Source organism: Archocentrus centrarchus, chromosome 21 (genome assembly GCF_007364275.1).
Source record: "Archocentrus centrarchus isolate MPI-CPG fArcCen1 chromosome 21, fArcCen1, whole genome shotgun sequence".
Lineage (NCBI taxonomy): Eukaryota > Metazoa > Chordata > Actinopteri > Cichliformes > Cichlidae > Archocentrus > Archocentrus centrarchus.
Genome location: NC_044366.1, coordinates 35344690 through 35455387, shown reverse-complemented (window position 1 = coordinate 35455387; position 110698 = coordinate 35344690). Strand labels below are relative to the sequence as shown.

At 40.8% G+C, this 110698-nt stretch overlaps 1 protein-coding gene across 1 annotated transcript; it reads left to right on the top strand.

Annotated features, from left to right (window-relative positions):
• Window positions 1-4696: 4696 nt before the first annotated feature.
• On the top strand, window positions 4697-108791 carry raph1a (Ras association (RalGDS/AF-6) and pleckstrin homology domains 1a). Its single transcript, XM_030757623.1, has 20 exons — window positions 4697-4893; window positions 39043-39106; window positions 61784-61918; window positions 62052-62160; window positions 64535-64674; window positions 64761-65003; window positions 65582-65737; window positions 66857-67033; window positions 76686-76760; window positions 86591-86668; window positions 88802-88876; window positions 89294-89378; window positions 94017-94138; window positions 95808-95873; window positions 96022-96165; window positions 96273-96383; window positions 96543-96641; window positions 98867-98987; window positions 99333-99463; window positions 102349-108791. The coding sequence occupies exons 3-20, from the start codon at window positions 61784-61786 to the stop codon at window positions 104707-104709; spliced, it is 4428 nt and encodes a 1475-aa protein (XP_030613483.1). The 5' UTR covers window positions 4697-4893; window positions 39043-39106; the 3' UTR covers window positions 104710-108791.
• The last annotated feature ends 1907 nt before the right edge of the window (window positions 108792-110698 follow it).

Genomic DNA, 110698 nt, shown 5'->3' with positions numbered 1-110698 from the left:
GAATATGCAGCTAAACATGTCATTCCTGGTCCGATTGGGGAGGGGCCCAGAGAAAACTACAGAGTCTAACATTGTTTTTGCAAAGTTACACACCGATTCAATATTAATTTTAGTGACCTCCGATTGACGTAACTGGGTATCATTACTGCCGACGCGAATTATTATTTTACCAAATTTACGTGTAGCCTTTGCCAGCAGTTTCAAATGTCCTTGAATGTCACTTGCTCTGGCCCCTGGAAGACATTTGACTATGGTCGCTGGTGTCACTAGCTTCACATTGTGAAGTGCCATCCCATGCTTAATCCATAGGGTTTAATATGATGCCGACCTACCCTTTGGAGATAACAGCTTTCCTAACCTTAACCCTTTCCACAAGGTTTACGAGTGTTTATGGGATTTTTTGACCATTCTTACAGAAGCACATTTGTGAGGTCAGACACTGATTTTGGACAAGAAGGCCTGGCTCACAGTCTTTGCTCTAATTTATCCCAAAGATGTTCTTCCACACCAAACTCGCTCATCCATGACTTAATGGACCTGCTTTGTGCGCTGGTGTGTGTTAGGTTCAGACCACCATTAAATAAAAGAAGACACAGAAACCCGTAGTGATCTTTTACCTGCAGGGAGAGTCTCCGTCAGCCACCACGCGTGTGTGTGTCTGAGTGAGAGTCTGACTTCCTTCTTCCTGCCGGCTCTTTTATTTTTAGCATCACGTCAGTGTGTGGGGGTGTGTGTGTGTGTGTTTGTGTCGTCAGGAAACAGGCGTTACCTGCTTCTCTCACTGGAGGGTCTGGTATGTATGAGTATGTTTTGTGCTTACAATCTGATTGTTATCTGCATGTTTATGATGAACACATTGTGATACATAGAAAAACAATTAAACGCTTATCTGTTCTTACAGTGTGCAGTCATGTTAGAACAGGAAGGGGCCATCCCCAAACTGTTCACACAAAGTTGGGAGCATGAAACCATCCAAAATGTCTTGGTATGCTGAAGAGCTGAAGAGTTCCTTTCACTGGAACTAAGGGGCTGAGCCCTACAACTGAAAAACACCCTCACACCATAACTCCCCTCCACCAAACTTTGCACAGTGCAGTCAAACAAGTACCGTTGTCCTGGCAATCACCAAACCCAGACTCAACCATCAGAATGCCAGATGGAGACGTGTGTTTCATCACTCCAGAGAACACGTCTCCACTGCTGAGTCCAGTGGTGGCATCTGATGGTTTGCATTGTGCTTGGTGCTGTAAGGCTTGGATGCAGCTGCTCAGCCATGGAAACCCATTCCATGAAGCTCTCTGTGCATTGTTCTTGAGCTGATTTGAAGGCCACATGAAGTTTGGAGGACTGTAGTGACAGACTCTACAGAAAGTTGGCACTGCTGACCCCACTTTGTGATTTTATGTGGCCTACTACTTCATGGCTGAGTTGCTGTCATTCCTAATCCCTTCCACTTTGTTATAATACCACTAACAGTTGACTGGATTTTTTAATAGTGAGAAAATTTCACAACTGGAGTTGTTGCACAGGTGGCATCCTATGATGGTACCACACTGGAATTTACTGAGCTCCTGAGAGTGACATTCATATTGCGCCAGTTCACAGCAAGAGTCACCTCAAGTTCCTTTTTATTGTAAGGTAAAGACTGCAGGTCTTATCTTCCCATAACAACTTTCATCAGTCAGATCCCCTCTGAGCAAGCACCTGGCAATGGTGGGGAAAAGGAACTCTTCGGGAGCCTGATTGTGTTGCAGGAATAGACCTGCAACACAATCTGGCTCAGGCTCAGCCATCTTCCATAACTAGATGGGAGTGATGGGCAAGAAGAGAGAAAAGAGCACAGACCATGAACTGGACAAAATACAAGCTGTAGGAGAGAGCAGACCAAGGTTAATATGAACACATGGACCTAAAACCGTTGCTCTTGCTTGATCCTCGTAGCTGAGGGCTCTGTCTTCTGTTCTCCAGTGGTTCTGTTTTTACTTGATGATTTTTCCCCCTTTATGTAGGATTTTGTGTAAACCTGATATTTTTAATATGCATTTTCATTCTTATTATTATGAGACAGGTCGAATCTACACACATCCTCACCTGCTGGTGATGTATAGGCATTAACCTTGTTCTATATGTCAAGTCAAGAGCTCACAGCTTTGCACAAGTGGATGAAAATAACAGGTCCCAACAGAAGCGTGGGCTGTTAGTTGGAACGCTTGTGAAGGTACTGACATACGTAATGCAGATTAAAAAATTATACATAAATACAAGTGGGTGGAAAATTTTGATTCCTTTTTCCATTATCATTCTATTGTAAATGGGGGAAGCCAGCAGGGGACGTCCCACTGAGCACACCTCTGGGTTAAAGTTCCACTGCCTGCTTGTCTCTGTATGTCTGATTTGCGGCTTGTCACACTGTGCCAGTAGTGGCTTTGGAAAAATGGTTTTTGTTTGCTACACAAATCTCTTTGCACCTAACAACTGCAGGGTTGAGGTTTTAAATTTGAGTGCAAGTCTGCGGCTTTGGGCTGCAGCTTGTATCACCTCCTCTTCCTTCCTCTCTGTTGCTGCCCCAAGTGTTCTGCTGTAGGAAACCCTACATCATGTCTCTGATTGCAATCTATTAACAATCCCATTAAAAACTCTTTAATTAGTGTAACACTAACAGGTGAATTAATGGGATTTAACAATAATGGTTTTCCTGTGAATGCAATGTTTTATTCTGAAAATGTAGACTGAAAAATGAAATATGATTGTGTTGCAGTTACAAACGCTGTTAAAACTGGTTTGGACCCCTCCTGTTAGAAAGCATTTAGGCCTTTCTTTGCTTTACACGAATGTTTTCATTTTGCAGACTGGCGTGTGTGCACAGTCTGACACTAGAGGGTGCTCTTTGGAAAGCAAATTAAATTCCACACTTTTTTATTTGTGGAGAAGCTTAACGTGATTGTTTTTCATTAACTAATGTCGTTCCTGTCATATATGGTTTGAAGAAAAAATAATGATAGTACGTTTTTTTTTTCCTTTTCAACACATTGTCACCCTCTTAAAATAATGGCCTAAAGTCTTTTTTCCTCACGTTTTTCAGAATAGAAAAACCTGTGATGATTTAGCCAAAATTAAATTTTTGTTAAAAATGACTTTAAGAGGATGACGATATGACTGCTGATTGTATGATAATAAAAGTGTGTCAAGACTTAAAGCCTTTTTGAAATAATAATAATAATTGTGTGGCCATGTGTTAATATAATCTATTTTTTAATATTAAAAAAAAACTTTTAATAATCAGATTTGATCCTGCTTGTGTATCGTTTTGGATAATGAACATGATGAAGCTTGTTCGCACGTGCATACTTTCCTCCTTGCACAAATGCATTTATCCATATCTGTACACTAGAGATCATACTTGGATGTAAAAAGGAATATTTTGGACCAGGTGCCTATTTTGTATGTGTGGAGTGTACATATAGGCCCATTATATACGCCACACAAATGATATATGAATAGAAAAGAATAGTAGAGAAGAGAGTAGAATAGAAAAAAAGGCACCGGGAACGCGCAGGATAAGGATAGGCGCTCCCACAAGTTTTTTTTTTTTTTTTTTTTTTTTTTTTTTTTTTTGGGGGGGGGGGGGGGGGGGGGGGGGGATCCGGTGTATCGTTAAAGATGCGTCAAGTCAGACTACAGAATACCGGAAGTTCGGCAGTTCCGGCTTCACAAGAAACGCTTAATCTCCATTTCTATGATAATAGGACCTTGCACTGTAGACAATATGTTGAATTGTCAAGTCTAAAATCTGAGGGACTTACAATAAAGAATTAAAAAGAAAAAAACATTAAAATTTGTGAAAAAGCTTAGAGCTTAGAACTTAGAAATTCAACCAAAATGGCAGATTGAACATTTCAAAAGGAGTGCTGGATAAGCTGACTGAATGTGGGGAAAAAGCCTGACATCAAATGCATCTGCAATTTCGATTTTTTTAATTAGTAGAATTAATATTATTAATAAGTCTCTCTCTCTCTCTCTCTCTCTCTCTCTCTCTCTCTTCTCACACACACACACACACACACACACACACACACACACACACACACACACACACACACAGTGAAATCAGTTCTTTGAATGCACCTCGACAGTTAATTTCTTATGGCAATAAAAATCATTGTAGCTGCCTGTGCGAGCTTGTTGAGTGGGTTATTTTGCTAAGATGAGAGACGAAACCACTTGTGTAAAGAGCTCTGATTTTACTTCAGAGTTTACTTTAATCATTAACGTGTCTAGAGAGTCCACAAAAATAGCACAATTATTGTGGGGAAAATTTTCAATAACAATATAAATAATAATTATACTCTTGGTAAAACTCATCTTTATTTGTGTGTGATGACTTTTTTTCTGGCAAATGTGTTCCATTCAAAATACAAAAAGAGATGTAGGCTGTTACCACAGCTGCATAAAAGGATAGCAATAACGTATTATAAACACAATATTGTTTTTTTGTTTTTTCCTGACGGGGGAGGCATGGTGGAACAGTGGTTAGCACTGCTGTCTCAGTCTGGGTTCGCATCCACCTTCACCAGTTTTCTCCTGATGCGAAAAACGGAAGCGAATGGATGCATGAAAACATTAAGCGCTGTGGTGGTTTTATTGTGAAAGTCATTCCCGGAAGTGATCCGAGTGCCAGCCTCCAGTGTCAGGGGTGTTGGGATTCAGTGTAGCAGCAAGGGAAATCTGGAATATCTGGGAAAAGGGTAGTCGGTGAAAACCGGTACTAGACCGGCAAGAATCCCAGCGAAGTGTCGACGGTCACACCGCAGATCCTCACGGCGGAATCCTCTGCTCCGTCTCCCTGCTGCCGGCTGCGGTTTTTCCTCCCAAAAGCTTCCCTGGATCCGCACAGTAAGTAGCCCGATCCCCTCCTCATCTAAACGCATCTTCACCACCTCTTCCACCGCGTTCACCCTGCTCTCGCCTTTCTCGCTCTGTTTTTCTTATTTATTAATCTTTCTGTTTTATGTCTGGACTAAAGTCACCTGACTGTAAAAACACCGGATCTTTTTTATTATGTGGCAAATTCAGAACGAACCCCCTTCGTTAACATCGCTGTAATAAAAGGTAATTAATCCCGCTAGAAGCTGCATGTGTACGCAAAGAAAGGAGGAGGATGTGAGGGGGGTGACAGAAAAAAAGCGGCTTCCATTCACTTGAAGAGGTTAAATGCATTGAGTTGCGACTGCATGTGGATACACAGGACTCACTGCTCGTTGTGCATGTGTCTTTGCTCGGTGCTGTGTCAGACGCCGCAGGGGCCTGCAGGGCACACACTCCCGGCCTGGATGCGCAGGCCGGTGAGCGACCGGCTGACATCGCCTTTCCAGTCGGAATATCGGTGTAGCTCGGAGGCCAGGCGTGCCGGGCTGACACAAGCAAGGCGTGGCCTTCATATAGCATTACACAGATATGGGCGTGTTCCCCCGCAGCTGCCACACAACTCACTGCTGTCCGGTTAAATCAGAACCACATATTGCACAGATATGATTTCATCATCATTTTAAAATTTCATTGTGTTTTGTGTAACAAGCAGACTGAATAGGGTTCGGCTTATTTAAAAGTCATTTAAGATGCAGCATTATTAGACATGCAAGCCTGCTATCGGGCTGTCTGTCCTTCTGTCTTCCTACCACAGACTGCCACTGTCTACCTGTAGGTGAACCTGTCTTTCTGTCGTGTCCTCCTGTCTGGCGCTCTAGAATTACGGACCCCAGCAGGGTTAGAAGAGAAATGCTGGCCCGCCATTCTGAACTTAAGAGGTTATGCAATAAGAGTTATGTGTTGATGTGAGGCTCAGGTGTTTAAATTTAAGTCTTATGTTTAAAACTGTGGTTAGGGTATAGACTGTATATACAAAATGGCCATAGCCACATTGACGTCACCCATTTGGTTTGGACTCCACATTTTGAAGCCTCAACATTAGTGATTGTGGTGCCATGTTGTTTTTTCCCCCTTGTTTGTGGTTTTTTTTGGAGCCTGTAGAGATCAATTTTGGACAAGTGGGTGGAGTGCAACTTATCAGCTAATGCTAGCAAGCTTGGTTAGCAAGTGGCATCCATCCAGTGCTAAGCAAGGGATTCATTTTTTTTTAAAAATGATTTTTTTTCAGCAAAAATGCAGCAAAAACGTCTTGGGCAGCCAATACACAGAGCAAGTCATATTATTTTTCAAACAAACACAAACAAAAACACACCATAAATATGAGAATATGAGGTTCAGATCAGTGACTCTAGTTAGAGGTGTGGTTTACCAGGCACTGATTGGATACAGCTCCCAACTGGCCATAATAATGCAGAATTTACACTAAATTACACTATTATTTATGATACTACAATATGTGTGCATTCATATAATTTTTCAGTATCATGGTTATTGTCAATGCACAGTTATTGCAGTTCAGTGAAATGATCTTAGTCAGGGTCTCCTTTTTATAATTAAGAAGAAAAATATCCCAGGTTGCATTAGCACTAGTGCTGGGTAGTAAAACTAAAACTTTGTATCACATGGTATTATTGTTTTAATTGTATTTCCATGTAAGTGGGTCTTTATGGGGGTTTGCAGTGGCTCATTCTTCTATCAGGAATTCATAGATTAAAAAAACACGTAGATATCATCATTAAAAAAGAAATAGCTGTACAGCTGAATTCAGAAATAATCTTAGACTGTGTTAACAAAACTAAAACATTTGGCACAGGGCTATGGAGTCAATACTTTGGTTATTTGGGGTATATTTAGGTATTGTCTTCAATATTTAGGTTATTTTGGAGCATTTCTGCTGTCTTTTCTTCATCCTTCAACTGTGCTTACTCTTTGAGGTGTGAATTAAACATTGCTCAAGCTCGTAGAGTCCCTTTATTTTCTCAGTCAGACCCTGTTTGTGATGTCCACTTCAAAAAGTACTAAGTTGGCAACTGTGAAAATCTTCAGCCCAAGGCTTCCAATGCTTGGTCAAGTCTATGGGTGGAACCAGAATATGGAGAACAAGCTTCTAACATTGTTAATGTTGTCAAAGCTTTTTCTAAACTTGGTGCCTCAGCCTAACCAAATAGTCAACGAAAACAAGACTTTTATTTTGGCCACAGCAGCTTTATTGGCGGGATAGAGAGACAGGAAATGGGGGAAAGATACAGGGAAAGACACGCGGGCAAATCAGCAACAAGCCAGCACTCGAGCTTGTGCCGCCCGCACCGCAAGGCAGTTGCCTGCTCCACCCCTGAGCCACCCGGGCGCCCGATGAAAACAAGACTTAAAAGTTAAACAATATGAAACTATATGGAGAAACTTGCAGCTCTACATGGGAAATGTGCTGTGTGAAAATTGTGGAGGGACCTTTGCTACAGCAGATGCTGCTCTTGCAGCAGTATTGGGAATATTTCAGGAACATTCAGACATGTTCACTTGCCTGCTGTGCTTGCCTTTGAGATTCTTAGACGGGCTTCTTGCTGTTGTTGCAAATGGTCTGAGATGTTGTTTGCATGCTGGTTTTTGCTTGTCAGATGCAAAATCTCCATATACAATTTGTGCTGTTTTGTTTTTTCCCACCTCAACTCTGAGTGGACCTGTTGTTGCAGCTGCACACGTTGTTATCTTCCAGTCTCTCCACAAAACTACAATATCTAAACTACGTTCGCTCATTATGAAAAGAAGTGGCATCACATTGTCATTGCACGGATTTCATACCAAAGTATGAGTTCTTAGGATGTAGGAGCAGTATGCTACAGTCAGTCTCATCACCCTGATGTTTCTGATGGTATGCAGTGCAAAACGACATGAGCAAGGGACATTGAAGTGATTTTGTGAGATTGATGCTGGGATCACCAGAATTCCAAACTGTTCTTAAATTGAAGACTTGGTATGAGACATAGGAGGTAACACATGAAGCATTCAAGAATGTTTTCATAAGACTAACATTGCTGCCCATTAGCACTGGGGCAGCATTATGGTTACCACTGCTACCTCACACCAAGAAGGTCCTAGGTTCAATTCCACCTTGGCCTGGGTCTTTCTGTGTGCAGTTTGCATGTTCTCCCTGTGTCTGCGTGGATTTTCTGCAGGTACTCTGGTTTCCTCCCAAAGACATGCAATTGTTGGGGTTAGGTTAATTAGTGATTCTAAATTGCTCGTTGGTGTGAGTGTAGATGGTTGTCTGTGTCGGCGCTGGGTTAAGTTGCTGAACAGGATAAACAGAAGAGGATGGATGAAAACTAACATTTTTATCTTATTCTCATTCAAATGGCCGAGGCCTCCTTTAAACCAAATGAGCTTAATACCACTCGTAAATGGTGCTGCTGCAGTCAGTAAGCAGGCTCATCAGAGATCAAGTATAATCATTATGGAAGTTTTGAGAAGTCCCACTTCTATAACGTGGTTGTGCGCAGCAAAGTGGGGCAGAATTCTGTCTCCTGGTAGTGCTGAGTGTTAACTGGAGTATAAAAATCCCTGATGCCCTAATTTAACTAAAGGCTTCCCTGGCTATGTGTGACCAGTCTGTGAACTACAGGGTCCTGGTTTCCTGATCTGCTATCCCCACACTTCCCAGTCCTCTAGCACATTTTTAAACAGTGTGATATAATTTTTGATGGTTTTCACAAGTGGCTTGTCTTCTCATTGATGCAGTATGAGCCGCTGCTCATCTCCAGCAAGGTGTGGATTAAATGTGTTTTAGATTTTTAATATTGTGATCATCATTTTGGAAAACCATTGCAGTTAGACTCTCCTAATTACTAAGCACATACCAGGTAAATCAGAGGATATTGTTGAGTAATTATCATTGATAATAAGTGTACTTTTCTTTGAAAACCAGGACATGAATTGGCTTCATAGTGGTTCATTGTGTTGGTGGAAAAAGCCAGAGATGCTCATCTTGTTGTCACTATGGATCGAGCAGTTAATGAAGCAGTTGTGAGTCTGTGTGTGTGTGTGGTACAAGTATAACTTGTGGAGCAAAAATGTGTTTTATATGTTCTTTTGGGAATAATTTACTAGGCATTTTGATCAGCTCACACTGATTATTATAATATATTGTGCAAAAGTCTTGAGCCACTGTTCATTTCTTTATAGTTTGTTTCCAGGCAGACTTTCCTGCCATTGTTTTTAAAGTGGTCTTGAGCAATAATTCCTCTGGCTTCTTAGGATGTTGGCTGCCTTTTTACTCATTTTCAGTCCAGGCACCTTACTGAAGAGGTGAATCAGTGTTGTGTTTGCACATAATAGATGACGTAGCAAAGAACCAATTTTAAATTCTTCATTCTTCATCAGTTCAGGCTGTGTTGAAGAACAAAGCTGGTCATACCAAATATGACTGTCAGGCTCACTAGGAATAATTTGGTTTTTGCCTCCATTTATGGTTGCATTTATGGTGTTTCATTTTTCTAACAACATATAAGGAAATGTGAGGTGGCTCAAGACTTTACTACCGTAGTGTACCTGCTTGATATCTATAAGAATTGCCCAACAATATACTGTTATGCACATAATAACCATGTAAATCTATATGGTACATAAACTAATTTAACACGTTTAAAGTAAATATATGGATTTTGATGACTGGCTGACCATTTCTCAGTGAACTTTTGTCTAAAATGAATTATCTCAAAGCTGCTTATTACCAATTATGTTTTGATTAATTTTCTGTTACCATTCCACACCTTATACAGATTCTGTCCACTGTATAATGTGCTTTTACAGTATGCTGTTTTTTTTCTGGTAGAGGTTAAAAGAAATCTGTGTACTGTTTTGCACAAACAGGAAATGGCACTAAAGTTAATCGAACCGTGGCTTTGGAATGTCAGGGACAATTACAGTATGTTTGCACAAAGATGAAGTTAGCTTAGTTTATGAGATTTACAGTGTACAAACTTTCCAAAAGCACATATTCATATGGACACTGACGCTGTGCTCACATATCAAAACCTGATAACTGGAGATTTGTAGCATGCAGTTAGGAGACATTCAGTGAACATTTTGTGTTTGTTTCTGTTACCTTTAGGCCTTTCTTCTAGCACCATCACATAAAGAAAATATCTGCTTTTAGATCCAGGTTGGTGTTAAACACTCATGGTCCCCTGAGGATGAGTTCACTTAATTTTCTTTTAGCGCTGCCTTCAATATGTTGTGTTAATTTTTACCTCCACTGTGTGTTCTAGTTTTGTTCCAGCTGGGCATGCATTTGATTCAGAGAGCTATTTTGATGAGTCTTTCATCAGTCTTTCAGTGACTTCACGAGGCTTTGCTTTATTGCTGAACAGCACTTAAATCTCCATTATGGGAATCAACCCATCTGCATTTCTAGGCACCACAGAGGTCTACAATCATTAAGAGATAATTTTTGGCCTTGCATGCTTCCTCTGGTTGTGTGTAAGCATCAGTGCACCAGTAACATCTGTATCAGCTGCTCTGCTCTGCTGCAGTTTGTCAGTATATTGCCACTGATGGCTATGAGAGGTCAAACTAGGTCAACATCTGATGTTGTTTTTTTCCCTCCATTTATGTCTGTCCCCCTCTTGCCAAGTATATGGAAAAGTCATCCCTCCTTCTCTCAGGAAATTCCTTCTTGTCCCAGGGGTCAGACAGACAGAGAGGGTGTGAAGGAGCTGCACAGCACATCAGCAATTGAGGGACACTCCAGGTCTTCAGTTTCTTATTCAGTACATTTTCATTTTTGTGTAATAGTGAAGCTGTTTTATTATGTAAGAACAGATGTGAATACAAGTAACTGCTCTTCCTGGTTGGGTTTTTAGACATTAGAGATGTAACCTTTGACCGAGGCTTGATTTAGACATGTGCGCTGAAGCTTTGTAGAGCCTACGATACATAAGTCCCGCATTGTTGCCAGCATTCATGCTTGTGCAAGGTGCAGTATGGGATAATCACCTTGTCGTTGGCTGGCACCACATATAAAACATTATATGTGGTGCCAGCTTAGAGAAACTAAGAAAATGCAAGGACTTTTTCCCCTCTTGGTTGTGGTGTTTTTTGTCAGGTTCAAACATATTTGTCCCTCAAGTTTTTCCACTTCTTTGTACATTTCCATTGCCTTTACAAACAGTTGTGAAAAAATGGGTGGTTATAATAAGCTCGCTGAATTCAAGTGTGGTACTGTAATAGGACGGCATGGTTACAACAAGTCAGTTTGTGAAAGGTCCTAGATATTCTCCAGTCAACTATAAGTGGTATTATTGCAAAGTGGAACAATATAGCAACCACAGCAACTCATAAAGTGGAGAACAGGTGAAGTTACAAAGCAGGGTTGCCAAGTCCTGAAGCTCGTAGTCTGCAGAATTCCAAACCTTCTCTGGCATTAACATCAGCTCAAAAACTGCACGCAAGGAGCTTCATGGCTTATACATGTAATGTATAGGTAACCCATCAGTTTTGTCCATATAGTGTAAATTTTTGGGTCACAGTTTTGTATCATTTCTTTTTTGGTATCCTTTTTTTTTTGCTTTAAAGAGGTTGAATGACAAAAAACTGGGAAGAATGTTATTCCATGCCTGACATGATCACTTTAGCTCTGTGGTGTCCCATTTTATTTATTTTTTGTCCTCTTGTTGCCAAGACTTCATAAAACGAGTCACATATTTTAATGCCACAGGCTTAGAAACCTCATAGACTTTACCAGCAGCACGTGGATGTTACGGTGCAGGAGGGTGGAACCATGATTCAGTATTTCCTCTGTTTGTATTGCTATTTCTGTCTTTGTTTCAGAATAATCAGACATTGAACCCCTGCAAAGATATGATTTTAATTTAAAAGCACCTCTAAAATTCCCTTTTTCACATGTGTCAGTTACTTGAATTTGGACTGAAAATGCTCTTGTGTGCATAAAGCATCTCGTAAATGGGCCAGCAGTGTGTTGTAGAGTGGCGTATACACCAATTGTGTGTAGTGGAGTAGAATGAAGTGTGCTTTGCTGTGTCAGCGCAAAGCCTGCAGATGCTGGCAGTGGAAGAGCAGTGGGACTCCAGGCAGAAACTGGAGATGCTGCATGCAGAGTTCTCAACTTCATAAACGAAAAGTCCTCCTCAACTCCTCTGTTTGTCAACAGCTAGGCTAAAAGTAGAGATCACTACACTGATGATATCTGTCTCGAATGTTATACCTACACCCGTTCATGATTATACATTTTTGATGTTCGCTGATATTGTCTCCAACACACACAATAGGGGTTTCCACCGGACCTGCCTGGACCAAGCAGACCCCTGCCAGGCTTAAGCACCAGGGCTTTTTCCTCATTAAATTTGGGACTTGGTTTTTAAGTATTCAAGACATGAATTTATGAAGTCAGTTTACTGCTCTCTGAACTAATGAAACTCCAATAGTGCGTTTGTGCGCATGCACGCTGATAGCAGTAAATGGTTTTTGCTGTTTGTTGTTGAAACAGGCAGCTGGCAGTTGAATGCAATGACTCAGCCTGTGCGTGTGTCTCTGTGTGATTTATCTCCCTCCCACATAGAGACACACACATAGTATTAATGGAGTATCCAGATGAGTAACAGTACTCTGGTTTCCTGTGCCTCCCCTTAGTTAACTTCCTTGTAAACTGAACACAAAAGCCGAATGGACAAACAAGACAACAGTAAAATGATCTGAAGGTTTCTTTAATGTATTTTTCTTTTAATTTAGGAAATCTCACTAATTTTATTGGATATTACACAAGGAAAACACCTACACGTTACTCAAGGTTTGGAGGTCAGGGATGCCAGTTAGAAGGCTGCTGTTGGTTTGAGATACATTCCTTTCATAGTCCCGGTGACCTGGCTAAATAACATGGACTTCTGGGAAAACTAGAAATGGGCTTTCAATTGTTGGCTTATGCAGACTTATGTGAGCTGCTTTGAGCTCACAGCTCAAAGCAGAATTAAAAGGTTCAAACATGCAACTAGTACTATATTCAGTTCCTTATTTGAGAACTAGAAACTTGTTTGTAAAACTCTATTTTAATCCAAACTTTTCCCATATACAGTGGATTAAACATCAGATACAGAAAGCTAATGATTGATATTGATACTTGCTTGTTTCTGTTCGGACGCATTTCTGCTGGAACGATTGTACAACTAAGAAACACTTAACCAAATACTGCTGGGGGTGTATGTATTTAATTTTTGTATACTTTTGACCCTGTCTGAATTAAAGAAATTCCAAAATAAATTCAAACTTGTGCACACAGTTCTTGTTTTTTTTAAGTCATTAAATATGTATGCTGTAAAATCATTCCATCCTGGAAAAAGGAGGAAAGAAAGAAATCATTAAAAGCCCCAAATTACCATGACAGTCAACCCCATGATGAGTGTATGTACACTTCTGACCACAACAGTATAAAATTTATTGACTTTGTCTCCCTTATGTTTATAATAAAAGCAAAATATTAGAAGATGAAACTGAAAAAAATGTGATTTTTAAAACAAATGTGTACTCATTTTGAACTTGATAGACTGAAGCAGAGATGAAAACTCTCCCATGGTCTGAACAGTCAAGACTTTTGGTGCGTGGGTGCATCAGTGACCCCTCATGAATAACTTGCACACCTGTGAGGGCACCATTATTTCTGAAAGAAATATCCAGGTTCTTAGAGCAGAAAAATAAACTTTATCTCTTCTCCACGTGACGTCTTTCTCACAGAACACTTTGCTTATTTTTGCTTGTGTTGCAACAGCATCGTTCCAGAGCGAAAGCAGTCTGCATTCAGACTGAGCAAATACTGAAAACATTTGGTGCATTTCAAAACAAAAAAATACAAGGTTCCCAACTTTTGAGCAGCTGTAAGCCTGTCTCTAATAACTGCAGCAGTTAATCTTCTCAGTTCCCAAAAATCTTCAGTGGTAAAAGAAAAGGTGAGACAACAAAGTGATAAATACGCCTCTGTCCCAACTGTGCTTTATCGACTGTGTTGCTGGCATCAGTAGCAGATGCTGAAAAATGTAAGCAAATATGAGCGACGTGCCTCAAGAATAAAAATGACCCTTTTTTTGGACCATTGCCCATTAAATAATAGAGTTTAAATGATTTCTACATCAAATCCTTGCGTCTGACAGCTGAATCATTATTCACTGAAAACCTGTAGCTTCTAAATATAGCACATGGCTTTATGCTTTCCCATAATGCTAGGCGTGTGGACAGTGAACTGTTAGTATAGAATTGGTTGTAGCCTCCCTTCATCCCCACCCTAAGCTGACATTCAAATAAAGTTTTCAGCAGCAGCAGCACTGTCTGTCTCACTTTAATTCCACACAGATGTAGAGACAGATGTAGGCTGCTGTTGCTGTATTACTGCACAGCCCTCATTCTTGGAAAATTTAATCTGATTTCTTCTTCTTTCCTTTTTTTTTTTTTTTTTTTTTGCATTCTTTTATATTTTTTCCCCCCTCTGTGTTTATCCTCTGAGCTGCATCGCTCTAGCCAAGCCACTCTCTCTCTTTCTGTCTCTGTTTTGTCTTTGCACTTCTATGTCCCTCAACCCTTGCGGAGATCCAGGGGCTGGCTGTGCAGCTGGGAATCAGGACTATCGTTTTGATTGCGTTGAATGGAGCCTGACATTGTTTCCTTGTTTTTAAAGCTTGCCTGGGGAACAGTGCAAGAAGCATTCAAATCCTTTATGTAAGACTGAAATTCAAGAAAATGTTAATGGCCATCAGAGGAATTTGTTTCTGACCTTCTCTCACATAAAAACATACACATAGAGTTAAGATATAGGAAAATTACTGTGTTCTAAATTTACTTCAGTAAAAGAAAAGGTATTTTTAACCAAATGCAAGTCATGCTGGCAGATTTGCATGTCATTGTATTCATTATTATCATACATGGACAACTGGTAGTATCTCCACATTTGCCCTTTTTTTTATGAAGAGCTGCTCTTCTCCCAGGTATTTCTAATCAGAAAAAAACGATTACAATTTCACGTTCATCTTCCGTTCAAAGTTCTGAAGTCTAAGCTTGCTCCTTTTCTTTACTCGGCAACAGCCAAGAAGAGTGACAGAGAGACTGTGGTCAAAAAGATCTGTCTGGAGGAAGTAAAGCTCACAAGGTTTAGACTGGCTTTGTCTCTGTGCCAGGGTCAAGACCACCTGATCTACTTTTGGTGGTGTATGACAACTTTAGTGCCCATGGGCACCAAGGAGGTCTACGGAGGAATGTAAGAATGCTGCTGGGACCTCGTCAACCTCTTCACCCCCGACTACACCACTGAACATCCAGCATTGGAGGCAGGCATGCTGACACCAGCGGTTGCCCTTACAAAACCAGCTTTATGGTCAGAAAACTCCACCTTATCATTGCTTAGTTGCTAATGGACCACCTGTGGCCATTTGTATCTTTTATTTTAATTCATTTTAAATGAATTAAATTTCATTTAATTAACAACATTAACAGCAATCTCCTTTAAAAACGTTTTCAAGTTCAGTGATGGCAGCTGTGTAGAAACATACTGAAAAATCACATTAATAATCAAGATCACAGTACTGACCATTTTGTGCCTTGAATTGATCCCCTTGGGTCATTTAAAGTTTCAATTTAAGTTTCTAAGGCCTGTGAAAAAGGGCATTTGGTGCAATACTGAGCCTATATTTAATGCATTGACAATTGGACAATTTGGACACCTTACCTTATTAGAAATCTGAGTGTAGCTTTGTTCTTCTGTGCCGACTGCAACCAGCTATCAGAGAAAGTGGCTTATACGTTTACATAAACAAAGGTTGGTGTACAAATTGGAATGTGGTGAACAGCCACTGCTCAGAGGCAATTGAACACCTGACTGACAAATGTCGGCCACATGATCTGCTTCACGAGTTTGTGGCGGTGTTTTTAATGGCTGTTTACATACCGCTGGGTGCTAAGACTAACGAGGCACTGAAGGAGCTACACAACACACAACATTAGCTTGCTTCAGAACAACCACCCAGAGGCATTTTATGTGGTAGCGGGGGACTTTAACCACGTAAACCTGACAGACATTCTGCCAAAGTTTCACCAGCATGTCACCATACCAACACAGGGAAATAACACACTAGACCATGTTTACACCAACAAACACATTGGCCTCACTGACCACATCTCCATCATGCTGGTCCTGGCCTATCACCCCCTGCTGAGAAGCTCCAGACCAACACAGAAGCCTATCACTGTGTGGCCCAGTGATGCTGCCTCTGTCCTGCAGGACTGTTTCCAGTGTACAGACTGGCAGGTCTTCAGGGAGGCTGCTGTCTGTGAGGGAAAGGCGGATCTGGAGGACTATACATCTGCTGTCCTCAGATACATAAGCAAGTGTGTTGGGGATGTTACCACCACCAGGACTGTGACGTGCTGTCCAAACCAGAAACCCTGGCTGGATGCAGAGGTTCACTCTCTGCTGAAAGCAAGGAATGTTGCCTTCAGGTTTGGGGACTCACACACTCAGGAGGGCCAGAAGTGAGCTGACTGTTAGCATAAAGAGGGCCAAAGCCACATATGCTCAGAAGATCCAGGGTCTCTTCTCCCATGATCTACGGAGCATGTGGAAGGGCATCAAATGCGTCACAGACTATAACTCCAGAGATGCACAATGCCCTAGGGACCCCTCTCTGCCTGACACTCTAAACAAGTTCTTTGCCTGCTTTGAGGGCCCCAACACCCACCTACTTAAAGACTGCCACCATCATCCCGGTCCCCAAGAGCTCCACAGTGACAGGCCTGAATGACTATCGGCCAGTAGCTCTCACCCCGATGGTCATGAAGTACTTTGAGAGACTGGTCATGACCCACATCAAGGACACCGTCGATGTCACTGTGGACCCACACCAATATGCATACCAGAAGAACCGGTCCACGGAGGATGCCATCTCCTCTGTGGTTCACATTACCCTCACCCACCTGGAGTGTAGCCCCTTAACTGGCCAGGGCCGTTTGTAGTCCCTTTTATATGGCAGGCTAGACCCTCCCATTTTTATTGACATGTCATTCGGCCAATCATGTAACTGGCTGCACCAAATCACCTGACAAAGCTACGTGACGCCCTCTGAGTATTATTGGCTCTGGGAAACCCATTTCTTAACATGATTGGCCGAATGAGGTGTCAATCAAAATGGGCGGGTCTAGCCTGCCATATAAATGCACTTCATTCGGCCGGCGGACCAGACGCGGCCGGTTAATAGGCAATGAAGTGGGTTGTTCAGAGCCAATAATAACCAGAGGGTGTTATGTAGTTGTTTCAGGTGATTTTTTTGCTGCCAGTTAAGGGGTTAACTACTCCTGTGTCCGTATGCTCTTTGTGGACTGAACTTCTCCCTTTGCAACCAGGCCCTGGACTTCCTGACGAACAGGCCGCAATCTATGAGGATCCACAATGACTCCTCCTCCCCCATCATCCTCAGCACTGGCTCCCCCCAGAGCTGTGTGCTGAGCCCTCTTCTGTTCACCTGCTCACATATGACTGCTCAGCAAAACGCCCAGGCTGTCATGTTGTGAAGTTTGCAGATGACACAGCAGTGGTTGGATGCATCGCTAACAACGATGAGTCTGGCTACAGGCAGGAGGTGGAACACCTGGAGGATTGGTGCAGAGAGAACAATCTCTGCATCAATGTGGCAAAAACAAAGGAATGATGATCATGGACTTCAGAAGGGTCAGACACCACCTCCTCCCCATGAACACTGGAGGATCTGCAGTGGAAGTAACCTCACCTGGGGCAACAACACTTCCAGTCTGGTCAGGAAGGCACACCAGCACCTCTACTTCCTCAAGAGGCTGAGGCACGCTGGACTTGGAAGCTCAGTCCTCTCCTTATTCTACAGATGTGTGGTAGAGAGCGTCCTGGGCTCCTGCATCACTGTGCAACACAGAATCTGCTCTGCAGAGAAGAAAACTCTGCAGAGGGTGGTGAAGGGTGCTCAGAGGACTGCTGGAGTCAGCTTCTCCACCACCACCACTGACATTTACACCTCCACATGCAGGAAAAGGGCCACCTGCATCCTGAAGGAGCCCACACATCCAGCACACACACTCTTTGCTCCACTCCCCTTCGGCAGGAGACTTAGGAGCATCAAGAGCTGGACCACCAGACTGAGGAACAGCTTCTTCCCTGAAGCTGTAAGACTGTTGAACTCTGATGGGGCTGTGGAGCTGCACTGCTTTTGCACACTTTTGCAGCTGTCATTGCACAAGTCATTACTGTGGCATCACAGGTCTCTACTGCGCCATTACTCCACAACCTAAACTGTTCCATATTTATTTTTATTTACCTTGGAAGGTACACACAGGTGTATATATTTGTGTGTGTATGTGTGTGTATGTGTGTGTGTGTGTGTGTGTGTGTGTGTGTGTGTGTAGATATAAAGGTATGCATACATGCATATGTGTATATATGTATATATTTCCTTATATTTACCTATATTTATATTTATTCTTCTTTAACTCACTTGGACCTGTCATAATTATTGCATGTGAAACACTGGGACCTGAAGACAGAATTTTGTTCCACTGCATTCAAATGTGATGTGAATGACAAATAAAGAAATCTTTAATAAAGTGAAGGCGACCCAGCCCACACCTCAGTCAGGTCTGACTTTGCTATTTATAGATGCAACAGAGAAATGTTTTCACCACACTTCATCCATGGTGCAGGTAGCTTGTTGTACTGACTTGAGGGGGCATTCAGGTGATTTTGAAATGGACTTCCTCCAAGTTTCTCCTGCAGTCCAGAGATATGCGTGTCAGGTGGATTAGTTTAAACTCTCCAAACTGGGAATGAGGAAACTTAGATTTACTGAGATAAGCGGCAAAATTTCAAGTTAGTAAATGTGTGAAAATGACCCGTGTCTGTAACGTGTTCTGCAGCGTCTTGGATCGTAGGTTCTAACTTGTGAACGATGCAGTGAGTGACGGTCAGATAAAGATCTGTTTGTCTCTCTATCAGCCCATCAAAGCTACCACCTCACCACCAAGCAGTGTTATCTCTGGTGTCAGGAATGGCAAGTGCTGAAAATGAAAGTTTCTTTTATTTTTATTGTCCTTTGCACTCTTTCTTCTCTCTTAAAAGATCCCCTTTAATTACATTTTAAACCCACACAGTCCTTTGGTGCAAAATTGCTTTTAAAATTTTATCTCTAACTGTGTAGGTTAATTCAATTCAGTTTTATTTATATAGCACCAAATCACAACAAACAGTCGCCTCAAGGCGCTTCGTATTGTGGGCAGGGTTATTATAGTTAACGAAAACGAACGAAATAACGAAAACTGAAATTGAAAAAACATTGTCGTTAACTGAAATAAATAAAAACTATAATTAAAAGGAAAAAACGCTAACTAATTAAAACTGAATTGTGAGTTTACAAAACTAACTAAAACTAACTGAAATTATCGATAAACTGACTTTCATTTACTTTTTTTTTTTTTTTTTTAAACCTTGTGGATTGATATGAAATCATTTTTTCCGCTCTCTGAGTTTGAGCTGGGAGCGCCACAGGACAACTGTGTGAGTGCGCATGTGCGTGCGCTCACACGCTGGTCCGCAAAGTAATGGCTGCGGTCTGCCGAGAAAGCGGCAGAGTCCCGTATGGAGGTTCTTTGAGTACAAGAGCACAGATTGAATCGAAAGTCTTGTTGTGGATGATGAAAAATTTGCGAAACACTTCTCAGTCAGGAAAAACCAGCAACATCAAAGTCCACCTGAGAAGCCACAAGGGCTACAGAAACCGCTCTGATCCTACCAGGTAACCTGGCCTGCGCTTCTGGAGAAACGGGACTACTTGTCGGGTCCACGCAGCCCAGAACGTTGTGACTAAACTGTTGCGTCCTTGTGCGTTTCCGGCTACTTTATCAGTGAGAGAATAACAATCAGGAATAATAATCAAAGCATCAATATAAGGACTCACAACTGTCAGCAAATTCCTGGAGGGAGACTGCTGAAACTATCAGGATGGACGTGAAGGAATGAAGAAAGACCCTGCAAGTTTAGCATCTAACCAAGCTAGCTCCAAAACAGAAGCAGCTTCAGGTGGTGAGAACATCAGGATGCAGCTGGATTTGACCTTTGACTCCTTCAAAGAGTTTGTTTTTGTCAAACAGCACATGTAGGTGTTGTTAATCTGCTGCACTGATGCTGAAGTTTATTGTGGAGTTTATTGTAGAATTTATTGAGTTTGGGAATTCATGTTTTTCTTTGCTTCTCCCTGTTGATGTTCATGTGTGTCCTTAATATTACACAAATTTAGCATGTCTTGTGAACAGCTGGTTGCTGAATATATTTCTTTAAACGGTATCTTTTGTCAAGTTTTCATTACACAATAGTCACTTTTGCGCCTTGAATCTTGCACCTGATTAGGTATGAAAATACTAAAACTAATACTGAAACTAACTAAAACTAAGCATGAAACCAAAAATAAAAACTACTAAAAACAAGGAAAACCACTCTGAAAACTAATTAAAACTAACTGAATTAAAGAAAAAAAAGTAAAAACTAACTAAAGCTAAACTATAATGTAAAATCCAAACTATTATAACCCTGATTGTGGGTAAAGACCCTACAATAATACAGAGAAAACCCAACAGTCAAAACGACCCCCTATGAGCAGCACTTGGTGACAGTGGGAAGGAAAAACTCCCTGCCGCAACTCATCTGCCGCGACCGGTTGGGCAGAGGGGAGAGAAAAAAAAGACATGCTGTCAAAGAGAGCCATAGATTAATAACAATTAATGATTAAATGCAGAGTGGAGTATAAACAAAGTAAATAAGATGAATGAAAAGAAACTGTGCATTATGGGAACCCCCCCAGCAGCCTAGGCCTATAGCAGCATAACTAAGGGAGGGTTCAGGGTCACCTGATCCAGCTCTAACTATAAGCTTGATCAAAAAGGAAAGTTTTAAGCCTAATCTTAAAAATAGAGAGGGTGTCTGTCTCCCGAATCAAAGCTGAGAGCTGGTTCCACAGAAGAGGCGCCTGAAAGCTGAAGGCTCTGCCTCCCATTCTGCTCTTAAGTATCCGAGGAACCACAAGTAAGCCAGCAGTCTGAGAACAAAGTGCTCTATTTGGGTGATATGGGACTATAAGGTCTTTGAGATAAGATGGGGCCTGATTATTCAAGACCTTGTAGGTAAGGAGAAGGATTTTAAATTCTATTCTAGATTTAACAGGGAGCCAATGAAGAGAAGCCAATATGGGAGAAATCTGCTCTCTCTTTCTAGTCCCTGTCAGTACTCTAGCTGCAGCATTTTGGATCAGCTGAAGGCTTTTCAGGGAGCTTTTAGGACAGCCTGATAATAATGAATTACAATAGTCCAGCCTAGATGTAATAAATGCATGAATTACCTTTTCAGCATCACTCTGAGGAAGGATGTTTCTAATTTTAGAAATATTGCGCAAATGCAAAAAAGCGGTCCTACACATTTATTTAATATGTGCATTGAAGGACATATTCCGGTCAAAAATGACTCCAAGATTTCTCACAGTGTTACCGGAGGCCAAAGTAATGCCATCCAAAGTATCTGGTTTGACACCATGTTTCTAAGATTTGTGGGGCTGAGTACAAGAATTTCAGTTGTATCAGAATTTAGAAGCAGGAAATTAGAGGTCATCCAGGCCTTTATGTCTTTAAGACATTCCTGCAGTTTAACTCATTGATGTGTGTCATCTGGCTTCATTGATAGGTAAAGCTGAGTATCATCTGCATAACAATGAAAATTGATGCAATGCTTTCTAATAATACTGCCTAAGGGAAGCATGTATAATGTAAATAAAATTGGTCCTAGCACAGAACCCTGTGGAACTCCATAATTAACCTTAGTGTGTGAAGAAGACTCCCCATTTATATGAACAAACTGGAGTCTGTTAGATAAATATGATTCAAACCACTGCAGTGCAGTACCTTTAATACCTATGGCATGCTCTAATCTCTGTAATAAAATGTTATGGTCAATAGTATCAAAAGCTGCACTGAGGTCCAACAGGACAAGAACAGAGATGAGTCCACTGTCAGAGGCTGTAAGAAGATCATTTGTAACCTTCACTAATGCTGTTTCTGTACTGTGATGAATTCTGAAACCTGACTGAAACTCTTCAAATAAACCGTTCCTCTGCAGATGATCAGTTAGCTGTTTTGCAACTACTCTTTCAAGAATCTTTGAGAGAAAAGGAAGGTTGGAGATTGGCCTATAATTAGCTAAGACAGCTGGGTCAGTGATGACTTTTTAAGTAGAGGTTTAATTACAGCCACCTTGAAGGTCTGTGGTACATAGCCAACTAATAAAGACAGATTGATCATTTTTAAGATAGAATCATCAATAATTGGAAAGACTTCTTTGAACAGTCTAGTAGGAATGGGATGTTGCTGGTTTGGAGGAAGTAACTATTGAAGTTAACTCTGAAAGATCAACTGAAGCGAAAGAGTCTAAACAAATACCAGCAGTGCTGAAAGCAGCCGAACATGAAGATAAATCTTTGAGATGGTTATGAATAATTTTTTCTCTAATGACTAAAATTTTATTTGTAAAGTAATCCATGAAGTCACTACTAGTTAAAGTGAAAGGAATACTCAGCTCTACAGAGCTCTGACTCTTTGTCAGCCTGGCTACAGTGCTGAAAACAAACCTGGGGTTGTTCTTATTTTCTTCAATTAATGATGAATAGTAAGATGTCCTAGCTTTACGGAGGGCTTTTCTATATAGCAACAAACTCTTTTTCCAGGCTAAATGAGCATCTTCTAATTTAGTGAGACGCCATTCCCTCTCCAGCTTTCGGGTTATCTGCTTTAAGCTGTGCGTTTGTGAATTATACCACGGAGTCAGGCACTTCTGATTTGAAGCTTTCCTTTTCAGAGGAGCCACAGTATCCAAAGTCGTACGCAGTGAGGATGTAAAACTATTGACGGGATAATCGACCTCACTGGGAGCAGAGTTTAGGTAGCTGCTCTGCACTGTGTTGGCACTGAAGAGTATAATGAAGAAATTAGATCCTTAAACTTAGTTACAGCACTTTCAGAAAGACTTCTACTGTAGTTGAACTTATTCCCTACTGCTGTGTAATCCATTAAAGTAAATGTAAATGTTACTAAGAAATGATCAGACAGGAGGGGGCTTTCAGGGAATACTGTTAAGTCTTCAGTTTCTATGCCATATGTTAGGACAAGATCCAGAGTATGATTAAAGTGGTGGGTGGGCTCCTTTACATTTTGAGAGAAGCCTATTGAATCTAACAATAGATTAAATGCAGTGTTGAGGCTGTCATTCTCAGCATCTACATGGATGTTAAAATCACCCACTATAATTATTTTATCTGAACTGAGCACTAAATCAGATAAAGAGTCTGAGAAATCAGACAGAAGTGGTTCTTATATAGCACTTTTCTACTTCGAGCACTCAAAGCATTTTATACAAGCATGCTTCATTCACATATTCACACACATTCATACAAGCACTTCCTCCTGAGCCACAGCCACCCCTCATTAGGTCATTTTAACTGGTTAGGTCAAAACTGGTTGAAGCCTGGGCCTCTTTGCACTTATTACTGATATGACTCATATCAGGTGGATATCACTTTGACAACAGAAGCTTGACAGTAGGTAAAACTTAAAATAGATTTCTTTTTACAGAGGCAGATGGTGGTTATTGAGAAACAATGCTTACATTTTAAGTGTCTTATGTGATGCATTTATTATGAACACAAGGAATGATTTTTCTGAGGGTTTTATTTAATTTCTGATTTGAGCATTTGACAGATGTGTTATGGCAGAATAAAAAAAAGCCAAGAAAGAAAAAAAAGTCTTTACTTTTACAGTATTTTACTTGTAATTTATTAATTTTACACTATTGTTATATTGTAAGAAAAGAATCAGATAAAATTTTACCCAAATGACTGCAATAAATTTATACCTTCAAAATAAACAAAAAAATTGCTGTTTTATTAATCAGAAATCGGAAAACATTTGCATTTCTCTTAGAGACGGTAGCACTAACGTTATTAATTTTTAAGGCTTTTTAAGGATGATCAGGAGTTGCTGTTAAGGGGAAATGCAAAATGTTTTTAAAAAAAAGTATTCCTGGTTTGAATGGTTTTGCTCTGTGGAGTGGGTGCCGAGATATGACCAGCTGGATAGTACAGTATGCCCAGTGGATTGCCTGCTGGATCCAGCTGGATAAGCGGTGTCTTGTTTTGGTCAAGCTTTTGAATTATTTGGCCTCCTATACATCACAGCTGGTCCCACTACCATCTTGTAAACCTTTCTTTTCCCTCTTGCTGCTATCTTTCTGTCACAAATTACTGACTGACACTCGCCTCCACCTGCTCCACCTTGCCTGTACTAACTTCTCTGTTTTTTCATTGCTCACACAGAGTGAGAAATATTCAGTGAGGGTGAGACAGAAATGAGTGTTTGGGGCTTGTTGGTTGGTTGCTCAGCTTGCTTCGAAGTAACTGCTGACATAAGAAGCTGTGTGTGTGTGTGTGTGTGTGTGTGTGTGTGTGCGTGCGTGCGTGTGTGTGTGTGTGTGCGTGTGTGTGCGTGCGTGCGTGTGTGTGTCTTTTCACATATGATAGAGTCAGCACAGAAAAGCAGGAGTACTCCAAGCCATAATATTAACATGCACATACACAGGTTCACTGCCTGCATGCTCCTCACTCCATGTAAGCAAAGGAAAAAAGACAGACTTACAGTATCAACACATTCTTCAAGCCAGTGAAGACACACACACACACACACACACACACACACACACACACACACACACACACACACACACACACACACACACACACTCATACATGTAACACATCCAAACCAAACCACAGATACCTTTTAGATCCAAACAGCTCTTCGGTACAGATGGAAAGTATGTGAACCTCCCTGCCGTCGGAGGACTTCTGTCTCTCTGTGAATGGACATGGATTGAAATACTCAGATAGCTGTGACAGAGGTCATAGTTCAGACTTATGCTGCTCATGGCATTACCCAGCTTAAATATCCTAATTATGGCCTTTTGCTGTGTAGTGAATTTTTCAAAATTCACTACATGGAAATCCATGTTAAGAGTTAAATCTGGCTGCCTTTTGACTTTGGAGTTGACAGCTTAAATCCTCCACTTGGTTTGGAAAAATGTGGGGATGGAAAGAATGAATGAGGAGTGTGCTCACCTACTTGAGCAGTTACTGTGTAGGTGTCATTGGGCAGGAAAAGTCTCCCCATAACTTCTCAACTCTTCTAAAAACAGATTCATACCCTCTTTAAGCAAATGTTTATTCTTCTGATGCAAAGTGCCAAAGCACAGAGGGCTGATGGTGATAGTTTCACCAAGCAGTAATTAGCCTTAACCCTCTGAGGTCTAATTCATCATAGGTGGTAACCCTACCCTAACTGCAATTTGGAAAAAAAAAAACTGAAAAAATGTAAATAGTTTTTGATGTGTGTCATCTTAAATTATTTTTTTTGTTCCCCAATTGCCAAGACTTGGGGACACTTAAATGAAAACAAAAAGTGACAGAGGGGCCTTTGGGGTTTTGTTCTGATTAGGATTTTAGTCAGGACTAGACTCAGAGGTTCACCAGTTAGGTTATTATATTATATTATATTATATTATATTATATTATATTATATTATATTATATTATATTATATTATATTATATTATATTATATTATATACACTGCCTGGCCAAAAAAAAAAGTCGCCACCAAAAAAAAGGTCACACTAATATTTCGTTGGACCACCTTTAGCTTTGATTACAGCATGCATTCACTGTGGCATTGTTTCCATAAGCTTCTGTAATGTCACAAGATTTATTTACATCCAGTGTTGCATTAATTTTTCACCAAGATTTTGCAGTGATGATTACAGATTCTGACCACTGCGCAAAGCCTTCTGCAACACATCCCAAAGATTCTCAATGGGGTTGAGGTCTGGACTCTGTGGTGGCCAATCCATGTGTGAAAACTAAAACCAATTTTAGTAGTTTCTGCAATCTCCTTAGATGTTTTCTCTGCTTGATGCCAATGGTTTGACCCTTCTCAAACAGACTGAGATCTTTTCCACGACCACGAGATGTCTTTCGACATGATTGTTTAAGAAATGAGAAGCAACTTATTGCACCAGTTGGGGTTAAATAACTTGTTGCCAGCTGAAAGATAATCACCCATGCAGTAATTATCCAATAGGAGGCTCGTACCCATTTGCTTAGTTAAATCCAGGTGGTGACTTTTTTTTGGCCAGGCAATTATTATATTATTTATAGTTTTGAGACTCATCGTAAGTAGTGGACCCTGGGATCTGCTTTTTCTGCCATTACCACTATAGGGTTAGAGGCAGGAGTATTTCAGTGACTCTTCCCTCTCCGATCCAACAATACTCGTTTGGAGTAGAGAACCAAAGGTAATGCATGGGCCAGTAGAATAGAATAGAATAGAATAAAATAGAATGCCTTTATTGTCATTATACAGGATGTACAATGAAATTGGGGGGCCACTCTTGTTCAGTGCCATGCAATAGAAAGTCAAACTCTCTAAAATAAAAATAAAAATATAATAATCTAATATAATCTAAAAATATACAGAAAATAAAATGTATAAAAATATATACAGAAAATAAAATGTATTAAGAATACAGAAAATAAGAGAATGTATAAAAATATATACATTGTAAAAAATAAAATAAGAGTATACATATAATAATGAAGATCATTAATATTGCACTTGGTGAATGAATATTGCACTGGTGAATGAATACTGGATATTACACAATATAGGAGTGATTGATATTGTTCAGTATGAATAATATAATATTGCACAGAGTTGTGGGTGTTGCACAGTTAGAGTGGGTGAGTGTGAGAGTTCAGGGTGGTGATTGCTGTGGTGAAGAAACTGTTCTTAAGTCTGTTTGTTCTGGCTTTGATGCGCCAGAGGGCAGCAGGTCAAACAGTTCAAAGCCAGGGTGTGAGCTGTCCTTGATGATGTTTTTGGCCCTGCTGATGCAGCGGGAGGTGTAGATGTCCATCAGGGAGGGGAGAGTGCAGCCAACGATTCTTTGTGCTGTCTTGACTACCCTCTGAAGCCTGACCCTGTCTGCCTCAGTGCAGCTGCCGTACCATACTGTGATACAGTATGTCAGCAGGCTCTCGTGATGAGCGGTAGAAGGTCAGCAGCAGGTTTGAGTCCAAGTTGTTCTGGATCTTTACTGTTCTGACTCGGACCTAGATCAGGATCAGAACCTGGGTCCACTGGCCAGGTTGCAATTAGGGTTTAAGGTTGGGGTAGGTTAGGGGCGCAGTTAAGGTCAGAGTTAGGGTCATCACTGATGTCGACGTAGAACTCAATAGGGTTAAAACTTTGTCTTTTCATAGATCTCCTTCCTTCACTGCAGGATTTGGGCAGTAAATGAGTCAAAATTAACTGATAATTATGTCCCTAGTGAAACGAATTAGTATTATTAGGTATAACTATATATCTATACATAATTTTTATCTGTTTTCTATCTCATTTTTTTGTGGGGTTAGTGTATACATGTGCTGAAGGGAAGTGGAGTGATGGTGAACATAGTACATTGGTAGAGTGTTGAGCATGAGGTAGGCATTAATAAGTATATACATACTTCTTCCGTCTCCATTTCAGGCTTGATAATTGAGTTGTTATTTCACATCATGTAGATTTAGTTGGATTTTGTCTGCACATGTGTGTGTGTGTATGCATACGTGTATTACATCTATGTATATCTATATATTGGTTTGTTTTATATGTCCGAAATAAAGTTAATTAATCAACTAAATTGCCCCAAAATTATCTTCAGTTTTACATTCAAAAGATGCTCACCATAATCAAGTATTAATTTTTACAATCAGATGTGCAATTTCATTCTAAGATATTCAATTACATCATTTTGTTTAAAATAATTGCTACCAGCTCTAGTCCGCATCGGTGGACTGGGGTGTAGGGAGCCCCAGGCAGGTGTGGGCTCATCTGGCTCGCGGCCAATGACAGGAAGCCAAAGTCCATGATCCTCGGTGGGGGAGCCGGTTGACCCTGAGTGGTGCAGAGACAAACACACCTGTAGGCGAGCATTAATAATCCTTCCACAGGTTCACCCAGGTAAACCTTCTCAGTTTCACTTCCTGTCTTTAATCATCTTGGCTTGAGCTGCACAAAACTGTGAGCGAGTGTGAACTTTTAAGAAGAAAATCAAGAGTTTCACAGCCAAAATAATTGCTTCTTTGATCCCAATAATTTTATTTTCATAACTTTTGGAAGACAAATTTGTAACTGAAACTGAGATGTGATTAATTGTTCAGCAGCTAATTTGGATCAGCTATTTAGTAAATAGAATTGTGGGTGATCGACTGCTCAGGATTCTGGAACCAGGCAACACACTCATCTGGACTAAATTTATTTCTTTAGGGGAACCCACACTGCAGTGATAACTGCAACTATTAGCCTACTAAATTAGCCTATTATCCATTTCAAGCAACCAAATTAGCTGTTCGAAGGTCTTTTCAAAAAGTAAATGAGAGGAAAACCTCCAGGTGTTCTAGCTTCCTCCCATGGTTCAAAGACATTTATGTTAGATTGGTGACTGTGGGTGTGGGTTAAGTGCAAAGGATAAGCCTGTATGAATAGGCTTGAAAAGTCTAAATTGTTCTCAGAAATGTAACTGTAACTAACCAGGTCTGGATGCTCTTAGATTAGTGACAAAAAAAGGTATGTGTCAGATAAACTCAGACCGCAGAGCAACAGTCTGATGCTGGGTGGTGTGTAGAATGGAGTTGGCTACTGTACCCATATATATATATATATATATATATATATATATATATATATATATATATATATATATATATATATATATATATATATATAAATTTTTTTTTTTTTTTTTTTTTTGTGGGGTGGCTCAAGACTTTTGCATAGTACTGGATCTGTAGAATAGTGAGGTGAAGCTGGGCCTGGGGACTGTCTTTACTGAGGACTTGTTGGAATTGGACCTGGTCTGGTGGTTTTTAGCTGAGTCAGACTCAGTGGCTTATCCCCACCGGTTGCCGTCTGTTAATTATACAATAAGTTCCAGGAATCTGTATAAGTGTGTGTCATTTCTATGCATGTGTATCTGTGTCTGAGCATGTTTTTCAGTTAAGTATTACTCGTCTTTCTCCTTGTTTTGCTCATGTGTGTGTATTTGTGTGTGTGTCTGTGTGTTCTTTGTATGGCTTCAAAGAGAGAAAGTCATCACAAAGAATAGAGAATTCACACAAATTCGCAAATGCACCCATGGAGCACTGGAACACTTGTTGTTGTTGTTGTGGAGTCTTTACTCTGTTCCCATTTCTCCCACCTCTTGAAGAGGTTGTCCTTGGTTCCGAGTTATGTTGTTCCTGGCAGGAATCATATTAGCTGAGGACTGAAGTGGAAAGTTTCTGTTTTATTGTACATTTAGTTTGGGTGTCACTGTGTATGTGTAGAAGGAAAATTCTAGTCTTCAACCACTGCAGTATAATAGGAGCTAAAATTGATCTGTTTTTGCAGACTTTATTCTGGTGGTTTTCAGTGTTAACACAGCTGTGTGTGTTTGAACCAAAGTGTGGATGCTCAGGGTAGCCTCACTGATGGAATAAAAATGCTATGCTATGTTGTACATTAATAGTGTTATGTTTTCTAATATTTTAAAAGAAGGTTTTAAAATACAATGTAAGTGTGTGCATGTGTGGTGGTGGTGGTGGTGGGGCCTATCTTCATACTGTGAAATTACATTTTTTCAAAGAAAATTAGCTCTTTCCTTCTGTTTTCTGTGTTCTAATGCAAGTTAAGAGCTTGCTTGCTGAAGCTTCACATTTATTGCTCGGATGAAGCAGGCATTGATCTTGTTATTTAACTGAGGTGTATTGCCCAGAAAGCAGGAACTACACCACCTGGAACCGAAACAATACAGTGGCTGAACAATGGCTAAGCCTTGTTATCGGCCATTATCCTGATCAAGATCATATTAGCTTCTACATTAGCCACAACAATGTAACTTTGACCCCTCCAACTAGGCGTTCTCTTTCTGTGTATTGTTTTGTTGGATTTGTGTGTCTATCTATCTATCTATCTATCTATCTATCTATCTATCTATCTATCTATCTATCTATCTATCTATCTATCTATCTATCTATCTATCTATCTATCTATCTATCTATCTATCTAGTATGCTAGTTCTCTCTCCTCCCTGCAGGCAGGGGTTTGTTTACTTTATTTAATTTTATTTCTTGTAGACGTTCTGCGTACCTGCATCCATACACTCAATACATTACTAATTAGCCATTCTATATTGTAATAAGTTTAATTTTAAATTTATTTTGGTCACTTCACAAGCCTCTGTATAGTCTTCTTGTTTTATCTGAACCAGAGGTGGAAAATTAATTATCCCAAGGAGCCACATGTGAACTTTGTTGCTTTGTTACATAAAAAAAATGAAGTGAATTTTAGGGAATATTCAGATTTGAGAGAAGTAATGGTTTACATAATAATGGTTTGAATTTAGCCTAGCTTAAACTTGGTAACATACTGCACTGCCCATATTGGGGGTTCTTTCTTGGTTAGCATATAAGCTAGCTAGTGTGGGTTGGTCAAACTTGAGTCTTCAGCTAGCTTGAAATGGTAGTTACAATGTAATAGATGCTAATTGTTAAGACATCTTAATGAGGAGTAGATTACTAGGCCTATTAACTGTCTTTTCACTGATCTTAAATCTCTGCAATTGTGAACAGTCACAGCAATTTGGCATAGCAATAAATCTTTCTGTTAGTGGATCTAGTGGTGCAGAACTATCTTATCCAACAGTGGTTGCAGACTGCAGCACGACCAAAATTACTGCAACCATGTGCAATCAATGTCCCATCCTTTAAATGGTTGCTTCAATATCCCAATCACTGAAGGTCTGTGAAGATCCACAGTCAGTTGCTGTCTTCAAAGCAACTTTAGTGCGTCAAGATAGTAACAAGACAGATTCAGTCTCCTGTCAGTGTGTAGTTAAATGGGGTCAAGTCAGGAATTACATGCAGTCTGTGATATGGTGATTAATTCTGATAAATTGATGAAATTCTCAAATCGGTTGCCCTCTAAATACACAGAAATTCACATTAATTACTTACATGCAATTGCAGCGAGAACTTCAGAGATTTGAAACAGAAATTCATCCAAAATAGTGACGTATTTAACTGCAAAAAGACATAGGTGCTCAGCAGCCTTGCTTTTATATAGGAGTTTAACCAGAATACAACTGGTTGGCAGCCAGATGTGTCGAGTCCCCTATATTGCAAAGAGATGCATCACAAGTGTGTTGTATTCACTGGCATAGACTACTTCATATTGATTGCATTGTGCTGGCAATCTGTCTGCATTTATAAATTAGATAGCTGTTATTTGCAAACCTTTGCCAGTCTGTCTGAGAGTGATTGCAGTCAGTCTGAGTCAGACTGACTGCAATGTATGTTTTGGACATTGGATACAGGCACAGATGCAGTCCACCCATGCAGGTTCACTGACCTCCTTTTTCGCTCTTCTTCTTCTTCTTCTAATTTAACCCAGTAGCTCAGTGACCTTGTATTGAGTGCATGACAAAGTGTTGACTCGGTGTTTGTCAGAGCAGCATAGCAGAGTGCCGTGATTCTTCCTGACAGTTCTGCAGCATGACCGACTCCACTGCAGCAATACTAGACCTGTTTGTGTGTGTGTGTGTGTGTGTGTGTGTGTGTGTGTGTGTGTGTGTGTGTGTGTGTGTGTGTGTGTGTGTGTGTGTGTGTGTGTTTGTGCGCGCTCTTGATCTTGAAGCGCTCTATCTGGGCTTATGTTGGTTATTCTATGTAATTATTAAATAGTTATTCTAAAATATTTTCTCTTCAGCATGGCTCCAGCAGACTTTCACAATAAACAGCCATGTGTCAGATTTTAGAGCCTAGATGCACACTGAGGTGGTATCGCATGCTTTAACTGTGCCACTTGGCTCTGTCCTCTTTTCAGGGGGTTACTACACTGGGTGCCAGTATGCTATTGGTTGGAAAAAATCTGTGACTTGGGACAAACTTCCCTGCCCTCACTCAAACTGTGCTGACCTATATTCTACTAAAGAAATTACCCAGTGAAATATTTCACACTTACTATCATAGAAAACTAAAATAGAGCAGTCTCATTTTTACAAGCTGGAACCAGTGAGTACTCTGGTTGTGGCAATAATCAACAGTGGAGAGATGACACTATAGCACTGAGGAAATATTGTGCATATCCTTGTTGTGTCAACAGCCATGCCATACTGGAGGTAGAGGAAATAATACCCTGACTGACGAATAGGCTTTTTCGTGCAGTGTACTTCCTGAGAACTCAGAAATTTAAAACCATGTCTGTCATACGAGCTCGTATTAATTCTGCTCAGTGACAAACTGTCATATTTTTATCTTCAGTTTAATTTTTGATTTACAATGATTTAAACATATTAACACTGAACTTCCAGTTTAATTCAGATTTTATATGGCCTGCAGTACATAGGCATGAGCTTCATATCTTGAGTCTGAATGTGCAGGCACAAATTTAAATGTCTCTACACGGTACATAAACGCCTATGAGATCTCTTTGCTTGGCGTACAACATATGTGGCCGGTCTGTAGCCACATATGTAAAACATGATTAATTGCAAGTGAGATGTCCTTCCCAGCCACTGTATCCAAATATGGTGGAGGAACGTGGTGGCTTCCAGAAACCGGCACCTATGTATTTTTAATGAATTAAATATAAGTTTATGAGAATGCACCAGTTTGTTGGAAGATGTAATTGCACAGTAATCTTTGTATATTTATGACCACAATAGCCTTTTGTTCTATTAAATGACCTAAAAAAATGTTCACTGTATCTTTAACCCTCAAACCCAGTCTGAATCCTCACACAGTCCCTAAAGTTGTGATGTCTGACAGAAATCACCTCACAATAATATTTTCCATGCAAATTCTGTCCACACAAACGTAGATATGTTTCCACAGCCTTTCCCATTTCTATGATGATCAGTGAATCATCTCAGTAGGAACACCAGGCTACCACAGGACTAGTTAAAACTTGCACTTTTTCCAAATAGCTTTAGAGTTTGTATGTTTTCAGGGAATTTCTAAAGAACAGCATTTGATGAGCTGTGGAAATGAGCTGTGGACCTGCAGGTCTTAGTCATGCTTTTATTTTATTGGAACACTGCATTAGATCTGGAGTCAGAGTGAGCATAGTGGCATTTGTTTATAATGCCATAAGAACTTTAAAAAAGGCAAAGCTGACTTTGGTTCTAGTATACTGCTGCAAGTCACAGTTTGCTTTGTTTGTGAAAAATGTCTACTTTTTATTTTTTTTTTTAATAGTTTTGTCTTATCTACCTCTCTGTCCCTTTGTTATGAATACAATGTCTCAATGCCCTGAGGGAATAACTTTAAATGTTGCAAAACACACTGACTTGGACTAAATGATGAATTGATTATATTTCTGAACACAACGGAATATCAGGGTTTCCATAAATAAAAGTTGTCAGACCTGGTGACTGTTTTTTTTTTTTAATTTTGTGTGTGTGTGTGTGTGTGTGTGTGTGTGTGTGTGTGTGTGTGTGTGTGTGTGTGTGTGTGTGTGTGTGTGTGTGAGAGAGAGGGAGAGAGAGAGAGAGAAAGAGAGAGGTGGGATCTGGTAGAATTTTTTGTTGCACTTTATTAGTGTAACACTATACACCTGCTGTACTGGTAATTGCTAATTGTGTGGTGACACAGGCTTAACAGCAGGGCTATGTACATGCACCTCTGCACACAGAGGTATAGAGGAGGGAGGACAGCGGGGAGTTTGTTTCTTATTTCCAGCATGAAGAGCAAGTAACATTTACTCAGTAGGAGAGGAGCAAATCACATTTAACCTTGTTCAAACATCAAAAAAAGGTCGGCTGTGATTTGATGCTCTCTTGCTTGTATATGTATCTCAATGTGCGCAGCACATGCACAGCCCATCACAATTAGTGATTAGTCACATGATGGTGGATGAACAGCACTAAATACACTGCTCAAAAAAATAAAGGGAACACTTAAACAACACAATATAACTCCAAGTAAATCAAACTTCTGTGAAATCAAACTGTCCACTTAGGAAGCAACACTGATTGACAATCAATTTCACATGCTGTTGTGCAAATGGAATAGACAACAGGTGGAAATTATTGGCAATTAGCAAGACACACTCAATAAAGGAGTGGTTCTGCAGGTGGGGACCACAGACCACTTCTCAGTACCTATGCTTTCTGGCTGATGTTTTGGTCACTTTTGAATGTTGTGGTGCTTTCACACTCGTGGTAGCATGAGACGGACTCTACAACCCACACAAGTGGCTCAGGTAGTGCAGCTCATCCAGGATGGCACATTAATATGAGCTGTGGCAAGAAGGTTTGCCGTGTCTGTCAGCGTAGTGTCCAGAGGCTGGAGGTGCTACCAGGACACAGGCCAGTACACCAGGAGATGTGGAGGAGGCTGTGGGAGGGCAACAACCCAGCAGCAGGGCCGCTACCTCAGCCTTTGTGCAAGGAGGAACAGGAGGAGCACTGCCAGAGCCCTGCAAAATGACCTCCAGCAGGCCACAAATGTGCATGTGTCTGCACAAATGGTTAGAAACCAACTCCATGAGGATGGTATGAGGGCCCGAGGTCCACAGATGGGGTTGTGCTCACAGCCCAACACCATGCAGGACGCTTGGCATTTGCCAGAGAACACCAGGATTGGCAAATTCGCCACTGGCGCCCTGTGCTCTTCACAGATGAAAGCAGGTTCACACTGAGCACATGTGACAGACGTGACAGAGTCTGGAGACGCCATGGAGAGCGATCTGCTGCCTGCAACATCCTTCAGCATGACCAGTTTGGCAGTGGGTCAGTAATGGTGTGGGGTGGCATTTCTCTGGAGGACCGCACGGCCCTCCATGTGCTCGCCAGAGGTAGCATGACTGCCATTAGGTACAGAGGTGAGATCCTCAGACCCCTTGTGAGACCATATGCTGATGCGGTTGGCCCTGGGTTCCTCCTAATGCAGGACAATGCTAGACCTCATGTAGCTGGAGTGTGTCAGCAGTTCCTGCAAGATGAAGGCATTGAAGCTATGGACTGGCCCGCCCGTTCCCCAGACCTCAATCCGATTGAGCACATCTGGGACATTACGTCTTGTTCCATCGACCACAGTCTGTGGTTGCACCACAGACTGTCCAGGAGTTGACGGATGCTTTAGTCCAGGTCTGGGAGGAGATCCCTCAGGAGACCATCCGCCACCTCATCAGGAGCATGCCCAGGCATTGTAGGGAGGTCATACAGGCACGTGGAGGCCACACACAATACTGAGCCTCATTTTGACTTGTTTTAAGGACATTACATCAAAGTTGGATCAGCCTGTAGTGTGTTTTTCCACTTTAATTTTGTGTGTGACTCCAAATCCAGGCCTCCATTGTTTAATAAATTTGATTTCCATTGATGATTTTTGTGTGATTTTGTTGTCAGCACATTCAACTTTGTACAGAACAAAGTATTCAATGAGAATATTTCATTCATTCAAATCTAGGATGTGTTATTTGAGTGTTCCCTTTATTTTTTGAGCAGTGTACATAACCACCACAACAGGCAGGTCTAACACTTCTATGCTAATGTAATAGACAAATCACAACAACAAAGCTAACAAAGCCAAGTCAAATCAGTTTTATTAATATATCCTATTTTCAAAAGTTGCTGTAACCATGAGGTTGTCATCCCAGCTACCACAAATCCTCTTAACAATACCTGTAGCAGTAACTCTTGACTTTCAGATCATTAATAACAGTTTTTTTTTAACTTATATAACTTCTCACTGATGTGTCATTGTCACATGGAAACATGCTGCATTATCCAAATATAGTGGGTGGAAACCTGGCTGGAGCTTTTATGGAAACAAAGTCCAAAGAATTATTTTATTTCAAGCTTTGAAGACTTGAGGATAAAGTAATGCATTTGAACGTAGCCATGTTTCAGTTGTTTCATTTACATGTTCATTGGTTTGCAGATTACTTTCAATCTATTATAAAAACAAAATTCATTACATTAAGCAAACTATTAAGTGTGCAGTCCTCTTAAATACGATTTCCAAGTCTCATTATGACTGAAGTAAGAGAGAGGTAAAGCTATTGTTTCCACTCCGAGAATTTAAAGCCGCTGTCTTGGCAGGCCGTGTTGTTTCATAATGCTCTTTAATGTGGCCTGTTTGGCAATCCAGGAGTCATCGATCTGCCAGGCAGGACAAGCAGAGCTTTAGTGTTATAAAGCTTCAATAAACACAATACAAACATAATAAAAATTCATCAAAATAAGATCCCACAGCTCCATAAGTTTTTGGACAGTAACACACTGTTCACTCTTTTGCCTATTCTGCAGTTGTTGCCTCTGTGTGCCTCTGCAGTGCATTTGAAATGAACAAAAGATATTTAGTGTAGATATTCTGCTTTATATCAATGGGATAAATTATATCCATGAGTCATTTTCTTTTTCATGCCTAAGTGTGGCCTGTTATCTCATCAGAATTTGAGAAAATAAAGGGTCTGGCAAATTTTAAATTTGCATTTGGTAACTGTTTATGGGAATTCTCAATATGAGGTCCAAAGAGATATTGATGAAAGTCAAGGGGATCATCATGAAACTGAAAAATGTGTAATAACAGACCAGTCAGAGAGATGGCAGAAACTTTAGAACAGGTTACACAAGTCTTCTCATTATGGAAGGAGATTCTTTGACCAGTTGACACCAAGATGAACTTGGGAATAATGATTCTATGGAGAACCAGAGGAAGGGCTCATGATCCATACCACTACGTCTGTCAGACATGGTGGAGGCAGTGTTATTCCATGGACATGTAAGTGCTTAGAGTGCATTTTAAGCTAAAAACAGATTGAATGTTCTTTGATAGTTGTCAGATTCCAACCCAACTGAACTTGGTTTTCACATTCCAAAGACAAAGCTGAGAGCAGAAAGACTCACAAACTATTGAAATCAGCTGGAGTAAAGGCTTGGCAGAGCATCGCAAGGAAGGAATCTCAGTCTTTAGTGATGTCCGTGGGTTCTAGACTTCAGTTATTAAACCACTGGCAGTTTTGAAACACTGTTATTGGCTAATTCTTTCTAATAGTTTTCGATTGCAACACAGTGGGATGGGGAACTATTTTAAATGACACATCAGTTTTTAATTCCTGAAAGATATAAATATCAAGTGATGTGGCACAAACGCAACAGTTCAGCTGAGGTTAACCACTTAAAGGAGGGCACATGGAAAAACAAGAGAGCATCCAGAGTGTAAATTTTTCTGTTTTAATTTGTTGCAGTTATTCATTTATTTTGTTTTTATAGCAACTTCTACTTAAACAGTCCCATGTTGGTGTAATATACATCATTCCCAAGTGATTATATAGTTTCACGTTCGAGTGTATAACAATCTCTACAGTATAGTGCTGTATACCTAAAAAAAATAACCAAATAGATACAACTCCTTGTTAACAATCCCACAGTATAATACACTACAGATGGCAAAATTACTGAAGTCTCCATCACTCACGGTTGAATGTCTTTTATGCTGGCAGAGGGGAATAACAGAACAAGGGGGTTATTTGAATGCAGTCATTGTTATATTCAGCATTTTGTGAGATTGACCAAGTGAATCCACTCTGTCAGCACACTTGTTAGATCATCATACACCCCTTCTTCATACAAGCTTGTATTAAAGACAGGTGGCAAATGAAATGAAAAACTACCACAGTGTTGGACATCTTTGTGTGTCCAGAGCAACTTCACAGCATCTTTAGGTATGGAATACCATTCTTTCATCCTTACCAAACAATCTGGTGAGCCCTTGCAGCCCCTGGAAGGGTTCATTGTCATCCTGGAAGGGAGCCTTTGCTTCAGGATTGAAATGTTTCAAGCTAGAATAAAAGTCGTCATTTAGAACAACTTGTTACTGACTTCACTGGCATCACTGGTGTGATGGTTTTCCATTAAAGTTCCAGTAAATGGTATCTCTGAATCTAAAGACACATTAATGATTTTTATGAGCTGGTCCTAAAATAAGACAGCACAGTGCAGTCAGCTGCACAGGTTCCACACGTAAGCTTGTCACTAGACAGATGCTGGGTTGAATACCACTGATGTACCCATGAGCAGTACACTGTATTACTGTTTGTTCCAACAACAGTCTTCTTGTTTCAGATATCAGCTACTGATCACATGAGAACTGCTAACAGTCTTATGCAAGCGAGGATCAGAGTGTTTGTGTAACTTTGTTCAGTGCATGTGAAGTGTTTGTTTTTATGTATTTCTCTGGCCTGGTGAGTTTGTGGAGGGTTAGACAAACACACACACATCCATGTGTCAGGTGAGCAACAATAGCTGCAAATTCCACAACAGGTACATAATTTGACTTTCACACATTATGTCTGTATGTGAATTCCCAAATAAAGTCCTGAAGTGATTGGGTCTGACCGGATGTAGTTTGGACATAATGAGCTGCAGTGATTTAGTGAGCTGAATCACAAAGTGTAGCTGATACAGTAAATACACACACAGGCTCAGAGAATGAAAATGGAGAGTAGAAATTCTATCAGAGCTGCTTTAAGGAGCCCAGTGGGTTAACAGAGAGGCTATAGCAGTGCACTTAAATGTTGTGGCTTGTCAGTTATTTTTAGGTCACACACATCCAGCCTGCTCAGCATGATAGAAACACACACTAGTGCCACCTGCTGACAATATATTTGGTGTGTAGACAGCTGCTGTGAGTGTGTGTGTGTTTTATCCGATGCAGTGGAGCTGGTCTGTCTCTAAGCAAAAAGCTCTTCTCTGTAGGACTACAGAGAGATTGACACTGCTCTTCTGTTTCACCAAACAATCCCTATATATTTAGATATTAGTGGTGAGAAGACCAGTGTGGTTTTTACACAGTGCTTTCAGGAGGGAAGACTGCATCTAAGTCTATTTACATCCAATGGAAATCTGGTCCTGAATAATGCCTTTTCTGTCTGTGTCTCTGCAGGGTGATTGAATCATCCACTCTGTGCAACGCGCCAGCTGGACTGAGCTGTGTTAGCAGACCAAAGGTAATCATCATTAAAGCACTTTTATCACTTTAAATCACAAATGTGTTTATGTGCTGATTGATTATTGATTGTTTCAAAGAGTCACTTTACACATTTGGGTATGGAAAAAAAAAAAGCTGAAAAACATGAGTTGCTGCAATGAGCTACCACTCAACATATGGTAGCTTATTGCAGCAGGTCACCTTCTCTAACATATACAGCTCTGCTGCCACAAGAACAGACAGGAAATCTTTCATACCACATACTGTCACTCTCTATAATACAGTATATCTGTCTGGCAGAGAGAAGTATGGCTCTATAGTGTGGTGGTTTACGCATTTGCCCCAGTTTGACTCTGGCAGGAGATACGAATCCCTTGGGGGTTACGTCAGGAAGGGCATCTGGTGTAAAAAATCTGCCAAATCAAGGATGCGCAGCTACCCACGGTGGCAACCCCTTGTGAATTAGAGAGCAGTTGAAAGCATTGTTGTTGTTATTATTATTGTTATTATTAATATTATTATTTCATCATCATTATCAGCTGCTGTAACAAAAGAATTTCCCAATCCTAATTTTAGGGGTGGGACAGTCTGATTTAATGTAGGCCTGTTAGCATCAGCAAAGGAAGCTATCATATCAGTTGATTTATAAACTGCAGTGCTCTATGTGATGAGGACACAGGATTGCAGTGTTCATGTGTGAGATTATAAGGCAAGGCAAGTTTATTTATATTGCACCTTCCAAACACTACAGTCATTCAAGGTGCTTTACAAGATAAAATCAAAACCAAAAAGAAAAGAAGGCAAAAAGGCAGAAAATAAATACCAATTGTAATAGCGACAGCTACGTGGTTAGTTAAGCAATCGTGAATAAATATGTTTGCTTTTTTAAATAGCTAGGGTTGGAGACGATCTGACCTCAGTGGGTAGTTGGTTCCATCTGTGGGCAGCATAGTGGCTAAATGACTAATCACCCTGTTTAGTTTGAGATCTGTGCCCTACTGTGTGGCCAGATCAGACCTTAGCAACCTACTGGGTTTGTATCCATTAAACATCTCAGATATATATTTATAAACAATCAGTAGTACTTTAAATTCAATTCTGTGTGGAAGCCAGTGCAAAGAACTGAGAATTGGAGTGATGGGCTCTCTCTTCCTGGCTTTTGTTAATATTCTAACAGCAGCATTCTGAATTAACTGTCTGATAGTCTTTTTAGTGAGGCCAGTAAAAAGAGCGTTGCAGTAGTCAACTCTACAACACTACAACTCTACTGTACTGTGCAGGAAACAAATGCATGAATGAGCTTCTCCAGATGTTGCTGGGGAACAAAATCTCTGTTTAGCTATGTTTCTAAGATGCCAAAAGGCTGATTTACTTACAGCCCTAATATGTTCACTGAAACTGAGGGCCTCCGTGATTAGGCCAAGATTTTTCACACAGGTCGAGATCTTCAAAGCCCTACATTCAAAATGTGAACTATGTTACAATTGTGCATCTTTGTGTAGTCTCTGTTTAATTGAAGGACTTTTTTTTGCATCCAGACCTGCACTTTTTCAAGGTACAAACATAATAAGTCAACAGAATCAGAATTGTTTGGTGAGAGCCAGATAAATCTGGGTGTCGCTATTTTGTTTTCCTGAAAGATGTCACAAACAGGAAGCAAATACAAATTAAGCAAGGGTCCCAAGAAGTAACCCTCGTGGGCCTCCATATGGCATTAGGGTTTTCTAAATAATCCCTACCTTCAAGGTGTGATCTAAACGTTCCTCTGAGACCAACCAAAAAGTTCTGAAAGGTTCCCCATTATTACACTGTTTTTAATTGGTAAGTAATTTTATTATAATTAATACATCTGATGATGGCCACATGCTTTTGGCCACATATATTATATTTAAAAAAATACCTGTTAAACTGCTATTGAAAGGTACTGTTATGATACTGCTGTTGGTACCTCCCCCCATCACTGTTTGTACTGCTTGTACTACCAGTTCAGCTTTTGAACATTCCTTTTTCTGTTCTAAGCTCTAATGTTATTTTCATCTGGTCTTTGGTTTCTAGAAAGGTTTTAGCTGACATGTGGTTCAGGACGTAGTAAGTAGCTGTTATTATACCACTGTGTTCTTAGTTGTGGCACACCCAAAGTATTTATTTATTTTTCTATTAACATCCTTTGCACAACTTTTAGGGTTCAGTAAGTAAATCTCAAACCTATTGTTTTTGTTTGTTTGTTTGTTTGTTTGTTTGTTTTTTAAAAAAGGTAAATGGACAGCACCCAGTTGATGTTGGAAAGTTTTGTAATGGTTTCCAAAATTAAACTTTTTTCTGTGGCTCAATGGTCAGCCCTATTTACCAACAAAGGAGCTCACATTCATCATATATCACGCGATTAATAACTTGCAGTCCTCTTACGGGCTTCTTGCGTTCTTGTTCATCCACTTTGAGCTCTGTGGAAAACTAAACTTCTCCGTGGCACGTGGCTCCAGTGTTTAGCCACAGCCAGTTCTGAGTGCTGCTGTTATAAGTGTGAGCTTCTTCCTAGATCTTTGTGCAAGATATCTTGATATTTTACTTAACCGACTACAGGGGTATAGTATAAATAGATGAGAGGTTTGCTTATAATATGATTTGACTTTTGTTAAGTTTCTCTGCCATCTGCAAAAACAGCTAGCATTTACACTGTTGTTTTATGCACGACAACTTGTGCCAATTTCAAGGGAAATTTCTAAGCAATGATTGAAAAATGTAAAAGCTGTTTTAGGATTTTTAATGTAGTTTTGATAAAATACATGCAATTAAATACTTAACAATACTGAATGAGTTTGAAATGAATAAATTAAAAGTTTATTCTAATAATGCCACTGACACAGCAAGGATAAAGATATTATGTCACAAAGGAAACAGCAAAAAAGTCTTTGAAGTGGGCATTAATGTGATATTCACATATGGAACAATTCATTTACATTAACATGTAAATTGTTGCTATACAGGAGCTCAGGGTGGAACAGGTGTCCTGAATGCTAATGTAAAACCCCACTGGCTCATCTCTTTGTAGCTGGCAGCTAGCCAGTTCAATTCAATTCAGTTTTGTTTATATAACACCAAATTACAACTGCAAGGACTTAAAGGTGCTTTATGTTGTAAGGGAGTGATTCTACAGTAATACAGAAAAAACTCCAACAATCAGTGACCCCCTATGAGCAAGCACTTGGCGACAGTAGGACGGAAAAACAGGAAGAAACATCTGGCAGAACCAGGCTCAGGGAGAGGCAGCAATATGCCACGAACAGCTGGGGGTGAGGGGAGGGAGACGGGACAAATGACATGCTGTAGAAGAGAGCAAGAGATTAATAATAACTAATGATTAAATGCAGAGTAGAGTAAAAACAGAGTGAAAAGAGGTGAATGAAGAAGAAACACCCAGTGTATCATGGGAACCCACCGCCTAGGTTTATTGCAGTGTAACTAAGGGAGCATTCAGGGTCACCTGATCCAGCCCTAACTATTGATAATCTGTTTTATTGCTTTTTTATATCTGTTCATTGTAATCTTCTTATTGTTGTTTTTTAGGTTGACAATGTTAAGATCTGTCCAGGGACAACAGATGAAAAATAGCCTTTTGGCTAATTCTGGTGCATTTACTATAATATTAATTAATGTACACTGTCCCTGTCAAATAAACTAATAAAAAAAAAAAAAAGCTTGATCAAAAATCAAAATTTTAAACGCAGTCTTAAAAGTAGACTCGGTATCTGTCTCCCAAATCCAAACTGGGAGTTGGTTCCACAGAAGAGGGGCCTAAAAGCTGAAGGCTCTGCCTCCCATTCTGCTTTTAAATACCTGAGGAAACAGCCCGTGAGCAATGTGCTCTATTGGCTCTATTGGTCTGATAAGGTACTATGAGTACTGTTCCTCACAGTGTTACTGGAATCCTCTGATTTATTGTACAGTCTTTGCCTTACAATATACATAGTCCATAGTATCAAAAGCTGCACTGAGGTCTAACAGGACAAGCACAGAGATGAGTCCACTGTCAGACCGGGCTGGACTGGCAATCGGGCGCACCGGGCATTTGCCCGGTGGGCCGACAGTCCTCAAGGGCCGATGCCGTTGGATTTCTTTTTTTCTTCCCTTTTTTTTTTCTAAGAGACCGGCCCACAATTTAGAGGGGGCGGCCCATTGGCCCATCTTCAATATAGACAGTGGACAGAACCAATCAGGATATAGGATGAAAGCGGCCCCACCCTTTCTCTGTGTGGTGCAGAACACTGAAACTACTCCCGCTAGTAGTTTCAGTGTTGAGCGCGTGTGTTAAAGGAGAGGCAATATGGAGAAACCGAAGCGGCAGAAAGGGGGTGTGGAGAAGTTACGTGCGAAGAAATTAAAGAGTGCCACTGTAGATGCTACAAAATGTGTAAAGATCACAGACATGTTCACTGCTGTAGCCTCCACGTCCTCTGTAACAGCAATGCTGCAGCAACAGCAGGCTGTAGGCAGAGCCGGCCAGAGGCACAGGCAACATATGCGGCTGCATAGGGCCCCCTGACCACCAGGGGCCCCCCAAGCTCGTCCACATTTGTCATGAAACTTTTTTGGTTTGTCTTAAATTTTACAAATGCCAATTTCCTAAAAGAAAGAAGAGACTATTCTAACTGTCCAGATTCGTACACTTGTAACAACACTAATTTAATGAGTAGACTACACTCTAATATTTCTGTCTCAGACTGATGCTAAAAAGCGAATTCATGCATCTGTTACTTCTAGGATGGACTATTGTAATTTATTATTATCAGGCTGTCTTAAAAGCTCCCTGAAAAGCCTTCAGCTGATCCAAAATGCTGCAGCTAGAGTACTGACAGGGACTAGAAAGAGAGAGCAGATTTCTCCCATATTGGCTTCTTTTCATTGGCTCATAATACGTATCACCCCAATAGAGCACTTTGCTCTCAGACTGCTGGCTTACTTGTGGTTCCTAAGAGTAGAATGGGAGGCAGAGCCTTCAGCCTTCAGGCCCCTCTTCTGTGGAACCAGCTCCTAGTTTGGATTCATGAGACAGACACCCTCTCTATTTTTAAGATTAGGATGAATGATGGGTTTTCTCTGTAATTATTGTGGGGTCTTTACCTTACACTATAAAGTGCCTTGAGATGTCTGTGTGTTGTGAGTTGGCACTGTATAAATAAAATGTAATTGAATCGAAAAATTTAATTGAAAAGGCTGAAACTGTAATATATCCTTAAAAAAAAAAATCAACTTTAACCCTGCAGCATTAATAACAATTAAGTTCAGGAGACAATGAAGTGCTATGAAGGGGGCCCCAAATCAAGTATTGCTTAGGTCCCCTTCAAGGCTTGGGCAGACTCTGCTGTAGGTGAAGATAGCAGTAGCATGATGAGCAATGCCGATTGATTAGTATCAATATTTATTTACATTTGCATACTTCCCCAAATCTGGCAGCCATGGCACCTTAATCTGATAAAATAGCAAACAGTCAAGGCCGAGAAGTGTTGGATGAGCAGCAAGTGTCCATTTTAGGCTGCATCATAGCATTTTAGATATTTAGGTTAAAGGTGTGTTGAAAGGCTGCACAGTAGTTTGAATTTGTAGCCTCTGTGCTGGTTAAACATGTTTTTAAAAGCCCTCAAGCAGGTGAAATAACAGATTTTAAAAAACTAAATGATACGTCAAAGCTTTGCAATTTAAGCATTACTAAAGTAAGTTTAAAAAAAAAGTATGAAAGTATTATTAGCAAAAGGTATGCCCACACTGAATAAGAGTAAAACAGTGTCAAATGCTTCTAAGACATAGTTGCGGGCCGGTCTAAGCCAAAAATACCAGGGCCGATTTTTTTGTCCCAGTCCAGCCCTGCTGTCAGAGGCTGCAAGAAGATCATTTGTAACCTTCACTAATGCTGTTTCTGTACCGTGATGAATTCTGAAACCAGACTGAAACTCTTCAAATAAACCGTTCCTCTGCAGATGATCAGTTAGCTGTTTTACAACTACTCTTTCAAGAACCTTTGAGATATTGGAGATTGGCCTATAATCAGGTAAGACAGCTGGGTCAAGTTAATTCCTGCCACCATAAAGGCCTGTGGTATGTAGTCCATTAATAGAGATAGATTGATCATATTTAAGATCAAAGCATTAATTATGGTAGGACTTCTTTGAGCAGTATTAGGAATGGGGTCTAATAGACATGTTGATGGTTTGGAAGAAGTTAGATCAGTCAGAGAGAAAGGCTACGTTCACACTGCAGCCTGAAGTGACCCAAATCCGATTTTTTCGGTCTGAACAACACAGATCGGATTTTTTCAAATGTGACCCAGGCCACTTGGATATGTGGTCCTAAATCAGATACGTATCCGATCTTTTCAAATGCGACCTGAGTGTGTACGGCCAGGTTGCATTCATCCGACCGGCACGTCATTGATACTCGACAAATGTCACTATTCTGCGTCCCGTTACGAGGACGCGGGAAGGAAAACATGTGTGACTTTGGCAAACATTGAGCGCGCTCACTACATGTGACGTTATTGCGTCCTCTACTGCGCATGCGGGACACTTTCAGGTTCCTCTGCTGTTCACACACAGATCACATCCAAGTCACATATATTTGGAAATGTGAACGCCCACGCCAAAAAAATCGGATTTCACAAAAAATCGGAATTGGGTCACTTCAGGCTGCGCTGTGAACATAGCCAAAGAGTCTAAATAAATGCCAGTAGTCCTGAAAGTTGCTGTACATTATGATAGGTCTGTGAGATGTTATAAATAAAAATAAATTTTATTTGTGAATAAATTCATGAAGTTATTATTAGTTAAGGTTAAAAGAATGCTTGGCTCAACAGAGCTCTGATGGACAGTCAGCCACTCTTGGACATTCTAGGCCAAGGATCCTCAACTCCAGGCCTCGAGGGCCAGTGTCCTGCAGGTTTTAGATGTGTTCCTGATCCAACACACCTGAGTCAAATATAGAAGTCATTAGCAGGACTCTGGAGAACTTGACTGCATACTGAGGAGGTAATTCAGCCATTTGATTCAGGTGTGTTGGATCAGGGACACATCTAAAACCTGCAGGACACCGGCCCTCGAGGCCTGGATTTGAGGATCCCTGTTCTAGGCTGTGGATGCGTAGGTAACCCTCAAGTCTAATGTGTTTACATTCCATCATATTTCAGTCAGTGGTATCCATTGCTCCCATTGGTTGGCACTTGAATTTAATACTTCAAAGTTGATTGTCCCACCCATTTTGTGTTGTTAACATTAATCATTGCTGCAAGTTGCTGAAATTCATTGACATTCCAAGGTCTCTGGTTGCTACATTTTGCTAACATTAACTGTATAAAAGATAAGTGGGTCCTCCATGATGTCACCCATTGGGTTTGGACTCATTTTGATAGTTGCCCCTTGGTTACAATTTGCTGTGTCAATGCCCCTTAGCTGTGTACCAGTACAATATGGTGCTAGAAAGTTAACAAGCTAATGAAAACTTCCTTGGCCTGTTTTGTAAAATCTTGTTAAAATTGTAATCAAGCAAATTTGAAACAGGTTAGTACTAATGGGGGTCTTGTCAAATTAGACAATTGGCACCATTAGCACTGAATTTTTTTACAATTCGTGTGTGTGTGTGTGTGTGTGTGTGTGTGTGTGTGTGTGTGTGTGTGTGTGTGTGTGTGTGTGTGTGTGTGTGTGTGTGTGTGTGTGTGGTTCTAAAGGTCTGGCTCATGTCCCTCTGTGTATTATAAGCAGCAGTCTGGGTTTGGCAATCTCAAAATACATGGAATGTGACTGAAGCTAGAGTAGTAGTGAAATTTCACAGGGTATTTTTTTTTAAATATTGATTTCAACAAAGACATGAATCCAAATGCACTAGAAATGAACGTATGTTCCCTTTTTCCAAAACAGTAAAATAACAGGACAGACATGGAGATAAGGACTTTACTATTTCTTACATCCTGCTAATTCTTCTGAAAGATGGAAATGCAGGAATATATATGAAGTACCAGAGTGCCATTATGCTCACATGCATGAGAGCATGTGAGCATAATGACATTTTACATTACATTAGGAAGCTATAACTGATCACATGATCAAATGTTAGACAACAGGTGTAGAAAGTTCTGCCTGTGATCTACTCACACAGCACATTTGCACAAAGACAGCACACAAACAAGCAAATAATCTGCTAATAAAATTCATACATGTAAGCATGTTTTTACGTGTGTGCTGAAGGAGAATTCAGTTCAATTAAATTTAATTTATATAGCCCCTATTCACAACTACAGTCACCTCAATAGTGTGGATGTTATATACTAACATCCACACTGACAGTGTGACCAACCGATTATTACTGGCATCAGTACAAATGAATGAATGAAATTACGGAGTGACAGGACAGACCCAGATTGAAATCTCCTCTGTGAAAACTGATCTTTTGAACAAAAGTGTGGAATGCTCTATTGTGCTTTCAGACAGTTGTAGCTCTAGCAGAGGTTAACAGGCACATTATACTTTAATAATCCACTACACACCAGGATTATTCCTAACCTTTTTGTTCTTGTGCTCCTTATCACCATTATTAATCTGAATGCTGTTAAGCATTCACATTATTATTATTATAATAATAGAGATCCAAATCTTTATTATATTTTCTTCCATGGCCTTTTTTTCAGCCATTAACTACTTAGTTTGTGCTACAGAAACTGTTTTGGTATCAAAATGTTCAGCTTTTTCTGGAGAATCCTGCTGTTATTTTTCTTGTTTGTAACTTTTTTAATGAATTTTTTTGCTCCATTCAAATTAATGGAGAAATCTTCAAATCCTCTTCAAACCCATCATACTTTGAGATGTATTTGCATTTGGATTCATGTCTTTGTTGAAATCAATATTTTTTAAAAAAATACCCTGTGAAATTTCACTACTACTCTAGCTTCAGTCACATTCCATGTATTTTAGATTTCCATACATTGCCAAACCCGCAGTGGTTAGCACTGCTGCCTCACAGATAGAATACCATCTGGAAGGCCTGGGTTCGATTCCACCTTGGCCCAGGCCTCTCCCTCTCTCTGTGTGGAGTTTGCATGTTCTCCCCGTGCTTGCGTGGGTTTCCTCCCACATTCCAAAAACATGCACTTACTGGGGTTAGGTTAATTGGCTATTCTAAATTGCCCATAGGTGTGAATGTGAGTGTGAAAGGTTGTTTGTCTCTCTGTGTTGGCCCTGTGACAGGCTGGCGACCTGTTCAGGGTGTACCCTGCCTCTCGCCCTATGACAGCTGGGATAGGCTCCAGCCCCCCCGCCACCCTGACCAGGATAAGCGGAAGCGAATGGATGGATGGATGGATGGATGGATACATTGCCAAACCCATACCGCTCCTTATAATAAACAGTACTTAAGCATACTTTCAGCTAGAGAAAAAATTCAAATGTTAAACCTTGAATTATTCAGGTATTACTTGGTTGGTTGATATTTTTAATAATTTGCAAACAGTGGCACTTTAAGACAGTTTCTGAAATTTGTATTGGTTTGTACTGGAGGCATTTAGAGTGGTGACATCATCACCCACTGAAGAATTTCAGCTGTTTTACTTTTCGCATTTTTTTTCTCTTTCACCTCTTTTTACTCCCAGAAATGTTGTTCTACCCAAACAATTTATACTTCAAATTGAAGCTATGGTTGCACTCTTTAAGAAAATGTCTTTTCTAAGCTCTGCCATTCGTATAATTTAAACTGGGAGCCTCAGAGTGTAAGGTGTACCCTTCCGATCTCCCATAGACTCCAATGTTGTGGCTTTTCTCCTCTTTTTGTAAAAACCAAAATGGAGGCACTTTTTAAGCTGCCATTTCTCTGTCGATTTTAACTTTTTATGAATTTTTGGGCCCTTTGAAATGAATGGGGAGGTTTCAGATCCTCTTCAAAGCCACCGTACTTTAACAGTTAAATACTTCAGCGTACTTTGAGATAGAGAAAAAAATTCAGCATTAAATGGGCTCCAAGACCTTGAACTATTCAGGTATTACTCAGTGTGCTGATATCCTTTATGGTTTTTAGGTCTTCTTCGTGTTGATGCTATTCAGCTCCCAGTTTTGCTTTTCCCCTATTTACATAAACAGCAGTTTTGAGTAAATCAAGTTCAGTTTAGGTACTTTTTTTTTGTCTGCAATTATTTGCAATGATGTTTTTTCTAGTTATCAGCATTTGAAGAAGAATAAATATATTTTGATATATGAATGAACTCCTCTGTTAGAAACTGGTGGGGACTTTGTGGTTTTGTTGACAAAGCCATTCACAAGAAACAGGTAAAGGTTTTCAAGCCACAATCATTTAGAATACCTCTCAAAAGTAGGATAGTAAAGATATGTGAACAGATTTTGAGCACTTGTGATTGACCATAGTATTTAATTATATAGCATTTAATTTAGTTCAAGTATATTTATATAGTGCCAAATCACAACAACAATCATCTCAAGGTGCTTTATACTGTAAGATAAAGACTAAAGGTCCTTTTACCAAAGGTGGTATTTTATTTATTTATTTATATATATATAGATAGATAGATAGATAGAGAGATAGAGAGAGAGAGAGAGAGAGAGAGAGAGATTGTTGAAATTCCCTCTGTTTACAGTGGAGTGTGCAAAAGTAAAGAGTTCTGGTTTGGAGTGAGTACTGTTTGAGAGGAGAAGGTCAAAAACATTTCTGTGCATGTCTTAATGTGAAGATAGGTATTTGTGCAGTTTGGGATATGCTTTCTTATGAGCTGTGATCAAACAGTGATTTGATAAGATTCACTGTATGAGTGTTAGTAAGGTTGTTGTAGCATCATTGTGTGTCCACTCCTTATCCATGTATTATTATCCCAACTTTCAGCCTGCTTGTGTGCAAGGCAGTTACTTAGAGTAGCAAGTGTGCCACACCATCTCTGCCTCTTAATCCATTCAGTTGTACAATAGAATGGACTTCCTGCTGCCTCCTGTTTGTTTCTTTGGGAGCAAAAATAGAACTCATTTGTTCTGTCCATAAATCTGGAGCACACCACTGTGTATGTATGTGTGCGTGTGCGTGTGCGTGTATATCAGTATCATGTTACACGGCTGCAGCTAAGCTTCCCTAGGGATCTGCTGGGCCTGGCCTTGGGGCTCAAATATGCACTCACAGTGAGGCATCATTTGGACCACATACATATATTAATGTATTTATCTATTTTCCTGTGAAGGGATTTTTGCCAGTGTCTGAGTTGAGTCCTTCTCAGTGCCACAGCCTCTGGGAGTACACCTGCAGATAGAGTGGCCAGTTAGTAATATTTAGAACCACTTAAACAACTGGAAATGGCTGCCTTTGTGACCCAGCACTATGTGTGCAATTTATCAGATATGATATAGCAGTGTAAGTCAGCAGGAAAGTCTACAGCAGCCTGAATAAAATGCACCACAGAGTAGCTGGGCAAAGTAAAAGAAAGGCAGCAGAGCACTCGGTCTCTCTCCACCTCCCACTCTTTCTCTGTATTCATCTCATCTCCCTTCCTTGTATTGAGAAACAAAAGCAGGTGTCAATATGAAGCAGGGAAACTATAAGGAAATGATGCAATGCTTGCTGCAGGTCTCAGGGGAAGTGATATCATTGTTGCTGGGTCAGCAGGCGGCTTCTCGCTCGTCCTCTGCTTCCTCTGCCTCCCACCATTCTTCCTGTGTGATATGAGCTAAACATTTGCTATGCAAAAATTACACTCTTGAAACATTCAAAGTGTACTTACACGAAATCTGCTGATGTAATCTGCTGTTCCCTTTTGCATGTTGCTAAGAGAAGAAAACAAACAAATCACATTATTACTGAGCTTCTTCCAAATTACAGGATGGTGACCTTTTTGGTTTTTCAGTGTCATTTTGAGCCACTGATAACAAAGTTAAAGCTGGTTGAAGAGATAAACTAATTTAGCAAGCCTGGATCTATTTTTTGGGTAAGGGTAAGCCAGCTATAAGGTTCATAGTCTGAAGTTCAGCCTAAGGCTTGTTTTAAAACAGGGGTATTCAAATAAAATTTAAAGAGGTCCAGTCAGACAAAATTTCATGAGGCCAAGGTCCGGAAGTCCAAATATTTAATGTGATATATATATATATATATGTGTGTGTGTGTGTGTGTGTGTGTGTGTGTGTGTGTGTGTGTGTTAGTCTTCAGAGCATTAGTTTTCATGCTTAGTTTTAGTTTAGCTTTCATCAGTTTTAGTTTTTCATACTTTGTGCAAGAGTGACTATTGTGTAATAATAACTCGACAAAAGATACGTTTAAAAATTGCATTCAACAACCAACTGTTCACAAAATAGTAGCATTACGTGTTTAATGTGTGTAATATTAAGGAAACACATGAACATCAACAAGGAGAAACAAAGAAAAACATGAACTCCAAAACTGAATAAACTCTACAACAAACTGCAGCGTCAGTGCAGAACACGTGGTGTAAAACATCAGAACACAGCGAATGTTGGACAAAAACAAACTGAACTCTTTGAAGGAGTCAAAGCTCAAATCCAGCTGCATCTTGATGTTCTCACCACATGAAGCTGCTTCTGTTTTGGAGCTGCTTGGAGAGCTAGCTTTGCAGCCTCTGTACACAATCTACTTAAGTGGCCAACCATTTACGGTTGTGTAGCTGGATTGTGTGTGTTAATTACCTTGCGGTCGCGTGCTGGTGTTTTATATGCGGTGCCGGCTGGGACTTTTTTTGGTCCTCGCTCTTCATGCTCAGTTTTTTGGCTGCAAACATATGTGTTCCTGTTTTTTCCGCTTTCTTCATTTCCTCACATCCATTCCGATAGTTTCAGCAGTCTCCCTCCAGGAATTTCCTGACATTTGTGAGTCCTTATATTGATGCTTTGATTATTATTCCTGATTGTTATTCTCTCACTGATAAATTCAAACACTGCAGCAAAAAGTAGCCAGAAATGCACAAGGACTGAACAGGTTAATCACAACCTTGTGGGCTGTGTGGACCCGACATGTAGTTTGATTTCTCCGGAGGCGCACGTCAGGTTACGCTGTAGGATCAGTGCGGTTTTTTTGGCAGACCGCTGCCATTACTTTGCGGACCGATGCGGTGAGCACGCACACGCACGCACACAGTTGCACGATGGCGCTCCCAGCTTAAACTGTTAGAGCGAAAAAGTATTTTTCATTGTTTTAAAAATCCTAAAAGTTAGTAAATATTTTTACCTACAAAGGCTGCCATTGCATTAATTCACCTGGAACAAAACTGGTTACACTTCCTAGCTATTGTTATTATTTATGACATCTGAATTTAGAAGTAGAAAATTGGAGTGCCTCCAATGGTGTAGCAGTTAACACACTGGCTTTGCAAGTGAAAAGTTGCTGGTTTGATTCCAGCAGGAGACACAGATTCCTTTTGGGGTTGTATTAAGAAGGACATCCAGTGTAAAACATGCAGATCTCCTCACTGTGGTGGGCTCTTGTGGCAAGGGAGCGGCCGAAAGCAGCTTAGAAGCAGGAAATTGGTACCATACAGCCCTTTATATTATTAAGGCATGCCTGTAGTTTAACTAGTTGATTTGTATCATCTGGCTTCATGGATAAATAAAGTTGGTATCATCTGTATAGCAAAAAAATTGTATGTGTGTTTTTCTAATGATATTTCCTGAATGGATGGATGGAAAAATATGAGTGTGTCTGTGGATGGACATGATCAACAATAATACTTAGGTAGGCTGTGGCATTTAAGTGATGTTTGATGGTACTAAAGGGCATAAATGTTGCCAAGGAAATATCCCCACACCATTACACCACTGCCAGCAGCGTGGACTGGATGAATCCATACTTTCATGTTTACACCAAATTCTGATCCTACCATTCAAATGTCCCAGCAAAAATCCAAATTCATCAGACCAGGCAACATTTTTCCTATCTTCTGTTGTCCAGTTTTGGCCTGTGCAAATTTTAACTTGTTTTTCCTGTTGCTAGCTGTAAAGAGCGGCACCCGGTGTGGTCTTCTGCTCCTGTAGCCCATCTGCTTCAAGGTTCAATGTGTAGTGCTTTTAGAGATGCTCCTCTGCATACCTTGGTTGTAGCGAGTGGTTATTAAAGTTACTCCTGCCTTCCTGTCAGTTCAAATTAGTATGGTCTCTGACCTCTGGCATTAATGGCATTAGTGGTTTTCACCCAGAGAGCTGCTGCTCACTGGATATATATTTTTTGGGGGGGCAGACCCTTGTTTAAACCCTAGAGATGGTTGTGTGGCAAAATCCCAGTAGATCAGCAGCTTCTGAAATACTCAGACCAGTCCGTCTGACTCCAACAATGATGCCACATTCAAAGGCACTTAAATCATCTTTCTTCCCCATTCTGATGCTTGGTTTGAACTTCTGCAGGTCTTCACCATGTCTAATGCCCAAATTCTCTGAGCTGCTGCCATGTTGGTTGATTAGATATTTGCATTAACAAGCAGTTGGTCAAGTGTACCTAATATGAGAGAGAGAGAGATTTGTCAATTTGCCAATGCAAAACAGCAAATTATTCCTCACACTCAAGTACTGGCAAAGGAGTGCCTTTAAAACAGTGAATACCTTTATGTACAGTAAGCATCACAGGAAGTCTAACCTGGCTGGCATGAGTCTTGGTCATAGCTGTGCCAAATGTAGAGCTATTAATAAATAAATAATCTCAGTTTTAGTTAATTTAATGACTCCTCTGTGTCAGTGTTAGTTTCAGATGGGGAAAAAAACAAGACATGTAGGGCTGAAAATATTCATACGTTTGAATGTCACAATATTTTGTGACCCGCTATAGAATCTTTACTGAGTTGCGTAAATATTCATTTCCAGGTTTGCCAACTTTTTAAACCGTTCTTTCCAGTAACTCCTTGCAGAGTCATTGATGCTTACGGCCATACCACCCTGAACCCGCCCGATCTTGTCTGATCTCGGAAGCTACGTAGGATCGGGCCTGGTTAGTACTTGTATGGGAGCCTGTAAGCTTTGTTAGGTGGCTGTAGCTCAGGCAGTAGAGCAGATCACCTACTGATTGGAAGGTTGGCGATTCGATTCTTGGCTACCCCAGGCTGCGTGCCAGTGTATCCTTGGGCAAGATGCTTAACCCCAAGTTGCTCTCCGATGCAACTGTTGGAGTGTAAATTTTAGATAATAAAGACTCTTAGCTTAGTTAATCATGGAAGTGCTTGCATGAATGGGTGTGAATGGGTTAAATGTAAAACGTGCTGTATAAGCACTTTGAGTGCTCAGACAGAGTAGAAAAGTGCTATATAAGAACTAGTCCATTTACCATTTGATTCCTGTCTGTCCATCATTAATCAAAATTTGAACAAATATACATGATGTGTCTTTTTCTAATTTAGGTTATAAGAATTTTTTATATATTTTTGAATATTTTTAAAGGCTCTTTTTCCCTGTTATTTTAAAGAGTTCTTGGTGCTCTTGTGTTGGATCAGTTCAATGACCTCAAGGTCTGAAACATGGCTGAGTTGAGGCTAACATGCTGATAGTAATCTCCCAGCATGGAGACTCCTATTGTACATGTCTGCTGTATGAAGGGGAGCACAGCATGCATGAAAGAGCTTCACTACAGGATTAGTGTCAGACTTGGCAGCATTCAGGCCTCTCTGTCTCACACACACATACACACACACACACACACAGGCTTGCTCCTTTAACTGATTTCACAGTGTGAATCCTTGGGCTAATTACGCTCCCTGTGTGTGTCCCGATATAGAGCCGTGGGAACGAGCCACATTGAATGCACTTGAAGGGTCTCTAAAAGCTTTTCTGTTGCTGCTGTGTTTGTGCCAGCAGATCAGTTTTTGTGACAGCACAACTGGTTTGCTGCCACAACTGGAGCTGATGCAGCATGTTGCTCAAGGGCACTAAGCCAGCAGATGTTGGTGAAGTGAAGGAGGAGGAGGAATGGTTTTACCTTTCTTTTAAGTCTTTTTATTTTAACTCCTGCTTTTTTCTACTCTGCTTTTCTTGAAGAGTCCCCTCAATTTCTTTTTTCCCATTTGAACTGTTCTCTGTCTCCTGTCCCTTCCCGTTGCCTTTTTTAACTTGTCTCCTCTCAGTTGATGTCCTCATCTCTCTCTCCTGTTGCCTTTCTAGCTTTCATTTTGTTTTCTCCTCTTGTCTTGTTGCCTTGAATCACTTTTTATTCCCTTTCCACAGATTTCCTCCATGTCTTGTCTATTGACTGTCTAGTCACCACTTCTTCCCTCATTTCCTTTTCTTCCTTCTTACCTCCTTGTCTCATTTCTAGTTATCTCTTTGTGTCCTCTCCTCTGTTCTCCACCTGTCCCCTTTCATCTTGTCTCTCCTCCTCATGTCTCTTTTACTCTTGTCTTCACTTGTCATCTTTTTTCTGTTCTTGTTTTCATTTCCTCTTCTCTCTGTAGTCTTATTTACACTTGTTGGATACGTGGACAGGTAGCCCACAAGTATGATTTTTTTTTTCCCCAAGACCACTCAGAGTTCGTCTGAGGGACTCATGCATTGTTGGTGCATTTATAGTGTAATATGGAGGGCAAGCAGATGCCCACAAGGAGCCTGACATTCGCGCTCAGAGACAATACTCAGAACCAAGTGGACCCTTGTTTACTCAGACATAGAAACTATAGCACTGACCTTACAGTTAATGGGCAGTATACTTTAGCATTACATCAGTCATCTTTCTACTCTTCCAGACACCAGATGATTTAACCCTGATATTTAACTCTGTTTCTGGTATGTGTTGTGCTTGTTTAATTTTCATTTTACCAGTTGGATAATGGAGCATGCGGATGCTTTGGTGCGCTGAATAAAATGGCACAATTTAAACATTGTTTATACAGAAGAATGAACTGACATGCCAACATACATTTGCATCAGCCTAGGTAGGACTGTGACAAAATGAAATACTCCCCAAACTGGCGATTTTAATTGTATAATTTCAACAGTTGTAAATGAATTATACTTCATATACAGAAACAGGAGAAGCCTAGTTAGTATAGTTAGTTTATTATTATTGTCATGTACAGGTAACAATGACACATTACTACAAGCAATGAAATTATTAGGCTCAGGCCCCTCAATATTTCACATATAAACCAAGGCAGTATTACACATGAACTCACACTTAATTAAATAGAATATAAAACTATGTAAATTACATTAAAAGATAAGACTATAATTGACTATAAAGACTATATACAAAAAGATTAAATAAATCTAGAATCAATATTGGATGTGGCAAAATTGGCAAACATAACATGACAGAGATGCTTCACTCTTGTGCTGCGTGGAGTTGTTCAAACCATTTTACATTTGGAACTGGATCACATGGGATTACCTTTCACAGGTAAGACTGAAGAATTGAAAACAGAATTTGCAGACATTGCAGTAATACTATTTAGTCTCGCAGTGCAGCCTCCAAACAATGAAGTCAATCTTACCACAGTAAGGGCTCAGAGAAGAGCCAGAAAGGATGTGGAAGGTCCCCATGGTAATCGGAACACTCGAGGCAGTGACCCACAAGCTCCCAGGTTTCTGGTAGAGGACTTGAGCTTGGAGGACAAATACTGCCCAAACACATACATATATACATATACACACATAAAATAAAATAAGATGCCTTAGCCTACCTTACCATAGAATAAGCAATGAAAATATGGAGCCAAGTCACTGGAAGCACAGCGCTACCTCAAACAGTGTTGTCTGTTCGTTTGTTTGTTTGTTTGTTTGTTTGGTTGGTTGTTTGTTTGTTTGGTTGGTTGGTTGTTCACTGCCTACTAGAATCTTAAAATATGTCATATTTGTCCATTTGTCATATCTTACAGTTGTGCTTTTTGTTTTGTTTTTTTGCACAGCATCAGACATCTTAAGACCAGTGTTACGATTGATGTGATTCTTTGCATTGTTCAACTCATTTCCTGCATTTGAAATGCTAGCATTGTGACAGACCAGTATGTTAATGACATCCACAGCTGTTAAGTGAAGTGTTGGACCACTTCACTTAACAGTGAGATGGACCAGACTGTCCAGCGCAATTGTGTTGCACCATAATATGTACCATATGTCATGTACCCTGTGCAACGGCTGGAGGGCCGGTGTATGTGCTGTGTTCCTGAGTATCAGTGACAGCAAAGATGATCAATAGATGTCATGTAGCTAAGTCACAGCTTGCAGGCTAACCACAGCAATGTGTGCTGTTACTGTGGTAAGTAAATTAGATATGGATAATAAACTTGGTGCTGTTACATGAGTTACTGATAGATAAAATCATTTGACATAATTTCATTAGTTTCTGTCCTGTTGTTTGTGGGCACTCTGTGCTATTAAAGATAGCTCAGGGTTAGATTTCATTCTAAGCAATCCCTCCATGATTTGATGTCCTATTCATACTGACTGGCCTCAGTAGATAAAACTCACTTTCTTCTACCTGATGATGATTAGCTTGTTTGCTCACTAATGGTAAAACTATCTGAAGCAGCACCGATTTCTGTTGTATATCTTCATGAGGAGTTTGTGTTGACCCAGTAATCTGATATTGAGTAGTGGACTCTCTGGAGCTTGAAAAAGGGTGACCTCCTTTTGTTTCTTGAAGACGTTTCACCTCTCATCCAAAAGGCTGAGACTGCTATGACCTGGATGACTGAGAACCTACACAGACACTGGTCGACTCTATTTCTAAGCTAATGTTAACTAGTGTTGTTCAGTCCTGAAGTTTCCAGAAGAGTGAGCATAACATCATATCCTTCGGATTTTCATAAACAGTTCATCCTGAGCCAAGATTGTTAGAGACAACTGAGAGTTAGGGAAGCTCTCATTTACAATCTGTTTATAGACTGGGAGTAAATATGATATAGTGCAGATACTGCTGCTTTGATTCGTATTAAAAGCCAAGCTGTGTATGTATCATGCAGTAGCGCCACCTGTGCATGTAGAAATGGAAAAACATAGCAAGCTCTTTTACACAGTAGAGTTATTTCTGAAGTCCTTTCACTTTGGAATTCTGTAAATACGAGGGAGCTGTTTTCTCTACAGGAAATCAAGTAGCTGCAGTAATACATTCTGTTTTTGTTGTCTCACTCCCTTTGATTAAAATGTAGCAGAGATGTAGGAAAGGATAAGGGGAGAAGGACTGAGCAGAAGGAGGAGAGGGAGGAGAGAAAAACAATGGATGAGGGAGTGAAATTAGGAGGAAAAAGAGTAGTAGGAAGAATGGGAGGGAATGATTGCATGGTTTCAGTGTGACAGACAGGAGGAGTGTGGCTGCAGCAGCAGAGTAATTACTGTTTACTTTGGACGCACACACGCTCTGCACTTATAGCCCATCACTATGAGTTGCTGTCTCAGCTCTGTTTGACAGAGAACAGTTTGACAGAGGGCTGTTTTTAAGACTCTTTCTGGTGGTTTGACAGCACTCTGACACTGGAGAATGGAGGATGTACAGCTGCGCTGTATGGTAAAATCATGCAGTATAATCTTTTTACATGACTGTTAAATGTATCCATGCAATGCTTTCTGCAGACAGTTCTTTATAAGGTCTAAACAGACCTCCTTCATTATGACGACAGCTTCTAAAATGCAAGTAAAGTTGCTGGTTGTTTGCTGTGAACAGGAGTGGCCCTCCAGTCTCATTGTACATTCTGTATAATGACAATAAAGGCATTCTATTCTATTCTATTCTATTCCGTCCATAGGCTGCCTGTAGGAAACTTTATACAACACGTTTGCATTTACCCATTCATACAAGCACTGTTTTCTATTTCAACCGACTGTTCCTGTTTTAAGCCGAGGGTCTAACAACTAATGTGGCGGAAACTTTTAAACATTTCAAGTTTATTGGCTCAATCATGTAAAACATGCAGTGAGATCTTATCAAATGCAAACATTTCCACTAAATGTGACGCACGGTCCTTTGTTGCCTTTTTTTCTTGTCCTACAGTTCCCAGAATGACTCAGAAAGGAGGGACATACACTTGTTGGTAAAATTAGTGCTTTGCAACTCATTTGTATATCATTTGTATTACTGGTCCCTCACAGTAGTGATGCAGGTCTGTGTACTTTTTGTTCAAATCCAAATCCATGTAATATAAAATGAATTATATATTTTTTTCATTTGAAATCAAACATAAATTCACAGAGAATAGGAAATGGCCCCTTCTTTTTATTTTTCTCAAACGATAAGTTGACACTTGCTTTTGTCAGTTTACGGTTTTCAGAGCTGGGATGGATTCAGAGTCAGAAACAATGGGAAGTGAATTTTCCTCTTTTTAAACTGTCCACAAAGAAAATAGGGCTGATTTGTTAGACTGTGTCTAACCTTTGGCTGCATGGAAAACGCAGATTATTGTACAAGAGTGCATCTGTGAGAGTTTTCACAATGCTCCTTTAGTCCCTCAGCAGTCCCCAAACCACACACACACACACACACACACACACACACACACACACACACACACACACACTCGCCCTATCCTCCAATCTAAATGACAGACCTTGGTAACCACAGGGATCTAATTGTAGCACCACTCCTCACATGCGTTTGTGTGTGTGTGTGTGTGTGTGTGTGTGTGTGTGTGTGTGTGTGTGTGTGTGTGTGTGTGTGTGTGTGTGCGTGCGTGCGTGTGCGTGTGTGGTGTTTTTCAGTGTGTTTGTATGTGGGTAACATTCTGCTCTCTAATCTAGTGTGTGTGTGTTTTTTGGATGTATCTTCATAAATGGGGGCAGAGGGGTGACGACTAAGCAGCTATCCAGGAATAGCATTCTGTGCCCTGTGCAAGACTCTGGGGTTGTCTGGGTGGAGAGCTGGAGGAAAGGAAACAGGACGAGGTGAGAAGTGAATACAGAATGCAGGAGGAGCACGAGGAGACAGCTGATTCGACTTATTGATCAAAAAGTGAAGAAGAAATGAAAAGTTCTATCGTGAGCGTGCTTTAGGTCTGCAGTACTGTCACTGAAGCACCGCTCAAGTTTGAGCAGCTCAAAGGTTGTTTTCATTTCCAGCTTCACATTTTGATGAATCCATATTTCTATCAAAAATAATCTTTTACAAAAAGACACTTCACATGTGCTAAGACATTAGAGTCTGGGTCATTGATTTTAGAAAACACAGTGCAGTCATTGTGCCTGAGGCTATTTCTGGGGAAAATGTTGAGGTCGTGGACCAGTATAAATATCTGGGAACGATCCTTGACAACAGGCTGACTTTTGAAGCCCACGTAGACTCACTTTGTAAAAAGGCCCATCAGAGGATGTATTTTTATTGGAAGCTCCGTGGTTTTAATGTGGATTCAACTTTTATGAAAATGTTTTATTCTTGTTTTATTGAGTCAGTTATCACTTTTAATCTCATCTGCTGGTTTGGTTTTTTAAATATTAAGAATAGAAATAAACTGCTAGGAGTTGTAAAGGTGTGCGGAAAAATTGCTGGCACAGCCCTAAGCAACCTCACTGACCTACAAAAGGTGAGGTCAGTGAAAAAGGCAAGACTTATCCTAGCAGATTTAGACCATCCACTGCACCAGGAGTTCAAGTTGCTTCCTTCTGGACCCAGATACCGGGTACCAGGTTGTAGGACAATAGACTGAGACAAATATTGGGTTTCATCGTGCACAGGAGTAAAGTTGTTCTGGTTGTCAGCACATGAAGGTATTCAACAACTGCTGTGTGTGTCTTTGTCTCAGCTTAAGCCAAAGTATATTTATTAGATAAGTCTGCGATTGACGTGTGTGAGAAAGACACATTAATGAAAGCAACACTCCCTCCAGAAGTGTGTTGACTCATCCTCAGTGTGGGTACATAGACACTTAATCTCTCTTAACCTTTGCCCTGAATTTCCCTCTCTGACTTCTTTGATTGTTTCGTTAGAAACTATATTTATGACTATTTTAAGGCTGTGGAACAGACTGCTTACACACTTCCTGTAAGTAGAGTCAAAGGGGTACTTGACGGTGGCAATATTGGAATTTAGGTCTCTAAGGGAGTTATAGTTATGAAAATGTTGTTCTTAACTACATTGTCAAAAATATCAAGACTGACACACAGTGAAGGCTAAAGGTCAAAGGACAGAGCAGTCTAATGGCTTATTTGTTAACGGATGACACCGACCGGTTTGATGTTTGTCTTATTGCCTTAGCAGAAATCGTGCTGCATTTCCTGAGGCTTTTCATGGCAGTCAGTATTTTTCAAATTGTACTTTTTATTTACTGGTTATCTGACAGAACGTGCTGTAGGCAAGGTTATAGAGGGTCACTAGCCAAAATCGTTTAGAGCCATCAGTTTGGGGTTATGAATATTGATGGTGTGCTGGGGCAGGGAGTACTTCTTGTGACAGTAAAGACTTAATAAAGAAAATGTGACTGATTGTCAAACTAAAACTGTCTTCTGAGAAGCCTCTAATTTGCACTTGATTTGCTGGAAAATTGAAAAAGAAAGTAGTGACTTCTCAGAGACAGCACATCGATTTCCATCCTATATGCTTTACTAAATCCACATGGACTTTGTCTCTTTGACAGTCAGATTCCTGCTGCCATTCCTGTTCATTTATTCATTTGAGCTGAATTTGTACTGCAGCTTTCAAACATCAAGCTTCAGATCGGGTTTAAGAAGCTGTGGTGTAGTATAGGCTGTCGAACACCAGATGGAGCTAAGATATCAAAGGTTTTTCTGAAAGGGCAGCAGTGGTTAAGTGTTTTTCTTCTTCTCCTCAGATGGATCAGTTGTCAGATGAGGAGGTGGAGGTCAGGGAGGAAGAGGAGGAGGAAGAGGAGGACAGTGACAAGGAGGACCAGGACCTGGATAAGATGTTTGGTGCCTGGCTGGGAGAGCTGGACAAACTGACACAGGTACACAGAGCATGGACGGTCCATGCTTATCTGCAAGAGCAACTACTACAGAATTTCTGAAAAATTATGAATGAACCATTAGAAATTCTGCTGCATGTAAACACACTCCTTTCTCTGTTGCCTGGCTGTCCAGAGCCTGGATGACGGTCGCCCGGAACACCCCCCGCAGGAGAAGGCTCCCCTCAGACAAGAGACCAACATAGCCAATTTCTCCTACAGATTCTCCATGTATAACATAAATGGTCAGACACATTTATTCATATTAATGTGCACATATTTTCTTTTTCACAGATTTTGTCTCTCTGTTTATGTTGTACTTGAAGTTTTGATGTAGTTTTTAAAAACATAGTCACGAAAAAGGATTATGCAGCCCCATGAGAAAGAAAAGTAAAAGGTGTGAGTCTTTGTTTGGATATTCCGGTTGGAAAAAGAGACCTCTCTCCAAGGAAGCACAGCTGGATAGATTCTGGCAGTGGCTTGCACAGTCAGCCCCGAGTATTTTTAATTCCTGATTTCCAAAAAATTAATTTTTACTATTCCAGCAGTAATTTTCATTCAGGAGCCCCATCCCCAAGGTTAACATCCTTGCTTAGCAAGTGAAAGGTCACTGTTCGATTCTAGCAGGAAACATAAATGGACCTTCTTGCTTTTTATTATTTTCCCAAATGAATTGCTTTCTTGAGGGCCTAAACATGCTCAAAAACACATGAAATTTTGCACACATCAGGTACATATTTTAATGGTTTCAGACATGGCCCTTTCAAAATGGCACCACCTTTAGTTCAGTTTCCACTGCTGTGTTTCACATATATGTATGAAATTTGGTACACATATGTAACATGTCAAGACATACAAAAAAGTCCTCCTAGTCCTGGTCTCCTAGGGCATTCAAACCATCCATCCAGTCTCTTCCTCTTATCCTGTTCAGGGTCGCAGGGGGGCTGGGGCCTATCCCATAGGGCTGCTATAGCTGACATAGGGCGAGAGGCAGGGTACACCCTATATAGGTTGCCAGCCTGTCACAGGACTAACACAGAGAGACAGACAACTATTCACACTCACATTCACAACTATGGACAATTTAGTTTGATCAGTTAACCTAACCTAACTGCATATCTTTGGACTGTGGGATGAACCCAGAGTACCCGGAGAAAACCCACGCAGACACAGAGAGAACATACAGACTCCACACAGAAAGGCCCTGGCCAAGGTGGATTAGAACCATTGGCACTGAGAGGCAACAGTACTAACCACCACGCCGTCATGCTGCCTGCATTCAAACCACTGTGACCAAATCACTCAACATCACCTAGACAAGTGGGCCATCAAAAGTTGTCGGAGGTTTTATAGAATATCAAACAGTGTTGGGCTTTTTTCAATTTCAATCCCCAGAAAATTTCAAAACAGCAGGCCCAGGGATATGTTTCCTCTGTGTATCTGAAATTTTGCAGGCTCATGTAACATCCTGAGACATGTAAAAAAAGTCTCTTGGAGTAATGTCCAAAACCCAACAGGAAGTCAGCCATTTTGAATTGAAAGTGTCATTTTTGCAGCGTTTTTTGCCATTTCCAGGCCTATTTTAACGATCTTGTCCTAGGGCATTCAGCCCAGTGAGACCAAAATTGCTCAACGTCATCTAGGCAAGTGGCCCATCAAAAGATATCCAATGTTTTATAGAATATCAAGAGGTGTTACTGTAGCAGCACTCCAAATTTGGGCCTCTTTTCAGTGAGGAATTAAGCTCCATTTTCAGGCCTTATGTTTTAACTAACTCCTCCTACAGATTTTGTCAGAGCAACATGATATTTGGTGAGTTCAGTCTAAAGAACTTGATGTTAAATTGTGAAGGATTTGGGTTTTCATCAAAAGTTGTACTTGTGGCCGCACGCCGAATTTCAATCATATTCCACAGGACACCAAATTGTCACATCTCAAATATGCATTGTCCAATCTGTCCCGAACTTCACATGCTTCATGGGAGTGTGAGTCTGGACACATCTGTGTACCAGCATAGCATCACACTTATAACATCACCTAGTGGGAACAGGAAATCAGCAGTAGACTGATAATCATCATCCCATGAGCATTAAATTTTCATTGATGGGTGCAGGCACTACATACAGCATCATGACATGTAATTAGTGGGTTCTTGCCAACTCCACCTAGTGGGAACAGGAGGCATCTGGTGGCTGATTGACCCAACATTCAAGTAGCCTACTGAGCTAACACCATTCATGTGACCCCGTGAAGCTCCTGACCGTTGCAACCTCCAAGTGCAGCACGCCTCAACATGTGCCTGGGTGCAAGGGCCCAATCATCGCTCTCATTGCTGCTTTAATTACATTTGTAGTTACCATATAGCGTTTTGCCATTATTTTATATGAGACTGATGCTGTTTGTGCGCTCCTTGGCAGTTTCAAATAGCCTGACAGTGTGTGCTCCATTTCACCTAATTTAATTTAAGTCTCTTCCTTAAACTCTTGAAAGGACTGAAAAGTGACTGCTCCATAAAGATCACTGACTTTTGTAATATTCTTACTCAGCCATGACCGGTTGTTCCAAATGCAGCCTGTCTGTTTCTTCATGTCTCACGTCCTAACTTCTGTCTCTCTGCAGAGGCCTTGAATCAAGGGGAGAACGTGGATCTTGATGCGCTCATGGCCGACCTGTGCTCCATCGAACAGGAGCTCAGCACTGTCAACGCCAAACCAAGCAGCTCTGGTAGCATGGCTCGTCTGGGGATAACTGATACCAAGGTATGCACAATAATTCCTTGTATGATTAATTGTAGATTTACTGATGTTGCTTCAGACACGAATGCTTTCTTTTCTAATCTCTCCAGGTTCGCCAGAAGCCTCCAGCTGGGCGCAGCAGCAGGCAGCAGCCAGCAGGAAGCAGCAGCAGTGCTGCCGGAAGTAGTACTAACAGTGTTAGCGGTGGGGGGGGCAGCAGCGGGGCTAGCAGTAGCAGCAGCAGTACCAGGGCGTCACCTGCCGGCACTATCAGAGCTCCCACTGGGCAGCACGGGAGGCCGGCCCTGGCTTCTAACTTCAGTCTGGATGACATCACAGCTCAGCTGGAGAAGGTGTGTTTGCAAGAACACCCTAGAAACTGCATTTAATTTTAATTTACATTTGTGTATTTGATCAATTAATTACAAAAACAAACTTAACACAGACGGAGCATGTGGCCTTCCAAATAGAAATGATGAAGGATAGTTAGAGGCTGGTTATCAAAAAAGAAAATATTTGCAGTTTAACATTAAGTTTCCTCCCAACTGTGGTCAGTTTTTTCTGTATGTTTCTTCCTGTTAGATAGATGTCAGGGTTGAAATTAGTGCTTTCATGGAGGAAATGAAATCACGCTTATTCCAAACAGCCTATACTGTAAAACACATAAAATGTTCAATCTTGAAGTAATATAGCACTAGTCTTGGATAGGTTTCGTAACAGTGTGAGACTGCACAACCCCAACTATGCTGGTGAAAATTGTAAGGGCTGATTCATCTAGGATCACCTGCATCATCTGTTAGTGATGACATTTTCACAGCACCAATTTTGCATCATCAAAGCCCTCCCTCCTTGCTGTTAAGGCAGATGAAGCTGCTGAAATCCTCTGTGCTCCTGTCCTTTATTTTATTTCTTCTGTTTATGTCTCCTTCAGGCGTCTCTCAGTATGGATGAAGCTGCTCGTCAGACCTCCTCCCACTCTCTTAGCTCAGCCTCCTCCTATACATCATCAGCCACGATGCGAAGGCCCGGATCCTCTCAGAGACAGCATCGACGCACGGGATCAGTTGGCACAGTCAGCGAGCATGAAGTAAGCACAGACCGGCTTCTCATACTACATAATAACTGTCAGCAACAAATCACACACTATTTAAGATACACACAGGGTTCTGTGCTGGAGCACATTTTTTATATGTGTGTATATTTTGTGTTTGTATATATGCACACACACACACATGAAACTAGATGACTTACATCAATGAGTAAAGCTACATGCATGTCTTAAAGACTAAAGGTTGGAATGATCTCTTAATTTTCTACTCCTGAATTGTGTCAAACTGAGGTTATTGTGCTCAGCCATAAAAATCTTAGAAACATGCTGTCTAACCACATACCTCTGGATGATTACCTTGGCTTCTAGCAGCACTGTGACCCTGCTAGGAGTTATTTTTGACCAGGATATGTCCTTCAATGTACAAATGTAAGCAAATATCTAGAACTGCCTTCTTTTTTCTGTGCAGTATTGCTAAAAATAGAAAAAAACATCCAGTTTTGTGCATGATTTATTTTTTTAATGGAACCTAGCTGTAATTAACTAAATATAAGTGGAACACTTGCATTACCAGACTGATGTGGGCAGACAAGCTATAAAAAAGTTCCCAGTGAATAATGAATAGTATTTTTGCTTGAAATGCCCATATGTAGTTAGCTCTAAGCTAGACTGTTGTAATTCCTTATCAGGTTGTTGTAAAAGCTTTGATTCAGTTGATTTGGAACATGTTATTGGTGTTTTTCCAATAATATTTTAGCATCTATCTTACAATGTAAAGCACCTTGAGGCTGACAATATAATAAGTAGCATTGAAATGATTTCAAATAAACTAAAATCTCTGAAACTAAGAACAGTACAAGTACAAAGCCACTGGCTGAATGCACAGTGGTCTAGATACTATTGAGGGTGAGTATTCAAAGACAAGACCATCAGAGCTGTGAGTCAGCAGGGGAAATGATCTCACTGTCACATTGAGATAAGTAGCTAGCAGCTGGCTAGTAGTTAAACAGCAGAATGCTGTCGCTTACCGTATCATCTTAACATTTTAAGCTTATTAATGTATTATCTCTGAATTGGGTTGCCCAGCATTTGTGTCCACCCAGTTTAAAGATGACAGAGCCACTCTCTTTCTTCTTCTGTCTTGTCTTACCACTTTAGGTGCGTTCAGTTGTCCACTCCTCGCGCTCCTCTGTCACCTCAGCATCTGGGATTTCCGTTAACTCAGCTTCTTCCATGGACTCGCTGGACAGCGTTCTCCGCTCCGACTTGGACGGCCAGCAGTCTGCAGTAATGCCCTCAGCTGAAGAAGCCAGTCAAGGGCATCACAACACGGAGGTACAGCAAGAGAATTAATGAGTGATTGCTGTGTGTGGGCTACCCCCTCACAGTGCAGAGGGAATTAATGGGAATGCAGTATGCCTCAGCTCAAATATGTTTAAAACTCTCAAACTCTTTCTGTCATTGGAAGTGCACTGAAGCAACATGTAACTGCCTTCTACTGCTTTAGCTAACCATAATATACCTCACTTTAGCTAATGTGACAGTGAGAAAACCTATTCCCTGATAAAAGTACAGCTATTCAATTCCTGTTCACTGACTGGGATTACAGCAGTCTGCTGTTTCAAGCGGATTTATGAGCCTATTATTTGCATCATACAGCAATTGCATTTGCAAAGCAGACTGGCACACACTAGCATGTAGTTGCAGAATATGTGAATCGAAGAACAAAGGACAAGGCAAATGCGGTGCACAGGAACTCAAAATATTTAATCAGAAGTTCATACAGGCGGCTAAAATTATCTAGAAAATATTTACTAATTTAGTTTACTTAAAAATCACAGTCCAGTTTCAGTTCACCATCAAAGTACAGGTGCTGGTCATGAAATCAGAATATCATGAAAAAGTTGATTTATTTCAGTAATCCCATTCAAAAAGTGAAACTTGTATATTATATTCATTCATTACACACAGACTGATAGATTTCAAATGCTTATTAGGGCCTGAGCCCAACCTGGGCGAAGGCCCTATTGTAATTGCTTTGGATATTTAGGCAAATGAATTCCTTTTTTGAGGGCCTAAACATGCTCAAAAACTGATGAAATTTTGCACACATGGCAGGTCTGGTGAAAATTGAAGTATTTTAATGGTTTCAGACATGGCCCTTTCAAAATGGCTCTATAGCGCTACCTTTAGTTCAATTCTCACTGCTGTGTTTCACGTACATGTATGAAATTTGGTACACATATGTAACATGCCCAGACAAACAAAAAAGATCCCAGGGTCCAATGGCCTACACCCAACAGGAAGTCTGCCATTTTGAATCAAATGGCTGATTTTAGCCATTTCCTGCCCTTATACTCTCTCTAATAACTCAGAGGTTTTGGATGTTATCAACTTCATATTTGTTTTGTCTTATCTACACACCAGGGGGAATCTAAATTTCAAAAATGGTGAGTTTTCACCAGAGGGCATGGCCGTGACACCACAGTGAATTTCGATCATTTGCCAGGAAATTTTGATTGCCTCTCATTCAAACCTGCATTATCCAATCTGGATCAAACTTCCGCAGTAGGATGATCGTCCGCCCCTGAACCCATACATATGATAATATTTACGGTACTGACAGTCACAGTGCCACCTAGTGGGAGCAGGAAATGTCATGTTTTACACTTTGATTTCGACATTTCCCCATGAACACATAAATGTCTGTAACTCAAAGCCACATTGCCCAATCTGCCTCAACCTTTAGTGGTTTGATAAGCATGCTGCCCTGAACGCAATGATATGCATAAAGTCCATAAACGTTAGAGCGCGACCTAGTGGGACCTGGAAATGTCATAAAATAGCATGTTTTTTGAGCAGCCCCGGGGCTACTTTTTATCTACATATCTGAAATTGTGCAGGCTCGAGTAACATCCTAAGACCTACAAAAAAGTCTCTTGGACCCATATCCAAAACTCTACAGGAAGTCGGCCATCTTCAATTGAAGGTGTCAATTTTTGCGGTTTTCACACCTGCTATTTGAATCAACTCCTCCTAGGGCACCAAAATGGCTCCAGATCATCTACACAAGTAGCCTGTCAAAAGTTAATCACGGTTTTGTAGAATCTTGAACTGTGTTGCCGTGGCAACCCTCTGAATGTGGGATTTTAATCATATACTACAGAACACCAAATTGTCATATCTCTAACATACATTGTCCAATCTGTCCCAAACTTCACAGGCTTAATGGGAGAGTAAGGGAGACTGGACACACCCATCTATCAGCCTTTTTCACACTCATAACGCTACCTAGTGGCGACATGAAATCAGCAGTACACTGATAATCATCATCCTATGATCATTACAATTTAAGTGATGGCTGCAGGCATTACATAGAGCATCGTGACACTTTAATTAGTAGGCACTCACCGATGCCACCTAGTGGGAGTGGGAGATGTTCTGCGGCCGAACGATATGAAGTACAGCTAGCCTGCTGAGCTGTCAGCAACCGGGTGAGCCTGCTCTCTCTCGTCCGCAACAGCCTCCGAGCGCAGCACAGATCGAGTGCGCCACGGGTCGACGCGCGCCAGATGCAAGGGCCCGATCATCGCCGCTTGCGGCTTTAATTTCTTTTAATTTTGATGGTTATAACTGACAACTAATGAAAACCCCAAATTCAGTATCCCAGAAAATTAGAATATTGTGAAAAGGTTCAATATTGAAGACACCTGGTGCCACACTCTAATCAGCTAATTAACTCAAAACACCTGCAAAGGCATTTAAATGGTCTCTCAGTCTAAATCTGTAGGTTACACAATCATGGGGTAGACTGCTGACTTGACAGTTGTCCAAAAGACGACCTTTGACACCTTGCGCAAGGAGGGTGAGACACAAAAGGTCATTGCTAAAGAGGCTGGCTGTTCACAGAGCTGTTCAGAAGCGTCTCGCCTGGACTAAAGACAAAAAGGACTGGACTGCTGCTGAGTGCTCCAAAGTTATGTTCTCTGATCAAAGTCAATGTTGCATTTCCTTTGGAAATCAAGGTCCCAGAGTCTGGAGGAAGAGAGGAGAGGCACAGAATCCATATTGCTTGAGGTCCAGTGTAAAGTTTCCACAGTCAGTGATGGTTTGGGGTGCCATGTCATCTGCTGGTGTTGGTCCACTGTGTTTTCTGAGGTCCAAGGTCAACGCAGCCATCTACCAGGAAGTTTTAGTGCACTTCATGCTTCCTGCTGCTGACCAACTTTATGGAGATGCAGATTTCATTTTCCAGCAGGACTTGGCACCTGCACACAGTGCCAAAGCTACCAGTACCTGCTTTAAGGACCATGGTATCCCTGTTCTTAATTGGCCAGCAAACTCGCCTGACCTTTAACCCCATAGAAAATCTATGGGCTATTGTGAAGAGGAAGATGCGATATGCCAGACCCAACAATTCAGAAGCTGCGGGTGGCTGTAGCTCAGGAGGTAGCGCCAGTCACCTACTGGTTCGGCAGTTCAATTCCTGGCTGCTCCAGGCTGCATGCTAAAGCATCCTTGGGCAAGATACTGAACCCCAAGTTGCTCTCCAACGCAAGCATCAGAGTATGAATGTGTGTGAATGTTAGATACTAAGCACTTAGCTTAGTTACTCATGGAAGTGTTTGTATGAATGGGTAAATGAGTGCTCAGTGTAGAAAAGTGGTATATAAGAACTAGTCCATTTAGCTGAAGGCCACATCAGAGCAGCCTGGGCTCTCGTAACACCTGAGCAGTGCCACAGACTGATCAACTCCATGCCACGAAACATTGCTGCAGCAATCCAGGCAAAAGGAGCCCCAACTAAGTATTGAGTGCTGTACATGCTCATACTTTTCAGTTGGCCAACATTTCTAAAAATCCTTTTTTTTTGGATTGGTCTTAAGTAATATTATAATTTTCTGAGATACTGAATTTGGGGTTTTCATTAGTTGTCAGTTATAATCATCAAAATTAAAAGAAATAAACATTTGAAATATATCAGTCTGCGTGCAATGAGTGAATATAATATACAAGTTTCACTTTTTGAATGGAATTACTAAAATGAATCAACTTTTTCATGATATTCTAACCTGGAAACTTTGAGTAGTGAAATACTTATGCAGAAACATATGCATGGTATTATTAGATCATATTTTCTGATTCATTAATGTTTTTATTACTAATGTTTCTGTTGGAGATGAATTTAATGACTTGCTGTGTATACTGCTGGGCAGTTTTATTTTTGTGTTTTTTTTCTAGAGAGACACCTCCAGTGTCAGAAGATTTTGGAGCAACTCAGATTTCCAGCAACATTTCTTTACTTTTCTGTTTCCACAGACTGTATATAAAAGATGGACATTCTGAAAAATGAAGCCAATAGTCTTAAACCTGGATTCTCGTAGTCCAGCAGGAGGCAACTTTTCTGGTAGTCAGTCTTCTCAGTAAACACTTTCCTGATGAGGTTACGTTCTCCGTTGCTAGTTTAAGGCTTCCTTATTGCAGATTTGATCCTGTTTAAGGTAAAATAGATGATAAAGCAGTTATATCAGCTTAGATAGTGCTCTCTGGTTATCAGTCTAATTCATCCCTCACTAAATGGTCAAAATGCTGAACTCAGGTCTACCAGATGGTCGTTCACAAATAAATGGCTGACATCATGGTGATTACATCAGTCTCTTCTGGGAGAGGTGGTTCTTTCTGAGAAGTCTAAGAAAATAAAGCCTCTGCTTTTCCTTTTTTATGGTCTCTGCGGTGTTAGCGGCTCAGGTCCTCCTTGATCTGTACACCCAGTAACTTAAAAGATGGTACCCTTTCCACACAGTCCCATTGATGTATAGTAGCTGGATGTAGCTCCTTAATTTTGGCCGTGTTGAGAGCCAGCACACTGTCCTGACAGCTGCTCCACCTCATCTCTTTATGCTCCCCTCATTGCCCACTGAGATGAGTCTGACCACAAATTTAATGATGTCATTGCTGGGGTGGGCGGGAGTACAGTCATAGGTGTAGAGGGTGCAGAGTAGGGGGCTCAGCACACAACCCTTTGGGGAGCTGGTGTTTTGAGGGTGACTCTGTAGATATGTCAGCGCCTATTCCAACCTTGCACAAACAGTCTGTCACGAAGTCCAGGACCCAGGAGCAGAAGATTGCCACCTTTGCCACATAATTGTGTTCCAACGGTGCCATACAACATGCAGTGTTGCAGGTGAACAGTGGGTGAATCCTCACACCAAGATTTTACAGTGTTAACCACATGTTAGAAAGCCCAGACATCCCCAAAGAGGAGCTTTACTCATGAGTGGTCTTTTTTCTATGAGGTGCAAAGCTGTTACCACAATACAACATTAATTCTAATGTTTTGGGACCAGCACCAACACTGCAGTGTGACATTGTTTCTTCTCCCAACAGTCGAGTCTTGTCTGCTGTTTTTTAATAGTGTGGGTTGTTTTAGGTTGTGCAGCAGCTTTCCTTTGTGCCGCTTGATTTTTCACCTGCTGCTGACAGTTTCTGCTGCTTCAGGCTCTGTCCTCGCTTCTTTTATAATCCACACTGCTCTGACTTTCTGTTCCAGAATCCACTAAAAAAACCCAAATCTTCCATTAACTACCTCCATACACACACATCACCAAAACTAAGAGCGTTTTTTTTTTTTTTTTTTTTTTTACTTTTTTGCCTTTGTTGCTGAGGAAATTGAACCTCAGAGCTTGTTAGTGTTATCACCTTGCTTAACACCAAAAACTAATGAGCTCCACTGCAAGCACAAACCCTGTTAGCGAACAGAAATCTGGGTTACTGCTCCAGCTCATCGAGTGCAGCGAGTCTGAGAGACCGGAGATGGAAACAGGGGAATGGATAGATAAAGAGTGGAGGAGTAAAGGAATGAATAATATTAGAATAATAAGATGAGACGCAAGAGTGAGTCAGCGTATGATAGTAAGAGAGGCAATACAGAACATTAAAATACTGAGAGAGCTGACAAAGAAAGATAGTCAGAAAGAAAAGGAGGAAGAAGACAGCAACAAAAGAAAAGAAGATGTGCTGTAGTGTGTTTGCCCCGAGCGTTGAGTCCAGCTCATTAGGAAGTTGGACTGCGGCAGTTTGAATCAGAGTCTCTCCTTTACATGCTCACTCTGACTGTCTATTAAGGACAGTAAAAATAGCCCCATTTTGGGACTCAGTAAATCCCCGTTGAACTTTCAAGTTAAGGCTGTTCTCCCATGGAGAAACAAAGGTTTTGTCAGATATGAGCTCGCTAATCTTAGTAATGCTGTGTCACTAATGCTGACACAGGAAGGGCACTTCATTGTTTTTCAGCTAGTTTGGAAGTTTAGCACACAGCATCCTGATGGGTATCCTTTAATGTTTGAAAGGGGGTCAGACTGCAGAAACACACAAGCCTGTAAGTATTTGGGCAGTGATGCATTTGTAGCTTTACCTCTGTACACCACCACAATGTATTTTCAATTAAAAAGACTTTCAGGAATTACAGTCATTTTTATAGACATTCCCACATTTGCAGAGTAATTAAAAAGTAATTAAACAAACATCATTTTAAATATGTGGGTTGGATGAAATAGTCAGTGATGGCCTGAAGCCTGCATCATATGGACATGATCACGCAATGGCAAGCCAGCTAGCAGCAGCAGAACTTTGTCAGGCAGTGATGGAGCTTGTTTGGTGTTATGTTGGTATTATGTGTGTGGTCAGAAACTTGACAAGTTCTAAATATTCGTTAAATGTAGCAGTTAGCACAACAATCACAGTAACATACTGCAATTTCAAGTAAGTGCACCACTTGTTGTGTCTCATTATTATGTTATTATGTGTCTCTCACTGTAGACAAAACTACACTGTCAAATTCATGCACTATGGTAGTGCATAGTGTAATGCATGGTAATATACTAATGAGTTGACAGTGTTAGACTTGGTGTGTATGAGAACCTTTTATACCTTTGGGTTTACTCATTGCCACTCCCCCTGTCAGGTAAAGCTGGGGTAAGCAGTAATTGTTGTTGTGGCAAATAACATTACAATAACTTTTCAGCATATTCATTTCAAGTGTACATTTAAAGTCTTAACAAAATCCATCCATCCATCCATCCATCACTTTAGGCAGCAGCCTAAGTGGAGAAGCCCAGACCTCCCTCTCCTCAGCTGAGAGGGAGGTCTCCAGCATGTCCTGGGTCTGCCCTTGGGCCTCCTCCTGTTAGGATATGCCCAGAACACCTCACCCAAGAGGCACCCAGGAGGCATCCTAGTCAGATGCCCAAACCACCTCAGCTGGCTCCTTTCGATGTGGAGGCGCAGCAGCTTTACTCTGAGCCCCTCCTGAATGGCTGCACTCCTCACCCTATCTCTAAAGGAGATAAGGGAGACAGCTTTTTGAATTTATTTTTTTAAGCGTGTCTAAAGCGCAGTATAGATTTTCTGCTGGGGGAACACGTTTATGTGTGCAGCTTGTTAATCCGTACCTACTGAAACCCTGAATGAAGCACAAACTGTGTGCCGCCTTGTCACAGGAATGTCTGTGTTAATTTGGTGATTTATGAAATTTATGAAATGTTTATTTTACCACTAAATCACCAGATTAATGATTTGCGCCGGCATTAATCACGTGTCCTTTTTTAACAACAGTGCTGCATTTTATTGGTATATTTTTTTAATGTTTTCTTATGTGATAATGTATCAGGAGTAGGTGGCGCTCATAGGGATCATGTTCTGTGGAAGAAGAGTCACATGACCTGTGAAACGCCCCTTTTAAATTGGTACCTGCTGCCAACACCACCCTTTCATGTTAACCTGCAGGACAAACCTGCAATTAGCTAGCTTAACCTAACTGGTTAACTTAAGTTGATAACATTGTTTATCCTGATCACCAGTGTTAGGGTCAGTAATTTCAGATAACAAAAGATACCCAACAAAAGATGGGTATGCTGAACTCACTTCGTATTGCAGGTCCCTGGTTTCCAATAAAATCCAGTTTCAAAATACATGAAAAGTTGAAAGGTGTGTTTTATTATTCTATGAGTGCCACCTACTCCTGATATTAACTAATTATTGTGGAAAGTAAAAATCAGAGTTAAAAGTATCAGTATCAGCAATACTGGCCCTGGATTTACTTGGTATTGGATCTATATCAAAATTTGCAGTATCGCACACCACTAAAGAATACCCACCCCGGCTCGCCAACTAGAATGGATCACACACAGTCACTAACATGTGGTTGGTCAGATTTTTACCAAAGGGAGAAGCTGACTGTAAGCGTCTGCGTGTTTGTGTATATCTGGTTGACCTAAATATTATTTAATCTCTGGTTATCACGAGAGACCTAATGCTTTCTATAAAATAGTTTCTAGAGATTGAAGCGAATACATGCTTTCATGAGATTACTGAAGATGAGAAAATAGAGGGTATTGTACATTGCTAAAGGCAATGTACAATACCCTCTATGTACAATAAATTTTAACAGTACGCCAAAAATACAGGATCAGATAAAAAAAAAAAAGCTAACATTCAAAAAAGAAACTTCTTGTTTGTCTTTACTAAAAGAGGTTCAGTTCACTGTGGTTCTGTACTGATCTCAGTCTGCTTAGGAGGAAGCTGCTGAGGATGAACTGTCTGCTGACCGACAGCATGTACGGATGAGGGATTATGGACAGTAAATCTTACTGTGCCACAGATTTGTCTGGAGTCTCTTTGTTCCCTTTGCCAGTTAATATGAGTAATACAAAATATTTAATGAATCAATAATTGATGACTCTGTCTGGTATTTCACTGGCCTCTCACTGTTCACCTGTTTAGCTGTACAGCCCTCCACTCCCACCACAACACTGTAAAGCAGCAGTGACTGACTATACTCTACTTGTTTCTGTTTAAATTGGTTCACTCCCCTTCATGATGTAGTGACAGCTTCTGTTTGTGTTGCCTCCTGCTGACCATTAGAGAGAATGCAGGTTTAAGGCTTAAGCCTGTATTATCAGACTCAAAAATGATATAGATCTTTGATAGAGTGCCACAGAAAAGAGTCCTAAAAGTCTTAAATGAACTGGTATCTTTGTACTTCTGGGACCTTGATTTTCCAAGCACTGTGGTTATGCGATCATGTTGCCGTTTGTTTTATAGCCTAACATTAGTGTTTTACTTCTTGTTATTGAATATGCTACAAAAATTATGAAAGCAGCATCACAGATATCATCTTGCTGAGAAAACAAAAACAGCAATACTTACAGTTCATCTGGGCTCCATCCAATTTGATGGAATCGTTTTGTTTGCGCCAGTGTCTGCAAGAAATCGACAAGTCAACTCAAAGTTTGGGTTTCAAACAGGCCTACATGTTATGAGACTCAGCAGATATATTTTTCTGTAGCCAAAAAATTACCAAATGTGCTTCTAGGACTGTATGCTGCTCACATTAGCATTTCCACTGATGGAAAGTCAGGTATTAGAAACTTAGAAAATCACAAGTAAAGGTAGTCTTGGCAGTGTGAGTTTTATATGGAAATAAGTTTTTGACTGTTAAATATGTTTCTTAACCTCTTAATGTCACCAGTGAATGACTTAGGGGTGGGGTTAGAGTTGCATTTGTGCTCCATGCTACACAAACACAGTTTCAGTAATTAGAATGTGTTACCTTTGAAACCGAATCTTACATGCTTTGTGAAGTAGTAGCACTTCTGATCTAAGATTTTTATTGGGGTATACCTAAGGGAAAACTCCATATAAACAGGTAGAGGTGAACCTAACTCTAACCCCAGACGGGTCACTGGGGACCTAGTGGATGGAAAGAGGTTAACCTTTCCTTTTCTCATCTCAGCAAACCAAGAGTTTATCAACACTTTAATCTGTTTGCTATGTGTGCAGTTCTCCTTCACAGGTTTCTGTCACTGACCACTTCATCAATGACGTTCTTCTGCTGCTTATCTCTGCTTTACAGCTTTCTGCTAAACTGCCACGTCCAACCAATCCAGCACCAGATTAATTCACGGGCACTTTCTCTTTCTTTTTCAAGCACTCGTATCTGGACAGGGAAACCTCGCTGATTTTGAGAAACATAGCGGGAAAACCTTCCCACCTACTGACCAAGGTGACACCCCACATACTTCTGCACACTGTTCCTCTTGTCTCACATGTCAGCATCCCACTTCTTCTCCACCTTTCTGTGCATGAGCAAATAAGCATGCGTGTGATTGATATATCAAGAGTCACGGCCATGTTCACGTTAACTCCTCTTCTGTCCTCCTTCCTCTTTGCCTTCATCTTTGTATCACTCTGTGTTTGAACCTTTCTGATGAGCTTTGTGAATTCTGCCCATTACTGTTTGTGCGTCTCTCACAGCACCTCTTTGGTCCTGTGTGCTGGTCAAATTTGTTATGTGATGAAAGGGTTGAATTGCTTTCAGTCAAAGTGCAGAGACCATTTTTGAGCACAAGGAGTACTGGTATCTTTGTACTTCTGGGACCTTGATTTTCCAAGCACTGTGGAAAATCAATTTATGAGTGAAGGCAAACTGCACTTCACTGTCTCTGTGCTATGTGTGATATATGTAAGTTTTACTTCTGTAATAAGTCTTTGAAGGATAAGATCACCTAAACAGAAAAAAGCTAGCATGAACTCAATATGTACCTGCTGCTTACCCACTACCTGCCTAGTACTTGGGGTGGCTGTGGCTCAGGAGGCAGCACAGGTCAACTGCTAACTGGAAGGTTGATGGTTTCATTTCAGGCTGCTCTCATCTGCCAAAGTATCCTTGGGCAAGACACTGAACCCCAAGTTGCTCCTGATGCATTCACTGAAGTGTGTGAATGTTAGCTAGAAAGCATTTAAGTGTAGAATGTGTAGGGTAAGGAGAGGAGAAAAGCAGTCCATTTACTGACCAGTGAAAGTTGAAGAACTGTTTATAGTTGTGTGGACTTAGCATTTATTTTATGTGGATAATGAATAATGAAAAAAATGACTGCAGTCTTGGCTCCCACTGGTAGGGGTGAGGTACCAGCACTTAAAAGCATTAAACAAATATTTATGCAAAATGCACAATGGTCTCATTGCAAACCAGTGGAGAATATCAGTGTGTCACTAAAGCCACCTGTGTGGTTGTTGCTACTTCAGCAACCCTGTTTTCTTGTAATTGTAAAATCTTTGTGATTATAAACATGTTGATTATTTACATGTTAATGAAACCAAGCGCAGGTTTAGTGTGACAGTCAACTCTTCTGTGTCTGCTTTTACAAACTCGAGCCAGGTAAACAGGTATTGGACTATAAAAATAACAAATAAATAAATAAAGACATCATGTAATTAAAAATATTCCAAGTCTGTTAAACAAAGACAACAAATATTTAAGATTGAGAATGAGTATGCATACTTTGAGATTAAAAACTCCTAGTTTTGGACTTACCATTTTTACAGTCTGTCTTAAAATATATTGTATCAGATTTGATGCAAAAAAAATAAATGAGCATATTTCAACATAAACTCTTCTTTGCTACTACAAAAACTTTATATTTTGGCAGACTTAACAGTGACATTGATAATGACTGTGGCTTCTCATGTTATTATGCTACCCTAAATAGCCTAATGTTAGCCAGAGGACAACCGCTTAAATAATCTTATGTCAAAGAGAGAGGTAGCAAAGGCAGGAGAAAATGCTTACAGTGAGTTGTATGTGAGGCTGGATGTTAAGGACAGAGAAAAGGACTTGTATCAATTGGGTAGGTAGAGAACTTAGTGATTAAGAGTGATTAAGAGAAGATGGAAGGAGTACTTTGAAGAACTGATGGATGTAAAAAATGAGAGAGAGAGAGAGAGAGAGAGAGAGAAAAGGACAGATGGAGAACAGTTCGTGAATCAAGAAGTGCAGGGGATAAATAAGGAAGAAGTAAGGGCAGCTATGAAGAGTGGAAAGGCTCTTGGTCCAGGTGACATACCTGTGGAGGTATGGAGATGTCTAGGAGAGAGGGCAGTGGGCTTTTTGGCCAGACAGTTTCATACAATTGTGGAGAGTGAGAGGATGCCTGAGGAATGGAGAAGTGCATTGGTACCGACAGGTTGCCTGAGGAGGTCAGGCATGAGTCTCCATGGACTATGATGTTTGCAGACATTGTGATCTGTAGTGAGAGTGGGGAGCAGGTGGAAGAGAGCCTGGAAAGGTGAAGGTACGCTTTGGATAGAAAAGGAATGAAAGGGGAGGTTTGTGACAAAAGTATAGCAACAGGTGTGTGTGCATATATGTGCGTGCGTGTATGTGTGTGTTGCTCAAAAAATTAGAGGAACACTTTTTAATCAGTCATTTAAATTTCTGGGATACTGATCTGGTCAGTTAAGTATCAAAGGGGGTTGTTATCAGTTTCAGCTACTTTGGTGTTAATAAAATTAACAACAGGTGCACTAGAGGGGCAACAATGAGGCAACCTGTAAAGCAGGAATGGTTTTATGGGTGGAGGACACTGACATTTTGTTCTCTCACTAGTTTTGCATTTGGCTAGGGTCAGTGTCACTACTAGTAGCATGAGGCAAAACCTGGACCCTACAGAGGTTGCACAGGTTGTCCAACTCCTCCAGGATGGCACATCAATATGTGACATTGCCAGAAGCTTTGCTGTGTCTCCCAGCACAGTCTCAAGAGCATGGAGCAAAGTCCGGGAGACAGGCAGTTACTCTAGGACATCTGGACGTAGAAGGTCCTTAACCCATCAGCAGGATCATATCTGCTCCTTTGTGCAAGGAGGAACGGGATGAGCACTGCCAGAGCTACAAAATGACCTCCAGCAGCCACCGGCATGAATGTGTCTGACCAAACAATCAGAAACACACTTCATGAGGGTGGCCTGAGGGCCTGACATCCTCTAGTGGGCCCTGTACTCACTGCCTGGCACCTTGGAGCCCAATTGGCATTTGCCATAGAATACTAGAATTGACAGGTTTGCCAATAGCGCTCTGCGCTTTTCATAGGTGAGCACAGGTTCACCCTTATCACATGTGATGGATGTGAAAGGGTCTGTAGAAGCTTTGTAGAACGTTATGTTTTGTCCTTTCTGTTCAGTGTCCTTTATTTTTGTTTGTACATACATTACCTTATGTCATACACACATCCATACACTCAATGACATCCATGTTCTCTCACACATACTCTACAAACACACAAGCTTACATCTCATTTTAATATACAATGACATTTAACAAGTACCAACTTAAACTGGTATTGTGGAATGTGTGTCATTTCAGACAAAAAGGACTAAAATAATCACCCACCTAATTAATTAAAAGACAGATATATGCGCCCTACAAGAAACTCGCGTAACACTTAGAAATTCAAAATCTTAAAGTGCAACAACTTGACAAGAAATACGCTTCAGCTTATCCAGGTGGAAGATATATTATTATCAGCTTATCCCTAAACAATAAAATGTCAACATTTATTGCCCTAATGATGATCCATCTTTCTTCCACAATCTTTTTTCATTGTTTTGCAATTCAACAAACTTTATTATTGTCATAGATTTCAACATAGTAATAAACCCTGCCCTTGATCAATCAGACTCACCTGGTAGGTCAGAAATTTGGCATTCCACAGATATATTAAAGCAATATATGAATCATTATGGACTTGGCAATAGTTGAAGGAACCCTTCATCTAGAGCAGGGGTGTCAAACTCAATCACAGAACGGGCCAAAAGTGCAAGTCGAGGGCCAAACAGGATTAACCTTTACAGAACATCGAAAACCAAGAATATTTGAATCAGCAATATGAATTTGAATGGCCATAATACAGCAACCTTTTCCTCAACACATGAAATAAAATATAATATTTTTCATCAAAAATACCCTCAGGGAAAATGAGAACATTTCAAGCTGATGAAAATTCCCAAATTTCTTTTTTGATGTGATATGAACAAAAAGTCCAGAAACAAGAAGCAAGCTCTTAGTTTTCTCTCTTATTCCATTTTTTTCTTACTTTCCATGAACTGACAGATTTCTTAAAGCAGCTCAGCGTATCTGTGTGATACGGCACGTCACCAAATTCAGAAGCTATTTCTCGAGCTATTTAAACCTTATAAAGTTCACTGTCTGTGTTTCGTGCTTATGACGCGTTCTGTCTTCAGGACTTTGCTGCACAGCGTTTCCTGGTGTGTGACGCAGTCATGCACTGTCAGCTCACCTGTACAGGTCTCCCTCTGCATCTTCTCCCACATCCGCCCCACAATTTCACTTTTTTCCCTGCACATCGCAAGCGAGGAAAAGAGACTCACTCCGATGTCAGCAAACAGTTTCCTCTGCCTCCCACCTGTTTCCAAAGTCCACTTTTTGTTTGGCCATTGTTGGGGTCAGGGTAGTTTAAATGTCACTGTAAAAAGTGCTGACTGATGTTTTTATCTGCTGATCACTGATCTGTGTGTCATTGGTACGGGAAAACAGCGGCAGCTGTTGCAGGACATAGTGAGATTTGTAGTATAAGCGGTGGGAGTGCTATTTATCGGCGGGCCCTTAATCATAGCCATATTAAATTATCTCGCGGGCCGGATATAATTATCTCGGGCCTTGAGTTTGACATGTGCTCTAGAAAATATACTTATTTTACCTCTGTCCATCAGTCTTTCAGACTTCTTTCTCCTTAGTAGCTCCCTTATGCAACATGTAGCAGCTATAACAATCCATTCAATCATACATGAAGCTACAGCTACCATGACGCTCCTATCTAAACCCAACAAAGACCCAACACATCCTTCAAGTTATTGTCCACTCTCATTAATAAGCACAGACTTAAAAAAATTACTAAAGCACTAGCTATTAAAATAGAAAAAGTCACTCCAGCATGAAGCCCTCTGGACCAAACAGGTTTCATCGAATCCAGACATTCGCAGATTATTCAACTTAAGTCTTCCCCAAAAACAGGAAACCAAAACAATAATATCATTAGACACAGAAAGGCATTTGATAAAGTTAACTGGATCTGTAGGTTGATAATTTTCATTTTCATCAGACGATGTGGCATCCTTTCATTTACAACACCAGTCCATATCAGTGTAGATATCCAGCATGATTTTTATTTCCATTGAGATCTAATGTGTTTTCAAAGTATTCCTTTAATTTTTTAGCATTGTATTTATACATTCTGTGTGTGTGTGTGTGTGTGTGTGTGTGTGTGTGTGTGTGTGTGTGTGTGTGTGTGTGTGTGTGTGTGTGTGTGTTAAGCATGTGCACTGTGCAGCTGTAGCCTGAGAGAAACTAAGCCACGCGCTGATCTGTTTGTTAACGAGTATTTGGAGCTCAGCCAGAGGCAGTAATGGATCTTAGTAGAAGAGATTGGTGCTGGATAACAACAGTCAATACGGATAATGGGACTAGATACCCGTGCTAATTGGTAGTTGGATCAGTATACTGGTTGCTGGTGAAGATCTGCATGTCCTGGGCTCATCTATTTGCCTTATGTCATTTCTTTATTTTCATTTCTTGTGTGTTTTACTGTTTACTTTTTGACTTATATAATTATATTAATTTACGTGTAAAAAAAATTAAACCTGCACTAACTGTTCAAATGTGCATGAATGTCCCTGGACAGTGAAGTGTTGCAACTGTAACCACCAGAAATCCTGCTGCTCTTAAGCTAAAGTTGTAGCTTAAGAGCACTTAGTCATTAAGGACACTGTCCTTAATGGCTAAGGACAGAGTTGTATGTGTGTAGTGGGGGCAAGTAAGTAAAAAGTCTTTATCGTGATTGGATCGGCAATGCCATGATTTCATTGGATGAAAAAGCAAATGAGGCACTTTGATTGGATGTTAAAGGAACGTGCCAAATTTGCAGGGATAATCTCCTTTGGAGGAGAGATGGGGTCAGTCCCTTCCCAGTGGCTTCACATATAGACACGTGCACACACCCACACAAACAAACACACAAAGCGGTCAGCTGCCAGTGTGGTTTCTTGTGGGGAGTTCTTGGCTTTGGCTGTTATTTTAATGGCAGCTCAGAAACTCAGCACAAGTTTGAGGGTAAAGGAATATCTTCATACTCCTCAGGGGGCCAAAATAGGTTGTGCATCAAGCTTTTAAAGATAGTTTGACATATCCTTTTAGATAGTCCTGAATTATCAAGTTTGTAAGACTTTCAAATGATGCACCAATTCATTGCACAGTAGTGTATTCTTAGTAACAGCATGTTCCCTGCTGTTGACATTAATCTGAGCCCAGTGGCTAAGAATTAAATGAATGTACTCAGACTAATGTTTTACTGTAAGGTCCATTTTTTTCTCACAGCTGCTGCCCTTTGCTTAAAATCCAGCTTTTACTCTTGTGGATCAGACCCATCTCATCTCAAAATCTCAAAAATGCTCAAACTGTCTCTGGGAAAATGGTAAAATCTGACTTTTCTTTTAATTTATGGTCCCAGATTAGAGGAAGCAGGCGCATAATAGGCCCTCAGAATCCAGGCAGATTATGAGTTTCTGGGCCAGTCTAATTCCTGCAGCAGTGATTACACTGCAGGCGTAATTATCTGCAATCACTGGAGTGCGTTTACAAATGTAGATGTGTGTGCATGTAAATGAATGTTGTAGGTCTGCATACTGTTTTTGTGTCAGTGTTACACTGCCTCAGCAGTAAGAGCAGTCCTCCTCCTCCACACATACACACACTGCTGGCCCACTTGTGCATTTTATCTCAGCGCTCTGTTTTGAGCCTACAGCAGCTCAGAGGGGACACATTCTATATAACTTCAAAGGGAGAAGGATTTTTCCTGGGCACAGTCTAATTTTAGTTGCTTCATAATGTAGGGCAGCTGAATGTCTATGAGATGGAGAGAAAACGATTATACAGCAAGCTGGAAAGCATGGTGATGACAAAGGTAGCAGGCAAGTGCTAGAAAACATCTAGCAAATTCTAAAACAGAATTTCAGAATGAAAAAGTAAAATCTAATATAATTAAATATTAATTTTTAATAATTTTTTCAATGGATTGAGACATTTTTAATGGGTAAACGTCTCTTTAAATGTACAAATTAATCTATAACCCCTCTAAAATTCCACTAAAAGAACTGTTCATCTCTAATACTGTTTATTATAAAGTAAAAGTCCTCATATAGACTGATGATTCAAAGACAATGTGTATATTTTCTTAATGTGAATTTATCACATAAAGAAAAAGGAGATTTCATACAGGAATTCATGTCAAGCTGTGAAGACTACGTGAAAGAATAAGCAACAGTTAATTTTGTGTACAACAGAAAACTTGGACTGGGTCTCTTGGACATAAAATTGTGACTGCTGAGCTGTTGTTTTTCTTTAATTTTAATGTAACTATCACCCAGTTGGTTAGTTTACATTTTGTATTGGTGCATATTAGTATGTTTGCCTGCCTTTTAGAAGCCAGTCAGTGGCATTGATACATTTTGGTAGTACATCCTAACTAAAAACAGCAGCTGATATATCCCAAAAACACTCAGCATGCAACATGGACATGATTGAATACTTGGTGTGTGCTTGAAAGATTTTAAAATGACTAAATCCTTTATTGTGTTTATTGTTTGCCAAAAATAAATATTACATTAAACAATCAATGTTGAGTTTGACTCAGAGCATTATTATTATAAATTCCAGGTTGTCAATAATATAAAATCTTTTCACTATAGTAATTGTACAAATTTTGACAGACCAAATTCCTACTATTAACCCAAAATTACTTAGATTAAAAAATATCTGTATAAAGTAAATATTTATATAAATTGAAATGCTCGTAACCAAAAGCCTTTTTGTTAACTGACATTATGTTGATCGGTTAACATCCAAAACACAGTTTTCTCTTAATAATCGCACTGCAACATGCCAGTATAAAATTTTTTAGCATTAATTGAACTTAACCTTTTATCTCTTTTATTTACAGCTTTTGGTCAAGTGTTAAAAGCCACTCAGATGGCATATGTAATATATTTCCAATATTTACTTTATTTGAAGTGGTTTTCAAAATCTACCATCACTTCACATTTACAGTCACCGTCTCAGTTTCCCCTGTTGTAAATGCTAACATCCCTGCATGCTAACACATGATGGGTATATGAACTGGAAGTACAATATTTTTTATCCACACAAATATACATGCTCACAGCACATTTTAGGTATGATTAATAGAAATGTACTAAGGGAACTCTTAAAGTCACAAGTTTCTAATATATATATATATATATATATATATATATATATATATAACTCCAAATTACAGCAGTCGCCTCAAGATGCTTTATATCGTAAGGTAAAGACCCTTCAGTGGTTACAGAGAAACGCTAATGTGCTAACGAGCTCTCAGTACATTTTAGTGTGTTTAATAGAAATGAACAAATACTCATAAAAGGCACCAGATTTTTGTTTTTCTGTTTTAAACAGGAAGAGGATGGATGGATGGATGGATGGATGGATGGATGGATGGATGGATGGAAGCTCCTTGTATGACCTTTTTGCTTTGAAACCATTTGAAATCATTTTCAGTCCGGTCCTCGTACCTGACCATTTCAGAGGAATGTTTTTTGTTTGAGCCACTTAATGCTGAGTGTTAAGAGTGTGTGTGTGTGTGTGTACTTCCGTGGGTTGGGGGGGGGGGGGGGGGGGGGGGGGGGGGGATAAGGGGATTGGTTGCTAATCTTTTCCTCATTATCTTCGTTTCATTCTGCCCTTTCACTCTTTCACAATATGGGTCCTCTTACTATACATGTAAGCTGACTGGCTAAAAGTAGAGCACCTCCATGCCAGGCACAACATGTGAGGATCCCCTAAAACTGGATGGAACTCCAGAATTTGAGAGGGAGAGGTATGCAAGTGAGATCAGGACAAGAGGAGAAAAATGAGAGAGGAGATGACTGTGTTGGGCAGAGCACAGCAGGAGTGGGGAGAGTCTGCGAGGAAGGGGCATGAGCGCTTGAGATAAAGAGATCAGTGCTGCTACATCTAAGCTGGCAACGATGCCCCTCCCCCCAACTGGGTGCATCTCTCCTTCCTTCCCGCTTCCTCTCATTCTCTCCATCTCACTTGGCCGGGGAGGATGTGACAGGACAAGGTAGCATCTTTCACTTTTTTACCATTCTGGGAACAAGTCAGTGAATCAGATAACGTGTTAATATACCAGACAGTTAGTGTGTAAATCAGTTGATAGATTGATAGATTAGTAAATCTACAGCTCAGTGTGAGTGTAAACTGACAGTCAGTCTATTTATATGTAGTTGTCTTTCTACAGCTACTTTTATTTTTGCTTCCTTATCTTGTGCCTGCACTCTCCTCTGCTCCACTCCTTCCTCATACTTTGTTTTTCTCTTGATAATGCAGGCGTCTGTGCAGACTGAAGTAGCTGCTGTGGCTGAAACGTGTGTGCTCAGTTTGGATAATCCAGCAACTGCGTGCTGACATGTAGCGTCCGTGCTTTAATCCAGTCTCTTTTTCCTGTGCGCTCCAGTGCTGTGGAGATGATGATGATGATGATGATAATGAAGAGAAGCAGGAGGAGAGGCACGTTTGCCAGTCAAACTCTGCAGATGCTTCCTTACAGTCTGGGATCCCTGGACAGTGCCCCTGTGCTTTGGGACTAACCTTGTGCTGCTGTTTGCGTGTTTTTACCTCAGCTCATCTGAAGCCTAATGAAATGGGAAGCATGTGTTAGGAAGAATGGCACACAGCCAACTGGGAATGCACTGATCCTATCTGAATGTTAAACACTGGCATTTTCTGGAGTTGGACTTTCTTTTATTAAAACACATTATTTGGCTTAAAGCAGACACAGGTTGGTTGGTTTGAGGGAAATAAACAATGAACTCCTGTTGGAGGAATCAGGTGGGTGAGTGGGCACATGGGTTTTACGATCATGTGTCCTTAACGCTGATTGACTGCTGGTAGTTTGTACTGACTGGTGTGTGATTTCTGTGGTGGTGGCGTGTGTGTCTGTAGGAGGAGCAGGCTGCCAAGCTGAAGGCAGAGAATATCCGAGTGGCCCTTGAGAAGATCAAGGAGGCCCAGGTGAAGAAGGTAAGCCTGCTTCACACACATACAAACATGTATTTTTGTTTTTGTGGAGTATGATGTCTCACTCTGTGCATATGTGGCACTTGTTCACTGGACTCTGTTTTCTGGGTCAGGTTAGTGTTACTCCACATTGAAAGCTGTGGTCAATAACAGCTGGAGTCAGCACACACACACACACACACACTTAAAACACATACACAAACATAGACACAGAGCACTCAACATAATGACCACTGCAAGTTAAGTCCCAATCCCAGAGAGAGAAAGATGAGATTACCGACCTGGATTTACTATACTCAGACTCCAGCTACCTGTGTGTGTGTGTGTGTGTGTGTGGTGTGTGTGTGTGCGTGTGTGTGTGTGCTGTGTGTGTGGTGTGTGTGTGTGTGTGGTGTGTGTGTGTGTGTGTGTGTGTGTTGTGCGTGTGTGGTGTGTTGTGCGTGTGTGTGTGTGTGTGTGTGTGCGTGTTGTGTGTGCGTGTGTGTGCGTGTGTGTGTGTGTGTGTGTGTGTGTGTGTGTGTGTGTGTTGAATCATCTGTGTGTTGATCCTGCCTGAAGCTCCAGAAAAGTGATCTTTCAGCACCGTCTCTGCAAAAACACTCATTAGACAAATGTTAGAGTCCAGATGTGTGAACAGCTTGTGTGCACAGGGACTACAAAGTCACACATTTTTATAAAGCACTAATTTCATAAAAATTTGAATGAAATGAGTAGTGGCAGTGGCGCAGTGGTTAGGTGCTTGCCTTGCAGCTAGAGGATTGCTGGTTTGAGCCCCTGTCCCTGCGCTGTATCCTTGGGCAAGGCACTTAAACCACATTGCCTAACGGTAGCGCCGGTCTCTGGCTGCATGACTGCAGATGCTCGTCTCTGGATGAGTGATCTGGAACGATCATTTTGTTGTGTGCCTTGTGTGCACAATGACACTGAGTTGAATCTAACATCTAACAATATTCAGTGACGTGAATTAACACTTAGAGCAGGGCTCTTCAACTCCAGGCCTTGAGAGCCCCTGTCCTGCAGGTTTTAGATGTGTCCCTGATCCAACACACCTGAATCAAGTTCTCCAGAGTCCTGCTAATGACTTCTATATTTAACTCAGGTGTGTTGAAGCAGAGCCCTGACTTAGAGGATCCATAAAAATGATTCTACAGGAAAGTGTAATATAAGGTTACTTTTCAAATCCAACATGTTACAGAATACTTGTTAGCATGTTCAAAGTTTAATAAATAATGTATTTATTTTAATTATTTAATGGTTAATGTAACCTGTAATATTTACTTGTGGTTACTTCTTTGTGTTTTAAACTGGATGGCTTTGGAAACTGAAACTTGCAGTGAAATCCACAGTAATGAAAATGTATAGAATGTATTTCTAGAGTTTGATAATCTGTTTATGAATCATTAAAAGTAAAACAGTTGTATGTTTGTTCCAAAAGATGTATATGTAGAGGTTTTAGAGTTTTGTTCATCTGATGTGCATTCTGTTAAAATTCTTTATGGTCCTCTGACATTACCACTAGCCTTGGGGTGCTCGGTTGCTTGTGGGCATGGCAGACTTAATTAACGTTAATTTGACAGGCAGATGAGAGAGAACCAATCACAAAAGGCCGTAACTGACAGGAAGGAGCCTGTTAGACATGGAGACAGTTGAACTAGGCTCCAGCAGCTTTGCTGACTCAAGCTGCTGCAGATATGCAAACATTAGCATGAGTGTCATATTCTACATATAAGTGTTCTTACTGAAAACAGAATAATCACATATAATGTTTTTTAATCATTAAAATTTTAATTTATAACTGTCCTCTCAGTTACTGTAACTTATTGCATTGACTTTTTTAATTTGGTTCTTTGTAATTTGGTGACTGACAGTACTGAATAACAGATAATAGCAGATCTGAAAACTTGTGCATTTTTTGCACTTTTTAAATTGCAGAAATTTAAAAGGTTCACTAACAAAGTTCAAAAAATTGGATTGGACCCATTCCTACAAAAAGTTAACAAACCACCAGGCCTTTTACACCACAGGGGCTGTTAGTTAAAAATGAAAAAAGCTGAAATACAATCAGAGGTGTTGGGAGCTTACTGTACATTTAACCATGTTGCTTACTGATCTCTCTCCTCCTGGTCCTCGGCACAGCTGGTGATTCGTGTTCATTTGTCAGATGAGAGCTCAAAGACCATGATGGTGGACGAGAGGCAAACAGTCAGACAGGTATGGCTCTGGCCCATGTTGCTTTGTATAGTGATGCAATAGTGGTAATGCTACAGGAGATGCAGTTAGTTTAAAAAGCTGCTGCAGTACAATACTCCAGTTTGGTCCAGCCATAACACTTTTATTGTTTCATAAAAGTGGCAATGGCGCAGTGGGTAGGCACTTGTAGCCGGAAGGTTGCAGGTCCAAGCCCCTGTCCCTGTGCTGCGTTGTGTCCTTGGGCAAGACACCGCATTGCCTAACGGTAGCGCCGGTCTCTGGCTGCATGACCGCAGATGCTCGTCTCTGGATGAGTGATCTGGAACGATCATTTCGTTGTGTGCCTTGTGTGCACAATGACACTGAGTTGAATCTAACATCTAATATATGTTGTAACACGAGTACAGTGTTAATCTCACAGTCTCTCCTTTTCTTGAGGTTCTGGACAATTTACTGGAGAAATCTCACTGTGGTTACAGTCCAGACTGGTCACTGGTGGAAACCATCAATGAGCTGCAGATGGGTGAGCACACACACACACACACACACACACACACACACACACACACACACACACACACACACACACAGAAGCTATTTTGATCATTATACCTTATGCCATTAGGCATATCCAGGTCCAAAAGGATCTGTAAAAAAATTCAGTGTGTAACATGCACACAACCATGAAATAAAGGATGTAAAAGCTTTTTGGAGAGTTAGAAGTCAGCTGTCATGTAAAAATTAAAGACTGTTCAGTTATGTTAAAAAATGTACAGCACTGCTCTGACTTTGGACAAAAATAAAGATGGAAGACTAAATCCTAGCCACATTTAGAGGGTACACATGTTGGTAGGGACAGGGCGAGGTAGAGATAGATGATATGCTGTGGTGACCTCTTAAAGGAGCAGCTGAAAGAAGAAGATGAAGTTAGTGGAAAAATCAGCTTCGCATTAAAACCAACTGATTTTCTGAGATTTATTGAACAAAACCTTTGCAAAGGAATCAATACAGCTTGAAAAGTCTTCACACAATATGGATACAGAATGGAAAATAACATCTCCTTTACACTCATGTGGATGCAAACTTTGTCCAGCTGTAGGGCGTTTTCTTCCTGGTCATGTAGGCATCTGCCCAACACCGAAGGTCATGCCTGTGCATCAGCTCACTGGCATTTATGGGCCTGTTTGTTTCCCATTTTATGTACACACTTTTTGTTCAAGAAACTTAATATAATTTAACGATAGTTTATAATAGTCAAACAAAGTTGAAATTTCCATTACACAAATTAGCACTGGGAGGAGCAGGATTGTTATTCTCATGCCCACGCTTCACACTCGGCTATGAACTGTTCCACTGCAAGCTGGAGGCCACCACCTGATGAAGCCATCAGGACCGCGTCATCCACAAAAAAAGATGAGATTCTGAGGCTACCGAGGCAGAAACCTTCTGCCACTTGGCTGCGTCTAGAAATTCTGTTCATAAAAATTATGAACAGAACTGGTGAGAAAGGGCAGCCCTGACGAAGTCCAACACAAACACGTCTGACTGAGTGCCGTCAATGCAGACCAAGCTCTCGCTGCAGTTATGCAGTGGCTGAATGGCCTGTAACAATGGGCCAGACACCCCATACTCTCGAGGCACCCCCCAAGTTGAATGCCTTCATCCAAGTCCATAGGGCACATATAGACTGGATGGGCAAACTTCCTCACACACTCGTATCCTTGAGAGGATTAAGAGCTGGTCCAGTGATCTGTGACCAGGATGAAAACCACATTGTTCCTCTTCAATCTGAGGTTCACCTAATGGACCAGCTCTCCTTTCCAACCCCCCTGGCATAGACCTGTCTGGAGAGGCTGATGAGTGTGATCCCCTGTAGTTGGAGCACTTTTTAAAGATCGGAACCACCGCAGAACCACCCTCAGTTTTTTTTGTTTTTGTTTTTTTTTTAATATATATTTAAGGGTGTCAGAGGGGAGGATTAATGCTCATTGGCTAATGACTGATGACCGACAAGATATTACTGTCACTTTTAAAACACCAAGATGGCATAAATGCTCAGCTCAAGGTTTCAAAATGGAGCTCCTCTATCCTTTGGGTGGCATCACAGTAGCCATGTCCATCTTTTATATTATCTGTATACATCATGAGCTTTTAAGAATGGACCCAGGTCCACACATCACCAATTAACTTAGAAAAAAATTCTGATACACAGTTATTGCTGGTTGGTCGATGAAAATGGTTCATAAATTACTTAAATTTAGACATAACACAAATAATATACAATTAAAGTGTGTATTACTGATTGTGTATAAATTCATCTTGTTTTGTATGAACTTCTCACACACACACACACACACACACACACACTTCCCTTAGGGGTTGAAATATGGGTTTGTCAGCACACACTGTACTACAAGCTTCAACCCCATTTAACAGGGTTTGACAAACTCACACACACACACACACAGTCTTTTTGTAGGTCCAGTGCAGTGATGCGTTTAATCTAACCTACATCTTCAGGGCTTCTGCTGAGCTGCAGTGAGCAGTGTTATAAAAGTGTAGCTTGTTTGATGGTGTTCAGCCAAACCAAAAGCTTCCCTCACTGACACAAATCCACTCCACATGTGCTTCTAAACCCTCAGCTTACAACCAGGATCTGGTATTAGTAAGATTTAAATTGACCTGTATTAATTAACAGAATAAGTGGTGTTAGTAGTGGAGGAAGGGGTCAAATCCTGTTATTTACTCCCCCCCTTCACATACACGCACAGCACCCTGCTGGGTGCCCTTTAGCAAGACACTTCCTGTTAGAGTATAACCTCTAATTGATGTCACTGATCTCCCTGCAGGAAATATTAGTGTCACAGAATCATTATGAGTTGATTGAAGTATCAGTGTGAATTTAAGCATTATTTTCTAATTTTCTAATTACATTCTAATGTTTGTGTAAATTATAAATTACCTACGTTGCTTCTGGTAGAAGACAAACTGGTTGTGTAATCATTACCATAGGGCTGTCCAGTTAATCGACAGTTTTGGCTTCCAGTGATTAGTAAAACAAGCAAATCGAGATTAAACTAATACTGTGCTGCAGTTAGTTTCACAGTGATGCTCTCGTTTTACCCTTTTAAAAGCCCATAAATTAATCAGAGTAATAACTAGGAATATTTCTGGTAGATGATATCTTATAGCTTAAACCTTGTGTTGTTACCCCAACTAATGCATTTTTCTAGTTGACTTAAGTATTATTGCAAAATCTGTATAAAACAGTGTGTTTGTCCTTATTAGTTAAAATTATTCTGTCAGACTTACAGTATATGTTATAGTAGTGGATGCTCATAGTAAACATGGTCAAATTTTCAAGTAATGAGGTCAGTATTTACTTACTGGCCACTTTATTAGGTATACCTTTCTAGTACTTCTTGCCTTCTTCATGGTATAAATTCAACAAGGTGCTGCAAACATTGCCCAAAGACTGAGGTCCACACTGACACAACAGCATCGCACAGTCACTGCAGATCAATGATGTGAGTCTTCTGTTCCGGTACATCCAGGGGGGTTTATTGGATTGAGATCTGGTGGCTATGGGGGCCATTTGAGTGCAGGGAACTCATTGTCATATTCAAGAAACCAGTTTGAGATAAGATAGATAAGATAGTGTTTATTCGTCACATGCACAGTTATACACAGTACAATGCACAGTGAAATGTATTTTGTACCTGCAACCATATATACACACACATATAAATAAGAAGAATAAAAATAAAAATAAGTAATTCACACTATACACTATACTCTATATACTATACACTATACTCTATATACTATACACTATACACACTTTAACGTGGAATTAATGATTTGTGACATGGTACAGAAGCATGAAAGCAGCCATCAGAATATGGGTACACTGTAGTCATAAAAGGATGGACATGTCACCAAGAATACTCAGGAAGACTGTGGCGTTTAAATGATGCTCAGTTGGTACCAAGGGCCCCAAAGAAATATTCAGACAGCCCATCGGTCTCCAACAACCATGCCATGTTTAAAGTCACTTAAATCACCTTTCTTCCCCATTTTGAGCAGGTTCACCTTCAGCAGGTTTTTTGATTGTGTCTGCATGCATAAATGCATTGAGTTGCTGCCATGTGATTGGCTGATTAGACATTTGTGTTCAGGAGCAGTTGAAATGGTGTACCTAACAAAGTGGCAGATAAGCGTATGTACAAATAATGCTTGTGAGCCTAAAGCTCAGACCACAGAAGCCTCACCCACCTGTTGGTCAGGTTAGATAGAATCAGAGAAATAAGAAATAATTATTATTTTAAACTGTTTATCATACAGAGCTACTAGGTGCCTCTTTGCAGTAAACACAAGCACAGCCTAAACCACATCTAAGCTAAAATTGTTTTTAAAAGATGGAGGGGCACCTTTTTTAGTAAGGTCAGCACAGTTTAGAGACTCAGTGTGAATCCCAGCTGACATGGTTTTATCCATTACTGTCCTCATCTGAAAGCCACTGAAGCACAGCAGGGATGTGAGACAGAGTTCAAAACAATGGAAAAGGGAAAATATTGAGGACAGCAGACTGCCATGAGCCATGTAGCCTCAATAGAAAAGTGATGAGAGCAAGGTTATGGGGTCCTGTAATAACAAGCGTCATTATTTTGTATTCTTTCATATTGCCAAACAAATATGTGCAGAGCAGGAATAATCTAATAATCTGAATGATTCTGCTGGTCGATGAAAGGATCTGAAGGATGTTGCCTGAAACCTCTTTAATTACACTTTAGTATTAATAAACTATTCAAAAGACTCAAATCCAAATTTTAGTTGAAATTTTAGGTTATTGTTGAAAAAAAAATTAAGATTTGATTCCTTGTGTCTGCATGTACTCATTTTATAGCTTGAAATTTAAAATGTAAATAGCATGCGCTAAAAGATAAATGTGCCTAAAGCCAAACTGCTGAAAGGCCAAAAGTGAAATTCACAGATCATCAGGTCCTGATTCTTGACAGTGCAAAAACAGTTTTGGATTTCTTGTTTTCTTTATGGAAAAAAAAACAAAAAAAAAACATGTAAGTTTTAGACCACATTGTGGATTAACTCAGTTTTCATATTATGATCTGGATTAAATGAAAACCACTGTCACTCTATGCAGAGCGGATCTTTGAGGATCATGAGAACCTTGTGGAGAACCTGCTGAACTGGACCAGAGACAGCCAGAACCGCCTGATGTTCACTGAGCGTATCGAGAAGTATGCTCTGTTCAAAAACCCACAGGTGACATACACACACACACACACACACACACACGCACGCACACACAAAATAAATAAAAGCACTGTGTAACCAAGAGGTGTGAACAAAAAATTCAGGAATTAGCCCATAAGAATCAAAAACCATATCTGGATTTAGATGTGATCAGTCTCTCCTTCAAAGTCAGGTGTGTCTCTGTGATGGATTTCCTCCACAGCAATCATTCAGATAAATTTTCCTTTGGGAGAATGAGGGGAAAGTCCCAGGCTAATCTTGATAGTGATAACAAATGATGAGCAGAGACTGCTGATGTGATCAGAAAAAGTGGGATGTTCTCCCTCTCTCACAGCTTCACAGTAAACTCTGTGTTGATGGTCTCACTCTTTGGGGCAAATTCTCACATGCTGCAACTGCACTGTAAACCCGGATAAGTTGAATCTACTTAAAAAAACCAAGGTAACTCGTTGCCTTAAATTTTTTAAGTAATGAAACAGTTCATTTAACTCGGCCTGTTAAGTAAGCACTACTCCATTTCCAATTGAACTAAATTGTATGTTTTAATTGACCAAATTTATCTTTTATAGTTCATGAAAAAATAAAATGTCTTTTGATCAATTCCCCTATCCTTTTCATGGTTGTGTGGGCTGGAGCCTATCCCAGCTGACAAGGCAGTAAGATGCAGGGTACACCCTGTACAGGTCACCAGCCTGTTGCAGGGCTGACACAGACAACCATTCACACCTGTGGGCAATTTAGAGAGACCAATTAACCTAACCCCAGTGACTGCATGTCTTCAGATTGTGGGAGGAAACCAATACAGACACAGGGAGAATATACAAACTCCACACAGCAAGAGCCCCGGGCTAAGGTGGAATTGAACCCAGACTATCAGATAGCTATTCTAGCTGTGAGGCAGCAGTGCTAACCACCACACCACCATGCTACTCAGTAGCGCAAATATTTTTTACAGTGTTGAACTGTGTCTGTTTAAATTTGGTAAATAAACATGATAAAACTCAGCCCTGCTGAATGCTGGTACATTAACAGTTACAAATAACATTTGTCCATGGAACAATAAAAAAACTATACGAGAGAGCGTTGTGAACAAAAACACCAAATGTCTACTATTCCAAACAGCCAGAGGCCGGGGCCAAGCCGGAATTGAACCCAGACCTAGAGGGCATTCTGCCTGTAAGGTAGCACTGCTATAACCATTGTGCCACCATGCAGCTGTGCATTAATCCAGTCTATTTAAACTGGTATAAACTAGATTTTTAGCAGGTGCAAAACTTGATGATATTAAGTTGTTTGAACTCAAACATTACAATAAGATAGACCATCAAAAAGTACAGTCTACTCAGCATTAACAAGTAATATTCACATTCTAGGAAATTTTAAGTAATATGATCTCAATATTTTTAAGTGGAATCAAAATCTGGGTTTACAGTGTGGATGGAGACTCAGATCTCAATGGTGATCAGTGATGATCAGATGGAACCCAATGGTGATCCTCTAGTGCACACAGTGCAAGTCATAATGGGACTGTTCATCTTGGGATCTAAAAATAGCCGTTACCCTTGAACCAGAAAGTTACTGACTTTATTTTTTTTAATGGGCTGATTGCTGGTACGTTTTGACTATAGTGCTGACCACCCTGACTCACCTACGCTTTCTTCTTCACTGTCTGTTGCAGAACTATTTGTTGGGGAGGAAGGAGACATGTGAGATGGCTGAGAGGAACAAGGAGGCACTGTTAGAAGTTAGTTTTGATTTTTATTCTTCGCACATTTGATTCCTCAAATGCATCCTTCTTTTGGATTAAAACACTGGCTATACATATGTGCTACACTTAACATGGTCAGGTTTTTGTTTTCATGTGAAAATAAAAATGTGTTTTTGTGTGTCAGGAGTGTTTTGGGGGCAGCTCAGTGTCTGTCCCTGAAATGGAGGGTGTCTTGTGGCTGAAAGAGGATGGCAAGAAGTCGTGGAAGAAACGCTATTTTCTGCTGAGGGCTTCTGGCATCTACTACGTTCCCAAGGGCAAGGCCAAGGTGTGTACTGGGAGGAAGTTCAGAGGAGAGTATGTGGAAAACAGCACTTTGCCAATACAGTCAGAACTGTTTTGGTGCAAGGATGTGAGATATGTGTGTTTGTGCAGGCATCCAGAGACCTGGCATGTTTCCTCCAGCTGGATCATGTTAATGTCTACCTTGGCCAGGACTACAAGAGCAAGTACAAGGCTCCCACAGACTATTGCATGGTGCTGAAGGTGGGCTCTGGCTTAGAGGGAGATTGTGCCATAATCTTCCACTGCCATCTAGTGTTCAGAAACCATAATGACACTTCTGGCTTTTGAAATAGACCGGTTTAGTAGTAATAGGACTATAGAAGTATCCTGTGATGTAATGCAGTGTGTGTGTGTTTATAGCATCCTCAGATCCAGAAGAAGTCCCAGTACATCAAGTATCTCTGCTGTGATGATGTCAGAACCCTCCAGCAATGGATCAACAGTATTCGCATTGCTAAGGTAAACATCTGTTTTAAGTCATGTGTTTCAGTTGCTAATGTTTGATACATTACATTAAGCGAGGGGGTCTAACTGTATAAGTTCTCTAGTGTTTATTTTCAGTTTAAATCTACTTAACTTGTCAGTTTTCTGTTTAGTTTATAATGTTGTTCTGGTTCATTAATTGTGGGTTGTAGGGCCGTGCAGGTGAAAACCCGAAGTTTTTCTGAATATTCTGCTAAATATATTTTATTAAAAGAAGAATAAACCAAAAAAAGAGTCTGTCAGTGTTATGATGCTGACCTTTATTTTTAAAAAAAGTCTACTTGGAACCTATTTTTCTTGTTAAATGATTACAAATTGTTATATGTGGTATTGCGGGGAGGAGGCCCCGTGGCAGACCCAGGACACGCTGGGGAGATTATATCTCTCCGCTGGCCTGGGAACACCTTGGGGTCCCTCCAGATGAGCTGGAGGAGGTGGCTGGAGAGAGGGAAGCCTGGGCTTCTCTGCTTAGGCTCCTGTCCCTGCGACCCGGCCCCAGATAAGCAGAAGAGAATGGATGGATGGATGGATGGATGGATGGATGTGGTATTTTACCTTTTTTTTGGTTTCTGAAGTCAGAAGAAGTTTGTGAAGCAGTGTGTTAGAATAATTCAACATATTGTGGAGGAAACTTTGACAGAATTACTGAAATTAAAGGAGTAAACTGACTGGCATTAGACTAGCTGACTGTTTTCTCAAAACAATATAATACCTGTAATTATTTCCCATGAAAACATTTATTTATTTATTTCCTTTCAACATAACCCATCCAGACACCTTACACCAGCTACCTTCTCTCAGTCCACTCATACAGAGCAGGCTGACTCCAGCCCTGAAACCAAATCCACAAATGGATTAAATTAACCTTTAGTGCATGTTAATAAATACATAATAGCACTATGTGCACACCAGGGTTTTCATTGTAAGAGGAAAGTATATCAGCACAAAGATTTTTGAGCACTGGCAGAAGCCAAATTAGGACTGTCAAAGTAAGCTGAAAAATAATAAGTTTACTTTTGTAAACTACGAAGAGTAAAATAATGTCCAGACATCTGTGACTTGACTTGAGTGCACCTGCTGTGCAACAAATGATTTAGCTTTAGAACTGAGACCTAATATTTCAAGGAATAAAGCATACCGTATTTTTCGGACTATACGTCGCTCCGGAGTATAGGTTGCACCAGCCAAAAAATGCATAATAAAGAAGAAAAAAACATATATGTCGCACTTTTTTTGGGGGGGGTTGATAGAATCCGAGACTCAGAGCAGAAATTCCATCTTGAACGGCAATTTAAAATAATAATGGATTAAAGAACAGGACGAACACGGTTATACCTACGTTATGCTAACGTAGCACATTCAGCTACATGACGCACAACGAACACGTGTTCGGTATGTTAACGTAACATTAAGTTATTCAGATAACCATAGCATAAAGAACATACTAACAAGTTAACCAAACCATCAATCCATTGAATTCTTTATCCTCGGTGTCACTTCTAAACAATTCCGTACACTCCGTAGACGAAGCGCCGCTTCCTCTTCTGTGTCGCGTTAGTCAGACTCGTCGTCAGCTGCAGTTCCAATTATTCCAGCCTTTCTGAATCCCAACAGGATGGTTTGGTTGTCACTGAAGCCCAAGTTTTCTTGATCCATCCAATGACTTCCAGGAAAGTTGGGTGGCGCATTCTCCCAGTTGCCGTTAAGCTGTGCTCTCCATCCATCATCCACTGCGCCCACAGGTTACGCAAGACTGCCTTAAAGCTGCAGTTCACGGAGATGTCAAGTGGCTGGAGTATTTTGGTTCATGTGTTATAAATGTCACATATACGTCGCTCCGGAGTATAGGTCGCACCCCCAGCCAAACTATGAAAAAAAGTGCGACTTATACTCCGGAAAATACGGTATGTTATATTGGCCATTATGCCTGAATGGCCTTTTCTAGTGGTTTCATTTTAACTTTAAATTATTCATCATTATAATTATCATGATTTATGATCAGTGTGTTTTATGACTCCTCCATTGCCCACAGTGCCTGATGCACATAGAATAGAAAGCTTTTTATTGCCATCAAACACAGAGTGTGATGATAATGTAGACGTGGCGGCAGCACTGTGGGGAAGAATACATCACACCCCTCGTGAATATTTGCTTAAGGCTTCCTCCTGAAGTTCCCTGTCTTATGTTTATCTGTCCATCAGTATGGGAAGCAGCTGTACATCAACTTCCAGGAAGCAATGAGGAGGTCGGAGGCAGCCTATGATTGGTCCTCCCTCTCATCATCCTCCATCAAGTCAGGATCCAGCTCCTCCAGCCTTCCAGGTCAGTCTGTCTGTCTGCCTCCTTTGGTTAAGAGCATTCACTGGCAGCTTCATAGCCCAGTTATGGAAAACTACTCTGTTACATATTACACATTAATTTATATATCACTTGCAGAAGAACTGAATAAAGCTGCCGCTTTGAGTGCTTTGTGTCTACAAAGGAGCACAGCAAACATTGCTCTAAATAGATGCAAAAAAATGCTTCAGGTTATATTTAAGGGCATATAGTTTAAGGAAAATCCCTAAATATGAACACGTCTCTTTTATCAGATCAGCAAGAATGTGGCTGAAATGGTCCCCATACAGACTCACTACTAACATTTAAAATCTTTTGTTCATGCTGCAGAGTCCCAGTCCAACCACTCAAGCCAGTCAGACAGCGGTGTATCAGAAATGACATCATCGGGCCACACCCGCTCCCAGAGTGTCGTCAGCTCCATTTTCTCTGATGCGTGGAGGAGAGGAACCCAAGGAGAGGTGTGATGATGCACATACAGTCTGTTCCTTTGATGATCCTCTTTGATTGTGAACTGCTTTTCCCCATGTTTCCCTTCTACTTTCCTACCAGCGATCAAAGATGAAGGGACGTATTCCAGTTCCTCTTTGTGCAGGAGGAGGAGGGAGTGGAGGTTAGACAGGAAGTGATGTAACCGGCATGTTAACAGCTCTGCTGCAGCTTTTAAAACACTGAATTTGTTTGAAGTGACAATTTAAACCGGTGTGCATCTGCTGTAGCACACACCTTTGACTTGGAGCTGTAGTTCGACTGGACTTACAGTTTTTAATAGCTGAGGATAAACACAATGCAGGTTAAATCGAGCAGATCTGGAAGATGTTATGATTTTGTCTCTGTGCTCTATATGAATGAATGTGACTTGACATTTTGGCCTGCGGTGCTTATTACAGTATTTCAGTGGATTATTTAAAAGCCTGAGGAAGCTATTGTCATACATTTATATTAAATCCAATCAGACTGCTGTACATAAAGTTTTTCCAAGTCAGGGTTTTTCAAGATTTTCTCCTCCTCAGCTATAGCCAAAGAAAATAAGTATTTTTGAACCCGCTTTGTTGATTGGGGTATAATTTACTCCAGCATAATAAAGATAGTCAGAAATAAGTAGAAAATAAGTAGATATTTCTCATTGCCTTTATATGAAAGGCACGTGGACCGATAATGCTTACGAGAATAGTGGACCTTTCACAGGTCACCAGGACGATGACCCTGATGATGTCAGGGTTAGTTTGTCTGTATGTCAAGATGTAGGCGCTGGTTTTCCCTGGTTTTAAATGGCTGCAGTTGAGCTGTTGATTTTCTTCCTAACCTCGTGGTATGATGGAATGTCCTAACTAGCACATATTTTAATGAGTGACACGGTTTAACCTAAAGCTAATTGGTCACATTTGAAAGCAGTTTATGTTGAATTTGACATCATTTGGAGAAAGATTTTTTTGTCCATTTGATTTTGATGCCAGATTAGAGGTTGTTAAATGCAGTTTGTATTGGTTTGCAGACTTTTGCAAAGTATAAACAGAATACTGTTTATAGAACTAACTTGGACCTGATTGTTCTGTCTGAACTAACATGGACTCCCCTGAACAGCAGCTAAATCAGAAACTGCTTTAAAGCCTGCCCAAGTGTGTGAGAGGAATGAAACATCAGGCTGGTGGTGTTAATGCCAGAAGGCCCTGAGCTTGTACTTTTAGAGATTTAAACCTGTCCAGAATCTAAAAATGTGTGTGGACATTTTTAACAAAGCTGCTGCACCAATTTTAACACTCAAATTAAAAATTTTCAAGCTTTAAAAAACTTTAAAAATGAACACTATTGAAATTATGCCTTCAATTTTTCCTTTGATAAACAAGCCACTGAAAACAGACGTTTTTGATGCTTGTCTTTGACACACGTGAAAGAAAAGTAGATCTTTTGGATGTTTGGACTGTTGCTCTGTTCATAGTTCCTGCTAGTATATATTGACAGCCTGCTGCTGGCCAAGCCTGAAGTGACCCTCTGCATTGGGAAATTTCAGCTAAAACTTGAACTTAACTGTATCTTGTAACCAATTATAGAAGCTACAATTAGTTTTTGGAGCTTAACTTTGTGGATGTAACTACCAGGGTTCATACGGGTGCTGGAAATCCTTGAGAATGCTTGGATTTTAATGTTGTGTTTTCAAGGTTTGAAAAGTGCTTGAACTTTGCTCGAAATTGTAACCTGACTAAATAGTTCGCTTATGAGATGGAGAAAGAAAGACTCGGAAAGTATAAAATGTAAATTTCTCCGCCTGGCCTGCACGTCTGCATGTGACCTGTCAGTTTGTTTGTGACCCCTCCCCTGAAGACAGTGAGTAACCATGTTCGCTGGAAAACTGCAAATTTCAATTATGGATCAGATGAGTATGGAATTATCTTTAGGTCAAAAGTCACACATGAGAAAAAAAAACATAATCCACGCAAATAATGTCATTCTGCGAGAGCAGGTATTCATTCCTTGTATGATTGTTGTAAATTCAACAACGCACACAAAGAAACATCGCGCACACGAGTGTCTGCTGTGCACCTGTGCTGCTGCAGGTGCTGAACAAACTGACTTTTGACCATTTGGAGCCTAATGTGGTTACTTTGATGGATAGTTCAGGTTACTGCATTAGACCGAGTTACACTGTGGCAGCAGCATAAGAGCTGTTTTAAACTGGATTTGCTCACAAGCTGGAGAATAAAGTTTCCAGAATTAACTATCAGTAGTTATTGTTTTCTGTTAAGTGACCTATGGCATAATACCATCTTTTTAATTAAAAAGATGGTCATCTTGAAAATGGACCTTGAAAGTGCTTAAATGGTGCTTGAATTTGACCCTGGAAAAGGCTAACATTTGTTTTTGTTACCGGACTTAAAAACATCTCCTGCACATTTAATATGGAAAATATGAGGCATTTAACACCTCACATTCCATGATTTTACTTTAAAATTCATATGTATGTACCTAGTTATTTGATCTGTTATTTATTTAGTTTTATTTATTTTTTTAAGACACTAGATAGATTGCTTACATAATTTCGTTGTCACATCGCTGCACAATGACAATAAAGGATATTCTATTCTATTCTAAAACTGCTTGAGACCCTGTAATAACCCTTTAATAAGTGATTCTACTGGTGTTTCAGTGTGTTTGAAGGCTATGTGTGCTCTGCACTTGTTTGCTGTTTCATGCCTTACTTTCTTATGGGTTGTTTAGTTTTTTAAATTTTTGGAATTTAAATCAGCTGACTGTAACTTGTGGTAATTTAGTAATTTTTTCCCTCCTCCCCTTCGTCCCCTTCTTATATTCTGCATCCCACTCCCTCCTGTTTTTTCTCTCTCTGCAGATGATGAAGATCGACCCGATCAGTAGACCCATCCCTGTTCAGATACCTAACCTCTCCCCTCAGCCACTCCCTGTCTCTCAGCCTCAGACTCCACCATCTCGGAACAGCTTCACCGATGGCCTCGTCCCATCCGAGGATTCCTCGCCATCACCGCCGTCACCTCCTGCTCCACCCCCCGCAGCAAACTTGGCCCATCAGCCTCCACCTGCCTCCTACATTAAGTATAGCACATTGGCTCGCCTGCAGAGCCAGACCCAGTCCAGAACGCAGCAGGCAGGTGCCCCCCCACCCCCACTTCCCAACTACAACACCCTTCCAGCTGCCTACAGCACCTCCCCTCAACTACCACCATCCCCCCCTCCTCCTCCGCCACCCACAGCACCAGCTCCTGGCTCAGCCATGGCAGCTTTGAAATTTGGCCCTCCAAGCCCCTCCGCTCTTCCACCACCACCCCCACTGGAGGAGGAGATGACACAGGAGCCCTCCTACCTCCCACCTCCTCCTCCTCCTGAGAGCCTGGAAGCCAATGGGTTGCCACCTCCACCACATGCAGAGCCCATCCCCAACTCGTGCCCTCAACTCTCCAACCACGGCCTCCAACAGTTCCTGGCACAGAAGTTTCCCAATATGGTGTATGACTTCAGCCCAGCACCACCTGAGGATAACTCTCCCCCACCTCCTCCTCCGCCTCCTGCTGAGCTTTCACCTCCAGCCTCCCTGCAATTTCTTCGGCCTCTCTCTCCAAACGCACCACCTCCTGCCCCTCCCAAAACCTTTACTGGGGGATTTCCCCCTCAAACTGCTCCTAAACCCTCAGGTCCCTCTTCCCTTCCCATCGCACTCTCACCCGTCTCTCCAACACAGTCACAAGTTGGGCATGGGTCATTTAAAAAGCAGCAGAGTTTCTCAACAGGACACTCACCAAATCAGCCGCCTCCCACTCTGCCAAAGCAGCACAGCCTCTCCTCCAAAAACCTCGCTATCTCTCCCTCTTCCACCTCCTCTTCCGTCTCCATTGCGGCCGCTACCTCCTCTTTGGTCAAACAGATTGTCAATCAGTTCCCAGGAAACTCTGCCCCTAACTCCAACATGGAGGGATCCAAGGTTGCTGCTCCACAGTCACCTCCAGCAGTTAAGGCCAAACCAAAGTGGCAACCTGGAGGTGTTGTGGCTCCACAGTCCCCAGAGTTCCCCCCACCTCCTCCTGATGGCTCCTTAGGAGAGTTCCCTCCTCCTCCCTCCTCTTCATCGTCCTCCAAGACGGGTTCACCAATAAAGAAATCACCTTCCACCTCATCCACAGGATCCTCCAAACGGGGGCCTCCACCTACCCCACAGAGAGCCTCCTCTATCCGGTCTGGTTCATCAGGAGAGACCCAGGAGGAAAGGTCCAAGACAGTGGAGAGCCTGGTCAGCAAATTTGGCCAAGCTCCTCAAATGGGCACCTCGTCAAGCTCCTCGTCAGCAACGGGGTCGCCTTCTAAAGACTCTTCCTCTCTTCCTGCTCCACTACCCAAACCGGGAAAGCTGAATCTGGCAAACCTGCCGCTGGCGCTGCAGGGACTGCCGACGGGGCAGCACCACCAGCCTGCTGACTTTCCGTGCCCTCTGCCCCCACCTCCCCCTTCCCAGCTTCCTCACCTTGATTCATCCCCAGACTACTTCCCACCTCCCCCCAGTGACTCTGAGCTATTCCCTCCTCCTCCCCACCCATCGGATTTCCACCAGCCCCCAAAAGTGGCAGTGGTGAACCCCCAACCTCAGATGCAGTCACACCAACAGCAGGCAACATCCTCCTTATCCTCATCGTCATGGAAACAAGGATCACTGAAAAAGGGGGCAGTCCCTCCTTCAACACTGAACCGGCGGACCAGCAACTCGGCTCAGTATGATAATTCAACTTCAATGCCGCTGTCACCACCACCTCTCTCTCAGACCCCACCCCCATCACTGTCTTCTTACTCCTCCTCACCTGTCCCCCCCACCTCCCCCAAATCAGTTGCTCCAGGCTCCCTGGCACTAAAAACTCACTTCCTTGAAGACCTCAACCGCACCCTTAAGAGGAAGTCTGTGTCCCGCCATGGGTCTCTTACCTCCTCTCACCTCATTTCCTCCTCCAAAATGGAGCCTGTGGGCACCATGGACGACATGGCGCTCCTTCCACCTCCTCCACCTGAGCTCCTGCAGCAACAGCAGCAGCAGCACGGAGTCCGAGGACACTCTCAGACTTTGTCTCGCCACCACACACGCTCCCAATCCGCCAAACACGCCAACATCTCAGGCTATGCAACGCTGCGGCGAGGCCCGCCTCCTGCTCCACCGAAACGGGACCAAAGCACCAAACTGACCAGTGAGTGGTAGGGAAAAGGACACTGTGGGCGGAGCTTAAAGAACTGAACTGACCAATTAGGTCTTATTGTTCCTGAACAGAAAAAAATAATCAATGTCTCTCTTGACTCGTCTGTCTCTCCTCATCCTAAACCATCCACTCTTGGACTCTGAGAAGTAGCAAGTGTCCTACTATTAATTTCAGAATCTGATTGTTAATATTAACCTCATTACTCCTATCATTAACAATACATGTTTAATCCAGTTACATAAGTATAACATATGTACATATATCTGTATACGAGCAAGCCAGAAAAAACACCTATCAAGCTTTTTTCACGTCTGTGCAGCTTTGCATTGAAACATAACGAGACAAAGACTTCAGCGGCAGCAGAGACCTTTTGCTGCAAAACAACAGGTACTGCATGGAGCCGAGGCAGTGGAAGTGTTACTGATTAAGGGAAGGAGGGAACAATGGAAGGACGGCACAATGGGATGATGTGTGTAGTATGTTGTGAACTGAGGAGAGAGGGTGGTGGAGGCGTAGAGCCCTTAGAGGGAGATTTGCCATTTATTTTCCAACTGTTTTTGTGTGTTTTTATATAAGATTATTTAATACTGGAAAGATATTGTTGTTATAATTATTTTAAGATTTTAAGAAGTGTCTGAAGCGAATGAGTTTGGCTAGAGATGGGTCTGCCTTCTCAAAAGATCTGGGCTGCCAAAATTAGCATATGGCTAATTCCACTGGGTTTATATTTGGGTCATTTCTAAACTTTTTTTTTTTTTTTTAAATTAACCTCTTAACATCCACCAAGTCACCACCAAACCATTTAGGGTTAGATTCCACATGTTAAGCAAGCCTAGTTTGAGAAACTAGAATATGCTACCTTTGAAATCAAGTCCCTTGTTCTCTAACACACATAAAGGAGCAGATGTGAGGTTAACCTTAAGCAATCATTGGTGACCTTGGTGAGTTTCTGGGCTGATTGGGTGGTGATGCCCACAGAGTAAAACCCAGTTGGTTAAATCTGTGCTTACTGAACAAATGTTGAATGTCAGATAGACATTCATCCAGGAATGCTGGGCATGGATTATAAGCAAATTAGGAATCAAATTACATCACATAGAAGTATATTTGCACAGGTTGTTTTCTTGTCTTCCCTCTCTAAGTTAGATGTTTTGGAGGCCATCATGATTTCCTTTGTCACTGCTGTCTGAGTGGTATTAGTGTTATTATTATGAGTCAGGTTTAATTCTCTGTGCTCAGTTTTTGTCCTCTAACATCAAAAACATTTCCTCACATTTTAATGGCAGACTTGATCATATCATTGTTTAAACAGAAAGTGTCATTAACTCATTCAGTTTGCAGGTCAGTGATAGCTACTAGGCCTGGGTGGTATTGCGGTTTTTTTGTATACTAGCGCACTTTCTCTCTGTACTCCACCTAACAGGTCACAGCAGATGGCTGACCCACCCTTAATCTTGTTCTCTTGGAGGCTCTTTCCACCTTCAGTACTCTAGGGGAAAAAAGTAGGCACTCCTTTCTATTAAAGTGATGAGGTCATGAATAGTAATGCACTACATGAAAAAGCCAGTGGTGGAACCACAGACATTATAAATGACAGATATGGCAGTACCTATACCTGTATTCTTTTTAATAGCCACCAGATAGTGATAACTATGGTTGCAAAAAGACTTCGGGTCCTATAGAAGTCTGTGGCAAACCGACTTTCTGACTTCATCTCTGTAAACATTTTCCTGCACAGTTTATGGTCTCAGTTATTCATTTTGGGTCATATTGAATAAACAACTGCATTTTGTAAATCTTGGTCATATTATATTTACTGGGTATACTTGTAATTGACAAGTCATTAGCCAAAGAGTGTGCAGTTTCACAGTTCTCTCATGAAAACATTAAGATGGCAACAGCTAAAATGCTAATGTGGAGCTTCAGAATGAGCACAGAGTGGGTAACGTCACAGTGGCTCTGTTCATCTTTTATTCTGTCCATGGGTGGAACATTCAGCTGAGCTCAGTGAGCTTTGAAACATGGCAAGTGCGAGTAGTAAACAAAGTGTAGCTAGTGTCATTGATAAAGGCAAGCCGGCTAACACGGGTAGCTGTGTACTGTTAAGCTGCAATAAGTTGTGGCTAAAGAGGCTAATACTATCAGCGGGTTTTCCAGCAGTAATATGTGGAGGAAGTCCGTTGTTCCTGGCTGAAAAAAAATCATTTAATTAGTGAAATGGAAATTCAGATCTAGACTAATGCAGCAGTCTCAAAGTAAGAAAACACCCAGAGTAAAGCTAATGTTTGTAGTACCAGCACGAGCAGCCATCTATCCTTCAGTATGTAAGCTGTGGTCCTCTGTATGTGGGCTCACACATTTCTGGGTCAAGATTGAGTGGAATTTGCAAGATACCATCTATCCCACTTTGACAGCTGGGGTGGAGATGCAGACACTATTTTCCATTTACAGAAAAAAAAACCCTGAAAAACATAAAATACTGTCCAAGCCTAATAGCACACCATGAAAAGAAGACTGTTAGTTTGCTAGTTAATAAATGAGTCATGTGTTTGTCAGTCACTTTGATATTTATTGAGGGTGTGTATCTACTTGGTGTCTGTAGTAATTAAACCCTGCTGGGAACAAGTGCCTGAAAAGCAGCTCAAACTGTTAAAAACTGTGTGCTTGCATCACACCCTGACATTCTGAAGCCCGGAACTTTATGATCTATGACGCACTCACTACATATTTGTATGATAATGTGGCCAGAAAAGCCTAATTTGGAAAAACCCAAGGAGAAGCTGATCTGACCAACCAAACAAATCGCATGACTAAGAGTAACGCAGTTCTCTATTGGCCTTAATTTCCCATCATTGGAACATGATTTTGAAAATGATGACAACTTCTAGGACTGGTTCAGGTGAAATGAACCCAGAGAGCCATTATATGCACAATTTCACTTTTTTATTTACTTTTGCACCCCTTAGCGGTATATAAAAAAGAGTAGACGGGGCTTCAGTCAACTGCAAGTAGTTTGACCCCTGCTAAACAATAACACTGTTCACACTGAGCTATTAAACATTCACGTCTCACCCTGAGTTTAGGTTAATGTTTGGAGTTGTCTGGCAGATTAAGGTGAAACTACTGTGAAGATTCACTGCAGCATTTCACATTCTTATGTGCTGTCATTTAATAGTGGAGTTAAAACATTTGGGGTTTGACAAATGTGTGGTTAAAATAATGATTTTGTCATGTTGGGCTCTGGAAAATTATGATGGATATTTTCCAGCACTTTCAGAGCCTGACATGAGGAACGAGCACTCTGTAAAAACACTTAGGTAGTGCTGAAAGGCATTTAAAGAAAGAATGGACACAACCCATGTTACTCTGTCAGTTAGCTGTCTTAGTTAGCTTGTATAAGTCAGTACATAAAATCATACATGAATGATTCTGTGTTTTAGCAATGTGTCTTCTGATACTACTCAGAGGCTTAGAGTAGCCGGCAGGACGATCCCAGCCAGTCAGGTAGTTAGTCTGCTGCTCCATCCAGCCACACTTATAGTTACTGAAACATGGTGTCATTTTTGATAAAGGTTTTCTAAATCCATTTTCTGACCATCCTTTTTATATGTATTTTATGTGCAGCTCAAGCTCACTCTGTTTCTACCTTCTTGTTTTTATCTCACCTGATGAAAATTCTCTGCATGACATCACCACCAGTGCAGCAGCACAGATGCCAAAAATGTAATATTACTTCCCCCGTTTGGCAATCATCTCTGCTTCGAGGTTTGTTCATTTTTTCCCCCAGTGTGTATTTCTGGTTAGAAAATGTTTTTTCTGTTCATTTTAACATTAAAAGCATCTGCTTTGTGATATTGTCGAAGGCATTGGAGGGATTCACCTGAGAGAAGTACTTGCCATGCCCACTGCCCTGCAGGAAAGTACTCACTCGGCCCACGTCATGGTGTATTTCAGTGACACTCAAGATATAGTTTGAAACTGATCAATGTCTTGAAAATGTCTTGCTCAAGGACACCCAGCAGAGCACATGGCTGTTTGGTGTCACAACTGCTGTTGCATTTAAAATAAAGAAGAAATGATCAAACTCGTGCACGTTTGAAAGTTTGTACACAGGTGTGGAAACTGTGCGAGTGTGTGGAGGATGCCTTCACCTCAAACCTGAGGTCATGATTCAGGCAGGTTAGCTACATTTAAGTCCATCACTAATGTGGCTGTTAAAGGGAAAACTGATGTGTTTCCTTGGTTTTGGATCACTGTAGATTCTACAGTGATTACAGATCATCATTGGAGACCCTGTAATGCTAGACATTTTCAAGCTCCTGACAGCTTCACAAAATGAATCAAATAAAACCGGTTGAAAAGTGAAGCCATAACAAAAAGAGCTTAAAAAGTGCAGGTCTCCTACAGGCTGCTTGAGGCTGGCTCCAAAAACAAGCCAATGAATAACAAATCAAATGAAGGTTGAAATTAGATGGCAGTGAAACTGAAATTCACACAACACTACAAGCTGTTTTTGAAAAATACAAAAAGTGAACACCAACTGTGGCTCAGGGAGAACAGATCATTAATCACAGTAAACAAGCATATTCTGATCAAGGTAACAGAAAGTATCTGTTTTAATTTTTTTTATTGACCTCTTCATAGGAGGTGGATCACTGCAGCATCGTGAGGAAATATTACAGAAAAAAAAAAATACACTTTCATTCAAGTGTGTAATGATGAAGAGCTGTTTAAGTGCTTTTAAGTACTGTACATGCATGCATAAATCATCAGTTGAGACATAAAAGATAGACATAGCTTCCAGGTCTGAAAAGGGAATCCAATGCAGAAGTAGCTGAACCCTGCATTTTATTTTTAAGGCCAGCAGGGGACGACTGATCTGGGTGCAAAAAGACTTCCACTTGTGTAAAAGTCTATGAGAAAATGACCCTTATCTGCCTTTCTCTGTGACCTCAGTAGGTACTTTCTCAGTGCCTTTATTGGTTTCAGTGGCTAGAGTCAAGTATTATCAAATAAAATACGTTGTTCATTTTATAAATTATGATGTTACTAAAGTTAGAAAGGATGATAAACTGGGGGTGCTCATTGGCTAACGACCTGTGATAGGAATACAGCGCTTCTCAGTTTCACAGTCATCATGTCCAGTTTCACAACACCAAGATGGTGATGGTGAAAACGAGGCTTCACAGTAGGACTTCACTAGTTTATGGGTGATATCACAGTGGTTACATCCATCTTTTATATACAGAATATTAATATGTACATAAATACAAGAAAAGGGCTGTGAGTCTTTGAAGAGCTGGTCAGATGTTAGACCACAGTCCAGTCTCACTGCCAGTGAACAGCCTTCGGCTGGGGGTCTTGTTCAACTTCTCTTCATCCTGTGGCTTAACAGTATGAAGTCAGTACCTGGGCTCCTGCTGGTCCATGCAGGAATGGAAACACACAGAGAAAATACATTGTGATTGTTAATGAAGTCTAATAAAAGTACCTTCACCTTGTTCACCCCACTTCTAGGTGCTGGAATCTATTTTGTAGATTTCACATAGCTGTTAACCTTTGGGCTACACTGGCTTGTGCTCACAATAAAATCGAATTTGGAGCCTCAGCAGCTGGAAATCTAAAAATAACATTTGTTTAAAGTGTGTTAATTCTTGTGGTGTTTCCATTCTGTTATTATGCGTCTCCAGCAACAGTTACCAATACATTGATCCACTGCGATTCGCTGTAGATATAAAGAGCTTTTCTGTCCGTGCGCAGCACCATCACATTCTCCATGCGCAGCCTTCTCATCACTTTCTCTCCATCTGCAACAAAGATCTGGAGAGTGACAACAATTATTCTGTTTTCCACAGTGAACATATCAAAGTTTGCTTGCAATAGGCTAGCACTGTATGGTACAGGGCAAATGAATGATAGCTTGTAGGTGGCTGTAGCTCAGTAGGTAGAGCAGGTCACCTACTGATTGGAAGGTCAGTGGTTCAATTCCTG

Excerpts from the sequence above, each read along its gene's own strand:
- raph1a (XM_030757623.1), top strand. The coding sequence starts at position 61,784 with ATGGATCAGTTGTCAGATGAGGAGGTGGAGGTCAGGGAGGAAGAGGAG. Across the intron at positions 64,675-64,760 it reads TGGGGATAACTGATACCAAG|GTTCGCCAGAAGCCTCCAGC; the intron begins GTATGCACAATA and ends TAATCTCTCCAG. Across the intron at positions 96,384-96,542 it reads ACTATTGCATGGTGCTGAAG|CATCCTCAGATCCAGAAGAA; the intron begins GTGGGCTCTGGC and ends GTGTGTTTATAG.